Below are 144,179 nucleotides of genomic sequence, written 5' to 3' on the forward strand. Positions count from 1 at the left end.
TTTTCAGCTCTTTCCACAGATTCTCGATTGGATTCAGGTCTGGACTTTGACTTGACCATTCTAACACCTGGATACGTTTATTTGTGAACCATTCCTAAGTAGATTTTGCTGTATGTTTGGGATCATTGTCTTGTTGCAAGATAAATCTCCGTCCCAGTTTTAGGTCTTTTGCAGACTCCAACAGGTTTTCATCCAGAATGGTGCTGTATTTGGCTGTATCCATCGTCCCCCTCAATTTTAACCATCTTCCCTGTCCCTGCTGAAGAAAAGCAGGCCCAAACCATGATGCTGCCACCACCATGTTTGACAGTGGGGATGGTGTGTTGAGGGTGATGAGCTGTGTTGCTTTTACGGCAAACATATCATTTTTGCATTGTGGGCAAAAAGTTCGATTTGGTTTCATGTGACCAGAGCACCTTCTTCCACATGTTTGGTGTGTCTCTCAGGTGGCTTGTGGCAAACTTTAGACGAGACTTTTTATGGATATCTTTGAGAAATTGCTTTCTTCTTGCCACTCTTCCATAAAGGCCAGATTTGTGCAGTGTATGACTGATTGTTGTCCTATGGACAGACTCTCCCACCTCAGCTGTAGTTCTCTGCAGTTCATCCAGAGTGATTATGGGCCTCTTGGCTGCATCTCTGATCAGTCTTCTCCTTGTCTGAGCTGAAAGTTGAGGGACAGCCAGGTCTTGGTAGATTTGCAGTGGTCTGATACTCCCATTTCAAAATGATCGCTTGCACAGTGCTCCTTGGGATGTTTAAAGCTTGGGAAATCTTTTTGTATCCAAATCCGGCTTTAAACTTCTCCACAACAGTATTACGGACCTGCCTGGTGTGTTCCTTGGTCTTCATGATGCTCTCTGCGCTTTCAACAGAACCCTGAGACTATCACAGAGCAGGTGCATTTATACAGAGACTTGATTACACACAGGTGGATTCTATTTATCACCATCAGTCATTTAGGACAACATTGGATCATTCAGAGATCCTTGCTAAACTTCTGGAGTGAGTTTGCTGCACTGAAAGTAAAGGGGCCGAATAATTTTGCACGCACCACTTTTCAGTTTTTTATTTGCTAAAGTTTAAAATATCCAATGGATTTTGTTCCACTTCACAATTGTGTCCCACTTGTTGTTGATTCTTCACAAAAAATTTAAATTTTATATCTTTGTTTGAAGCCTGAAATGTGGCAAAAGGTTGAAAAGTTCAAGGGGGCCGAATACTTTCGCAAGGCACTGTATCTGCAGCCCATGCCTCATAGAATATACGTTGGGGTGTTTGATTTCCAAAATCGGGTCATTTTGTGGGTAATTCCACTGTCCTGGTGCTCAAGAATCTTCAAAAGTGCGATGGTAGAAATGAAATGTGATGTTTAATTTATGCTCCTAGAATGCCTGAAGGTACTACTTCAATGTTGGGCTTCTGTATGTGGCCAGGCTGTGTAAAAGTCTCACATGTGGTATCGCCATACTCAGGAAGAGTAGCAGACTGTGTTTTGGGGTGTAATTTTTGCTATATACATGCTATGTGCTATAAATAGTTTATAAATTTACAACTTTGTGTTAAAAAAAAAAAAAGTTGTTTTTTTATTTATTTTTTTTACACATTTTCCAAAAACTTCTGGAAAAAAAAATGAACTGTTCAAAAGACACATTATGCCTCCTAGATTATACGTTGGGGTTTGCTTTCCAAAATTGGGTCATTTTGTTGGCATTTCCATTGCCTAGTGCTCCAGGGCCTTAAAAAAATGTAGTAGGTGGTTGAGAAATGAGATGTGTTATTTATGCTCATAGAACACCTGAAGGTGCTACTTAAATGTTGGGCCTTTGTATATGGCCAGGCTGTGTAAGACATGTGGAATCGCCATACTTGGGAAGAGTAGCAGAATGTAGTTTGAGGTGCAATTTGTTGTATGCATATGCTGTGTGAGAAATAACCTGATGATCTGACAATTTTGTAAAAAAACTGGAACCGTTCTAATCTGAGCAACAGCAATAAGTCGCTCCGACTTAGAAAAGGGTTCTTGTATGACTTTGGGGGCGACTTGAGGCAACTTGCATTGACTTCTATACAGAAGTCGTTTTGCAAGTCGCTGCAGCGGTCGTGTCTGGGTCGCCTGAGGCAGTCGTGCTGCCTCAGTGTGAACCGGACCTTTGGTGTCTCAAGAAATTAGATACACCTGATGTACTGAAGGCCTGATCAGATGTGATCAATTTTCAGTGATTGCCACCATAGTTTGTAGACTCTAACTTTCACAAAGACCAAATAATATACACTAATTGGGTTTTTTTTTTTTTTTTTTTTACCAAAGCTATGTAGCAGTATAAATTTTGGCCAAAATTCATCAAGAAAAATTAATTTCCTAAATTTTATGACAAAGAGAGGCATTTTTTTTCCCCACAAAATTTATGTTTTTTTTTTTATTTATAACGCAAAAAATTAAAAACCCACTAGTCATTAACCACTTTCAGACCGGACCATTTTGCTGGTAAATGACCAGAGGTCTTTTTACACTTTGGCACTGCGCTGCTTTAACTGGTAATTGCGCGGTCATGCAATGTTGTACCCAAACAAAATTTGCGTCCTTTTCTTCCCACAAATAGAGCTTTCTTTTGATGGTATTTGATTGCCTCTGCGATTTTTATTTTTTGCGATATAAACGTAAAAAGACCGCAAATTTTGAAAAAAAATGATATTTTCTACTTTTTGTTATTAGAAAAATCCAATAAACTCAATTTTAGTCATACATTTAGGCCAAAATGTATTCAGCCACATGTCTTTGGTAAAAAAAAAAGTCAATAATTGTATATTTATTGGTTTGCGCAAAAGTTGTCACATCTACAAACTAAGGTACGTTTTCTGGAATTTACGCAGCTTTTAGTTTACGACTGCCTATCTCATTTCTTGAGGTGCTAAAATGGCAGGGCAGTACAAAACCCCCCCAAATGACCCCATTTTGGAAAGTAGACCCCCTAAGGAAATTGATAAGAGGCATGTTGAGCCCATTGAATATTTTATTTTTTTGCCTCAAGCGATTGAATAATGACAAAAAAAAAATTTTTTTTTTTTTTTTTACACAAAGTTGTCACTAAATGATATATTGCTCACACATGCTATGGGCGTATGTGAAATGACACCCCAAAATAAATTCTGCTGCTTCTCCTGAGTACGGGGATACCACATATGTGGGACTTTTTGGGAGCCTAGCCGCGTACGGGGCCCCGAAAACCAAGCACCGCCTTCAGGCTTTCTAAGGGCGTAAATTTTTGAGTTCACTTCTCACTACCTATTACAGTTTTGAAGGCCATAAAATGCCAAGATGGCACAAAACCCCCACAAATGACCCCATTTTAGAAAGTAGACACCCCAAGCTATTTGCTGAGAGGCATGTTGAGTTCATGGAATATTTTATATTTTGCCACAAGTTGCGGGAAAATTACAAACTTTTTTTTTTTTTTTTTTTTTTTCACAAAGTTGTCACTAAATGATATATTGCTCACACATGCCATGGGCATATGTGAAATGACACCCCAAAATAAATTCTGCTGCTTCTCCTGAGTACGGGGATACCACATATGTGGGACTTTTTGGGAGCCTAGCCGCGTACGGGGCCCCGAAAACCAAGCACCGCCTTCAGGCTTTCTAAGGGCGTAAATATTTGACTTCACTCCTCACTACCTATTACAGTTTTGAAGGCCATAAAATGCCAAGATGGCACAAAACCCCCACAAATGACCCCATTTTAGAAAGTAGACACCCCAAGCTATTTGCTGAGAGGCATGTTGAGTCCATGGAATATTTTATATTTTGCCACAAGTTGCGGGAAAATTACAAACTTTTTTTTTTTTTTTTCACAAAGTTGTCACTAAATGATATATTGCTCACGCATGCCATGGGCATATGTGAAATGACACCCCAAAATAAATTCTGCTGCTTCTCCTGAGTACGGGGATACCACATATGTGGGACTTTTTGGGAGCCTAGCCGCGTACGGGGCCCCGAAAACCAAGCACCGCCTTCAGGCTTTCTAAGGGCGTTACAGTTTTGAAGGCCATAAAATGCCAAGATGGCACAAACCCCCCCCAAATGACCCCATTTTGGAAAGTAGACACCCCTAAATTTAGGGGTACACTAGTGAGACTAGGTAATAAATGGCGGGTGCCCTGAAACTATAAAAAAAATAACTAACCAACCAGCGTCACCTGTAACAGTTATATGGTGATCACTGGTGAAAGGGTTAACTAGGGGGCAATCAGGGGGCTTTATGCGGTAGTATATGGGGGTCCCTGGCGCTATAAAAAGCTGCGGCGAACCTAAATACCTACCTGCCTAACTAGCGTCACCTGTGACACTAATACAGCGATCAGAAAAACGATCGCTTATTAGGCTGGGTTCACACTGGAGCGATGCGGGAACGCCACGAATGCGCGGCGGGTTCCCGCATCGCATGCCTCCCGGCGGCAGTTCACACTGCCCTATGCGAACTGCTGGGAGTGTCAGTGAAATGTTACTGACACCCCCAGATCAGTTCGCATATCGCAGTGCGATCTGCAAACTCGGATCGCATGGTGTGAACACCCATGCGATCCGATTCTGCTGCGGGCCAAAAAAAGGGTCCCGTGCGAATTTGCGGCGGGTGCGGCGGGTGCGGCGAATGGCTGAACTCGAATCGCACAGAGATCGGATGTGATTTGCACTGCAGTGCGGTGCGAATCACATCCGTTCTCAAACCGCTGCAATCTGAACCCAGCCTTAGTGACACTGGCGACGGGGGGTGATCACGGGGTTAAACCTTTATGGGGGGGTTAGGGGGGTACCTTAGAACTAAAGGGGGCTAACCCTAACTGCCCTAACAGTTATTAGTCACAAATGACACCCGCCGGGTGATCAGGGGGTTAAACCTTTATTAGGTAATAAATGGCGGGTGCCCTGAAACTATAAAAAAATAACTAACCAACCAGCGTCACCTGTAACAGTTATATGGTGATCACTGGTGAAAGGGTTAACTAGGGGGCAATCAGGGGGCTTTATGCGGTAGTATATGGGGGTCCCTGGCGCTATAAAAAGCTGCGGCGAACCTAAATACCTACCTGCCTAACTAGCGTCACCTGTGACACTAATACGGCGATCAGAAAAATGATCGCTTATTAGGCTGGGTTCACACTGGAGCGATGCGGAAACGCCGCGAATCCGCGGCGGGTTCCCGCATCGCATGCCTCCCGGCGGCAGTTCACACTGCCCTATGCGAACTGCTGGGAGTGTCAGTGAAATGTTACTGACACCCCCAGATCAGTTCGCATATCGCAGTGCGATCTGCAAACTCGGATCGCATGGTGTGAACACCCATGCGATCCGATTCTGCTGCGGGCCAAAAAAAGGGTCCCGTGCGAATTTGCGGCGGGTGTGGCGGGTGCGGCGAATGGCTGAACTCGAATCGCACAGAGATCGGATGTGATTTGCACTGCAGTGCGGTGCGAATCACATCCGTTCTCATAAACCGCTGCAATGTGAACCCAGCCTTAGTGACACTGGCGACGGGGGGTGATCACGGGGTTAAACCTTTATTGGGGGGGTTAGGGGGGGTACATTAGAACTAAAGGGGGCTAACTCTAACTGCCCTAACAGTTATTACAGTCACAAATGACACCAATGCAAAAAAAAAAAAAAAAAAAAAAAAAATGACATTGGTGTCACTGTGACTGGGGGGCAGGGGTAATTGGGGGGGTGATCGGGGGGTAAAGGGGGGGTGTGAGTGTGCCTGGCATGTTCTACTGTGTGTGTAGAGTGTTGGTGCAACTCACCGATCCGCTCTCCTCCGTGTCGGAACGGAAAATACCGACACGGAGGAGAGAATACATCACTTCCTCTCCTGTGTTTACATTACAGGAGAGGAAGTGATGTCACGGGGGATTTCCATTCGTCGAGAGCGATCGCGAGGGGGTGGCCATGAATGAATGGCCGCCCCCTCATCCCGGATCGCTCTCGAAGAAATGCCGACCGCCGCAGGCACCGGGGGGGGGCCCGATCGGGCCCCCCACCCGCGGGCAGGCAGGGACTTATATATACGCCCATATGCCTGCCCGTGCCATTCTGCCGACGTATATCGTCGTGCGGCGGTCGGCAAGTGGTTAAATACCACCAAAAGAAGGCTCTATTTGTGTGAAAAACACAAATTTCATATGGGTACAGTGTTGCATGACTGAGTAATTGTCATTCAAAATGTGAGAGTGCTGAAAATTTGGCCGGGGGGGGGGGGTTTGGTGTAAGTGCACTGTATTGAGGTGGTTAAAGTGGCAATCAACACTCCCATTAGGATCTGTAGTCAACATTTACAAACTAAAGCTAAATGATACTTTAGCCACTCGTGGACCACCCACCTGCAATGTACTACCCATCCCAGCCCCCCCCCCCCCCCCCCCCCCCAAGCTGGGACCTGCTGATCTGAGCCCTTTAACAATCAACACAGGGCTCTGTAGAGAGGGAGTGATCTCTCCGTTTTACATCCCTTCAAAGCAGGGATGAGGCACACATTTAGCTCACTGATTACTGTATTAATGTCAATGGCGATGCCATTAGGCTCTGTGTTCAACATTTGCTAAGTGGAGATGAATGGTTCTTTAAAAGCTTTAACAAAGCCTGCTGAAAGCTCTGCAAATGTTTAGTCAAAGCTAGCTTTTCACACTGCTTATACAAGCTGAAGCCCGTGTGAAACAAGCCTTACAGTTTTGCATACCGTTTTTTTATTTATAAGCACACACTTGACATTTTAAGCATTTAATAACTCAAAACATTTGTTCGACGATCGTGGAAACTTTAAAATCGGTACCACTATCTTTTTTATTCTACCGGTCCTTTGCTTTCGGTGAATTTATGGTTTGAGGGATCTTTTACAAACTCTGTGAGCTTAAAAAAAACAAAACCGGTGGGGGGCGTTTGAGGAATCGGCAAAAATGGTCTGACCACCTACGGTTAAAGCAGTAGTAAACCCGCTTAGTCATTTTTTACCTACAGGTAAGCCTATAATGAGGCTTACCTATAGGGAAAACGAATATCTCCTGAATGTGTGCAATTTAGTAGATATTCACCCTGGATGCAGCCAGTTACGTTTCTGGCACATGCGCACTGAAGGTCTGGCATACCTTACCGACCCTTCAAAGCTTTAATGCCCTTTTCCGAGGGCATCCGTGCCCAATCACACAGCTGGAGAGCACGAACCCGGAAGAAAGATCGGAGGAAGATGTTGGCTATCTCAGTGGTGACAGTACAGCTGGTTTACAACCGCTTTAAACTTGGAGTGCAGAGCCTGGCAGCAAAAGGTTTGAGAGCTAAAATAAAAAAAACTGCTTTAAGCTTTCAGAAAGCTTTGTAAGTGTTTACTGTACACACTGCTTTTATACAAACGAAAGCCCTCCGGAGCTAGGTAAAAGTGTGTATGTATATAATATATATATATATATATATATATATATATATATATGTGTGTGTGTGTTTTTGTTTTTCCCCATATGATTTTTATTTTAAATAGTTAAAACTGTATTTCTAGAATTTCCTAGAGCTTCATAGAGCCACCCTATAGAAATGAATGAGTAAAGTCAGCTCTTGCAGCTATACGCCATTATTTGCATAAAGTAGCGTTCATGCACAGACTTTGATGTTTGCAGTGCATTACTTCCTACTTCATGCAACATAAACTGTAAGTGACGTTGTTTCCATGTTTTTACATAGGAGACTGGAAAGAAGCCATTTTTTGCCTTTGTGCTAGTCTCATCCTATCCGGCGGATGCCCACTCCTTTGGGATAACAGCCAAGCGGCTTTCAGCCATATTGGTTGTGATCCCTAACAAGCCGACTCAAAAAAAAAAGGGGGGTACCAGGATGATGCCCGCAGCTGCAGGCATCACCCCAGTATAAGCCCTTAAAGCCAAGGCAGCATATGTGCGTACGGTTGGCGCAAAGGGTTAAATAGAGTTCATAGTATTTTTTTTTTTTTTTATATAATGTTTTTATTTGAACAATATTTTAATGATTACAATAAAAATTAGATTTTTTTTTTTTTTAGATTATATCTTGTGTGTGGCACTCTTAAAATCCCATCTTCTACCTCCTCATTAATTGAGGGATGTGGTGCCTAGGGTAATTTCAGACACCAGATTTCTTTCTCTAACCCAGCATGCTTTACAGAGATGGCAAAAGAGCCAGCTGCACAGATGGGTCCAAGAATGAAAACTGGAAGAACTTTGCAGGTATGCTATGATTGCTGAATTTAAAGTAATCCTCTTATAGTTCACTTAAGGCTGAAAATGCTAAATACTTAGCTGTCCGTGGTTTCAGTACTTTATAAGTTGGTGAGTTAAGACTGATATTTAGCCAGTAATTTTGCCAGTGGCTGTGTGCCAGAGTCAGGGCTGGCAGTGAGAGATAATGTAATCTCTGCTGCCCACACCTGCACAGTGATGGCGGTGTTCTGTCAGAAGCTGAGCCATGGTGATGCAGGGTGAGAGAAGATGTCAGAAAGCCACTACTCATCAGAATATGCAACCAAAGTGATGTTGCATTGCGGCCATCTTGGTACACCCCCACTAGTCAGCAGTGAGCCTAGAGTTAGAAGTCAGCAAGTGGACATCTTTATACACCCACTGGAGTCTTGCTTTTCACAGTTGTTTTAGTAAACATCTTATTTAGTGAAATATAAGTTGAGTTTACTGTTAAAAATAACTGAAAAGCTTAACTCTGGTGGGTGTATAAAGATGTCCGCTTGCCAACTTATAACACTAGGCTTACTGTGGACGAGTGCGAGAGTACCAAGATGGCCGCGACGTGACGTCCCTTCAGTCACATATTCAGAAGGGGAGCGGCTTCCCGATAACACTTGCCTGCTCGCCTCGCTCAGTCACATGTCAGCCCACCGGCATGATTGCTCAGTCACCAGCCTGCCTGTCTGCTCTCGCTCACCCGCCAGCTGCTCATTCACCCGCCGGCTCACCCGCTTATTATTTTCCCAGGGGGAGCAATTGCCTCGTTGCCCCCCTGATGTGAATACATTTCATGTATTGGGAAATTACTGCCAGGGATCTAGCAATTTCAGAAAAAATTTAGCACTGGTTTATATATTTCCTTCAGCACAGGTTGCTTTTTTTTATTATTTTGATTTTATTAAAAAGAAATTATATAATATATCGTTGAAAGGCATACATTGCCAAACAATGGAGATTTGTTTTTCCAATTGGCTGGAGTATAACCATAATATGGTTTTATTTACATTATTAAGGCTTTGATTTTTGTGCTTTGGGGTAGTTCATCCCAATTATAATTCTCAGAAGTGGAATGAATATCCATAGAACATCTTTAGGCTGCTAATCATTAATATGGCATCTCCTTGCCAGTAGCATGTCAAATTTTATAATGGGAATTGTGTCTAGTCACTGTGTTATCTGACTAGTACAGGGGCTCCAAACTTTTTAAGCAAAGGGCCAGTTAACTATCCATTAGACTTTAGGTGGGCCAGACTATGGACGGTGCAAGTAGAAAATGCCCCAGCATCAATGAGGGGTAAACGATTCTCCAAACTTCATGGTCAGTAGGGGTAAAAAAATAAAAATAAATAGGAGAGATAATGCCCCACCATTGGTATTAGAGGGAGCAATAGCGCCCTATCCTTGGTGTCAATGGAATAATAATAATGCCTCATATCAGTTGAAGGATTAGTGACCAAAGGACTGTATAAAGGCAAGCAAAGGGCCACATCCAGCCTGCAGTTTGGAGCCCACTGGATCAGAGGATTATAGTTTGGCTAGTGATGCAGCGGTTTTCCAGTAAATTGCCTTTTAACCCTTGGTTTTGAGAGTTCAATTCCCCACTTTTGATTATTTAATATTGTGAAATTGGACTTTGGCTGACTCTATAAATACAATTTGTAAAGTTTTAAATACACATTGTAGTGGGTTACAAGCCAAGGACTCTGGACACAGACCATTCAGGAGAATAAACATTGCTGACTATAGGAATTTTAAAGAGAACCTGTGTATTTTCAATGCAGGTCAAAGCAAATAGGTTTACTTCTGTACTCGTAAGGCCTCATGCACACTGCTGCTGCTAAACATATATTTATAAACAGTTGGGCATTTTTTTTGCAACTGTTCCTGAACTCTCCTCAGTGTTATCTTATCAATACATGTACATGGGGTGTTTATAGTCATTTCTAGGCAGTTAAGTTTAGAAGCCTTTTTTGGAAAGCAAAAAAAGGAGTTCAGACATTTTTTCCAAACACAAACACGGCAAAACGCCACTAAACGTGGCATGTAAACGCAGCAAAACTGACGTTTTAAACGTTGGTTACTATCTGTAAAGTTAAATTGTTCGGGAGAGATTGTAAAAACTTCCCGTGTACATTAAGTTGTTAATTTTATCATTTTTTGTGGAGGGGGATTAAATGGTTAATTTAGCATGGAACTATTTTTTTATTGTTCGGGACGCTGCTTTCTGTGTATTTCCTAGTTGCCTGCATTAAAGATATGTACGTAGGTTTATGTAGTTCTGCAGTATATGGAGATGCACACATTATGCAAGTTGGAGATGATTATCGTCAAATGCTTTCTGTTGTAATTCTCTTGCAATAAGGGTCATTTAGACCCACCTCTGACCCGAGGAGCAAATAAGTATAGTGCATGAACTTGGTGATCTGGCTCCAGCTCCAGAAGCAGACAGCGTGGACTTTACACCAGGTCAGAGCCGAGACACACATTTCTTGCATCATCAAGAGTGACTGCTGATCAGGTGGCCTCTGTGAATACAGGACGTCCTCGTTAACCAGCTCAATGGCAAGATCGTAAATGCTGTAGGTAAGAAGTGATATACACTGACTGACACGGTTTTAAAGATTGTTTCTGATAAAAAAAATGTTTTATTGTAGTAAAATAAATAGCATTTATATAATACTTGTAACAGCTTAATAAGTGACAAGTCATAAAAAAACAGTACTTTTAAACCATTCATTACAGTCTCTTAGTGTTTTCCACGCAAAGGGTTTTTTTTTTTGCTTCATGGTTAAGTTCTCTCTTAAAACAGGTGCATTCTTGACAACCCTTTCTTTGACAAAAGTAAGAGAACACGTGGCTTCTGCCTTGTTTAAAGAGTATCTGGATGCGGTATAGACTTAGTTCTGCTACTGCAGGAAGTAAGGAGTAAATGGGCCTGATCCAGGCCAAACAATGTAGACCACACAGCTCAATATGACCATTTTCCTGAGTAGTTTGATTCGTGCTGTGGGGCCTATTTCTTTTAATATTAGTGATAGTTAACATATGCAGCAGGTTTGTAAACGCCTCTGAACATTAATCCACTTGGGATCAAGTCTCATAAGCAGTTTGGAGCTTGCTCGCAGGTGTTTAGGGAGCAAAATGCCACCTTCTGAAAGCCCATCTTTTCTTTGATCCTCTGGCGATATTGCATTGAAATTCTGTTGTAACCATGTGTTGTCATGGTCCCATTGAGTTGAATGGGTTGCAGTTGAGAAGTGGTACTCTCTACCAACCACAACATGCTGTATAAAATGCACTGCACTGCAGCAAAGTATACAAACCTACCCACTGACCCTATTAACGGTAGGCAGCCAGGGGTGGACCAGTAGCCTATTTTTCCTATCAAGCTGCTGCATGTGTGAACGTGGCCTTAATGAGGTACTTCACTGTGTAAATTTCATCTTTTTTTTTTTCTGTGGACAAGTGAACTATTCTCAAACAAGGCACAGTTTTTCACTAAAGAAATTAAATGAAATGTTGATCTTTCATCAAAGTATAATGCAGAATATAAGATAGGGGGTCCTACTTCTCCCGAAGTCTTTCATAATGTAGCAATAAGTGATGTCTATTGCCAAGTTTCTGTGTGTCCGATTTCCAGGGCAATGAAGCTTGTGGCTTGTAACGTAGCCTCAGAGACCCTACTGTCCACATATCAAGGCTTCATAGAATGGATTCTTTGGGCCACATGTTTGCATCCATGGGCAGAGAAAACCCTCTCATTCTTTGGCACAAACACAAGCTCCTGGAGGATTTTCTCTAAAGAACTCTCTGTATACGGTAAGCCTTGAGCAGCAAAGACATCTCGAGCACACATCTTGATATGGGAGCGTTCCAAAGGCAAAAACGGCACAAAGTCATCAATGAGACCCTCTTTCAGCAGTTGCCATGGAAGGGGCTGATCTGTAAGGAGAAAAAGCCATTCTGGTTAAGGTATCCCAGGCTTAAGATGTGTAAATATGTATGAGGATCTAAGATAATGATTTTAAACTGTCTATTAGAATGAAATCCGTCTGGCTTTTACTGATCTACATGATTCTTCTGGATCAGAATGAGTGTCAAATAATTTACATTGTCGGATGGTCATCAATGTCAGCTTTCATTATGCTCTGGGAAAATGTTTTCTTAAAGACCTTGTATGGACAGGCTTTGGTTGTGTCAATGACTTCAGGGTCCTCGCAAGCTGCTCAAGCAGTCCATGGATTCGAAACCATGCGAGGGAGCTCGCATAAACGTGAGAAGCACCTGCGGGAGGAAGCCGAGACAGCCGCCGAGGGACCCCAGAAGAGCAGGTTCGGGGCCACTCTGTGCAAAACGAGCTGCACAGTGGAGGTAAGTATTACATGTTTGTTATTTAAAAAAAAAAAAAATTCACTTTACAATCCCTTTAAGGACCAGGCCTCTTTTTTTAGATGGGTTGTTTACAAGTTAAAAGCATTTTTTTTTTTGCTAGAAAATTATTTAGAACCCCAAACATTATACATTTTTTTTCTAACACCCTAGAGAATAAAATGGCGGTGGTTGCAATACTTTCAGTCACTCCGTATTTGTGCTACGGTCTTATAAGCGCCCTTTTTTTTTTTTTTTTTTAAATACACTTTAAAAAAAAAAAAAAATAGGACAACAGTAAAGTTAGCCCAATTATTTTTTATATTGTGAAAGATAATGTTATGCCAAGTAAATTGATACCCAACATGTCACGATTCAAAATTGCGCCCGCTCATGGAATGGCGACAAACTTTTACCCTTAAAAACCTGCATAGGTGACAGTTAAATAATTCTACAGGTGCCATGTTTTAAGTTACAGAGGAGGTCTAGGGCTAGAATTATTGCTCCCGCTCTTCTGATCGCGGCGATACCTCACATATGTGGTTTGAACACAGTTTTCAAAAAATTTCTTTTTTTTTACCTTTTTATTTTTACACTGTTTTAAAAAGAAATTAAAATTGTGTAACTTTTATTCCTATTACAAGGAATGTAAACATCCCTTGTATTAGAAAATAAAAGCAGGACGGGACCTCTTAAATATGAGACCTGGGGTCAAAAAAGACCTCAGATCTCATATTTACACTAAAATGGAAAAAAAATCTAAGAGAAATCTGTCATTTAAAAAAATGATTTAAAAAAAAAACCGTCCCTTTAAGAGCTATGGGCGGAAGTGACGTTTTGACGTTGCTTCCTCCCTGCAATGTCATGGAGACGGGTTGGGGCCATCTTCCCCTCGCTCGTCTCCATGTCTAGCCAGGAGAAGGACTGGATCGTCTCCGCAGACGAATCCGGGAAGCGGCGGAGGGGATAAGCAATAAAAATGATCTTGCTGTGAATCCGCCACAGAGACCACTTTTATCTTATAGTGGACCGCCGACCGAACATGAGGATACCAGGGTTATGGCAGCTAGCCGCTGCCATCACAACGCTATCCATCCTCAATGCAAGGATGTATATCGGCGGTCCAGAGGTGGTTAAAAGTCAGTGTGGCGTGGCTTCTGTGATTGGCTCTCACAATAGTCATATGATTAGGAGCCTGGCCCCCGATAAGAAGCCTTGCTTGAGAGCCGACAATGACAGCTCAGTCAGTGTGCTGTAAGTGTTTTCGGTTCATAACCTACTGCCAAGTATGAACACATATCTGTGGGAGTAGGGCATTAAAGCCTACCTTTCTCGCCGCCGCATATATGCGTCAAGCAGTCAATAAGAGGTTAAAATGCTATCGAGAGGATAGAGGGAAGCCATTCCCGCTGGGAGAAGACAGTTTATTGCTAGCGCCTATGCCACTAATTAGTGATAATTGGATGTAAAATCAGGCAGGCTGGTTGTACCCAAGCATTGATCTATCGACTTTGTACATTCAGCCTGCCTATACATGGTTCTGGGCCGGTTCCTGCTGAACTGGCCAAGATTTGAACTGTATATGGCCGGCCTTAGGTGGACTTAGTAGGGAAGACAGGGATGTCTCCAAAGCAAATTAAAGTGAATGTTCTTTAATATACAAATAGCCAGCAGGGGGCACATTTCAGATAGCTGGTTATTAACCGTTAGGTTTTTCTTCCCCATTTAAGTCATTGGGATCTCCGTTCCCGAGTGTCTCCAGCACCCCTGGCCACATGCAGTACTTCTTACAATAGCAGCCACTGTGGAATGAATTATCTGAGCTTCCATTGTCTTCTATGGGGAAACTCGCTTTGGATTACAAGCATTCTTCTGTAATGAATTATGCTTGTAATCCAAGGTACCACTAAATTACACACACACACACACACACACACACACACACACACACACACACACACACACACACTCGGGGATGGCCAAACAAATCAAAATTTGGTTGGTCCCTGCTGAAACTGCAAAATGTCGATACTTCTATGGCCATCATCAGCTAAATTACTTCTTCATGAAAAAAAGTAGAATCTGAATTTTCATTTTGCAGGATGAGCCAATACAGTCTGTAGGAGTTGATAAATTGCAGAGCTAGTATTGGGCTTGAAAATTCCTGTATGCTCTACAAGCACAGGGGTATAAAATTGCCCTGTATTTTTAAAGTATTTTATTAAAATTATGTAAAATATCAGTTTGTCAACATAAAAAAAAAAAAAAGAGCCTACATATTTGTGTACATACCTTTGTGCTGCTCCACAGCAGCCTTCAATGGTTCTTCCAAATCATTTAGAGTAATCACCTCGCGATGTCGCCCAGCATGCCAAAAATTTAGTGTAATCTCATTGATTGTTTTGCTGCCAATACCACTAGATTAGGAAGAAAAGAAAAGAAAAAAAGGGGCTTAGAATTTAAAAAGGTGCAGACCATTTAGAACTCCTAATAATTACAACAATCTGTAGCAATAGTACAGAAGTTATATTATGGTGTAGCTGAATATTCTCACTATTTTGCTGTCAGGGACACAGTAAGTGAGGGGAAATCTCCTAAGGCCCCATTAACACTTGGGATTAGGGATACAGTGCAAATTCCATTGGTAGGAATCACAGGGCTCCTGCAGCCAGATTTACCAGTGTTTGCAAATAGCTGCAGCAATTATAATTAAAACGTACAATTAAAAGAAGTAAAACTTAAATTACAATGTTATTTAGGTCTCATGCTTTCTGGCTATTTAGCCTGCGCTGCTTGAGACTGGTGAATGGAAGGCACAGGTGCACAATCCAGCCCCACTGGTGGCAGCCTGTCATGCTCTAGGGGAGGCTGAAAGCTGCTGCATCTGGACGGTGCACAGAGTGCCATTTATATTTAGAGTAATGCTCGAGTTCTGGATGTTCGCCCCCGGCAGATACTGCAATAAATGTTAGCAGCACTGTGTGCGTCATAAAGCTGCAGCAGCTTTCAGCCTCCCATAGGGTTTTACAGGCTGGAGGTAGAGGAGATTGACAAGGCACCTATTAGAAATCATGGGGCCCCATACTGGCTTCCAGACAGGGCCCCCCCCCCAAACTACCGACACCCCCCCCCCTTAAGGTGCAGTAAACCGTGGCACTGACTTTATCCACCTACACCCCAAAAATAAAATAGAGTCTCTCCTTTGCTCCCACCTCCTGGGTCCCCCCCCTGTTGACCCGATGGGGCCCAGGGAAATGTAATTTAAGCACTGGTCAGAAAGTAGGAGTGGGGGTGTGGTCTAGTTAAATTAATTTATTTGTTTAGGGAGAAATCAACAATAAAGCTGCCCTGGGTCCCCTGTTTAGCTGATGAGGCCTGGGCCCAGTACAGGCCCTGCCTGTGATTTTCTCCCACACCTAAACACCAAAGTCTCAAGCACTGGTACTAAATGTCAAGTGTGCAAGGGGTCTTAAGCTGGCCATAGATGGTGCAGAGAATCCCTCCCACTGAGCCATTGTGTTCTCTTGGCAGGGGATCCATCCTGGCTGGGAGAACACACAGTGATAATTGCTAGCAGCTATAGCCAGTGGCAATAATTGCGTGAAAGATCTGACAGGCTGGTTGTACCCAAATTGATCAAACAATTAACTTGGGTACATTCAGCCCGCTCATACATGGTTCAAATCTCGTCCAGTCCCTGCTCAACCAGCCGAGATTCAAACCCTCTATTGCCAGCTTTAGTGTACTCAAAAGCTAATGAACCTGCCAACATTTACTTATGGAGAGTGATAAGATACCAGAGCAACCAAAGGCATCCCACCGTGTAGGTAAACACAAACCTCAGGGTGTGACTTTAGACTGACTACAATGTTAACCACTGTGCTATATATTTCGTAGGAGTTAATATTTTTTTTTGAAAAAACAACTAGTACAGCGTGTCAGGCTTGTCTATCCCACATCTTAGATTCATATTGTATTTTTAGAGGAAGTAACAGTCAGTGAGGTGTTACCTGAGAAATATGAGGATGCTGCGGGGCTGGTGGTCATCTTTAAAAATGGGTAACAGAGGCTCCAGGAGGGCTGCTGGTAGTTTGTCCGCTTCATCAAATACAAACATGGGCTGTGCACAGCGAGAGGAAATCTGTGCGATCTGCTTCCCCAGCTGAACCTGAGAGTGAATCAAACAAAATGTCATCATGCAGTCAGAATTTCTGCAGTTATAGAATCCTTCACTACCCCTTACATCTCATTAGTCTATAACAGAGTTTATATATTCACATTTCATTCTCATAAATATCTCTGTTCACATCCTTCATCGAAGACTGAATTTAGGACAGCTCAGTGGAGACATTTTACAATTAGCCTAACCTATTAGTGTCTAAAATAAGATTTTTTTCATCCATGGCAACTAGGTTCTTTCATTCTTCATCTGCCATCCAGTATATGCTTGAATATGACTGGGGTTTATGAAGGAAACCCATCGTTTCCTAAAGGGGTTTTAAATTCTTCCAACAGTCCAGACAAATATTCCATTATCTTCATCATATAAATGTGCCTAACAATGCTGCTGCTAATTGCGATGCAGTAGCCCAGCATGGTCAGCCTGCAACAGGAAGGGCTGTTACTGGCAGGATCTCCAGGTAAGCAACTTTGCAACAGATTTACAAAGCACAATATTCTTTAGAACACGGTATACACAACATACAGAAAAATAGACAGATTGTATATAATATAAACCTGTATTTGTCAAGCAGGGTCCCATGGAACCCAAAAGTTACTTGGGGTTCCTTTAGCAGTTTTTGACTCTCATATTAACCACTGACAATTTCTTTTAGCCATCTGCTAGAGATGCATTCTTCTCACCAACCACAAATGTAAGGAGCATTCTTCTCAACACATTATATGGTAAATGTTTCCCAATGACTGCCAATCTAAGGAACATTTTCCCACTGACCACCAAAATAATCAGGTAGATTTACTAAGGCCTGGTTCACACCTATGCATTTTTTAGTGCGTTTTCAGTTTTGCAGAAACACAGTACTGTCAATTTAACATGGTTTCCTATGGGTCACGTTCACATCCAGGCCTAAAACAGAGTGCAAAATCTCTGCATAGAAACCAGTCAGCTTCCATTTTTTTTTTTTTTGTCAAAGCTTAATTGAACAAGTTGAATTTAGAAGTCGATTGGCTACCACGCACAGCTGCACCAGATTTTGCACTCTCCAGTTTTAGTAAATCAACCCCACAGTATCCCCTCTCCCACTGACCACCAGTGTAAGGAGGCTCTTCCCCCAATGACCACCAATGTAAAGGGATCCTTCTCCCAGTGACCAAAGTAAAAATGCACTTCACTGCCTACCAATAGGGATATCACTCAATTGACCACTAATGCGAGGGAACACTACGGCTTTCATTGCCTTTTCTGGCCATAATTATTAGTTTGAATGAGATTACTGAAAATAATGTTGCATAGAGCAGCCCAGGGTGTTACAGACGCCAAGTACACCACATTCCTAATTCTTATGTCTCAACTTACTGTTCATGCAAACATGCCATGAGTTGTTGATACAGTAATTATTAGTAGGGGGATCCCTTAGACCTGTTATTTCAAGGGTTTCTTCATGGTAAAAAGATTGACAAAAGCTGCTTTTTGCTATTCAGGACTCCAGCAGCCAGATCATTGCAACTGAGCTTCCACTGCTGCCTACCCACCATTGTGATTATTAAATGACTTCAAACTTCAATTTGAACCTTTTCTATTAAAGAAGTTAGATGAGGATTTAGATTCAGGAACTCCAGCATGGAAAACTCACAACTGTAGCTCCAAAAAGTCAGTAAATTTAAATGATTAGCTTTTACAGACCATGGTAAAGTTTGGGTAAACTTGGCACCTTTAGAGAATTACCTTGTACGCCTCCAGGTGTGACTGGTGAGGGAAGTGCAGCTGTGGAATGAACACTTTGGTGCACCGGTTCCGGAGCCCATTCTGGTAAAGATTCTCTGCAATGACACGGACAGCAAGGTTCTTGCCAGTGCCTGTCCATCCATGGAATGAGAGCACCTGGGACTTTTTAGACTCATCTTCCTGCAGGAACCTCTTAACAGAAGATAAGATCTGCTTCACTGCCAGATGCTGGCCATGTACCCTCTGCTCCAGATCCCACTGCAGGCCTGTGATTGGAAGAAAAATTGAAACGTCAGCTTTTTTAATTATGCCCTCTACAGCTGATTGGCTGCATCTCTGAAATATTCTGTTTATTGTAGAAACCACTGATTAGAAATGCTTTGACGGGAGGGTAGCTGGTGGTCATCCCACCCCCTCACCGAACCTTTCTTCACATGCTCCCTTTTCCCCCCTCTGCCTCCCCCTGTTCCCCTGCCTCTCCTTTCCCCCCCCCCCTCTTTCCCCTTCCCAAAGGATTCCCAACACATGGAGGCTATGGAGCGAGGGGCCGACTTCACTGCGGCCCCCGGTCCGCCTCCCTCTGAAGATCAGACATGCAGTTATCAGGATGGAAGTCACCCTAGTGGCCTAAACTTAGCAAGATATAAATAAGACAATAAGCAGAAATATTAACACAATTGAACCTTATAAACTAAAATGTTTAATTGTGATCGACTTGTCTGGCCAAATAGAGAAACCAGACGTGCATTTAGACATTGAGTTTTGAGACAAATAAGTGATCATCGATTTTTGTTTAACGTTGCAAATGGTGCCTTAATTGTATGGTTGTCTCTGTTATGTCTTGCATTATCTTTAATAAAAAGAAAATCTTTTACAGAAAAAAAAAAGAAAAAAAAGAAATGCTTTGACATCTTACAAGGTTTTCATTATATCTGCAATCATTTTACAAAATAATTAATTATTTTACTATCTACATAAAACCTCTTCCTGGTTTATGAATTGACAGGTAGTTTCTAATCTATAAAGATTAAAACTTGTGTGGATGGCCATGTTCTCCTGACCTGTGAGGTTGTTGATTACAGTCCCTTGTGTAGGATCAGTGAGACTAGTCACTGTAGTGTACAGGTCAGCCAGGGCATTCCATCCAAAGCTCTTCCAACTCCAGTCTGTAAAATAATACAATAGACAATATTAGCACATGGGTGATCAAAAGAGTGTAATGAACAAATCATATAGGGACCTATAAAGATCTGACACCTAGAAAATTGGTTAAAATGATTACAGTTTCCTAAGGCTAAAGCTACACAAGATCGGTGCTGCCAGTGACTACAGTGCATCTTAAAGCGGAACCTAAGGCATTTTACAACAGGCAACAAGCAAGCAGGCTACTATAGCAGGAGATACATGAAATATCTCTTCTGTGATAATACACCTACCTGGCTACTCGAAATTGTCTGCAGGATGTAAACTGAGCATGCGCAGCTCAGCTTACAGTTTAAGGCTGGTCCTTGTGTGCTGGAGTTGCCCAAACACTGGCACCTGGGGAGATGCCTGCGACAAAGAGGGGCCTGGACTATTAGAGAGGAGGCAAGTAAAGTGTCCTTAGTTCCATTCATTTTTCTGCAACAAATAGCACCCCAGTGGTGTTTTTACTGCTGTCTGTATCCCTACTAAGGAGGTTTAACCTCTCTATGTGCCCTAGTGATTGTAATTGGAACTGGAAATCATCCACATTTTTGAGTTGTCAAAAAAAAAAAGTAAATCTTTAGTATCAAAACAAAACACAGGGCGTCCTATGATGAAAGCTACACATATTACAGCATGCGGTAACCAACATTTTTGTTGTGCTTTCATAGAATTACTTATAATTCATAAAATATTCAAAACATAAAAAAGTGCATACAGTACCATATCATAAATCCATAAAGTGCACAGTGCAAATAAAAAATTAAAAAGCAATAGAGACCAACTTAGCAACTTTAAACAAATGAAATCATTTGTTTAATGTTGCCAAGTTGGACTTTATTAATTGTTTTTTTTTGTTTATTTATTTGCACTGTACACTTTATGGATTTATATGGGATGCACTTTTTTATGCTTATAAATTATATATTATGCACACATTTCTGAGATTCAAATAATTTATTATATGACAGCGCAACATAACTTTATTTATATCAGGTGTGATGATATAGTGAGTGCGGCAGTCATTAATTGTTTACAGTGATTTAATCTCTCACAGTGTGTGGCACAATTTCATTTGAATGTGTTGAAATCAATAGTAACACTTCAACACAAAAATGTTAGTTTTTTTCTATTTATATAGTTAATAAAATGCAGTTGGCGCAATATAGATCCTGTATAATAATATTATTAATATCCAACTCTTGCATATAAATGGAACACTGCATGATTATTCAGGATTAATCACATACTACTTGTGTAATGTATATAATAATGTCCCATTAATGAGCCATCACTGATTTAAACAGTTAAAGCGGTGTTCCAGCCAATTAATTGTTTTTTAATTAAAGTCAGCAGCTGAAAACACTGTAGCTGCTGACTTTTAATAAGGACACTTACCTGTCCAGGGAGGCCGCAATGTCACCCCTGCCACCCCCGAGCCCGATCTGTACATTGGATCGGGTGCAGGCACTGCCATTACAACTAAGGGAAACCGGCAGAAGAGCCTTGCGGCATTCCAGCTGGATTCCGACTGAGCATGCGCGAGTTGCACAACGCTTTGTGAATGGCCGGTGATGTATCACATAGTGTCTGCCCTGTACTGCGCTTGAGCAGTACAGAGAACAAGGAGGACCCGAACATCTCCGAAGATAAACAGCGCCTGCGCAGTGAGTCCAGGTTCAAGCCCCACCATCCAAGTGGACATAGAGTTCGAATAAAAAGTAGCAGAGCAAAGCGAGGCCGTGCCCGAAGCGTGGAGAGCAAAGCGAGCCCGCGAGGGGCCCTGTTACCATGTGCAACCGTATGTCCACTTGGATGGTGGGGCTTCAACCTGGACTCACCTGGCAGGCGCCAATCTTTTTCAGAGACTTTCGGAGTCTCCTACTCCTCCGTACTGCGCAAGCACTGCACCTGCACAGTACGGTGCAGACACTATCTGATGGCTGGACACTTTATGACAGAACACCGGCTTGCCTTCTGGAACACACACGTCCCAGAAGACAACGGGGAGCTCGCCGCAGAAGAGGAAGTGACGTCCTCGGCCCGGCTGGATCGAAAGTACTCAGTACTTCCAAAAAAGGTAAGTTAGAAAGTAAAAAAAATAAAAAAGTCAAAAAACAAGGGGTGGAGAGGTGGTCTTTCATTTAAGACCACAGATAAAATTAGGTGGAACTCCGCTTTCAGCTTCAGCAATTTTTGTGAAAATGACCCGTGTGTAGCTCCAGCCTTAGAACAAGAATTAAAAAGAATTCACAACGTGACAGCACTCACCCGCACGATCCATTTTCATCTCGTCGCACTTTTCCGGCCACAGCCAACACTGAAGCTCATGTACATACTCCCATGAAAGATGGGCCAAGTCTTGCATTTCAGGAGCACCAGAAAACCATTTACTGTCCTCTCCTGCATCCTTACTTTCTTCTGATACACCCTGCTCAGTACAACATACTAATGATGAGCTGATCAATAGCAGCAATAGGGTAGTAGTATTGCGCACGACAGCCATGTTCTGAATCTTAGATTGAATCCAATTTCTATAACCCTCCCTTCTATGCTTGTTTCGTTTCTCAGTGCTGTGCATATAAGCCCTTAGCTATTTCCTTTCCCTGCTCTTGGATTCCATGCTGCAGTCACCACTCATTGCATCCTGTTAGACAACGTAGCCTGGCCATGTCATACTTTCACTAATTATATTGACTTTTTCCTGTCCCCTCCCTTTGTCACATCATTCTATTCTCCTCCCTCTTACTTCAGGTATTTTACAGTTTCCTCCCCAGTCACTAGGTGTATGTTGAACGGTGACATTCCCCTCCTATAGTGACCGTCTCTTTTCCACTGCTCAGACTAGCAGCCGATAGGCTGTTCCTGTGTATGAGCTCAGACAAGCCCAGTGGAATATTTCTGGATAGATCTGACTCATCGTTTATTAACCCCGACCATACTAAAGCTTGCTGGAGCTAGGAGGGAGGATTTTAATGCATTCACACTTTCCATACTTTTTTTTTTTTTTACGAAACACACACTGAATGATGAGAACAGATACAACCTATAAATGTCGGAAATAACAAATAATTCAGACACAATATTTAAAGTGGAAAATAAAGTCCTGACAGATCACTTCATGCTGACCCTTATTACAGGTCTTCTAGCTACACTATAGCACCAAAAGTATTGGGACACCTGCCTTTACACATACATGAACCTTTAATGACACACGGTCGGACATACTGCCGAATTTTAGCCCAAACTTGTCTTGCATACACACGGTCGCACAAAGTCGTCGGAAAATCCGATCGCGGTGACATAGAACACATACGACGGGACTATAAACAGGCCAGTAGCCAATAACTTTCATCTCAAAATGTATTCTGAGCATGCATGGCACTTTGTCCGTCGGAATTGTCTGCACACGAACATGATCGGAATTTAAATGATTGGATTTTGTTGTCGGAAAATTTTAGATCCAGCTCTCAAACTTTGTGTGTCGGAAATTCCGACGGAAAAAGTCCAATGGAGCCCACACATGATCGGACACCTCCCCTCCCAGCCATGTCCTTACCTTAGGAGGTGGTGCTGGATCCGGGGTAGTCCTCCTGGAAGCTGCCCCTCCACCTGCTGCAGCTTGCAGAGGCCGTTGCTTCTCCTCCCGGCCGAACAGGAAACGGCTCCTGAGACGGATTGGTTAGAAGTCCTAAGACTCCCTGGCAAATTGGGTCTCAGGACCCTCTTCCTGATTGGCCAGGAGGAGAAGCAGGAAGACGTTTGCTAACATTAATTAGCTAATGTCACACAACTGGGTGGGCTCAGGGTGCAGTGCTCTGCACCCCAAGCCCACCATTTTTGAAGCCAATTAGAGCCTCATGTGCTTAAAAAAAAATAAAAAAAAAGAGAAAATAGCCCCATTAAAATCCATGAGTCCAGCTACATGCATGTAGATTAGGGGTCGAGTGCATGGATTAGGGGGCGGTACCCCTGATGGCATGGCCGCCACTGGTCAGGACACTGTGCAGGCCAGTCAAGTTTCTTCACCTCAAACTCGCTCATCCATGTCTTTATGCTTTGTGCACTGGTCCAAATAAGTTGATGGAGGGGGAATTATGGTGTGGGGTTACTTTTTAGGGGACGGGCTTGGCCCCTTAGTTCCAGTGAAGGGAACTCTTAAGGTGTCAGCATACCAAGATATTTTGAACAATTTCATGCTCCCAACTTTGTGGGAACAGTTCAGGGATGGCCCCTTCCTGTTCCAACATGACTGCGCACCAGTGAACAAAGCAAGGTCCATAAAGACATGGATGGAACTTTGGAAATTTTTGGTTCCTAATTCTTGGTTAACCAACACTAATTATTGTGTTCTACCAGTAGGGAAGGCTTCCCGCTGTCAGAGTACAATATTGTTGCTGGAGGCATTAACACTGACAGACATTAAAGTATTCAAATCATAGGGGAGGAGCAAACTTACATGCATTTTTTTTTTTTGTAATGATAAATTTCCTCCTTTGAGTTTCCTTTTGAAATTGTTGATCGCCATGCTGCTACATTGCCTATGTGTGCCCCCCTGTGCCAATGAAGCCTTGGAAGAGTTTCCTCAACATGTGCACTCCGCTGTAAATGGCAAATGTACATTGCGTCCATCTCACGATCTGTGTGTGTGTGTGTGTGTGTGTGTGTGTGTGTGTGTGTGTGTTGCTCTGCGGATGCACATAGAACTATGGTACAGATCAGGAGTGTGCATACTGAGGAGGCTCCCACAGGACTACTTAAGGTTCTGGCAGCACAGGGGTCAATTTTAAATAAAAAGCTCTAATTAGGAAATTTATAAAAGGTTCTTAGGCAGCTATTAATCTTGGAACAGAAGCAAGTCATCAGAAGTGCTCCCCCACTAACACTGGCGGTGAATGTATATTTCACATAATTTGTACTAGTAGGCCAACCTTCAGAGCATCTAATAAAAAAGGTACAAGATACACTTACCGGACGCTTAATTAAGTACACCTTGCTAGTATAAGGTTGGACCCCTTTTTGCTTTCAGAACTGCCTTAATTCTTTGTGGCATAGATTCACCAAGGTGTTGGAAACATCCCTCAGAGATTTTGGTCCACATTGACATGATAGCATTACGCAGTTGCTGCAGGTTTGTTGGCTGCACATCCATGATGCAAATCTCCCATTCCACCACATCCCAAAGGCGCTCTATTGGATTGAGATCTGGTGACTGTGGAGGCCATTGGAGTGCAGTGACTTCTTAACATGTTCAATAAACCAGTGGTGAGAGGATGTGAGTTTTGTGACATGGTGCATTATCCTGCTGGAAGTAGCCATCAGAAGATCGGTACACTGTAGTCAAAGGGATGGACCTGGTCAGCCAGGACATTCAGTTAGGCCATGGCATTTAAAGGATGCTCAATTGGTACTAAGTGGCCCAAAGTGTGCCAAGAAAAAAATCCCCTCACCACCAGCCTGAACTGTTGATACAAGGCAGGGCGGAGCCAGGCTTTATCATCCTTACACCAAATTCTGACCCTACAATCTGCATGTCCAAAAAGGTGAGAGGTAGGGGGGTCACTTGCATCGATAAGCAATCAAGTCCTTATCAAATGCAAAAAAAAAAAAAACATTTTAATTAAAAAGGAAAAAGATAACAACTGCAAGATGGGATAGGAGGGTACAGCGGTAAAGGGGGTATACCTGGGTAGAGGAGCTCTGTTGAGCCCTCTGAAGACGTAGTGGCATCAATGAAACATCAAAGAATTTCCAGTTTAACTTTGTCCTCTATAGGCCCCTTGCACAAATGCAATGCGTCCCTCCTGGTGTTTTAGTGCTCCTGGAACGGTTGTAGCATCCAGCCCCTTTGTAAGTAGCCTGTGGCTGAATAGGGCTGTACAAAATGGTACCAGCCGGCATTCCAGACCATCATCGCCGAACGCACAGGTCCTTAAATGCAAGTACCACTCTACGTCATTCAGCCACAGCCTGCCATAGACTGACAGGCTACTGCAGTGGGGAAAAACACTGCACGTTCCTCCTGGGTGCACTAAAATGCCAGGAGGGACACACTGGAGCTGTGCAAAGGGGTAGACAACCTCTGGACAGGTATACGCCTCATTTACAGCTCTCCAGTGCGGTGTGTTGTGGGAATGTGTGCAGTGACATTCAAGGCAACACAGAACTGATGCACATGCCTTCCGGCAAATCACAATGCACAGAAACACTCTACAGTGTGTTGTAGTATGCTGTATTGCACAAAAAGGTGCATTTTTTTCTCTTTTCTTAAGATGTTTTGGTGTATTGTCATTTGAACAGGCTGCTTTATCACAACGTAGGTTGCCATGCATGCAATTATGCAATGCACCAGCACACTAAAGTGTTAATTGGGCTTTTAAAGTAGCAATCAATTGAACTGTCTTTACAAGATAAGGATATGCAAGTAAATGATCAGAACTTTCTTAGTATATTTTTGGCTGTAGAAGAACACTGGAGGAAACCCCGCCATACACAGATGCAGATAGTAATGGGAAACTATTTGGGATGAGGTTAGCCACCATGTTGCTCCTACAATAAATGCAGCTTTCAGCATAATGGAAAATAGATGTTGGGTTATAAAAACTGTACATAACTAAAATAGTTCTTAGCAATGTGTCAGTGCTTAACAAGGGATGTCACATGTGTTTCTACTGCCAACTTAAAAGCAGTATTAAACCCAAAAGCAAATTTAAAAACATTTTATTAAACTGAAGCTTACCAATTCTTGAGATGATGCATTTTTTTTTGTCATCTTTCACCTGGTGATCCACTAGTAAAGCTACTTTCACAACGATCCATAGGAAAAAAAAAAAAAAAAAAAAAAACACTGAAAAAATGCATATGCATTTTTTCTGAGTATTTAACAGCACAGAAGGCTCAAAAACTGCATAAAAACGCAGCTGCTAGTGCATTTGTCACATTTTCTGTGCATTTCAATTGGAAGGCGAGTTTCTGGTGCAGTTTTTTTTTTTTTTAACCAACGAAAATTGCAGAAAGCAGGATTTTACTAAACGTAGCGGACCCCCAATGGATCAATGTGAAACGTTCCATAGGATTACATGAAATGACTAGCTTTACTGCTTCCTCCTCTTATACACCAGCCCTGCTGTAATGGGACTGCAAGAGGTGGATGTTTGTTGCATGCAATCGGTCTATGTCTAACACTAAATAGGTTTAGAAAAGGAGGAGAAGAAAATCTGTTGAAAAAAAGCCTTGGAAAGAAGGTTCTCTTATCTACCTGAAATATATCAGCTGAAGATTTTCTTCATGCCAAGTAAAGCAGTATTAAACCCAGGGGGTTGGGGGGCGGGTACCTGGTTCCAACAGGAACCAGCTCCCACTTCTGGGCAAGATCGCCGATCTCTGACATTTCCGGCCCCCCTTCCTCCCCCACTGCTTTCTGGGACTGACACGTCCCAGACGATGGTGGGACCATTCAGAAAGCGCATGCGCAGTAGGAAACCAGCTGTGAACCCTGGAGGCTTCACTACCAGGGTTTCTCCTACTTACAATGCCAGTGCCTGCACCCAAAGCCAAACTGATGAATTGGCTCGGAGTGCAGACATTGCTGGATCCCTGGACAGGTAGGTGTCCTTATATTAAAAGTGAGCAGCTATAGCATTTGTAGTTGCCGACTTTTATTTTTATTTTTTAACACAGACTGGAGTTCTGCTTTAAAGCTGGAGTAGAAAGCGGATAAGACATTGGTCAAGCATGTAGCCAATTTATAAAATAACTGAGCGGACACCTATTGACTGCCAATAGTTTTACTCTTACGTTTTCAACCATTAGACATAATTAAAATGTAAAACATGTGCAGATCATCTTATCAACTGAGGGCCACAAAATAAAAAAAAGAACGTTTTTGTTTAAATTAGTGATGAAAATATTAACATTTACAGTGCCAGACTTGTACAATCGACATCCAATCATATACATTTTCCAAGCTCGCAATACAAAGCTTGTATGGATAATATTGCTCTGTGCCTGCTTCTTCCTATTACAATGGTACAGTTTTAAAGTGTACCTGTTGTTATTTGGACCATCAATCACAAGAAACCAGGGACATTATGGTGGAATGAGGTACAGTGATGTGTGTGGTTCCTAGCGAATTGTCACTGAATTACTGGCCCTAATCAGAAAATTAATGCAGTCCAAGTGTATGCCAGACAGGTCCACTTTAACATTTACTCCTGGTTTGTGAACAGCCCCCCAACAAACACCACTTCCACCAGTATCACTGAACTCTGCAACAAGTTATCTTGTCTGAGGCCATGTTCAACTGCCACAGATTTAGATACTAGAGGCGCATCTAGGCACCATTTATGGGCAGTTTAAAGTGGAACTAAAACCATCAATTTACCCACTTTCCAAAACCGTTATAATCAAGGCATGCTGTAAATGATAACTTTCATAGTTGATTGTGCTCTCAATGGCACTGTCAAGCCATCAAATGGCTGGTGTCATAACTAATCACATGTGGAGCACCATGGCAACTGCAGATCAAACAGACTAAAGGTGTCAGCTTCTTTGGCTGTAAAGAATTGAGGGGTTTAGTTCCACTTTAAAGGAGGTCATCTATGGCTCACTGACAGTCTACCCAAAATAAAGGCTTCAGATAGATGATTCAAGGCTAAGAAAGACCTGGTTCACACCGGTGCGGCTTTGAAATTGCACTACTTTAGCCCGATTTCAAAGCCGCGGATCAGTAGGATTTGCATCTCTGATTTCGGCTTGCATCTTCGTTTAACAGAGGTCTATGCAAGTCGCAATGAAAAAAAAAAAAAAAATCCTCAAAAAAGCAGCAATTTGAACAGTTCCATTGCCAAAATTGGGTGCGACTTGTCATGCGATTTGGAACTGCTGAATTGCATGACAAATCGCACCGGGGTAAACGGGGCCTTAACTCACTGATGTCATTACTCGCAGAGCTAATGCATGCTAATTGCACGCATTCCCCGACCCGCAGACAAAAAACGTGCTGCTCTTTAGCAGATGTGCCATTAATTCTCAATGTCCCACATTGAAAATGCATTGTTTTCAGGTGCACAAAACTGCATGGTGCCACCACAAAAAAAAAAAAAAATAAAGAAAAGGAGGAGTCAGGGACTTTTTCTCCACATTTTTCAGCAGGTACAGCAGTCCGATGAAATAGGCTGCTGCACCCACTCAAATGCAGCACATAGGATCTGCACAATCATGAACCTAGCTTTATTTTAACCGCTGTGGTTTGGGCATTGGGGCAAGCTGGGGTCTCAGAGTTGTAGTTCATCTGCAGCCTGCTTAAATTAAAAGTAAAGTCAAAGCTTTTTTTTGGCATATTTCTCTTGTGGGTCACAGGAGTGCACTTACTTTTGCACACCTGTGACCCAGAACCAGCTGACAGCAGGCTAAAACCCATTGTCAGCTGATGTCGCAGAGCTCTGGAAGGATTTTGACCAGATTGTTGGGATTCATCCAGCTAGTGCTGGCTCCTGCTCTCAGCTGTGCATACTCCCTCTCCAGCTTGGTGCTCCAGTGAACGCTGGAGATGCAGAGCGGAGAACAGTGACCGTCAGTCACCGCTCTTTGATCAGAGCTGACCAAGAACTGAGCAATCAGCAGTCATGTGATCACTTAGTTCTCTTGCTTAGAGCCAACGGGGGACAACTGCAGCATCACATCGATGCTGCAGCATAGAGGCGAGTACAGATTTATTTATTGTTTTCTCAAACTTCTCCTTTAACATGCTGGTTGCCACGCACAACTGAAAAAATCAGTTTTAGGCAGAGTTTGCATCATTGCTGCAAATGGAAAAAAAAATAAAAAATTATTACCTTGTGGACTATGGACAAAGACTTACAAAAGTAGCAAGCAAAAAGTAAGTGAATCAATAAGCTATAGGCCTCCCAAATAAAGGGAGAACCATTTGTAATAATCTGCAGCTGCCAATAAACAAAAAAAAATAATTATATACCGGCAGTAACAAGGTCTGCCAATGTTTTAATGCCATTTTTTAAAGACTAGCCCATAAATTAAAAGTTTCCTTATGATGTGGACTTAGGCAAAGCTGCAGAGGTAAAAGGGTTTACCCTGCAAAGGACAGCAAACAATTTGTACCACAAAGTTCCTGTAAAGTGTGGCAGTGCCACCATGTGGTCACTGTGCAAACTGTACTGTTGTAAACCGTAAACCAACACCCTCAAGATTTAAAGGTTAGACAACCTTTGAGAGAAATAAAAAGAAAAATATTACAACAAGAGAATAAATTATGAGATAAAGACAAAAATTTGTCATTCTTCTCCTCCATACTTTAAAGTCCTGAGCATCACAGGCTTGCGATGTCCCTTGAGTCCTATAAAAATCATATTTAATGTCCACATCATCCAATCTATGATGTGGTATTGAGTGCTTAATTCTGCCCCTTGGCCTATTATCCCTCCAGTGTGAAAGGCCGTAGTCTCTGGGGGGTGCTGTGCTCTGCTGTGTAATGAAACATATTCACACCAGCTCAGTGTTCTTCCAAAGAATCTCGTCTCTTATAGCCAGGGCTAGGGTTACACATGAGAGAGGGTCATTCGGTCTTCCACCATCACCACATCAGGGCCAAACTGGTCTAAACACTGCTGGACGGTTGATAGAATACCCTGAAGGCGGCGCTCTAGAGCTTCCAAATGATGTTCAGCGAGGGCAGGAAAAAGTGGGTCATGATTGGTGGCCGAAAGCATAGCAGAACGTAGGGTGCCATGCTTCAGGTGAGAAAGCCGATTCCAAGTAGAGACGCGAATACTGTCACAAGATTAGAAGAAAAAAAAAAAAAAAAAGAGAATGAAAAAGACGGGTGAGTTGAAAATAGAGGAACAAAAAATAAAAATAAAAAATAAAACTCACAAAAGAAAGAAAAAATAAAAAAAATAAAAAATAAACTTACATGCAACACTGGTACAAGGGTGCAAGAATACTGCGCTCATCTGCTGAGGGGTTCCCAAAGCTGAAAGACAGAATAATGTCATTGGTACAATGTACGACACTAAAACACACTTAAAGAAAGGTTGTCGTTCATAACAACTATTCAAGCTTAACAATGAATTAAACACTGGGAGAAATAAATCAATGACTGATTACCATCAGAAATAAAGAATTACATAAACCCATGGCCATTACTGAATGACACCACGTAACCCTTTCTCATACGTTCACAGAAACTTCTACAACCTCACCTCATGGACTTGGGTCTCAAGAGATAAGAACTTCAGATGCTCGTATGACTAGACTAGATCAATGAGTATCACACCTACAGCACGATTACATTAATATGTAACCCCAGGTTGGTGGAAGTGTGTGTCTAGCTGTTTTTCGAATGTGATCACCACTAATATGGTTTGTAGATAAGGTATTATAAAACAACTAGGAAGGAAATGTCAGACTTTTTTTTTTTACAGTTTTATTTTTTTATTGGATAGATAACATGTAACAGGCACAGATAGAACATTTTGCATCAATTTATAACAAACTAATAATAAATACATTAGAAATGTGCCAATTAGAGGTAGTGGTTAACGTTGAAAAGAACAAATGCAGCATTCTCCATCCTGGTAAGTAGAATTTATTAAAATAAATCAATGGGTACAGTCCTTAGTCCACCTAGTTCCAATAGTCAAGCCTAGAATTCATAAATTCCCTGTTCCAAAACCGAAGAAACACTTCTGACAGTGCGGGAACTTTGTCAGGCCCTCCCGTCTGACTTTTGCAGTGCTTAAGGTGCCATCAAATGTGCTTTTTATAGCTGCGCAGGGGTGGGCCCTGCTCCTGCCGTTTTCTAACCACAGGGTTACTGTACTTTTTTGTTTTTCTTTTTAACCATCTTGCCTAATATGTAGATTAACTTTGTCTATTTTATTTTGTGATGTCAATGGCATTGCCAGCCTATACCCCATGGGGCCCTTTCTGGTGGAGAAAGATCAGGCTGGGTTCATGGTGTAATCAGTCAGTCATCTTTGTTACTTTTTTTATTCGCTTTTATTTTTTTCTCATCATGGCTTTTTTTTTTTTGCTTTTTCTATCCCCCTTTCTTTTCTTTACACTTTGCTCTCTCTTGGTATCCATCACTCCCACCTCCTGCTCATCCTGCCCTGCACTGATGCAACTCCGACTGCTAGAAAGCACACAGGGAGATGGGTTAACCACAGCAGGGTTGGTGGGGAAGAGAAACAAGGTTATTACTGAGAGTTGTGTCCTGGTCTCATTTATGACAACATGACCATATTCACTTCTTGCCTTGTCTGGTGCTGAAAAAGGGGTGGGGGGGGGGGGGACTTAAAAAAACAAAAAAAAAACAAAAAAAAGCCAAAAAACGATAAAAACGACTGTGTGTAACAGACGTTATTATAAGTGTGTTGAGCGACTTCCATCGTTTTAGCTTTGTATCTCACGATTTTGAAATCTTACTTTCTGATTCTCTACTTCCGTGTATAAGGCGTTCACTTCCATCTTTGATACAGTAATATAGTTCCTTATTGATAATTGTGGCCCACTTCTCATATAAAAAAAAAAAAATGATGAGCCGTCTCAACCTTATAGAGACACCACTGAGAGACACTCTACCTACCAGTACAAACTTCATTGGGTAGATTGTATGATAACAGACAGAGAACAATATCAGATGAAACACCCGCGTAATCAATAAAAATTAAATGGAGTGGATTTTAGATTCCCTGTTTGCTGTAGATTGGTGCACTGGAAGCACCATGAAAGTGCGAGTACCCTGACATTTATAGCTTTAATAAATTTTAGTCTAAACGATAATACACTATCCAGCCTCCTTTTTAATTTGAATCGAGGAAACAAAACAATCATTGGATGTTCCTGAGGGACCCCAGAGAGACTGTTACATTCAGAGCCCAGAGGTGATTCAGCTGCTTTTCCAGATTTAGTTGTGCGGTCACATACTCTGAGGTGAGCACGTGTGTGAAGTCACTGCACCATTACTTGGATCACCATTTCACAGTTACAATATTGGACATTTTAACTCCATTATCAACTACCTTCACTGAGGACTTTCTTAATTTAGAACTTTTTACAATTACCTTTCAACTATGAATTTGTTTGGGGCACTGTGCAATACACATACCAGTTGATTGTTGATGTATATCGTTTTTTTACGATTATTTTTGGCACTTTATATTTTCCAGTATGGTCATGATATGATGTTGAGGATGTATTTTCACAGAGCTGTATTACTTTGCTTTATATATTTTTTTTTAGCACAAACTATGGGAGTGTGATCAGTGCTGGTGGCTGTATATTAGTTTTTTTCATCTTTAAATGTATTAACTTTATCACCACAATGCATGGCTATAGGCTTGGTCATCTTTTTGGTAGCTTGCATGATTTTTCATTCATACGAAAAAAAATAAAAAAATACTTTCTGTGCCGGGCCAATGCCCCTGACACATACACAATGGAAAATTTAGTATTTTAGCTTCAGTGACTACTTCTTTATCCACAGTTTAGTAGTTTTGAATCAGGGCAAAATAAAAGCTGAACTCCAGGAGCAATATATTTTTAAAACTTACATTAGGCTAGCTTGGTTATCAATAAATTACATCTGGAGGATCATGGGGGGGGGGGAACTAAAAATATACTGTTATATAAAGTCAGTGCTGGACCGAATTCTCCTTTGGTACACCAAACTCAAAGTTGCTCGCTCAGCACCTTCGCCATTGACTAAGAGGTACTTCTATCAATGAATAAAACGTGTTCCCTGAAGAATGCCCTCCTATTCATTAAAAAAAAAAAAAAAAAAAAAACCCCCATACAGGATGCAAGCTGAACAGAAGAGGTGCCAAGCAAATTACTTCTGTGGTCAGTATACCAGAAGGGAAGTCTCTGCAGCAGCATCCAGAACAGGACATCGCCGACACTGTTGTAGCATAAGCTACTACAGTGAATTTCAGCCTCCCTCCAGATTTTACTTGTCAACAAATACATGTAACTAAGCTGGCCCAAGGTGAGTTTAAAAACAATACAACCCTGGGAGGTGACAAGATCACCATCCCATATTCTGTATTCAAATACTCGAGTTTTCTCATAAGGCCCCGTTCGCAACTGAACGTTTTGTAGCTTGTCACTCAAAGACGCTCAACAAGCAAAGACCTATTTTCATCGGAGTAGCCTTTTTGCTTGTAGCAAAATGGTTGTCCAAAAAATAAATAAATAAATAAATAAAAAAAAGGTAGTACATGAACTACCTTTCAGGCAGAATTATGCATTTTTGTCCCCATGAACTTCCATGGAAACGCCTGAAAAGCGCAACATGCAGTATTTTTTGAGCGTTTATTTTTCCAAGCATTTTGTCACACGTCTTCTGCTCAAATAGCAGCTCATCACTCCATTTTTAGCAGCACATCTTTTAGTTGAAAAATGGCAAAAAAAAAAAAAAAAATTAATAAAAAGCCTGACAAAACCTGCAAAAATGTGCAATTCTGCTCCAAAAAAAAGCTTGAAAATATTATGCTTAGGTGTGAATGTAACCTTATTTTTCTTTATTGTACTTTGCTTAGAAAGCTAATATAATCAGATTATAATAAAAATAAACAAACATATAAATACATAAGAACTGTTCTACTTGCCCAAAGAATTGCATTTCTGTCCATTCTGTATATTTTTTTTAATTCCCGGATGCATTAATAGCGAAGACTGTTATCTGTAAAAGGCAAGAAAAATGTACTATTTGCCAGCAGGTGAATGCATACTAACCTCTTAGCATTGTCCAGCAGTATGAGCATGCTAGCGCCCTCATCATCCTGGAAGCTCTCATAGTGATGACGATCTGCATTTCCAATTAGGTAATCAAAGATGGCTGTATCAATAATGTCGAGGAGCCGGGGACCAGCATCGTAAGGTGGAGTCTTCTTCACCGCATCACAATAACTTTCATCATACTCCCATCTGATAGGAACACGTACATCAGCAACTGACGGCATCAGGAAAAGATAAACCATGGTCACTTACTAAACTCAAAGCCTTACCTTGCCAGCTTGCCCTCACGATATGTCCTGCCCCAGGGATGCCTGTGCTTCTGAAGAGGCCACACATCAGGAAGCCAAAGCGTGACAGAGCCCTCCATTACCTCCTTGTCTGCACAAGCAGGCTCAGTCTCACGGCAGTAGTAGCACTTTCCATAGAAACACGTGTTATTTCCTGTAGGGAGCAGATAACCTAGTTAACCCTTTCATGACTAAGCCTATTTTTGACATTTGGTGTTTACAAGTTAAAATCCCTAATTTTTTGCTAGAAAATTACTTAGAACCCCCAAACATTATATTTTTTTTTGGCAGAGAATCTAGAGAATAAAATGGTGATTGTTGCAATATTTTATGCCACACGGTATTTGTGCAGGGGTGTTTTAAACACAATTTTTTTGGAAAAGGGACACTTTCATGAATTAAACCCCCCCAGAAAAAAAAAAAAAAAAAAAAAAACAGTAAAGTTGACCCAATTTGTTTGCATAATGTGAAAGATGATGTTACCCCGAGTAAATAGATACCAAACATGTCACACTTTATAATTGCACACACTCATGGAATGGCGACAAACTACGGTACCTAAAAATATCCATAGGCGATGCTTTCAATTTTGTTTACGGTTACCAGGTTAGAGTTACAGAGGAGGTCTAGTGCTAGAATTATTGCTCTCGCTCTGACGATCGCAACGATACCTCACATGTGTGATTTGAACACAGTGTACATATACGGTAAACATTCCTTGTGACAATAGGTGGTGACAGGTACTCTTTATGGAGGGATCGGGGGGTCTAAAAGACCTCCAATCCCTCCTTTGCACTTCAAAGTATTCAGATTGCCATTTTCGGTGATTCTGAATACTGTATATTTTTTTTTAAATCCGGTGCCATTGGCAGCCAAGTAAACGGGAAGTGACATGATGAGATCGCTTCAGTGTTTACAATCAGGAGACTGGAATGAAGCCACTTACGGCTTCATTCCAGTCTGTCCCTAGCTGCTGGAAGCATCGGATTGTTGATCAGGGCTCCCGGTGGAACGGGAGGCCCGGTAAGAGAGGCGGGAAGGTCCCCTCCTCCGGTATAACAGCAGAGCGGCTTAAAGCCGATCGCTGGCTCTAGAAAAACAGTACCGGGATGATGCCTGCAGCTGAGGGCATAATCCCAGTATAACCCCCAAAAGCCGAGTACGCACATCTGCGTACGCTCAGTAGCAAGGGGTTAAACCAAACCCGCTTTTGGCAAGCCTGCAGAGAGCTTTTAAGACAACCCGGATCCACATGACTCGTTATGATTTACAACTCCAACATATAAACTCTAAAACAAAGAAGCAATACCTTCCCCTATCCTGCCTGGTAAATGGACAATGGAAGTGTAACACCACACCCATGAAGGCATCAGTTTTCTCAGCTCCTGTACGCAAGCTGCTATTGATAGCATTATTTAAAAGAGTCCTTACCGGCCCACGCAGCTAGCATAAAGCCAGGTACACACTAACAGTATTCGTGCAACCAAGCGGATCGCACGAAAAAAATAAATAAAATAACCCGACAGCTCCGGTTGGAGCCACTGTACTAACCATGCAAGATTAGTTCAGCAATCTCTGCTGCTGAGCTATTGTTTTCTGACAGAGCTCGCAAGAGTATACGGCAGGCTAGTTGTATCCAAGTTGAGCAATCAACTTAGTATATTCATCCTGTCCATTAACGGTTCAGATCTTGGCTGGTTCCTGCTGAACAGTGTATGGCTGGTCTTACTCTAGAATCAAATTATGTGCAGCCTGTTCACTGCCTTGTGCACTTCAGAGAAAAAAAACGAACATACGCCCGGATGTGCACAAATACATTAGTCCTGTATACTTATTATTCACTCCAGGTATACTGACACTTTTCAAAAATATTTTGCCCCTATGATGAACAGTTTAAAAAAAAAAAGAAAAAAAGGAAGGTATAACATTTAACAACCAATTTTGTCCAAAAAAGTGGCAATATGCAGCAAGAATAGATTCTTATGCATTCATTAGAAGCACGATGATTCAATATTCCTCTAAATTGGCACTCACCTTGCTTCAGAAACGTGCTAAGCAGCTGCTCAGTAGCTACTGGTTTAATCTCTGTGATAAGGTTTACATATCGACCAATCACCAAAGGCGCTCTTCTGAAGCCGAGGATCCTGGAAGAGAGCACTAGTCAATCTCATGCCACAGAAGAAAGCTGCAAGATAGTATGACAATACACAATATACAATTCTGGATTCAGAGTACACACCTATCTAAATGAAAAGCAGCCACCTCGGCATTGTGACGGTCATATCCAGCATAGGGCTCCCCTTCCACTACATGATCCCGGCTGTATCTGTAACAACAAATTACATCAGTACGCAAAAAAACCCCCCCAAAAAACGTACTAAGAAACAAACTCTGCTCCCAAAGGACAGGAGAAAGATGAAAAGAAGGCTTGCGCCAGGAGGTCAGCTCCACCTACAAGTCGCTCTAATTATTCCAAAATGATTCCTATACTACACAGTGTAATCTTTTTTACCTGGCATTAAACAAGGCTTGGTTTACTCATACTGTGCATCTAGGAGCTTTGATTATTCGGAAGCAGCCAAAGCCTGTATAAAGTCAACACAAACTTCAGTGACTTGGAGGCTGCTGCGCAATTAGCTTAGCTACTATTATGATCTGTGAGAAGATTCAAGTTCGTAAATGAAATGAGAGGCGTTACAGGATGAAGCCATCAATACAAATTCTTCCTAATACCCCTTGTTAAAGAAAACTCCATTAAAAATATTACAAAAGAAAAACCAAGAGGTCCTCCAAATTCATAAATAAATACAGAAAAACGCAAGCACAAAGCATTTTCAAGCACATGCCTATACAACAATTGAAATACCAAATATATTGTTTGATTCAGGTATTATAATTGGTGGCTGCAATAGGAGTGGAGCCCCCGTAACCCAATCTTGAGCAGTTTGCATGGCCAAAAATAGGGCAGTCAAAAGACCAGAGCCAATGGCAGCCAGAACAAAAATAAATTCTGATTGGCTGCTATTGCTTACTTCATTATGGTTGTTCCTAAAATAATAATCTGGTTATCCCTTCACAATGGTCTGTATCTGACCCAAGGTGTCTTCAGTTGGCAGTGCCAGAACACTTACATCATCTGTAAATGATGGACACTAAAAGGGTTAAGGGGGGGATGTCTTCCTCTCAGCTATGCCCTTGCCCAAGGAAGTGAGCAATGCTAGGTAAAGGAGAGAAGCAATGGCAAAAGAAAAATAAAACCGGTAGAGGACCATAGGCACCTGGCAACAGCCCACAAAAGTCACAAGTCTGTACATTAGGTCTCCAGGACATCATTGCCAAGGGAACTGCTGCAGTGCAAGGCTCTTTGTGTAGGTGGCATAAGGATTGATTATATGCTCCAAGCTAATGCTGACAATGCAAAGTCTTGTCTTCTGAGCCAGGTTCCACTGCATTCAAATGTCATGGCATTTTCACAGAGATCCTGTTCAGTAGTTCTCAGATCAGAAAATAGACAGGTACGGATGTAGTCAGAGGGATCTTTGAAACTTAAGAGACCTATGAAAGGCTGCTTTCAGGATTGCTAAATCCTTACCATGCAGGATACAGATAGAGAACTGTTGATACAGCAAGGGCGAGAGAAACCCATACTGGAAAAATTAAGAGTCAAGTGAGGCAAAGCATTGACAAAACTACCAGAACTGTAAATGTATATGTGCCATTGCTGGTCTGCCAGGGCCTGTAATGTCCTCGTGAAAATGGTGGCAGAAAAAAAATAAAATAATAAAAAAAAAAAAGTATTGGGGTGGCCAGGTGGTGAAGGCAGATCTTCTATTGGGTAGGTTGGCTACAGCAAGAGGACCCAAAGAGGCACAGTTCCAGCAAACATATAGCTCAGAGTTATTACCTAAAGTGAATATCTGGATCTGTGGGTCCAGTGTGACCATGTCGATTAGTCAACTAACTGCTGGAGTATTTCTGTCAGTGAATCACTTGATCTGGGGTCCCCTGGTGACACTGCAAGGGAGCCATGGAGACAGACATACTCGTGTAGCTAATCCAGATTTGAATACAATTAAGGGGCAACCCTTTAAGAACACAGAATTTTCTTTATCTGCCATGCCTAATGAAGAAAAAAAAATAAAAAATTAGGTTTGCCAATACTGTGATGTCAATAGAAAAAAGTAGAACTCGACCCCATAAGTTTGCCAGTTTTTTATATTGCTGGCTGTGCTCCTAAAGGGAAGATCCTTCACCCTCCCACATTATCTTGGGGTCACCAACCCCTAGTAAATTCTCCATAGAAAAATGTAGACCACTTCTTCAAAATAGCAAGTGCACATCATGACTGTTAAAGAATTACGTCAAAAATATGTAGACCACCGCATAGCTGATATTCATAGGGAGCAGAGCATTAATTATAATGTTAATTCTAGTAGAATTCTATGCTGCAGTAGCAACCCTTGCCTAGTCTCTCACCTTTTTGGTTTGAAGACCACCTTCTGTCCACCCTCCAGGACTAACAAGGCTTTGAGCTGTGTACCTTTGTAGCCCACGTCAGCCCTTATGATCTTCTTTGTAGCCATAGCATGTAGAACTGCTCCCATTTCTGGGGTATCTTCAGGATACACCTCTCTAGGCACCACCCATTGAGATGCTATTTCCCATGGGGACTGTAGCGTATGCTCCAGCCGGGAGTCCATAGTCAGCCGTAAGCTGGACATCATGCGCTGGAAGGAAAGCTGATCCTGCCTCTGTGCAGCTGAGGTCTCCAATCTGTCCAGCAATAGAAGTTTAGTGAGGACCAGAATCACCAGTAGCAAAGCCAGCACCACAACCCGCTGTTTCAGCTTCATGATGACCCAGGGCGTGGGTTACCACTGATGATGGGTAACGTTATACTAACATGGCAAAACTGTACTTGATTCCTCTGGAACCTTTAGAGAAAAAAATAAAATAAAAAAAAACACAAGTAAAAGGTTTACAGGCATTTAATTCAAAGTAATATACAAAAGGAGCATTTGAAATGTTAGTCTAGATTTCTTCATTAAGAGTCAACATTTTTCAGTGCTATCACCAGACCAGTCTCTTGATCAAAGGGACCTTACGGTATAATGTAACTTAATATAGGTGAAAGGCAATTCAACTCTCAATAGAAACCAACAGATTACATTTCTTTATCTACCCTGTGGGGCGAGAAATACATAGGCTGTCACTGCTAAAATAATGCTTCTGGAAATATTAAATGCCTTGCAGTTATCCTGATCTAAAAAAAAAAAAAAAAATAGATATGTTTTGATTCACCGTCCAAGAGCAAGGATGAAAGCTTAGAACTTCACTGGCTGCATACTTGCTTGAAAAAAACCAAAAAGCACAAATCATGGAACAAGATGACAACTAGTATTTACAGAAGGAGGTCAGCAACAGCAACCTATACATGTATCCTAGCCAAGGTCTTTTTTAAATAAAGATATAAATATTCTTGACTGCTGAAAGGGTTTAGATTCCCGACTATATTACAGACCTTGATGGTGCCCCTTGATAGTGGGGATACTTGGCATATACTGTATTTATATTATAAACCCTACTGTAAAATGTAAAAGGGTAATTTTGAAAGATAAGGATTTGTTGATATATTGGATTTTTTTTTAAATCTTTTTTTATTGAGTTTTCATGGGAATACAAATTGCCCACGCAGGGGCCAAACATTGCCCACGCAGGGGCCATCCTCCAAATGCAGCAACCGGCCACATAAGGACACATTCTCATAACATACAATCTGTTCACGATGCAGCAACAGGCCGCAGCAGGGGAACTTAAAACAACCACAACCTTAACTAGCTATACCCCAATGTGGGGAGAGGGTATTACAGGAGGTATTCACGCTACATGGTATATAGACAGGACAGAATATCATAGTAACATTTGGGTCAACCTATCGTCCCACTATGACCTTAATGAGGAATTATGGAGTAAACACTACATCAGTTGCCGTAGTGTCATCATCCAACCAGCAGGTCCACACCTCAAATTTTTGCTGGCAACCCCTGTTCGAGTAGGTGGCCTTATAGAGGGGTAAACTAGCATTCACCAGGTTTTTCCAGAATTTGATAGAAGGGGGAGACGATTGCTTCCAGGTCATGGTGATGGCCTTTCGTGCATAATACAACAACAAGGATATAAGTGTTTTCCTAGCTCTGAGGATCGACATCTGCACCACCAGCCCCAGCAGGCAATATTTAGGGTCATAAGGGATACTAATCTTAGTGGTCTTGCCTATCACCAGGAGAACCTCCTTCCAGTAACCTTCAATCGCTGGACAAGTCCAGAAAATGTGAATGAAGTCTGATATATTGGATTTTTACTTGTTTATTGTTTGCAATACAGATTTAGAACTTTTTCCCATTTTAGACATTTATACAGGCCATATAAACTACATCCATCAGCGACTATCTGTACATATTAGTCCTGAAGCACAAAGAAAATCTGTAAAAACGCATTGACCTGTGGATGTGATATTATGCGTTGGCGCTTGAAATGTTCGATATTGTACATATTTGAATATCTTTGTTAAACTTTTTAAACTTAAGTGGTTCTAAAGGCTAAAGAAAGTGTTATACCTTACTGCATTCTTTGCATTAAGATAAAAAAAAAAATCTTCAGTATGTAGATGCCCCACTTATTATCTGAGCTGATCTCGATCCAGCAATGTGCACAAAAGCAGAGGCTCTTAACGCTCTTTTGCTCCATTGGTTCAGCCATTGGCTCCTGCTGCCGTCAACCACAGCCAGTAAGGAGGGAGCAGTGGGCAGGGCCAAGCCACTCTCTCTTATTGACACGAGGGAGCATGCACAAGTGCCCCCATAGCACTCCCCCCCCCGCTTGCTAAGGCGGCACTTGACGGAGGGGTGGAGCCAGGAACACCAACAGGGGAAATTGCAAACCAAACCAAGGATGCTTTGAGCAAAACCATTACACAGACCAGGGAAGTAGAACATGTTTATAAATCACTTTAATACTAATAAAAATCTATTTTTTCTCCTTTGTGGTATACAGTTTTAATTCATCAGGGTCACGAACTAGTGCCCCATGGGAAAGTTTCCCCTCTTTTCCCTGGTAAGGGACAACCCAAAATTTGGGATTTTCTTTCACACTCACTTTTGGTGATAACGGTAAACAGGACAAAAAGAGTGAATCTCCCCATCAGGGACACCAATAAAAACTGACAGGTGTTCTAATCCCTCTCCACTATATCCAAAAAACACACAAGGAAAATAACACAGGCCTGCCTTTACCTTTCTTTAGTTATACTTTAATGTCCTTGTAGACATTTTTGGGGATTAGGGGATTATAGCACCCAGGAAATAAACTGAGAGTGTCTGTGCCCACCCCCCTTACATATGAATATACAAGCCAGCTGAAAGGTCAGTACACCAGAGATCTTTCATACTGTATAGAATGAGGAGCTTTTTACAGTTTAGAGCCAGTAAAAATGTATTTGTTCCCATCAACGGGCTATTAGCTGACAATCAATTGAATGTCCTTGGTATGCTTTTGAAGAGCGAGGGCCACTTCAGCAACTTGGTAACCCGTCGCGGGCCACAATGAGCAAAGCAGGCGCATGACAGGTCTTTGCAGAGCGGACACGGACACAGCTCACTCTACGGGTCCTTTGATCCGATCTGCACAGACAGGTTTTTTTTTTTTGCGAATCAGATTGGAGATAGGTGGGTGTAAATGGACCCAAATCTGTTTACATCTGCCATTTTATAGAGGTGAATGGAGGGTCCGATTGGGCCAGACCGATTGTGTGAAAGGGGCCTTTCACACTAATGCAGTGCACCTGTGTCTTTCCTTCGGGTTAGCTACACTTTGCCATAGACTTCTATTATATCCTGCAGGTGTAATACACTTTCTGAAAGCTCACCAAACCCACAGGTAGTAGCAGAAGTCTATGGCTCAATGCAGGTAACCTTAAGTTTCATTGCACCTGTGGATCAGTTTGAAAGCAGCCCAGTAACCACTGCGCAGTTATGCCCATACATACACTGCAATTTTAGTAAAAACTAGGGGTGCAACGGATCAAAAAAACTCACGGATCGGATCGTTCCTCAGATCAGAGTCACAGATCAGATCATTTTTCGGATCAGCAAATAATTGAATTTGAAAAAACCTGAGATAAAGCAGAGTATTGCTGAGTAGGCTGTCAAAGAGCAGTGCTGTGGGCACTACAGATGCAGCCCACAGCACTGCATCCATCCGATCTCTCCCCTCCACTGTACAGATCAGTACAGAGAGGGGAGAGGAACCGGCGTCATGACATGACACCGGTTTGTTTACAAGTGATCGCTCCATCATTTGACGGAGCGATCACATTGTAAATGGCCTGGGTGTAGAAAGATGGCTGCTGCTTTGGAGCTAGGCCGTGACCGCGGAGCGCTCTGCGGATCGTAGAGTGTGCCGGTCCGAGCGGGGTGACCCGTTCGGATCATGGATCGGTGATGATCTGTTGCACCCCTAGTAAAAACTGACCTTTAATAACAGTCTTCCATGCAGGTATCGCCTGCTGTTGCTGTTCCAGGCAGAGTCCATTTGGTATCACTTTGCCTGTGGTAGGAAACGGCGCTATACAGGAAGCATTGGCTTATATAGCTCTGCTCCACAGCTGCTTGCTTTGCCGGCTTCATTAAAAACACAGTTGGTCTGCGATGGTGGGTCTGCAAACCATGATCTGGGTTTGTCAATCCACCATCCCACAGAAGGAGGTCGTAGGCCACATCAGAGGGCTCCGTGGGCCACTGGTTGGGCACCCCTGCATTAAAGCCAGTGCTGGACAAGTCCTAGCAGGCATGTACGTAATAACCCTATAAGCCTGCTCAATTAGGGGGACCCAGAGGATCAACACTCCCAGATGTTTTGCTTTCCCTTTGGACTACAGCCAGAGATTTGTCACTAATTGGGAAAGTAACCACATGCTCCTTTTATAGTTATGCCTATGTTCCATTGTGACAGATAATGCCAGGGTCACATTTAAGGTGCAAACTCTTAGGATCACCCAATTCCCTGTTTTCCTACCAAGTCATTTTATGACCTGGTCAATGTATGCCGGTTGGGACTTGTGACTTTACCAGCTGCATGTTTGCTCCAAGTCAAGACAGTACCCACAAAGCCCAAGTTTGCTTAAAGTGATAGTAAAGCTTTATTTTCTCAAAATGAATACCCATGTTCTACTTATCTACTCTGTGCAATGGTTTTGCACAGAGCGGCCCAGAAAAACCTTCTCTTCTGGGGTATCCCATTGGAGATCTTAGCTCCTCCTCTTCTTTTGGTGCTCCCAAAGCACACAGCTTGCTAAGGGGCACTTGTACAGGCTTGATTCTGAGCCGGGTTGTATGTGTCTATAGACATGCACAGCCCAGCTGACTTTATATGAAATGTATGTGAATACGTCTCCATCCCTGATTCAGTAGATCTTAACTTTATACTGTTTCTGAGGTGGTCCATGTCATCTAGGATGACCCTCATATTTACCCTACAATGTATTATCTTGATGCAGTGGTCATATCCTTATACAATTTATCACTTATTGTTGCCAGTTTTTTTACATACAATGTTTGTTACATGTTGTGATTATAGACACAAACCTATGAATGGATTTTTCGAATGTTATGTAATCATTATTTAGCAATAAACATTGTGTTTTTATATGGACTGCATTTCTGTTGCCGCACATACCTAATATAAAGTCCCATTTATCTATTTGTTTCTTCTGGTTAGGCCCCTTTCAGCGCTAAAAATAGCACCCGAAAAAAATAAATAAATAAATAAAAAACGGCCCCTTTCACTCCAGTGTGAAAGCCAGAGGGCTTTCACACTGGAGCGGTGTGCCAGCAGGACGGGGAAAAAAGTCCTGCTGGCAGCATCTTTGGAGCAGTGTATTCACCACTCCTACCCATTGAAATCAATGGGACAGTGTGGCAAAGCGCCGCTGCAGCAGTGCTTTGCGGGCAGTTTTAACCCTTTTTTAGCCGCTAGCAGGGGTTAAAACCGCCCCGCTATACCGCCAAATACCGCAGCTAAAATGACTGTAAAAATAGCGCTGCTTTACCGCCGACGCCACTTCCGCCCCAGTGTGAAACGGGCCTTAATGTATAGGTCACATACACAGTGAGAGGATGGAGATGAAGGGATGAATGTACAGACGTGCAGGATAAGGGAGGTGAAGAGGTTAAAGGGATTGTAAAGCAAATTTTTTATTTTAATTTTTTAAATAACAAACATGTTATACTTACCTCCACCATGCAGCTCGTTTTGCACAGAGTGGCCCCGAACCTGCTCTTCTGGGGTCCCTCGGCAGCTGTCTCGGCTTCCTCCCGCAGGTGCTTCTTACGTTTATGCGAGCTCCCTCGCATGGTGAGAAGCACCTGCAGGCGCACTCCCGTGATACAGCCGGCGGCTATAGCCACTCGCTGTATCACACGGCCCTGCCCCCCGGTGCTCCGCGTCAGTGGATGTGACTGACAGCAGCGCGAGCCAATGGCTGCGCTGCTTTCCATCCATCCACTCCAGCCAATCAGCGGCCAGGCTGAACGGTGGAAAGGACGGCGGGGGCGAGCGGGTGTGAGGTAAGTAAAACGTGTGTGGGGGGGGGGGGGGGGCGCTGGGGGCGCAGGCACTGTCAGATGTTTTTTCACCTTAATGCATAGAATGCATTAAGGTGAAAAAACATTTACCTTTACAATATACAAGTCAAACACAGAGGCCATATAGGGCTGAAATATTTGGGGGGGGGGAGGGGGTTTAGAATTAATTCACAACCTTGGAATACACTGGTAAATAATGATTAATTCATTAGTTCCTCTTTCCCTTGTTGCAAGAGGAAGGGACGGCTCTGCAATGTAAACACTGCACTGTTTACATTTGACATTTCTGTGATTTATCATCACATGGTACAGAGCCTCTCTGACTGGCTCAGTACACTTTTTCTGTGATCAGAGCCTTCTGATGACAACTCAGATTACAGCCATTAAGGGGAGCATTGGCTACCTGAGGGTGGGATGATTTTATGAACAGTGAAGTGGTGGAAACTTATTTCTTATTGTCCAATTTTAAGCTCTGATCTCTCACACCTTCTGGAGCAGCTTGTGGGAGAGGGCACTTTCTCCCACCTGACAACCTTTAGAACAGCGGACTCCAGGGGGTGATGTCATAGCTCTCTAGGGAGTATATCCCTGGTGTCGGCCTTCTGCATTAAACAGCGGACATGGGGTTTTGCAGGTGGCTGCATACTAAACAAAAAAAATGCTAAGGGGTATTCATGTGTGATTTGTTATAAAAATACATCCAGGGCCATGAAGGGGTGGGGACATTTAAATGCCGATTACTTATCCTGTCCCACTTTATTGATTAATGAAATGCCACTAAAGCATTATTTACATCTAAACTGAGCAGACATCACCAAACTGTAACTGCAGGACAACAATATATTTCTGTGTGAGAGGACCTACTCTCGCACCGCATACTAGCTCATTATGAAATACTTACCTTAGAACGAGGCCCCGACATCTGGCCCGATCCATGCCGAGGGAGCTGACATGCTCCCTCGGCGTTTCTTCCGGGTATCGCGGCTCCGGCGCTGTAAGTGGCCGGAGCCGCGATATCATCACTCCCGCGCATGCGAGATTTCAGTCCGGCCGGTCGCTGCCGGATTTTTACGGCAAGAACCCCCTTGTGCGCATGCGCCGCTGCAGTCAGCGGCGCATACCGAGGGGAATATCTCCTAAACCGTACAGGTTTAGGAGATATTTTTTTTACCTACAGGTAAGCCTTATTATAGGCTTTCCTGTAGGTAAAAGTTAAAAAAGTGAGCATACAACCACTTTAAGGGGGCAAATCTTATGGTACTTAAGTGGTTAAAGTGTGACTAAATAGAGTTATACTGACTTTTACTCCAAAGGTCCCCGCCCCTCGCTGGCGTCTTCCTCTGTGTGTCGGTTATTATTATATAGGATTTATATAGTGCGAACAGTTTATTCAACGCTTCACAATAAAAAGACAGAACAGTTAAAATACAAGGAGATTTAAAGTGGTTGAACACCCTGTTACAATCACTTTTACCTACAGGTAAGCCTATATTAAGACTTACATGTAGGTCCTGGAAATATCTCCAAAACCGCCACAGTTTAGGAGATATTTACAAAAAAGCTATGTGCCAAGGTCTATGGTGCATGCGCACTTTAGAAAGGGCAGATAGTGCCATTTCTAAAGGGGTGATGCCATGACTAATGTCATGCGACTCCGGCCAGTCACAGAGCCAGAGTTTGCGGCCCCGGGAAGGAAGAGGAGTGAAGATGGACGCTCACTGCTAGTGGGGACAATGGAGACATTGCGGGCTTCGGTTTCAGGTGACACATAATGGGCTACTATGTGATGCCCATATGCTTTACCTTCGCAGGGAAACAAAACCCACCAGAGTTTACTTTCTCCAAGACTAGGGTTGCCACCTCAGCCCTTTAAAACCAAAACACACAAATGACTTCTGAGGCCAATAGAATGCAGATGAGGCACCGAGTTTAATTACCGCCTTAATCAGCCACAGATCCTGTGTAATTGATGTGTTTAGTTTTAAAGGGAAGAGATGGCAACTCTAGTTAAGAGGGCCCTGGTCATAAGAGCTTACAATCTATGTTTTTGGTAATCTTCACTGAGTAACGAACAAGAAGGAGCCAGTCATCTGAGCACAGAGGAAGGGCCGGTGCTGTAATCTGAGCCACGCGTGCACAGCTCAGTGTACAGGCTGGGAACACTGACAGCAGACAGGTAGGTGCACCCTTCTGCAGAAGAGACATTGCCTGCTTGCAGCAAATATCAGCAGAAGGAATGGAACAGACAATAAACTTTGCTGGAGCCTTCGTGTCAGCTGACATGTGATTGGCGCTCTGCCCTCTCCCAACCAATCAGAATTCTATCAATATTTGGGAATAGCCCGCCCTCAGGAGTAATGTGACCTCAGACATTCACCTCTCACCATTCAGGGTCAGGCTCCTCTCAATCAGGTTCTACATCTGCTATCCCTCCAATAGGATGAGGAGCTCAGCATTGTGAGGGTCCTCTCCTCGGCTCAGAGGTGTAATGCCCCTCCATGGTCTGAGGTGATGCTGCAGACCGTGTCTCTCTACATCTCACCTATTCCATATCACATACCTCACACGTCTCCGTCTGCGTCATGTCACCTCAGTAAATAAAATCACCTCTCTGCTTCTGTCCCTCTCCCTCCGCGGTGTCTCAGTGGGGCTGACGCTTCCCCCTTCCTCTTCTTCTCCCCTCCATGTCCGGGTGGTTTAGCCTGTTGCCGGGTCACTTCCGGCTCTAGGGACGCATGCACACGTAGCACGACAGGTATGCGCGTGCGCAGTAAGCGTTTAGCCGCCGGCGGCCATGTTTGCCCGGGGCAGTCGCTACGCCGGATCCGGAAGTTGGAACGCTGCTGACATCTCACGCACGCGCGTTGCCGCGGAAGGATGTTGGCGGCCATGTTATTTTTGGCCGACCTATCAGTAGCTTATATGGGTGGGACTAATGAAGATGCGGCTTATTTAAAGGCGAGCGTGCAGCTAGTATTGATTGAGTTAGTGGGTTTCCTGCAGGGTTTTGATGGTGTACACACGTCTGAGTCTCAAAGAGGTTTTGGGTGTGTTTCAAAACAAAAAAACTCCTGAGTCTCAAATGCTTGGCAAGCTGCAGTGCAGGTGCAGGGCAATATACTGTTTGTAACCACTAATGTCGTCTGTGTTCAACTGTGTGTGGTGTATATCCCCAAACATGCACGCATGGGTAGCATACTTGCAAATCGTCACAATTTTCCAACGACAATCTAAATTTTTGGACCCTCGTCCCAAATAAAATCCCGGGATTTTGCTTTTATCCTGGGAAATCGGGACTGTTTTTGGCACAAACGGCGGCAGGTTACAAAAAGATGGCTGCCGCCGCGAGGGCTGTTTCCCCGTGTGTTCAGTGAAGAGGGGAGGGGCAGCCAATTGGCTTCTGTCTTCAGTGTACAAGTAGACAATTCTCTTGTACACTGAAGCCGAATCATAGACCCCTCTCCACTGAACACAAGGAAGAGATCTAAATGAAGCTGCCACCAACCTTCTACCCCATGTGTCCAACGAGCGGGGGCACTGATGTAAGGACTGGGCTCTGCTGGGGACACTGATGTAAAAAACAGCACATACTCACTGATCACCGGCCGGCTGCAGCAATCCGCTCTACTCCTCCTCGCTGACTACTTCTGTATGAGGAGAAGAGACTGAGAGACGATCGCCTAGCAACCAGCTCTCTATTTACGTGTAGCGCAGGAGTTTTTGCCACCTAAGGTCCTATGTAAATATGTGACGTTCTTTAAACAATAGTTTGGCTCCCTCTAGTGTCCATTCTAATTAATGTTACTAAGACTTTTGTTTGGTTTCATTAATCCATAATACAATGCATTGTGGGAAATATAGTGAATGAAGAAGTGACTCATATGTTTAAAGCATTCAAGGGACTACCTACCCATAATGCCCCACTTGCCTACCCACAAGGCCAAGCCACCGAACAGCCTGCTGCGTAAGGATATATAAAGAACAGGCGTTGCACGTTTCTGTCTCTTGCTGGGATGCCATTAAAGACCTGCCTGCAAGGAGCTGTGGGTTGCGATTTAAAGACTGCGGCCTGTGTGGCGTGGAGTGGAATCATGTGGCCTCAAAGGAATTCCGAAACACCGTGTGCTGGATCAGCATGTGAACTGATCGGAGGGCTCAAGACAACCCAAAAGTTTCCTGCATCGCAGGCACCAACCATCAGGAGAGTGCAGTGTGATGGCGCCAGCTTGGAGGTGGGACTGAAATATCAGAAGTGGACTCGTACAAGCATCTGGGCCTTGTGTGGTGAGCGGGCACTTGCCCAGATTGATTTAATACTTTGTTACTGTGCAAATAGGTCTGTGACGGATCTCGGATACTCCTGCTGAGCATCTCCGCCAGACCTGTGTCTCCTGTCCTCCAAATTCACCCGCAGCCTGCAGATTCGCCATAACCAGCCCTTAACCCCTCAATCACGAGACAAGCCACACAGGTGTTGAGGGTTAAACATCCAGAGCATAAACTGTTTATTAGGTGCCAAACATACACTTTTAACATAGCTAGGGACACTCCCCTTAGCCTGGTCATAGGAGGGGACAAGAAAGAACCAATGGAAACTCAACACTTGTATATTCAAACAACTACATTTGAAGCACATGAAGGGATTATGACAAGCAGGCAGCCCCTCTTTACACATCCCCTGCTGGGATGCGTCTCCAGACCAGACCTTTTGTCTACATGTCATGACCCAACACAATTAACACAACAACAAGAGGGGGGAGGGGAGAAGGGATGCAGCATCACATTACATTATCTCAGTGCCATCTTGTATATGTCTTTATCAGCTAAAAGTACATTGTTTGTGGAATAAAAGTATATCTTTAACCCAGCTGGGCCAATCGGTTTAGGTAGCCAGGAACGACTCCACAAGCCCAGCCACAGATACCGCATTCACCCGGTTCCGATGAACTGGGCGAATCTGGACACAAATGTCTGGAGGTGGCATCTTCTCCAGGTGGTGGGAAATGGCAAATAGCCCTCTAAACCCCAATGTTCTCTGCTGGGCCATAGTCTGTGGGTAGGAGGCGAGCCCACAGCCCCCTCCAAAACACAAAGTGACAGTGGGTTCTGTCACAAGGTCCCAGACCTTTAGTCACACAGAAGTGGTTTCACTTATTCAATGCAGTGAAACCTCATAGTTTCTTTTCTCTGTACTACAGAGCTAATTTTGAGTTGCATTTGCCAACAAGGAAGATGTTCTACAGGTGCTTTATATAACTGAGCACACAGTTATCTACACATCACCTTTGCTATGATTTGCTACTCACTTATTTCCCAGATTACAAATACTGCAGTTTAATAAGCTAGCTGAAGAGGAAGGAGACAAGAGACTTTACTATTCACTATAACGCATTCTTACCTTGCTATACATATCCTGAGAACTGCATTACAACCTAGGGGGAGCCCTTGAGCATATGACATAGATATATGTATGGTATTACACTGCTGCATTGTATCTGATAGTGTACTGCCTTTTCAATATGTGTATACTCTGAGGAGGGAGTGGGCCTGTGTTCAGTGTAAGGAAGTTATCATAATGGCTACAATTCCCACCCTCTGCATATGCTTCTCAAGTGACTATTGAGTTTTGGGTTTCCCCTACACTTTGATTGATTGTTATTATTTTTATTCTTTATATTGGGATTATCGCTGTGTCTAATGTATTGAACAAATTTCTCTCAGTAAACCGTTTATGTGTATAATTTACAATTGGTGTGAGACTCTATCTGTTGCTACAGCTGTTGGAGTGACGGATACCTGGGTGATGGTAAATATTCAAAATATTGTAGTATTATTGTGTTGCTCTTTACCAATGGATCTTGCACTAATATTACTACACAGTTGTGCCAAGGGGATCAAGTTCATTTTCTGGGGTTGAGAGGCAGAGTGCAGGCCCAATCAATTATCAGCAGCTCCTTAGGGAGTTAGTGCTACATACATCACATAATGGCTGTGAATGGACACAGCCATCATGTGATCAGGAGAGACAGTCACAGAGCCCTCCTGCCAATCTGAGCTACACCATGTCCAGGTGACTCAAGCACAGTTTGAAGGACGTTCCTGAACATCCACGCAGAAGGAGGAAGTGCCCACCCAGCCCTATATGTGCAGTGGCCAGGTGGGAAGTTGTTAAGATAGCGATAAGTACTCATCTGAATAGTAAAACAAGTCCCAGTGAAGCCATCGCGTGTTGTGCGCCTCTTTTTTTTTTTTTACTAGTAATGGCAGCGATCAGCGACTTATAGCAGGACTGCAACATTGCAGTGGGCAAATCAGACACTAAGTGACAATTTAGACTTTTTTTTTTTTTTTTTTTTTTTTTAGAGACCAGTGAAACCAATACAGCGATCAGTGCTAAAAATATGCACTGTAAGCCCTTGTACACACGGTCGGAGATTCCGACGGAATGTGTCCTATCAGACAGTTTTGTCGGATATTCCGATTGTGTGTGGTCTGCATCGGACTGTTTCCGTTGGAATATTTGACGGACCAAGTTTTCCAACTTGCCGGTAAAATTTTCCGACAAAATGCTCCTATCAGACATAGTCCGATCATGTGTAGCCTACTCCGACGGACAAAGTGCCACGCATGCTCAGATCATTCCTAGACCAAAGCTATTGGCTACTAGCCTGAACGTAGTCCCGTCGTAACGAAATAACGTCATCACGTTATGTACAATTGGATTTTCCGACAGTTTAGTCCGACCGTGTGTATGCAACATCACTTCCGGACCTCTTCCAGAATGAATCCGTCGGAATTACTCAGACGGATTTGGTTGTCGGAATCTCCGACCGTGTGTACAAGGGCTTACTGTACTAATGACACTGGCTGGGTAAGAGTTAACATCAGGGGAGATCAAAGGGCTAAATGTGTCCCTAGGGGGTGCTTTCTGTTTGGGAGGTGCTTGTACTGTGGGAAGGTAGAGATCCATGTTGCTGCTCAGCAGATTTGCCTTGTTTACACAGGCCGACCACCGTCTTCTTCTCTCGGAAATGATCGGCGGGTCCTGGCCAGACCCCTTCATTGGCTCCCGCGTCCCCAGCGGCGCATGCGTGCGTGCCCCAGACCAGGAAGTGCAAAATCACATACAGTTATGTGTTTTTGCACAGGAGAGCCGCCTTGCCGCCGTATATGTACTATGTATAGTTGGCAAGTGTTTAATGTTTACTGTTTTCCCACAAGAAATACCTGAAATACGAAAGACTGCGCAGAATCAGAAACAGCCTTTGTCGTACAAGAATTTTCGTACATTTTATTCTATCCTCAGTTCTGACTTGCTGTGAAACACGGAAAAAAAAAAGCCAGATTTTTTCATAGTGTGTACAAGGCTCCTCACCTCCGTAAAACATGGAGAGATGGTGTTCTGTAGTCCAGAGACCTGGTGACAATCTAGCTCAAAATAGCGCACCTTTGGGGTAGTTCTCGCTGGGGGCAGCCTGAATGGGCTTCCCCGTGATGCCAGAGTTGGGCGGGATCACCCGTTTATGTCACCGGGTGGCCTCGCCCTCAGCTTTATAACAGCTGTCACCAATGGGAAGTGTCACTCGGCGGAGGTGTTGCGTTTTTTTTTTTTTTTTCAGTTCGTCCACGGCCTAAAATAAGAAGATGAATGGACATCACTGGACATTTTTATATTTTTAGCTTTTAATAAAGGACTTGTCCCAAGCTGTCTCTTGTCTTTTTTACCATTTTTGACACTTTTTTTTGTGAAATGGTAGGGGACCCCGTTACCAATTCACATGGGGGGCTGCTCTGGGGGCTTGTTAAAGGGGGCTTCCAGATGCCAATAAGCCCCCCCCACCCACATACCCCCACAACCACCAGGCAAGTGTTGTGAGGATGAGGCACTTGTCCCCCATCGAACCCCAAAGCACCCTCCCCATGTTGAGGGCATGTGGCCTGGTACTTTTCAGGAGGGGGGGGCACTCTCTCGTACCCCCCCTTTTCCTGCGACCTGCCAGGTTGAGTGCTCAGATAAAGATCTGGTATGGGGGTCTGGGGAGGGGGGGGGGGGAGTGGTCTGAGCATGGCTGAGTGAGGGCATGCAGAGTCTGTGCTCCTAGCTGAACCGCCAGTCATAGGTGATTCGCACCTGAGGATCCCGGAATGAGTGCACCTAGACAGAGAGAAACGAAAAACTCGCGCAGAGCTGCAGGGTGTGGTGCCCCACAACCCGCTATACAGCAGTATTTCACCCCGAGGCGGAGGTCAGCTGCCGGGCACATCGCGGAGACTACGGACGTAGCTAAACCCCACGAGGTGGCGAGCGCTCGGACAAACAGGGGGGAGATGAAAAGCGCAATCGAGGCTGGGAACGGCAGAGAGGAAAACGAAGGAGCTACCCCTCGCACTAAACGACCGGAAGTGGAGGTGAGCGTGCGAGCGAATAGGGGGGAGATGAAAAGCTCAACCGAGGCTGGGAACGGCAGAGAGGAAAACGAAGGAGCTACCCCTCGTATTAAACGATCGGAAGCGGAGGCGAGTGTGTGGACGAACAGGGGAGAGATGGAAAGCTCAACCGAGGCCGGGAACGGCAAAGAGGAAAACGGAGGAGTCACCCCTCGTAGTATACGATCGGAAGCGGAGGATCTGAAGAGCTTAATCCAGGCCCTACCAACGAAAGCCGATATAGAGGCTCTCATTAAGAGAGTGGAGGAGACACACCGCGCTGAGATTCAGCAAGTACACACTGAGATCCAGGTCATTTCCGACCGCTTGATAGCGGGGGAGGTAAGAGTGTCCTCATTTGAAGGAAAAATGGAGAGAGTGGAAAGGGAGAGCAAAGAGCAGGGTGAGATGTTGGTGGAGATGCAGCTTCAGATCGAGTAACTTGAAGATCGCAGTCGCCGCTGCAACTTGAGGCTTCGAGGTGTTCCAGAAGTCGCTGAGCAGGAGGACTTACAGGAGAAGGTAATGAGCATTTTTCACATGATTTTAGAGGGTGATGTCCCGCCCAACATGAACTTGGACAGAGTACACAGGGCGCTAGGGCCTAAACCAGCAGACCCGCAAAGGCCCAGGGATATAATTTGCCGCCTCCATAGGTATGCGCATAAGGAGACTCTGCTGAGGAAGGCATGGGTGGCCGGCAATATTGAGATAGAGGGTGTGGGAAAGATGAGAAAGACATATTACAGTACAATGAGACTTGTGTTAGAAACTACGCTAAATTAACTCATATCCCTGAACCTATCTCTTTTTTATTTTCTCTTTTTTTTTTTTTGGTGCGCCTGTTGGGCTTTTCCCCTTTTTTGTTTCCCTTTTTTTTTTTTTTTCTCTCTCTTTTCTCTTTTCTCGTAGCCTCAACCCATTGGTTCTCAACTTGTCTAATCACTCTTGAGAAGTATGGGAGGAGAGAGATATGCTCTTAATTTCTTTTTTTGGATTGGGATGAATGGAGATAATGGGAGGCGAGGTGGGGGTAGCGGGTGGGTGGGGGGGGGGGGGGGGGATACAGGTGGAGAGTCTAAGATAAATACACAAATAATAAGATTAGATAAATATAATAAAGGGGGGGGGGGGGTTCGGGTCCCTGGGGGGGATTTACATGACCTAGGTTCCTAGAAGAGGTGGTCACTTAGGAGAGTATTATAATCCACTAGGGATAAAGAGAGATAAAGAGGGGGGAAATGGGATGATAGGGGTTGCAGTGGTTTTTCCTTTTTTTTTTAGATGTGTTGGGAGGAGGGGGGGATTTAATATAATACATACATTTTTTTTTTCTCTCTTGTTTTTTTTTGGGGGGGGAGGGAGTAATGGATGTGGAGGGTCAGTAAATGTATAGGTGTATGATGGTGCACAGGGGACGGTTTAGACTTGTGAGGGATGAGAGAACGGGATAAGGAGGGATAATGAGCAGGGGGGGAGAGAACATAGAACTAGAACACAAGAAACTGTGGGTTCTTCTTTTTTTTTTTTTTTTTTTTTTTGATAATTAATTAATACGGTTAATCACTAATCACTAATCACTAATATCAGTAACCTTTAATATCACCACTAATAAGATAAAGCACATAGCTAGGGACCTGGGGGAAACAGAGGGCTTACGGATTGGGACCAGACCCCCCTACCTGAATCTAAGGAGGAATAAAATAACTTTATAAGATGTGGTCTTTGGCTCTGTCCCCCCCCTCTTTTCCTTTTCTCCCTCTCCCTACCCTGCCTCCCCTCCCCCCCCCCTTTTTTTTTTTTTTTTTTTGGGGATGAGGAATGTAAGATATTATATTGTATTGTTGTTTTATTGTATTAATGTACGGTTCTTCTGGAACAATGTCAATACACAATATGGCTCTTGGAGGAAGGAGGAGAGAAACGGAGAGGAGACATGGAAAATGGGAAAGGGGGGGGATTGATATAAATTATATTATATATATACAGGGGAGGCTTAAGTTTTGGATAAATAAATATAGAGGTGGGAACATGTATGAATTTGCAAATACAGGCGCAGCTGTGGATGGGTGTGCCCATATAAGTATATGCAAAGGTATAGGTGTATATATGTAAAAGTATATACGTAGATGGGAATGGACAGACATAATTAACTTTGCCTATATTATGGCCTCTGTCTCCTTTCCCCCCCCCCCCCCCTTTCAAAAGAGCCATGTTGGAGTAGACACAATTTGGGTAGAGAAGTAACAGGTGATAGTAGAAAACATGATATTATAAAAGACTGGCGGAGGGCACGGGGGAAGCTCGCCCAGGAGCAGCCAAGCACAACCACAAAACCCCATTAGGTAAACACTCATAACCCGGAGGGTCCGGAAATTGAGTGGTTAAAAGCAGTAGAGCTTTGAGATTCGTGGGGAGACCGTTGGTAAACGGCCAACCCAGGGATTGGTAGTTAGGGAGGGAGGGAGGGAGGGAGGGAGTGGTAGATTAGACGGGAGGGAGTGGGGCTAGAGGGGGCTCTCCCCCCCCCTTTTTTTTTCCCCCTTTTTTTTTTTTTCTTTCTTCTTTCCCCCCTTTTTTTTTTTTTTTTTTGCACCTTTATTTGTCTCTGCCTCTTTCCCCGAGGAGATATGGAAACTTTAAAAATAATGTCCCTGAATGTAAAGGGACTGAATGTCCCGGAAAAAAGACGAATGTTATTCCATGATTTAAAGAGACTGAAGATAGATGTAGCGTTTATTCAAGAAACACATTTCAGAGAAAATAATCTCTCTCTGCTGAGGTCTACGGGGTATCCAACGGTTTACCATGCACTTAACCCGATTTCCAAAACTAAGGGAGTTACCATCATGATATCAAAAACAGTAGCATGGAATCATAGGGATTCCATGATAGATGCAAAGGGAAGGTATCTCTTTGTAAGGGGGACTATAGGAGGGGTAGGAGTTACATTAGCAACATATTATGCCCCCAATATACAACAAGACCTCTTTGTTAAAGAGATACTTGACAAACTTATGGAATTTGAAGAAGGACAGTTGATTATGGGGGGAGACCTTAATATCCCATTAATCCCCAGTGAAGACACCTCATCAGGGACATCATCAGTGACACCTAAAACAAGAAAGAGGATAGCCGAGGCATTAACAGAAACAAAACTGGTAGACATATGGCGATTATTACACCCCAAGGAAAGAGATTACTCTTTTTTCTCCAATCCGCATAGAGTGTACTCACGGATAGATATGTTTTTTATCCCACATAAACAATTATCCTCAGTTAAGGAAGCCACTATTGGTCTAATTACCTGGTCAGATCATGCCCCAATTTTTTTTAAATATAACTTAACGGGGAAAAAACATTTAACCTCTAGGATGTGGAAACTTAATGAGAGCCTCCTTCAGGATCCTTTAGTCCTGGAGGATGTTAGAAAGGAGATAAAATTCTTCTTTCAGGAGAATGAAGGCCCAGAAAGTTCCTCGGGAACAATCTGGGAAACGCACAAGGCAGTAATCAGAGGAGTATTGATTAAGCATGGAGCAAGGATTAAGAAGGAAAGAGAAACTAAGTTAACAGAATTATTAGTAAAAATGCAACACCTAGAAGCCCAACATAAACATGCCCAGAACTCAGAAGTTGAACAAGAATTAATAAGTATACATAGGCAAGTTACAGATCTGCTACAGTACAGAGCTAAAATGGCAATTCAGATAGGACGTAAGTGTAGCTATGAATCCGGCAATAAATGCGGAAAACAATTAGCGAGAGCATTACGGGAAATACAAACCAAGACATACATACCTATAATTAGAAAAAAAGGTGGGGAGGAAGAACGGGTGCCAGAACAGATTGCTGGTGTGTTTGGCGATTTCTACTCCTCATTGTATAATCTGAACTTGAGGGCATCAGATCAAACTAAGATAAATGAATACATAAGTTCAAGTGAAATGCCGACTCTGACAAGTACTGCACGGGAGGAGATGGAATCCCCAATCACACTAGAAGTACAAAACACAATAAAACAGATAAAAAGTGGGAAAGCACCTGGTCCAGATGGACTAACAGCCCATATTATAAGACGTTTATGCCGGAATTATGTCCATATATGGTTAAATTGTTTAATGAAATAGGAGACATATCGACTTTCCACTCAGATACACTTAAGGCTACAATTACAGTGATACAGAAAGAAGGTAAAGACCCGAAACAATGTGGAAGCTATAGGCCAATATCTTTACTGAACGCAGATTTGAAAATATTTAGCAAACTACTAGCCTTGAGGATACAACAGTATTTGCCCTCTTTGATTCATCAAGATCAAGTGGGATTTGTCCCAACAAGAGAATCAAGGGACAATACTATTAAGGCCTTAAACTTAATACATACAGTTAACTCTACCGAGACCCCCTGTATATTTCTGGGAACAGATGCAGAAAAGGCTTTTGATCGGGTGGGGTGGGGGTTTATGTTTTCGGTACTCCGACATATAAAGCTAGGAGGGAAAATGATGGGCTGGATAACAAGCCTGTATGAAAAACCTACAGCTCAAGTAAGAGTAAATGGAGTGGTATCTACATCTTTCCCAATAACAAATGGGACCAGACAGGGATGTCCATTGTCCCCTTTGTTATTTGCGTTGACCCTTGAACCACTTCTATGCAGAGTAAGGCTCAACAGGGATATCCAAGGAATAACCATAGGCGATACCCATAATAAAGTTGCAGCATATGCAGATGATATGCTTTTTACAGTGACGAACCCGATAATCTCGCTCCCAAATCTATGTAAGGAAATCGAGACATACAGTACACTATCCTACTTTAAAATAAACTGCTCCAAGTCAGAAGCCTTAATGATAGCAGTCCCAGAGAAAATGATGAGACTAATAAAATTAAATTATAAATTTAACTGGACGGACTATGGCTTGAAATACCTGGGAATAACGATTACAACAGACCTCAATAAGATATATGAATTAAATTTCGCACCAGTATTGAAGATGGTACGAGGATGCCTGGAGAGATGGCACAGGGGAATACATTCCTGGTTTGGAAGAAATAATATAATCAAGATGAATATTTTGCCAAAACTCCTGTACCTCCTCCAGGCAATCCCAATGTTAATACCAAGAAAATTTTTCAAAACTATACAAACATTACTTATGAAATTTATCTGGGCAGACAAACAACCAAGGATACGGAGGACATTATTAACATTACCAAAGCAATACGGGGGATTAGCAACACCAGACATATATAAATATTACCAGGCAATACATCTAGGTAGATTACTAGACTGGTGTCGACATGGAGATCAGAAAATATGGGTAAAATTAGAGCAAGCACAATGTAAGGAGCTATTACATAGAGCACCTTGGTGCTACAGAAATTTGACCTCAGACACGAAGCTACACCCTACAATAGGACCCACATTACAGATATGCTACCATCTCTTAACTAAGAATAAGATATCGACACAGAACTCCCCTCTAGTCCCTATATTGGGCAACCCCCGATTTATACCAGGCATACAGAAAGGACCTTTTGATAAGTTGATTAAAAAGGGAATATACCAAGCCTCGCATTTCGTGAAAAAAGGTAAATGGCCAACAATGCAGGAGATGATAGATAGAAAAGGCCCCTTTCAATTAGATTTCTGGCAGGCGGCACAATTAGGACATTTTCTAAGAACAGAGATAGAGCCAGAGTTATTAGATCGAGACTATATGCCATTTGTGAAACTCTGTACGGAAAAGGAACCAATTACGCATGTAATCTCGAAAATGTATGTGTTACTGATTAAACCCGTAGAAAATTTTCAGTTACCCTTCTTTCGGAAGTGGGAAATAGACTTAGGAAGGATTTTCTCTGAGGAGCAGAAGAAAAAGATGATACAATCAATTTTTAAAACAGCAACATGCACAAAATTACAGGAAACTAATTATAAAATTATTGCACAGTGGTACAGAACACCAGAAAAACTTAAAAAATATTTCCCTCATATATCAAATAAGTGTTGGAGGTGCCAGAAAGAAGTGGGAAATTTTTTACATATATTTTGGTCATGTCCAAAAATTAAGAAATACTGGAAAGATGTACGAGAGATCGTTCAAAAATTTAGCGAAGTAGAAATACGGGAGGACCCAGCAGTATTCCTTCTGAACTTGTCAGAGACCTCAGGAAATATAGGTGGGAATTCCATCCTGTGTCACTTGGTAAATACAGCCAAGTCATGTATAACACTTAGGTGGAAACAAATACAACCCCCCAGTGTGAGCATGTGGTTGAAGAAAGTTGAGGAGGTGAACAGGATGGAAGACCTAATATGGACAGCTAGGAAAAGAAGGGAAACTTACTTGGAAATATGGACACCATGGAACCTCTATATCTCCTCGGGGGAGGGAAGGAGACGGATCGATGTGGTTTAGGGGGGTGGGGGGGATAGCTTGTATGGCTCTGTATGGCTTGGTTCCCCCCTTTTTTTTTTTTTTTTTTTTTCGGGGGGGGGGGGGGGGGGGGAGAGGAATAGGGGGGAAAATATCAGGGGGGGATAACAATACAACTCTGATCTGATTGGGAACAGTACCAACCTAGGATCAGACATGGGGTATGTGGGACTGAGAGAGAAGTTTCTATGATACTGTCCCAATATATTATATATATTACCACTAACCTTGCCTGATCTCTCGGTGGATTTATACATTACACTATAAGGGGAGTAAGAAGCGAAGGGAATAGAATGAATTGTTATGCTATTTTTGTTTATTATGTATGAATATGGAAACTTGATGTATGACTCTTAGATTGTTTATGTAAAATTCTATTCTTGTTTACTTGAGAAAAAAATGGAAAGGGAAAAAATAAATAAATAAAGAAATTGGAAAAAAAAAAGATCTGGTATGGATTTTGGGGGGTGACCCCTACACCATTTTTTTTTATTTGGTGCAGAGTTCCCCTTAATTTCCATACCAGACCTGAAGGGCCTGGTTTGGATTTTGGGGTGACCCCCATGCAATTTTTTTTTAAATTTTTGGTTCAGGCCTTAATATTCATACCAGACCCAAAGGGCCTGGTAATGGACTGGGGGGGACCCCCATGCCATCTTTTCAATGAGTTTTATCTATATTGCTGAGACCTGACAATTCATTACAGCCATAGAACAATATTTCTTTTAGAAATGTCATTTTGCTGTGGTATTGTTAGAAACACAGGGGAACTGCATCCGTTTACAGGCATACTATAGATACCCCCCAGGCACGATATTTAAAGGAATATTTCATTTTTATTGTTTCACTTTAACCACTTGCTTACTGGGCACTTAAACCCCCCTCAGTCCCAAACCAATTTTCAGCTTTCAGCGCTGATGCACTTTGAATGACAATTGCGCGGGCATACAACACTGTACCCAAATGAAATTTTTATCATTTTTTTCCCACAAATAGAGCTTTCTTTTGGTGGTATTTAATCACAGCTGGGAGTTTTATTTTTTGCTAAACAAACAAAAAAAGATGCAAAAAAAAATCATGTTTAACCAGTTGCCGACCGCCGCACGCCGATGTACGTCGGTACAATGGCACGGGCAGGCATAAGGACATACATGTACGTCCCTTGCCTCCCGCGGGTCGGGGGCCCGATCGGGCCCCCGCCCGGTGCCTGCGGCGGTCGGTATTCGTTCGGGAGCGATCCCGGACGAGGGGACGGCCATTCATTCATGGCCACCCCCTCGCGATTGCTCCCGACGAATAGAAATCCCCGGTGACATCACTTCCTCTCCTGTAATGTAAACACAGGAGAGGAAGTGATGTATTCTCTCCTCCGTGTCGGTATTTTTCGTTCCGACACGGAGGAGAGCGGATCAGTAAGTTGCACCAACACTCTACACACACAGTAGAACATGCCAGGCACACTCACACCCCCCCTTTACCCCCCGATCACCCCCCCAATTACCCCTGCCCCCCAGTCACAGTGACACCAATGTCATTTTTTTTTTTTTTTTTTGCATTGGTGTCATTTGTGACTGTAATAACTGTTAGGGCAGTTAGAGTTAGCCCCCTTTAGTTCTAATGTACCCCCCTAACCCCCCCAATAAAGGTTTAACCCCGTGATCACCCCCCGTCGCCAGTGTCACTAAGGCTGGGTTCACATTGCAGCGGTTTATGAGAACGAATGTGATTCGCACCGCACTGCAGTGCAAATCACATCCGATCTCTGTGCGATTCGAGTTCAGCCATTCGCCGCACCCGCCGCACCCGCCACACCCGCCGCACCCGCCGCAAATTCGCACGGGACCCTTTTTTTGGCCCGCAGCAGAATCGGATCGCATGGGTGTTCACACCATGCGATCCGAGTTTGCAGATCGCACTGCGATATGCGAACTGATCTGGGGGTGTCAGTAACATTTCACTGACACTCCCAGCAGTTCGCATAGGGCAGTGTGAACTGCCGCCGGGAGGCATGCGATGCGGGAACCCGCCGCGGATTCGCGGCGTTTCCGCATCGCTCCAGTGTGAACCCAGCCTAATAAGCGATCATTTTTCTGATCGCCGTATTAGTGTCACAGGTGACGCTAGTTAGGCAGGTAGGTATTTAGGTTCGCCGCAGCTTTTTATAGCGCCAGGGACCCCCATATACTACCGCATAAAGCCCCCTGATTGCCCCCTAGTTAACCCTTTCACCAGTGATCACCATATAACTGTTACAGGTGACGCTGGTTGGTTAGTTATTTTTTTATAGTTTCAGGGCACCCGCCATTTATTACCTAATAAAGGTTTAACCCCCTGATCACCCGGCGGGTGTCATTTGTGACTAATAACTGTTAGGGCAGTTAGGGTTAGCCCCCTTTAGTTCTAAGGTACCCCCCTAACCCCCCCAATAAAGGTTTAACCCCGTGATCACCCCCCGTCGCCAGTGTCACTAAGGCTGGGTTCACATTGCAGCGGTTTATGAGAACGGATGTGATTCGCACCGCACTGCAGTGCAAATCACATCCGATCTCTGTGCGATTCGAGTTCAGCCATTCGCCGCACCCGCCGCAAATTCGCACGGGACCCTTTTTTTGGCCCGCAGCAGAATCGGATCGCATGGGTGTTCACACCATGCGATCCGAGTTTGCAGATCGCACTGCGATATGCGAACTGATCTGGGGGTGTCAGTAACATTTCACTGACACTCCCAGCAGTTCGCATAGGGCAGTGTGAACTGCCGCCGGGAGGCATGCGATGCGGGAACCCGCCGCGCATTCGTGGCGTTCCCGCATCGCTCCAGTGTGAACCCAGCCTAATAAGCGATCGTTTTTCTGATCGCTGTATTAGTGTCACAGGTGACGCTAGTTAGGCAGGTAGGTATTTAGGTTCGCTGCAGCTTTTTATAGCGCCAGGGACCCCCATATACTACCGCATAAAGCCCCCTAATTGCCCCCTAGTTAACCCTTTCACCAGTGATCACCATATAACTGTTACAGGTGACGCTGGTTGGTTAGTTATTTTTTTATAGTTTCAGGGCACCCGCCATTTATTACCTAGTCTCACTAGTGTACCCCTAAATTTAGGGGTGTCTACTTTCCAAAATGGGGTCATTTGGGGGGGGTTTGTGCCATCTTGGCATTTTATGGCCTTCAAAACTGTAACGCCCTTAGAAAGCCTGAAGGCGGTGCTTGGTTTTCGGGGCCCCGTACGCGGCTAGGCTCCCAAAAAGTCCCACATATGTGGTATCCCCATACTCAGGAGAAGCAGCAGAATTTATTTTGGGGTGTCATTTCACATATGCCCATGGCATGCGTGAGCAATATATCATTTAGTGACAACTTTGTGAAAAAAAAAAAAAAAAAGTTTGTAATTTTCCCGCAACTTGTGGCAAAATATAAAATATTCCATGGACTCAACATGCCTCTCAGCAAATAGCTTGGGGTGTCTACTTTCTAAAATGGGGTCATTTGTGGGGGTTTTGTGCCATCTTGGCATTTTATGGCCTTCAAAACTGTAATAGGTAGTGAGAAGTGAACTCAAAAATTTACGCCCTTAGAAAGCCTGAAGGCGGTGCTTGGTTTTCGGGGCCCCGTACGCGGCTAGGCTCCCAAAAAGTCCCACATATGTGGTATCCCCGTACTCAGGAGAAGCAGCAGAATTTATTTTGGGGTGTCATTTCACATATGCCCATGGCATGCATGAGCAATATATCATTTAGTGACAACTTTGTTAAAAAAATAAATAAAAAAAAAAAGTTTGTAATTTTCCCGCAACTTGTGGCAAAATATAAAATATTCCATGAACTCAACATGCCTCTCAGCAAATAGCTTGGGGTGTCTACTTTCTAAAATGGGGTCATTTGTGGGGGTTTTGTGCCATCTTGGCATTTTATGGCCTTCAAAACTGTAATAGGTAGTGAGAAGTGAACTCAAAAATTTACGCCCTTAGAAAGCCTGAAGGCGGTGCTTGGTTTTCGGGGCCCCGTACGCGGCTAGGCTCCCAAAAAGTCCCACATATGTGGTATCCCCATACTCAGGAGAAGCAGCAGAATTTATTTTGGGGTGTCATTTCACATACGCCCATAGCATGTGTGAGCAATATATCATTTAGTGACAACTTTGTGTAAAAAAAAAAAAAAATTTTTTTTTTGTCATTATTCAATCGCTTGAGGCAAAAAAATAAAATATTCAATGGGCTCAACATGCCTCTTATCAATTTCCTTAGGGGGTCTACTTTCCAAAATGGGGTCATTTGGGGGGGTTTTGTACTGCCCTGCCATTTTAGCACCTCAAGAAATGAGATAGGCAGTCGTAAACTAAAAGCTGCGTAAATTCCAGAAAACGTACCTTAGTTTGTAGATGTGACAACTTTTGCGCAAACCAATAAATATACAATTATTGACTTTTTTTTTACCAAAGACATGTGGCTGAATACATTTTGGCCTAAATGTATGACTAAAATTGAGTTTATTGGATTTTTCTAATAACAAAAAGTAGAAAATATCATTTTTTTTCAAAATTTGCGGTCTTTTTACGTTTATATCGCAAAAAATAAAAATCGCAGAGGCAATCAAATACCATCAAAAGAAAGCTCTATTTGTGGGAAGAAAAGGACGCAAATTTTGTTTGGGTACAACATTGCATGACCGCGCAATTACCAGTTAAAGCAGCGCAGTGCCAAAGTGTAAAAAGACCTCTGGTCATTTACCAGCAAAATGGTCCGGTCTGAAAGTGGTTAATAGTTTGTTATAAAATTTTGCAAACAGGTCATTTTTTTCCTTCATTGAAGTGCGCTGATGAGGCGGCACTGATAGGCTGCACTGGTGGGCACTGATAGGCTGCATTGGTGGGCACTGATAGGCTGCATTGGTGGGCACTGATAGGCATAGTTAAGGTGGCACTAATAGGCACAGATAAGGCGGCACCGATGGGCACAGATAAGGCGGCACTGATGGGCAAAGACGGGCACAGATAAGATGGCACGGATGGGTGGCACTAAGGGGCACTGATAGGTACCACTGATAGATGGGACTGATGGGCACTGATAGGTGGCACTGCTGGGCACTAATGGGCGGCACTGCTGGGCACGGATATGTGGCACTGGGGTGCAGCACCTTTGTTGAGGCAGATTGTGGGCACTGCTGGGTGGCACTGTGGGCACTGCTGGGTGGCACTGTGGGCACTGCTGGGTGGCACTGACAGAGGGGACACATTTTTTATTCATGTGGCAAAGCAGGGGGCAGGTGGGAACTGGCAAGGGGCAGGTGGGCACTGGCAGGGCTGGCCGTGATCGGGACTGATGTCCCGATCACAGCCGCCGGTGATCGGCTTTTTTTTTCTCCTCGCGCTGCCAGCGCGAGGAGGAATAATAGACGATTACCGGCTCCATTATATCACATGATCAGCTGTCATTGGCTGACAGCTGATCACGTGATAAGGGGTCGGGATCGACCCCTTGCACGGATCGGTGATCAGGCGAGTCTCGCAGACTCGCCGATCACAGAGCGCGCCGCATGCGCCCCTCAGGGGGCGCGCAGGCCGCTCGTGCACGGAACTACGTCAATAGACGTAGTCCCGGCAAAGGAGATCCGCGCTGTAGCCGTCATTCGGCTATAGCGCGGGTCTCAAGTGGTTAAGCATTAAAAAAAAATAAAAAAAATGATCGAGCGCGCGCATCCCTGTTTCTTCGGTGGCGGCGTGTCACGGAGACACCGCTCGCCACCGAAGGGGGTGAACAGCCATTCGTTATGGCTGTTTACCACGTGATCGGACGTGATGAAGTCACGGCCGATCACAGATGGTCACACCCCGAACGTGCACGGCTCATGCGCGCGATCGCGAGCGCGCTGCGCGTGCACGTCGGTGGCGGCGTGTTCCCCGGGAACACTGCTCGTCACCGACGCTGGTAAACAGCCATTGGCCGGCTGTTTACCCACGTGATCGGCTGTGATCCTTTCACAGCCGATCACAAAAATGTAAACAAACTGCGGTAACGGGATGTTACCGGGTTCTCCTCCTCACACACCGATCGTGTGTAAGGAGGAGATTGCGGTAACATCTCGTTACCGCATACAGTGTACACCAATCATACTGATTGCCCCCCCAATAAAGAGGACCTGTCACCACCCCTCATAGTACCTGTCAATCACAGTCCATCAGAGTACCTGTCACAGTCCATCAGAGTATTTGAGTACCTGTCACAGCACATCAGAGTACCCGAGTACCTGTCACAGCCCATCAGAGTACCTGTCAGCCCATCAGAGTACCCGAGTACCTGTCACAGCCCATCAGAGTACCCGAGTACCTGTCACAGCCCATCAGAGTACCCGAGTACCTGTCACGGCCCATCAGAGTACCAGAGTACCTGTCACGGCCCATCAGGGTACCAGAGTACCTGTCACGGCCCATCAGGGTACCAGAGTACCTGTCACGGCCCATCAGGGTACCCGAGTACCTGTCACAGTCCATTAGAGTACCGAGTACCTGTCACAGTCCATCAGGGTACCCGAGTACCTGTCACAGTCCATCAGGGTACCCGAGTACCTGTCACAGTCCATTAGAGTACCGAGTACCTGTCAAAGTCCATTAGAGTACCCGAGTACCTGTCACAGTCCATTAGAGTACCGAGTACCTGTCACAGCCCATCTGAGTACCCGAGTACCTGTTCCAGTCCATCTGTGTACCAGAGTACCTGTCACAGTCCATCTGAGTACCCCAGTACCTGTCACAGTCTATATGAGTACCTGTCACCGCCCTTCAGAGTACCCAAATACCAGTCACCAAACCATCAGAGTACCTGTCACCAGGCCATCAGAGTACCCGAGTACCTGTCACCAGGCCATCAGAGTACCCGAGTACCTGTCACCAGGCCATCAGAGTACCCGAGTACCTGTCACCAGGCCATCAGAGTACCCGAGTACCTGTCACCAGGCCATCAGAGTACCCGAGTACCTGTCACCAGGCCATCAGAGTACCTGAGTACCTGTCACCAGGCCATCAGAGTACCCGAGTACCTGCCACCAGGCCATCAGAGTACCCGAGTACCTGCCACCAGACCATCAGAGTACCCGAGTAGGGGGGCGTGGCCAGCGACGGACATGTAAGCAGCACGCTTTGTGAGCTCCTCCGGCACCGAATCATCCTTCACAGCATCCGTTCGCATTAGCACGACCCCGACCCCGCAGACGCCGCTGGAACTCCCGCTGCCTACACGGGGAACCACTGGAATGGGTCGGAACGGCCCAGCGAGCCAGAAATCCGCCGCAGACCGGGCGGCCACGCTGGCGGGGAACAAGGCCAAAGATGGCGCCGGCGCGTCCTACTCCATGGGGAAGTCCTCCAAAGGCAAGTCGCAGGCGAAAACTGAGTCCGGACCCTCGGCCAGTACACAGGTCTCCTCCGGTAACTCTAGTAAGCCTAAGCCTCCAACGACCATTAGAGAACACTTTGCGGATTCTCCGCTCGGGCAGCATACCCCCCCGCCGGTGTCCCCGCATGCGGAGCAGGCCGTAGACCCCTGGGAGGGGGACGAGGCATGGGAGAGGGACAGTGACCCTGGAGATCCCACTCCACGGGTAGACCGGGGGAGGGAAGAGGAGAGGGTGACGGAGGGTGAAGAAGAACTCACTCTGAAGCATGTTATGGAAGCTATCCATCAATGCCAGACCACACTGACCACACAGATTGAAACAGTTAGGCTGGATCTCTCCATTGTCAAACATGACATGCAGAAGATTCGCTCTAGGATCTCCACTGCAGAGCAAAGAATCAGTGAGGTGGAGGACAATATGCAACCTATGTCTGCTACTATCCGCACACATCAACAAGAGATTACTGAACATGCTGCTAAGTTGGGGGACCTTGAAGACCGGATGCGCAGGAACAATCTCCGTTTTGTGGGATTCCCTGAGGGCGCAGAGGGCAAGGAAGCGGAGCAGTTCCTGGAGCAGTGGCTGAGTACCTTGTTAGGACGGGAAGCCCTATCACCCTTGTTTGCGATTGAACGGGCTCATAGGGTGCCCATGCGCCGTATGCCTCCTGGAGCCCCTCCGCGCCCCATTTTGGCCAAGCTACTTCACTTTCGAGATAAAGAATGCATTATGCGCACCGCACGGAACTTGCAAGATATACAATATAACGGAAAGAAGATCTCCATTTTCCCTGATTTTTCTGCTACTACCCAAAGGCAAAGAGCAGCCTTCCTCCATGTTAAGAAACGCCTCCGGGAGAAACATCTTCCCTATAGTATGATGTATCCGGCCAAGCTACGAGTTGTTAATGACGGCAGAGTACAATTTTTCCTTTCACCCACCGAGGCTTCGGAATGGTTGGATGGACTGTAACAATTCCATTCCTCTATGGTTTCATGTGACTGTCACGGTGCTTACTTTTCCTAACTCTTATAGCTGGAATCCCTACATAGGGGGGAGGACGAGCACTCTATAAGGTATTTTCCTGTTGTACTTTTTGTTTTTGTTTCTTTTTGGAGTTGTCCCGCCCGAGCACCGTGATTTTTGCTGTACTGCCATTATGTCCTGCTGGCGGACCTGGACTTGGCGCCTACGCTCATTCTGAGATGCGCATCTTTTTCTTTGGTTACTACATCAAGTGCCTAATATGTGACATGTTTTGCCGGGGGATGCATAAGATTCCCCTTTACTGATTTGAAAAAGTTTTTTTTTTACCTATCTGAATCTGGGAGCTACGTTTGGTCACTCCCTGGACTGAACTGTTTTCCTTTTTTGGTTCTTTTCGGGATGAAGCTCGTTATGGTTGGGGGTAATGAGCAGGGAGGGGGGAGGGGGGAACGGGGATGGTTGGGGGGGGATGTTTGTTTTTGTTCTTTTTTTCTAGTATAAGTGATGCACGCACGCACTTGCACCGAAAGTATTGGTGGGAGGCTCGATTTTTATATTCTATGTATACTGTAAGTAATATGTCGGTGGGGGGGGGGGAGACGGGAAATGGGTCCCTTTTATTGGCCTGTCCTCTCTCCTCTTTCCCGTGGTATGGCTCCTGTATTATATTAATGAGTTTTAACTGTATTACTTGGAATGTCAGGGGGCTGAACTCAAAGATTAAGAGGTCACTGGTCTTTGATTATTTGAAACGTACTAAGGCGCAAATACTTATGCTCCAAGAAACTCACCTAGTGGGATCGAGGGTCATGGCCCTAAAAAAGAGATATATTGCTCATGCTTTCCATGCTACTTATTCGACCTACTCTAGAGGGGTATCTATACTTATACTACGATCCTTGCCTGTCCAGATATTGGAGGTCAGAACTGATCCACAGGGTTGCTATGTTGTGGTTATATTGCAATACCTGGGTGTGTTATATACTTTGGTAAATATTTATATGCCGCCACTGTTTGATTTACAAAGATTGGGGGCCTGTATGGCGGTGGTACTCCCTATGTTACGCGGTCATCTTCTTATAGGAGGAGACTTCAACCAGGTCATGAATGCTGATCAGGATAGGCTACGTTGCACTAGACCATCGACTGCAGTGTTAAGTGACTGGGCCGCGTCCTATGACCTCAAGGAGGTATGGCGTTGGAAGCACCCGGCAGCGAGAGAATTCTCTTGTGCATCGGCATCCTATAGATCGCTTTCTAGACTGGACATGTTTTTTCTCTCTGGGGCTGCGCTGCCCGGAGTGGAGGACATCTCCTATTTACCCAGGGCAATATCGGATCATTCACCTCTGCAATTGACTATGAGAGCGGGTAGTGTCCTGGGTGACCGTGTATGGAGGATGAGCTCGTATTGGTTGCAGGAGACCATGGTAACATCTACTTGTAGGGATGCAGTGACACGATTTTGGCAGGAAAACAGGGAGGAGGTCCCCGAACTGATAACTTGGGATGCTTTTAAAGCAGTCTCTAGAGGGGCATATATGCGGGGGGTACTTGATCTTAAGAGAGCGAATGGGGACTGTTTACAAAAGTTGGCCTCTCAGTTACAGGAGGCAGAGGATTTTTATGTCAGGGATCCCTCTCCTCTTCATTATCAGAATTTGCAGAGTATTAGTAGGGAATATGAACTTGCACTGCTCTCAAAGACCCAAAAAAAGACTCTATACCAACGTCAGCGGATTTTTGAGATGGGGGACAGGAGCGGGAAATTGCTGGCGTTTTTAGCTGCCCTGCTCCCTGACCCTATTTTCATCCCCTGTGTCTATGATACCTCAAACACACTTAAGGATACTCAGGATGAGATTATGGAGACTTTTTACAGTTTTTTACACAAACTTGTATCGCTCCCAAGCCCATTATACCATTCCCGAACTATATGACTATGTGGATAGGATTGACTTCCCGGGGTTGTCCTTAGAACAAAAGATGTCTCTGGAGTCACCCCTTTTCACAGAGGAGATAACGCTCACCATTAAAAGTTTTGCTAAACACAAAACCCCAGGCCCAGATGGATTCCCTATAGAATGGTATTTAGAATATCAGGATATCCTAGTCCCTAGATTAAGAAAACTTTTCTCCACCATTTTTGCACAAGGCTGCTTACCTCCATCCATGAAAGAAGCCCTAATTGTATTAATCCCCAAACCCAATAAAGACCCACAATACTGTGAATCATACAGGCCCATCTCCTTAATTAATACGGACTTAAAAATGTTATCTAAAATTCTAGCAACCCGAATAAATGCCATCATTGGCACCCTCATTAGCCCAGACCAAACCGGCTTTATTCCTGGTAGGTCCACCTATAGTAATATTCGCAGATTATACACTAATCTACAGACCCCCAACTCATTGACTGTTCCCAGGGCTATTGTGTCTTTGGATGCCCACAAGGCATTTGATTCCGTGGAATAGCCGTACCTCATATACATTATGGAGAAATTCGGTTTCGGACATAATGTTATCACCTGGATTAAGATATTGTATGACCAACCCATTGCCCGCCTTAGGCTTAATGGTATTATTTCTAAACCCTTTCGAATCCATAGAGGAACCAGACAAGGTTGCCCTTTGTCACCCCTGCTATATGCTCTGGCAGTGGAACCTCTGGCGAGGATGTTGAGGAGTTCCTCGGAACTACAGGGCATGTGGCTTGGGTCATTGGAGGAGCATATATCTCTATATGCTGATGATATTCTGCTTTTATTTGTCAAACCCCAAATATACGATTCCCAAAATGCTGCAGCTGATCACTGCTTTTGGCGCATATTCAGGGCTGAAGATTAATTGGACTAAGTCCACTGTATTCCCCTTGGACTCTGATTCCCCTGCTCACTTACCACAGCACTGTCCTTTACAATCTGCCTCATCGTTTAAATACTTGGGGGTGGTGGTTCGCCTACCAATTTCGGCATACATCCAGGATAATCTCCTTCCTTGTATAGCTTCTCTTAAGGTGAAACTTAATAACTGGGCTGGCTTGCCCCTTACATTGATGGGGAGGGCTAATTTATTTAAAATGGTGTTTTTCCCCAAATTGTTATACGTCCTGGCGAACTGCCCGGTATATGTGCCCAAGCAGATCTTTCATGAGATTGACTCTCTGGTATCTACATTTTTATGGTCTCCTAAAAACCCACGGATTGCATTGACTACTTTACAATTACCTGTACATAAAGGGGGATTGGCAATACCAAATCTGAGACTGTACTATTACGCCTCACAGTTGGTATATGTACATTGGTGGCTGTTTCCGCAACTGAATAATGCTACAGATATGATTAAAGTCTCTCTCAAAATCTTTAAGATATGTAAGACGCTGGTACCTGAAGCACACCCCACGATTTCACCTAATCAACCCATATGGAATAATCCGTTCTTCCCACACTTTAGAGATCTCCCTTCCGCTGGCAGTTGGGCTGAAAAGGGTCTGAAATATGTCCACCAATTATACGAGGAGGGTAGATTCAAAACATTTCCAACGTTACGACAGGAGCTGGGTATACCTGAGTCCTGGAGGTTTAGGTATTTACAGTTAAAGCATGCATCCGAGTCCCAATTAGGGCTCCGGGATGTTGTCTTTCAGAACTCTACTTTGGAAGGGGCGCTTGCCCAACCGGAACATGTTAAACTGGTTTCCAATTATTACAAGTTGTTGAATGAACCCAAAATTACTAGATTGCAAATTCTGAAACAACAATGGACGAGGGATATACCTGGGCTGTCAGACGATAATTGGGAGGAGCTTCTGGATACTTACTTTAGTACTGCTATTTCCGCCAGAGATAAAATGATTCAGTTACGCATATTTCATAGGATATACTATACCCCCCTGCGCCTTTTCCGTATGCGGAAAATACCTACTCCACTGTGTCATAAGTGTGGCAGAGAAGAGGGTAACCTGTTACATATGTTGTGGGAATGTGAGCGGATAAGACCGTTTTGGTCTCAGGTGACCCACTTTGTGGCGATTACCTTTGACCTCCCCAATATATGTAGCCCTAAATGGTGTCTCCTCTCGGTTTTTGAGGAGGTAGACATTAGTAACTTTCGGAAACAATTTTTGCGTTTTCTACTATATTATGCTAGGAAGACTGTCCTATTACATTGGACGCACACCTCATTGGTCTCCTTGAACAGATGGAAAGCCTTGATTAACCAGGACATATCAATATATAAAATAACGTATGAAACAAGGGGTAGGCCAGGAAAATTTCTTAAAATATGGGGAGACTGGGTAGATAAAATAGAAACGTGTGGCTCTGCTGATCTATAACCAATTGTAAGATGAAAGCGTTGCCATCGGTGTACTGTGACCTTGAAGGAAAGATTTGATGTTTTAGACCTTATGACCACCTAGCTGTCATCCTTATGCGTGCATTGGTTACTTGCGGGGTTGCTTATTGTTGTTGGGGGGTGGGGGGAAGGGGGAAATAAAAATAAAAATAGAATCAGTATACGATTTTTGTATAAATGAGGTACAGGGAAATTACTGTTGTAAAACATGCTACTGTTTATGCTTGTTTACATTACACAAAGCTGTATACAATCTATCGTATTGTACATGTCTGTGCCAATTGTTGTTAATAAAAAACGGAGTTTAAAAAAAAAGAGTACCCGAGTACCTGTCACCAGACCATCAGAGTACCCGAGTACCTGTCACCAGGCCATCAGAGTACCCGAGTACCTGTCACCAGGCCATCAGAGTACCCGAGTACCTATTTGCAGCCCATGTCTCATAGAATATACGTTGGGGTGTTTGCTTTCCAAAATGGGGTCATTTTGTGGGTAATTTCACTGTCCTGGTGGTCCAGGACCTTCAAAAGTGTGATGGGTAGGAATGAAATGAGATGTGTCATTTATGCTCCTAGAACGCCTGAACGTACTACTTCAATGTTCGGCCTCTCTATGTGGCCAGGCTGTGTAAAAGTCCTACACATGTGGTATCGCCATACTCGGGAGGAGTAGTAGAATGTGTTTCGGGGTGTAATTTTTGCTATATACATGCTATGTGTTAGAAATATCTTATAAATTGACAATTTTGTGTAAAAAAAAAATGCGTTTTAATTTTTTTCCACATATTCCAAAAACTTCTGGAAAAAAATGAACCGTTCAAAAGACTCATTATGCCTCACAGATTATACGTTGGAGTGTTTGCTTTCCAAAATGGGGTAATTTTATGGGAAATTCCATTGTCCTGGTACTCCAGGGCCTTCAAAAGTGTAATAGGTGGTTGAGAAATGAGATGCGTAATTTTTGCTCGTAGAACGTCTGAAGGTACTACATCAATGTTAGTGCTCTGTATGTGGCCAAGCTGTGTAAAAGTCCTACACATGTGGTATCGCCGTACTCGGGAAGAGTAGCAGAATGTATTTTGGGGTGTAATTTGTTGTATGCATATGCTGTGTGTGAGAAATAACCTGATAATATGACAATTTAGTAAAAAAAAATAAAAAAAAAATAAAAAATCTTCATTTTGCAAAGAATTGTGGGAAAAAATGACAACTTAAAAAAACTCACCATGCTACTTACTTAATACCTTGGGATGTCTACTTTGTAAAAAGGGGTCATTTGGGGGGTATTTGTACTTTCCTGACTTGTTAGTGCCTCAAGAAATGAGGTACACCTGATGTACTGAAGGCCTGATCAGAAGTGATCAATTTTCAGTGATTGGCACCATAGTTTGTAGACTCTATAACTTTCACAAAGACCAAATAATATATACTAATGTGGGTTATTTTTACCAAAGATATGTAGCAGTATAAATTTTGGCCAAAATTTATGAAGAAAAATGACTAATTAGCAAAAATTTATGACAGAAACTAAGAAAAAGGCATTTTTTTCACAAAATTTACGTTTTATTTTATTTATAGCACAAAAAATAAAAAACCCACTAGTGATTAAATACCACTAAAAGAAATCTCTATTTGTGTGGAAAAAAGGACGTAAGTTTCATATGGATACAGTGTAGGATGACTGAGTAATTGTCATTCAAACTGTGAGAGCGCTGAAAGCTGAAAATTGGTCTGGTCAGGAAGGGGGTGTATCTGCACTGTATTGAGGTGGTTAATTGCAAAGGTCCTGTGACTGATTAAGGTGGTAATTATACTCACTTGATGCTTATGTGCATTAAATTATCCTTTAAAGCCCATGTAATTCATGTGTTATGGTTTAAAGGGATGAGGTGGCAACCCTACACGGAACACCTGTGCATCCCATGAAGGCAAACATGGCCCTTAACCCAGATGTATGCTTAGTACGTAAACAAGGCCTAAAGCTGATCTTAACCTCACACTCCGGCCTCTTGTTAAATTTTCCCATGCAGTGGGATCCCCACCCCAAGTCTTAAAAGACCTCTTGGATAAGAGGATAATGTGTAAGTATAAATACCTTATTCCTCATAGGTTTCTACCTCTCCATGCCACTTGAAGCCACTGCACTTTGCTGCTATATGCAGCTCCCTGGCATCATCACATACAATACAGGACTAGCCTGTGATGGAGGCGAGGGACAATCTAAAACTCGGGTGCATTGGACAGTGGAGGGGCGCCAAACATACATGTAACCCACGCAATGCATTGGAATTGTAGCGCCGGCTCCTGAAGAGCATGCGCTATATGTTTTAAAAGTTAACGTTACACCTGAACTGAAGTTTGGTTTGGGTACAATTGTTTCAAATTTGGACCTCAGCATCAGTCTGACTGGACTTTAGGATGTTCAGCCTGGCCACAGGGGGCAATGTCTCTTCTAGCAGGCATGGAACCACAGTCTGGTTGGGTGCTTTAAGGTTACATTCTCTCGGGGCCCACCCAGTGGGAGCGTCACTCTTGTTGTGCTTCCTGGGAGAGGGTACTTAAGATGCGGATGTCACGTGGTTCGGGGTTTCCGGTCCAGAAGTATGCTCTGACTCCATGGTCCTGGTCCTCCTGACCAGCCCCCAGGAAGGCTATGGCCTGGGGTGCGGATCCACCCAACTTATTGTCTCGGGGCTGGCTAGCCCGAGGCAAGGAAACTAAAGAAGGATTCCGAGGTGGTCCGGTGCCGTCTCCGGTAGTTGGAGAGGCCCAGTAACTTCGTAGCTATCCAGGGGAGACTCTTCAGAAGAAGGCCATGTACGGGTTGGCTTTTTAGCAAGAGCCTGGTGGGGCTGAAGTACCTAAGTGAATCCAGTCTCGTAGGTATCGCCAAACTGGCTGAAAGATCCAGGTATCACACGAGTGTTCCACAAGTTTTAGTTTCCTGCATGTTCTACAACAACGTCTGTGGCAGAGACTTGTTCCTGAGTAAAGCACCTTGTTGGCTGCTGGTCTTGTGAGAGAGGGACTATCCAACTTCAGTGAACATCCAGTTGTGAATGGCTATTCTCTGGCTTTAGTCAAAGTAAGCAAGTCCTTCATTATTGACTTTGACATTAAGAATACCTGAACTTTCTTCCTAACCCTCTGGTCCTATTTTAAGAGACTGTTCGTTGTCTACATTTTTGCAAATAAAAATCCCTTTATGCGGATCTGTTCTCAGTCTCTCAAGTTACTGGGCCATCTACCACGGGAAACCCCTAGACATAAATCGAGGAGAAGAAGGTAACGGTAAGCCCAATCAAACCAGCAGCTCCTTCCGGGGTTAGTGCTACAGAATATTAAATGGCAGACTTGTGGCTGGTCTTTAAAGAGGAATTGCAGTCTTCTCACATAATTTGTAATAAAAACATCTTTGCCATTTCGAAGTTTCCCTCCAACCACCTTCATATTCTTTTATATATACCGTATATACTCGAGTATAAGCCGAGATTTTCAGCCTCTTTTTTGAGGCTGAAAGTGCCCCCCTCGGCTTATACTCGAGTCACCGCTGTCTGACTGCCCGAACAGCGTGTCGAGCAGACAGACAGCGGCCATTCTACCTTTCAAAAGCCGCGCCTCTGCCTCCGCCTCCGCCTGTGATAGGCGGAACACTCAATTTCCCAGCAGTCAGTGTTCCGCCTATCACGGACATCGGCTCATCCTCGGATGAGCCGATGTCCGTGATAGGCGGAACACTGACTGCTGGGAAATTGAGTGTTCCGCCTATCACAGGCGGAGGCGGAGGCGCGGCTTTTGAACAGGGGAATGGCCGCCAGGGCGCCGACGAAGAGCGGCGATCCTGGCATGGGACGACACGGAGGCTCGGGACGGGACGACACGGAGGCTCGGGACGGGACGACACGGAGGCTCGGGACGGGACGACACGGAGGCTCGGGACGGGACGACACGGAGGCTCGGGACGGGACCGGACGGAGGCTCGGGGCACAGGTAGGCTGGACACACAAGGCTGCACGGACACACACACACACACACACACACACACACGGATGGATGGACACACACACACACACAGGGATGGATGGATGGATGGACACACACACACACACAGGGATGGATGGATGGATGGACACACACACACAGGGATGGATGGATGGATGGACACACACACACACACACACACACACACAGGGATGGATGGATGGATGGATGCACACACACACAGGGATGGATGGATGGACACACACACAGGGATGGATGGATGGACACACACACAGGGATGGATGGATGGACACACACACAGGGATGGACGGACACAGAGGGATGGACGGACACACACAGGGATGGACAGGCATATCTCACCCTCGGCTTATACACGAGTCAATAGGTTTCCCAGTTTTTTGGGGGTAAATTGGGGGCCTCGGCTTATACTCGGGTCGGCCTATACTCGAGTATATACGGTACTGGGATTCTGTACTTGCCAAATATGCTGCAGAAATCTCCCTCCACCAAGTCTGGCTGCAGCCATTTTAACTGGGCAGCTTAAGCTGTGATGGGCTTCTGATGCTGGATGCCAGGGCTGGAGGAGATCAAGAGCAGTGAGATGCAAAAAAAAAATTTAAAAGTATTTATGTGACATGTATTGTGTATCAGATTCTTAAGTGAACACACAATTGGACAGTGCTCTAGAATTTTATAAATTGTCATCTTTGCTTATTGAGCCAGCAGTGTTCCCTCCCTACATGCAAAATTGCACAGCTGAGATCAGTGCCACTAACAGACCTCATTTAAACTGACTCAGCCATGATAATTAGGATTGATGCTGCAATTAGCACTTTATGCTGGATTTTACACCAGTCCTGTTGTCTTCTTGCACATACAAAAATGTGAAAAGAGCTACAAAAATATTCTGCAAGCTCCTTCCCTGTGGAGTTGCCATTTATAAGTTTTATAATTCAGCAGTTTATGGAAATGCTTTGCCATAGTAAAATGGCTAAATTACAGTATTAAATCAAACATTTAGTTTACTTCAGTAACACAATAAACACGGATACATGGTAGAGGACATTTATAAAACCTGTGCAGGCTAAAATCTTGGCAATTTCAGTACTTTTCTTATATTGTTTGTCTCGGGTATCGATAACACAAGTCAGTTAGACTTGTGCAGAAATGGAAAATTTTGTTTCGTTTCAGTTCGCTGTCATTCGTAAAATACATAATTTCGTTTTGTTATATTCATTATGTTACGTTAATAAGTTTTCGGATAATTAGTTATTTCTGTAGAGTGTCGATATTTGTTATACTGAATCTCTAATCATGTTGAATTAATTTGTTATATGCGCTATAATTTCATTCGTATTCATTGAAATTTGATATTTATGTATGTATATACATTTGTGATAATGATTTGTAGTTTGGAAAGTTGTTTGTTTATTGAATCTTTTAACACACAATGACAATATCTCTTTCCTCTGCTCAAATACAATACAACACCCTTCTCACTCAGTTCTCAGGGATGCACTTTGCCAGTAATCCAACCTCCAGCACAAAATTAATCAGCTGATTGGACTGTAAGATTTACTTTGAGTTGACCTTTTGTTTCATTAGATCTTTAACGAATTACCAGATCATGTTGAATTCATTCATTATATCCGCTATAATTTCTTTTGTATTAGGCCCCTTTCACATGGGATGGATCCGTAATTGCTCAGCGAGGATCAATTCGTTTATCCCCGCTGAGCCGGCGGATGACTGTGCAGGGACCGCCCTGTCAGATCTCATCTGCTGACACCCGCTATCCCATAGAGATGCATGTATGTCCTTATTTAATCCGAAAACAGATGGATGAAATACGGACAAACAGTCTGCACGTGTGAAAGGGGCCTTAGTTGAAATTTGTTATTTCTCTAGTCGAACATTCGTTACGAAACAAATTGCACAAGCCTACAAGTCATTACATTTTAAAGCTTGGCAACATAAATCTTTTGCAAAGTGTGCAACCTGAGCTACCCCCTCCAAACATTGGAATTTTGGCGGTGAACTCCATCCACCCTAACACTTTCCAGCAGGTTGTACAAAACAAATACATAAAACATGTTTATTGGATATAGATAAGGGTTTACAATCAATTTAAGGGCGCTGTAATCCAATTAGCAGGGCCCCAAAGGCTTCCACGGGAGTTGTTAGACAGGGTCATATTGTTTTTATTGTACAGGCTCGCTGGTAAGTATGGTGAGAAATTTTGTTTGCGATGTGCCTAGTCCTTCCATGTGCACCTTACTGCAAAAGCTAGTTATACATTGGAGTGGTTGCCAACTTTTTGTATTCCTTGTTTGAGAACCATATTACCAGTTTAGAGATTCATTTGTTCAACAAAAAAAAATTCTATTCATTACTTTTAATTTTTCTTGTCACTATGGTTGAAAATGATCGATTTGTCCCTACTTAATATTAGAAATGGAAATTTTCAAACTGTGTATGGCAAGCTTTAGACACTTCCAGAAGTGGAGAGAGCTATTGCTAGCAATTTTTCTGACATGATTAAAGTGGTTGTAAACCCTTACAGACCACTTTGACCTACAGGTAAGCCTAGATTAAGGCTTACGCGTAGGTCCAAGAAATATCTCCTAAACCTACACGGTTTAGCAGATATTTACAAAAAGACAGGCATGCGCCCTAGACAGCGGCACGCAGGCGCACTGGGCATGCCGCTGCTAACAGCAATATGCCGTTAGTGGCAGCTCCCGTGCGCATGTGCAGGAGTGACGTCATCGCTGCTCCTGTGCTGTGAGTGGCCGGAGCAGCGATAGTTGGAAGAAGATGAACGCTCCGTGCTACAGGGGACAGCGGTGACATCGCTGGCTCCTGTGTCAGGTAAGTGACACATAATGGGCTACTATGTGATGCATAGTAGCCCATTATGCTTTACCTTTGCAGGGAGACAAAGAGGAAGTAAACCCATCTGGGTTTACTTCCTCTTTAAAGTCTCATTGCAAGTACATAAAAAAAAATAAAAATCATAGGAAGGACTCTGCAAGTCAAAATAAGCTCTGCAGGTCAATATTCTGAATTAATCAAGTTGATGACAGGATCTGTTTAACAATAGCTGATTAATGGGCTGTAAAATACCAGTCAGTCTCCATGCTTGCAGAATTGGGTTATTTGTTATCCCTCTTCACTTAACTACTCTGGAAAACATCTGCGTTTTTCCTTCTCATTTTTTACATACTGTCAGGAGATACAAGTAGCTGGAGCATGTCTCATGTGTGGAGGATTAGAGGCACTCTTAGGTAACCTGTCCCTCAATATATTTTCATGGCTAGAACTAAAAACATGGAAGTGCAGCTGCTGTTTTAGACCACTGAAAGATTTATAGGTTGGACAAGAATTACTGACGGCTTAGCAGGGACCGGAAAGGGGAAAATTAGGGCCTGCTTTGTAACAGATCAGTAGCTCAGCAACTTGTAAAAACAGATTGTCCAAACAGTTGTTCCAGTTGGGCTGTAAAGTATTCCGTTGGGTGTGCTGGAAGAAGCAGGACATGATCAGTCTGCAGAGGAGAGTTTTGGAGATCACAAATGGAAATACTCAAGGCTGCTGATTTTCAGCATGCAGGATTAGCCTTTGTACACACGGTCGGAGAATCTGTCGGAATGTGTCCTATCGGACTGTTTTTTCGGATGTGTGGTATGCATCGGACTGTTTCCGTCAGACCAAATTTTCCAACTTGCTGGAAATATTTTCTGACAACTGGTCTGATCGGACATACTCCGATCATGTGTCGAGAATTCCGATCAGACAAAGTGCTACGCATGCTCAGATGAAATTCCTACATCAAAGCTATTGGCTACTAGCCTGAACGTAGTCCCATCGTAATGAAATTACGTCATCACATTCTGAAAGATCGGATTTTCCGACAACTTTGTCCGACTGTGTGTATGCAACAGTTTCGGACAAAATCCGACGGATTTGGACGTCGGAATGTCCGACCATGTGTACAAGGGCTAAGATGTACTGGATAAAGGGAGAACAGTTTTTGTGATGGTCACATGTTTCCCACTATAAATAATATTGGGGGACAATGTTTGTGAAAGCCAACAATGGGACAGTATATATGAGTGGATGGGTCTCATGTGACTCAAAGCCCTCAGTCATTATTGATCTTCAGATAAGCACTTACTGTTTTGTCAGGCATTTCACAAAAAAAAATAAAAAATTATATATATATATATATATATATATATATAAACACACACACACACACACACACATACATACATATACGCAATACATATAATACACAAAAGTGAGTACACCCCTTAAAATTTTCTAAATATTTTATTATATCTTTTCACGTGACAACACTGAAGAAATGACACTTTGCTACAATGTAAAGTAATGAGTGTACAGCTTGTATAACAGTGTAAAATTGCCATCCCCTCAAAACAACAACACACAGCCATTAATGTTTAAACCGCTAGCAACAAAAGTGAGCATATCCCTAAGTGAAAATGTCCAAATTGGGCCCAAAGTATCAATATTTTGTGTGGCCACCATTATTTTCCAGCACTGCCTTAACCCCCTTGGGCATGGAGTTCACCAGAGCTTCACAGGTTTCTAAGAGGAGGAGTCCTCCTCCACTACTCCATGATGACATCACAGAGCTGGTGGCTTTTAGAGACCTTGTGCTCTTCCACTTTCCGTTTAAGGATGCACCACATATGCTCAATAGGGTTTAGGTCTGGGGACATGCATGGTTAGTGGTCGTCTTGGAGGCGTGTTTGGGGTCGTTATGTTGGAATACTGCCCTGGGGCCCAGTCTCTGAAGTGAGAGGATCATGCTCTGCTTCAGTATGTCACAGTACATGTTGGCATTCATGGCTCCTGTAGCTCCCCAGCGTCTGCAGCACTCATGCAGCCCCAGACCATGACACTCCTACCACCCTGCTTGACTGTAGGCAAGACACACTTGTCTTTGTACTCCTCACCTGGCTGCTGCCACACACGCTTGACACCATCTGAACCAAATAAGTTTATCTTGGTCTCATCAGACCACAGGACATGGTTCTAGTAATCCACGTCTTTAGTCTGCTTGTCTTTAGCAAACTGTGGGCTTTCTCGTGTACCCTCTTTAAAAAAAAAGTCTTCCTTCTGGTACGACAGCCATGCAGACCAATTTGATGCAGTGTGTTGTGTATGGTCCGAGCACTGACAGGCTGAGCCCCACCCCTTCAACTTCTGCAGAAATGCTGGCAGCACTTATATATCTATTTCCCAAGACAACCTCTGGATAGGACTCTGAGCACGTGCACTCAAATTCTTTGATCGACCATGGCAAGGCCTGTTCTGAGTGGAACCTGCCCTGTTAAACCGCTGTATGGTCTTGGCCACCGTGCTGTAGCTTGGGTCTTGGCAATCTTCTTATTACCGGAATTACTGGACCTCCAGCTGTTGCAGAACTACAAGTCCCATGAGGCATAGCAAGACTGACAGCCACAAGCATGACACCCAGAGGCATGATAGGTCTTGTAGTTTTGCACCAGCTGGAGGTCTGCTCCTTGCATATCCCTGATGTAGAGCAACAATTCTTTTTCTTGAGATCCTGAGAGTTCTTTGCCATGAGGTGCCATGTGAACTTCCGATGACCAGTATGAGAGTGAGCGATAACACCAAATTGAACACACCTGAGACCTTGTAACACCAACAAGTCACAAAACACCGGCAGGGAAAATGGCTAATTGGGGCCAATTTGGTGTACTCACTTTTTGTTGCCAGCAGTTTAGACATTAATGGCTGTGTGTTGAGTTATTTTGAGGGGACAGCAAATTTGCACTGTTATATAAACTGTACACTCACTACTTTACATTGTAGCAAAGTGTCATTTCTTCAGTGTTGTCACATGAAAAGATATAATAAAATATTTACAAAACTGTGGAGTGTACTCACTTTTGTGAGAGACTAGATATATAAAAGTTCACATGCAATCCAAAATTCATATGCAAATTCTTCTGTGATAAACTTTAATTAGTTCACTCAAGGATATGGGCTACACAATATTGCGAGTGTGTGATTTGAAGAAAAGCTATCACCTCCACCTCTAAGTACAATGTCTGCTCACCTCATCTATAGACCCCCTTGGGTCAAATCACACTTTAATGAAGTGAATAAAAGATCAACCACATTGGAATGGACCATCTGCTATTAGTGAGTAGATCCTGTATGGTCCTCTGTACACCTTGGAACCCACTTCTTAGGGTCAAATGCTTAAAGCAAATGAAAAAGCAATGCCTGTTTAAACTAGCAGAGTTTCATCAGCCCTCAACTGTGGTCATGTGGAGTGGGAATCACAGGCATAGGCATCGCCAGGGGGGTTGCCATCAGGGCTGGAGCCCCGAATCTGGAGCCCATAGCCCAGAGTCTCTTGCGTCCCTGCATAACCAGCGGGTCATGGCTGCAGCGGGTGGCATTAGAGTTGGAGGAGAGACACGAGCGGGCAGATGAGCAGAGATGACTTATCTCTCCACCCGCTCCAGGTCACCAATCTTCCGCTCCCTCACAGTCGGGCCACTTCAATGTGGGAGCGATGTGCAGCAGGGATCAAAGAGATGACATCATCTCTCACTGCCAGCATCATATCAGCACTCTTCCACCCTCACAGCGTGGGCCTCTTAAATGTCAGAGGTGCGGCAGGGAGCATAGGGATTATATAATCTCTCACTGCCCGCCCTGCATCTCCGCTCTTATGCCTTCACTAAATGGACCCATGCTGCCAGCCTGCCATCAATGCAGCGACAATGCACATTTGGTGGCGCTGGCATGGCAAGTGACAGTCCACATCTAGTGCCAGGTGATGTGGCAAGTGACAATCTGCTAATGGTGGCAGGTGATGTGGCAGGCAATATGGCAAGTGACAATCCACATCTAGTGGCAGGTGATGGTGGCAAGTTAAAAAGCTGCATCTGGTGCCAGTGGCAAGTGACATGATGCATCTGGTGCCAGTGACGCGCGCAGGGCTCCCACTGATTAAACATTATGGTGAGTTGAACCACTTCATTATATATTAGAATGTAACAATAGAAACAAGGCGCTTCAACCGCCCTGACACCATATCAACCATGGTGCCATGATGATTGAAACGTCAACACCAGCCTTTGCCCATGAAAAATTGCTTACCATTGGCATGCCCCCCCGACCTGCAAAAAGGTTGGTGACCGCTGCTATGGACTCTAGCCGCAGATCTAGCAATGCCTCTGATCACAGGTATTATAGTAGGGGCTAAATCCAAAGTAGCTAGACAATAACCAAACTGGAAGATATGGGCGACAGTAAAACAAAACCAAGGGTGTCAGCGCTCAATGGGTTAAGAGAAAAAGGGGTCTCTGGGAAGCAACATAAACCAGCATGAAAATTTTAATAATACATGCACATAGGGAAGCCAAACTCCAGAGTCAATACCATAATGTGGATGATGGAAAATTAATGTATTAAAAGCAGCTTACGGTTTAGCTTGGGTTCCCATTCAGCTCCCTTCAGTGCTGGACATCAACCGCACGAGCCTACCCAGTCTGACCTCGGCTCCCCCCCGCGGCTTCCCCCATCTGGACCAGAACAGCCCTGTCTGTCCTTCTACAGGAGTAGCCACACACTTACCGGTACACCACGAGAGAGAGAGAGCGCTCTGCAAACTGACAGGTGGGTTACGGCGCTCCCTCCTACGTGGCCCGCGGCCTTCCCCCGCACCAAGCCTACGAGTCCAGGCCGCCCAACAGGTCCTTTGTCCAGCCGAGTGCAGCAGGGAGATCAGCCACTCCCCCCCCCCCCCCATTGGCAGGCTCACGCCATCTGTGGATACCGTCAGCTCCCTGCTGCTATAGGAACCCCAGCAATACCATAAGCTGCTTTTAATACATTCAATTTTCCATCATCCACATCATTATTGCATTGACTCTGGATTTTGGTTTTGCTATGTGCATGTCATACTAAAATTTTCATGCTGGTTTATGCTGCTTCCCAGAGACCCCTTTTTCTCTAAGCCCATTGAGCGCTGACAACTTTGGCTTTGTTATAGTAATGTAATAGTCCACTCACATTTTGCATACCTTGTACAATGCGTGTTATAGTATAACGCTCATAGACAGCTCTCCTCCTCACCGTGCTTCCGATGATATGAGCCATGGAAGTGACATCACTGGCTTCACCCAACACGTTGCGTTAGATGCTTTAAGAAAGCCCTGGATTCTTTTCTAAATGCATACTATATAACTGGGTACTAACATTAATAGGTAAAGTTGATCCAAGGAAAATCCGATTGCCTCTTGGGAGTCAAGAAGGAATGTTTTCCCCTGCTGTAACAAATTGGATCATGCTTTGCTGGGGTTTTTCATCTTCCTCTGGATCAACTGTGGGTATATGGGACTGTTTGCTATTATTTATTTTTATGGTTGAACTAGATGGTCTTTTTTGTTTTTTCAACCTATGTAACATGACTTTCTTAAAGGAATAGAGCCTAGTGACAAGCATTGCGTAATATGAACCACGATTTGTGTATTTGTTGCCATAGTGAGAGGTGAGTCATTGGATCATCTTGCCATCGTTACTACAGAACAATATTGATAAAAAGCATAAATTATCATAATAGTAGTTAATAAAAATGATAATAGTTAATAAAAATTCTTGTGTAATAGCTAAAAACGTACCAGATCCCCCCATCCAAATCAGAACAATTTACCTTTTTTCAGAGAAAAGGGTTGTTTCCCTGTAAAAGATGCTAGGCTTGTAGGAATAGGAACCTTAATGGCCAAAAATTGGGAAAATGTATTTCCAACACCGCTACGAATATTCAATTAACCACTTCAGCCCTGAGCCTCTCTGAGATTTTTTTTGGCTAGAAAAAAATCTATATATAATGTTTGGGGGTTCTAACACCCTAGGGAATAAAATGGCAGTCGTTGGAATACTTTACCACACCGTATTTGCGCAGAGGTCTTAAAAGTGCAGTAAGTAAAAAAATACTATTTTCTCATTCGTTCATTGAGACACACAGCCTTCTTTATTCATAACGATAGGGACGTCCCAAAGCAGTGCCAACATGAGGGGTGGGAAAACAAAAATCCCAAGGCTAATACAAGAGCGAACCTGGTAACAGGGACTTTACCCAGGACAAGCTGGAACGCAACCTGAACCATACCCCTTCAAGAGGGAATAGACCCTCTAAACAGCAGCCTGCAAAAAAAAAAAAAAAACTTGCGGCCAAAAGTGGCATCTGCAGATACTAAACTGTCCACTTCGTAGACCTTGTGAAAATGTACCCCGACAACCAGTGGCCGCCTTGCCTACTTGCCTACTTGCGCAACGGCTGCCTGATAACAGTGGCCTAAGAAGCACTAAGTGCCTGAGAAGAATGCACCAAAACTGGGAAAGGAGGAAAACAATCCCTGAGAGGATAGCCCAGAGACATCTGTCAGATCCATCCAGACCCAGGGGCAAATACATGCGAATTCCCCAAAAACACATCCAGGCAGGATAAAGCCAATTCCTTAGGATGTGCTGATCAGGGACACAAGAAGACAACCCAATGGAAATCCAAGGACAGAACTATGTAAAAAAAAAAAAAAAGGAACGAAGCACCACCAAGATAACCCCACCCATTCACAACACCCTGCGAGTAGAGGTGATAGCCACCAAGAGGCCACCTTCCGAGACAGCGTAAGCAGTGGAACCTCCTGAATATTTTGCGAAAAATAAAAATAAAAAAAATAGAGAGGCCTTTGGAGAACCAAAAACACCAAGCTCAGATCCCACGGCAGTGGAAGAAACCACCCTGGTAGAAACAGAAGTCTAATCCTTTGAACAAAAAGGCACGCACCAGGGAGTGCAAGACCAGGAGACGCTGAAGACAACCTCCCAGGCAGACACCTGGCCCTCTATGGTACTCAAGGCCTATTCCTGCTCATCCCTCCGTAAATGGAGGTTGAAAACGGAGCCACCTAAAAGGAATGATGACAAATCTGATGAAACGTGGCCCAGAGAAAGGCCCACCCCATGGCCCAACCCTAACCAACTGAGGTATCCTCCTGACAGCATTCCACTCTCGGAATGCATTCGTCAGAAAATGACGGAACTAGAAGTTCTGCCAACCGGAGGAGTATACAGGGTTGCCAACAGCCTTTTTGGCCCACCCTGGTGAGGGACATAAGCCACCGCGCTGTTGCCTTGTCCGACTGGATCATACTGGGAGCCCCCCGAAGTCAAGCCATTCGTGATCCAGACCTAGTCTGATCAATTGAAGCTTCGGGATAATACCCGGTAGTCCAGATTCCACCAATGTCCAATGACCCCCGAGGCGAGCTCAGTCCCAGGACATCCCCACCCAGACAGACCAGTATTGGTGGTGGTCCCCCTGTTCAATACAAGGGGAGAAAGAATCTTCCCCACTGAAGAACCCGGAGAACAAAGCCACCAGACTAGGGAACCTCTGGTTTCCTGACTGAGCTGAATACCGATTATTCAGAGACCTTGGGTATTTGTCCCATTATGCCAGGATCTCCCCAAAGGGAGCCTACATGGAACTGTGCAAATGAACTTGCCTCAAAAAAGGGTAGCCATCATCAGACCCAACACCCACATGTAGAGCTGCAGAGGAGCCCACCTGCCCGATAGTAAATGAAAAACCGCTGCATGTCCCTTCTGGAGTCTGACTAGATGAAGAAACACGCTGGCCAGATAAACCAACATTCTGGCTGGACCAAAGCAGACTTCCGATAGTATAGACGCCAACTGAAATCAGAGAAAGTCTGTATAGTATTGCTCCTCAGGGTAATCGAGAATTCTGTGCAGAAGATCGCCCAAGCAGCCCAGGACTGTCAACCCCCACTGACGTAACCATGCCAGATCCGGGGCCAACACCTCGTGAACACCCAAGGAGTGGCAGCCAGATCAAAGGACACCACACGCCAATAATGCTCCGCACCCACAGCAGACAGAGGAAGTGCTGGAGTCGGGCACATAACAGAATGCCTAAGCATTTGAGATGTCATAGAAGTCAGAAAGACCCCAAGAGGGAGTGCCATCGCTGTGTGGACAGACTCCATCCTGAACTCCTGTACACACACAAGGCAGGTCAGGGCCTTGAGGTTCAGAATTAGATGCACCATGCCCTCCATCTTTTAGACTGTGCACAGGTTCGAATAAAACCCCTGACACTTTTCCCAGCACAGGAACTGGGACAATCACACTCTGCAGCAACGGGGCTTGCACAGCCCCCCACGGAGAACAGCAAGCAGTCTGACAACAGACAGCCATTGGAAGCAACAAACTGTTTGGAGGAACACAGCTGGAAAACTCAAGACGCGACAAAGTCATTCAAAGTAAGGTGGCACATTGGTGTAGTGGTTAGCACTCTCGCCTAGCAGTAAAAAGGGTCGCTAGTTCGAATCCCAACCACGACACTACCTGCCTGGAGTTTGCATGTTCTCCCTGTGCCTGCGTGGGTTTCCTCCGGCTTCCTCCCACACTCCAAAGACATGCAGGTAGGCTAATTGGCTTCTATCAAAAATTGGCCCTAGTATATGCATGAGGACATTGGATTGTGAGCTCCTTGAGGGTAGGGACCAATGTGAGTTTGCAATGTACAGGGATAGGGACAATTGTAGACACTCACTCATGGACTGGTGTCTTTATTCAACCTTACTATGTAACTATGTAAAGTAGCCCCCCCAAAATACATGTCTAAGCACCACTGATGCAACAGACACAGCAAACAGGGGAACTGCATAGCAGACAAACCTCAGCACCTACCCAATAGGTCCCCAAGCATCAAGGGCAGGGGAATTCTGCTCCCCCTCCAGGTATGCCAGCTGGGCCCTTAGAAGCCAGAGATTCCTCTATCGGAGCCATGGTTGCCTCTAGCAGCCTAAAGACAGAGGGGTTCACTACTGGTTTAAACATGCCCCAAAGAGGAACCAGAAAAAACAGCCAGCGTTTTTGGGAATGCAAAAGGCACTTTGGACACTCGCAGTTTGCATGGACAAATTTGTCAAAGAGAGAGGGGAATGCGTTCGGCGCGCAAGACTGTTACCGCCACGCCGCCGCCACATCCCCCATAGCGAAAAGTTCCCGCATAGATGTAACAAGTGCGATAACCAGTGCCCCTTTGAGCCCTTCTGCCATCATCCTTACTCCCTGACAGGATAGGGAGCGTGGCCACATCCTTGCAGCAGAGACAGATAGGATTGTTCAACAGGGGAGGGCAGGAGTGCCCTATACTATGTGACCTCTCTGCTGCCTTTGATACGTTTGACCACCCCCTCCTTCTCAAAAAACTCCACACCTTTGGTCTCCGTGACCTTACTCTACGATGGTTCTCTTCCTACTTATCAAACTGCACTTTTAGCGTTTCTTACAACTCTACTTCCTCCTCTCCTCTTCTTTTCTCTGTTGGGGTCCCCCAAGGTTCTGTTCTTGGACCACTCCTATTTTCAATCTATACCTCCTCCCTGGGTCAACTGATAGCCTCCCACAGCTTCCAATACCACCTCTATGCTGACGACACCCAAATCTATTTCTCTACCCCTCAGCTCACTCCCTCTGTCTCCTCACGTATCACTAATTTACTATCAGATATATCAGTCTGGATGTCACATCACTTCCTCAAAATCAATCCAAAACCAAACTTATCATTTTTCCTCCCCCATATGCCCCTTCCCCTGATCTCACTGTCAAAATTGATGGCACAACCATAAGCCCATCCCCTCACGCCAAGGTTCTAGATGTAGTCCTGGACTCTGAACTCTCCTTCAAGCAACACATCCAATCACTGTCCAAATCCTGCCGCCTCAACCTCCGCAACATCTCCACAATACGCCCCTTTCTAACCAATGAGACAACAAAGCTCTTAATTCACTCGCTGGTCATCTCTCGCCTCGACTACTGCAACTCCCTTCTCATTGGCTTACCTCTACATAGTCTATCACCTCTTCAATCCATTATGAATGCCGCTGCCAGAGTCATCCACCTTACCAATCGCTCGGTGTCTGCTACTCCTCTCTGTCAATCCCTCCACTGGCTTCCGCTCAGCCAAAGAATTAAATTCAAAATACTAACTACATACAAAGCCATCCACAACTCTGCCCCCAGCTACATCACTAGCTTAGTCTCTAAATACCAACCTACTCATCCTCTTCGTTCCTCTCAAGACCTCCTGCTCTCTAGCTCCCTCATCACCTCCTCCCATACTCGCCTCCAGGACTTTTCCAAAGTCTCTCCAATCCTATGGAATGCCCTACCCCAATCTGTCCGCTTATCTCCTACTTTATTAGCTTTTAGACGATCAGTGAAAACATTTCTCTTCAGAGAAGCCTACCCCACCCACACCTAACTGTATTTTCATTTTCTCCATCAGCTCATCCCCCCACAGTTATTACCTTTTGTTTCAACTTGACCCTCCCTTCTAGATTGTAAGCTCTAACGAGCAGGGCCCTCTGATCCCTCCTGTATTGATTTATATTGTAAGTGTACTGTCTGCCCTCATATTGTAAAGCGCTGCGCAAACTGTTGGCGCTATATAAATCCTGAATAATAATAATAATAATACTACTATGCAATCTGCCTAAGCGCTACACCAAAAAGTCAGGGGATGGGAGTCCCACCCACTGGGACCCCCCTCCGAGGTCCACATAAGGGCACAGACTGGAGCCCCTACCAGGGGGGCACAGATCCCTGCAGTGCCACCACTCCGAAAAGGGGGCCGCCGCGAGGCCCAGCAGGAGGCTAAATTTCTGGTTGCCAGCCATGAGCACGCAGCCTTTGGGGGGACTGGGCCGAGCCTGAGCCCTGAACGGACACTTGGACGGTAGGCCTCAAAGCCGCAACCTCACCCAGGAAAGAGGGGGGTGGAGGAGAACCCCAGAGGTACCGACCACCACAGGGAATACCCGTGTCCCACACCATTCCAGAGAAAGAGGAGAGGGCTACTTACCTCTCCAGCGAAATACGCAGGTAACGCTCCCAGACAGATCATCCTTGCCAAAGTGGGGGGGGGGGCTTTCGGCCATGAGGAATGCTGTGACACAGGCCGAGACCCAGTCATATGCGAACTGGCAGGGCCAGCCCCTGTCCAGTGGGGCTATGTCGCGCCTGACCTAGCACGTAGCTGCGGTCTGCATGAACTCATTGACCAGACTGGGGTAACCCCTGGACCAAGTGTCCAGTCCGTCGCCAAGCCCGGCAGTTGATTGGAGATCTCACTGGAAAAATCCAGGAAAAGTAAAAAAAAAAAAAAAAAAATTCCCAGGACTAGCGATCCCAGCAGGGAACCAAGTCCTTACTCCTGACTAGGCAGAAAAAACTGAATACCTACAGCAGAGAGGGGGTTATATAATGACTGAGGACTATCCATGGGAGTGGCCAAGTGTGTTTTTTTTTTTTTGTTCTGCCTAGTCCTACTGTCCTGCGGAGGCGATATAACCCTATCGTTATGAAGAAGGCTGTGTCTGTCAATTAACAAATGAGAACTTTTTTTTTTTTCTTATTTTAGCTTTTATACTGTTCTTTAAAGAAAAAATTGTGTCACTTTTATTCCCATTACAAGGAATGTAACCATTCCTTATAATAGACAAAAATCATGACAGGACCTCTTAAATATGAGATCTGGGGTCAAAAAGACCTCAGATCTCATATTTACACTAAAATGCAATAAAAAAAAATTAAACGCGATTTAAAAAAAAAAAGTCCCTTTAAGAGCTATGGGCGGAAATGACGTTTTGACATCACTTCTGCCCTGCAATGATATGGCGATGGGTGGGCCATCTTCCCCTCACTCGTCTCCATGCCTAACAGCTCCAGTAAGCGCCGGAGGGCACTGGAGCACAGTGGGAGGGGGGCTCTCTCCCACCACCGATAAAAATGATCTTGCAGCAAATCCGCCGTAGAGACCACTTTTATCTGAAAGTGGACCGCCCGCTGAAGAAGAAAATCCTGGGGTTATGGCAGCTAGCTGCTGCCACAACGATATTCCTCTTCGAAGTAGTGACGTAAAACGATGGCGGGCGGTCCGTAAGTGGTTAAGGAATTCATATCCTGTAGAACAGAGGGTGTAGTATACATCTTACAATGTCTACGTTCATTACAATATGTGGGAAGAACCAAATGACCTATGTGGAAGAGAATACATCATATACAAAATATTCGTAAAGGTTTTCCTAAACATATTGTGTCTCTAGACACTTCACATGTCATGGTAAAGACCCTTCAGGTCTAAAACTCTGGGCTATAGAAAAGTACAAACCCCATTGCAGGTGATGTAATGTAAGAGTTAAGCAAGAGTGAATCCAGATACATTTTTCAATTCAACTTTTTGGAAGGATTATTGATTTTGACTTAAATTGCTTCATTTCAGATTAATACATTTTATCTACAAATAAAATCCATTTATTCCCTTTACCATAATTTAGCATCTCACTAGATGGCAGTATTTTATGTAGGTGCAATTATAATCTACATCCACCAGAGGGTTTCTCTAGAAAAGTGGTGGCGAACCTTGGCACCCCAGATGTTTTGGAACTACATTTCCCATGATGCTCAGCTACACTGCAGAGTGCATGAGCATTATGGGAAATGTAGTTCCAAAACATCTGGGGGGCCAAGGTTCGCCATCACTGCTCTAGAAAGTTTCTATAGGAATAGGCCTTAAATATTTATAATTTTAACATGTCCCGTAATTCATATACACATAATATAATTAGGTATGTCCTATCTATTAATAGTAGGCCACTGAGTTTATATTGCCCAGAGCGGTTTGGGATAGCTTATTAGAGATTGTCTTAAACGCAATCATTTTTATTAACTATTGTTATGTTAATCTAATAATAATTTATGGTTATTTTTTTAGATATTGTTCTGTATTAACCACTTAACAACCAGCCCATAGCTGAATGACGGCTACAGGGCGGTTGTTTAACTCATATGTCGTCCTCCCAGAATTCTGCTCTCGCACGCCTCCTGGGGCGCGCACTCGAGAGCATCCGTGACCGCTGGGTCCTGTAAACGGGCCGTTTACCACGTGATCGCTCCGCCAAATGACGGAGTGATCACTTGTAAACAAACCGGCTTCATGTTATGACGCCGGTTCCTCCCTCCCCCTTCTCTGTACCGATCGGTACAGCGGAGGGGGAAGAGATCGGTGTCGGCAGCGCTGTGGGCTGCATCTGCAGTGCCCACATCGCTGCTCACCGAAATTTAACCCCTCAATTCCCTGCCAATACCCTGCAATACTCTGCAGTACCAGCAAATACTCTGCAACACCCCCCCCAATACTCTGCAACACCCCCCCCAATACTCTGCAACACCCCCCCCAATACTCTGCAACACCCCCCCAATACTCTGCAACACCCCCCCAATACTCTGCAACACCCCCCCAATACTCTGCAGTAAAATTCCAGCCAATACTCTGCAATACCCTGCCATAAATTGCCATACTCGGAGATACCCAGCCATAGTCGGCGATACCCTGCAATACCCAGCCATAGACATCCCCCTCCTCCCGCCCTCTGGTGCTTCTACCGACTCGCCAATACGATTGAAGCCAGAATCTTTATTTTTTTTTATTTCAGGCTTTCCAGCCTAGAGGTGAGATGTGGGGTCTTATTGACCCCATATCTCACTGTAAAGAGGACCCGTCATGCCATATTCCTATTACAAGGGATGTTTACATTCCTTGTAATAGGAATAAAAGTGATCAAAAAAATGTATTTTTGGGGAAAAAATTTCAAACTAAAATAAAGTAAAGTAAAATGAACAATAAAAAAAAAGAATTTTTTTAAAGCGCCCCTGTCCCCATGTGCTCGCAAGCAGAAGTGAACGCATACGTAAGTCACGCCCACATATGAAAACGGTGTTCAAACCACACGTGAGGTATCGCTGCGAACGTTAGAGTGAGAGCAATAATTCTAGCCCTAGACCTCCTCTGTAACTCAAAACATATAACCAGTAAAAATTTTTTTAAAGCGTCGCCTATGGGGATTTTTAAGTAGCGACGTTTGGCGCCATTCCACGAGCATGTGCAATTTTGAAGAGTGACATGTTAGGAATCTATTTACTCAGCGTAACTTCATCTTTCACATTATGCAAAAATTGGGCTAACTTTACTGTGGTTTTTTTTTTTTTTTAAGCACAACTTTTTCTTCCCAAAAAAAGCATTCGAAAAATTGTTGCGCAAATACCGTGCGAGATAAAAAGTTGCAACGACCACCATTGTATTCTCCAGGGCGTTTGCTAAAAAAAAACATTGATAATGTTTTGGGGTTCTATGTAATTTTCTAGCAAATAAATGATGATTTTTACATGTAGGAGAGAAATGTCAGAATTGTCCTGGGTGCTCCAGAACGCCTGATGGAGCTCCCTGCATGTTGGGCCTCTGTATGTGGCCACACTGTGTAAAAGTCTCACATGTGGTATCGCCGTACTCGGGAGTAATAGAAGAATGTGTTTTGGGGTGTAATTTGTGGTATGCATATGCTGTGTGAGAGAAAAACTGATAATGACAATTTTGTGAAAAAAAAAAGTAAAAAAAAATCTTGATTTTGCAAAGAATTGTGGCAAAAAATGACAACTTCAAAAAACTCATCATGCCTCTTACTAAATACATTGGAATGTCTTCTTTCCAAAAAGGGGTCATTTGGGGGGTATTTGTACTTTTCTGGCATGTTAGGGTCTCAAGAAATCAAATAGGCCGTCAGTACTTCAGGTGTGATCAATTTTCAGATATTGGCACCATAGCTTGTGGACTCTATAACTTTCACAAAGACCAAATAATATCCACCAATTTGTACTTATTTTTACCAAAGATATGTAGTAGTATAAATTTTGGGCAAAATTTATGAAGAAAAAATTACTAATCTGCTAAATTTTATAACAGAAACATATATATATATATATATATATATATATATATATATATATTTTTAGCAGAGACCCTAGGAAATAAAATAGCGGTTGTTGCAATATTTTATGTGACACGGTATTTGCGCATAGGTCTTTCAAACGAATTTTTTTTGTAAAAAATACACTGATTAACCACTACAGATCCGCGCTATTGCCAAATGACGGCATCAGCGCGGACCTACATTTCCGGGACTACGTCTATTGACGTCGTCCCGGATACGAGCGGCCTGCGCGCCCCCTGAGGGGCGCGCGCGGCGCGCTCTGTGATCGGCGAGTCCGTGAGACTCGCCTGATCACCGATCCGTGCAAGGGGTCGATCCCGACCCCTTATCACGTGATCAGCTGTCAGCCAATGACAGCTGATCATGTGATAGAACGGAGCCGGTAATCGGCTATTATTCCTCCTCGCGCTGACAGCGCGAGGAGAGAAAAAAAAAGCCGATCACCGGCGGCCGTGATCGGGACATCAGTCCCGATCACGGCCAGCAATACAGCTGACCACCTGCCCCCTGCCAGTGCCCACCTGCCCACCGCCGTGCCATCCTGAATAAAAGTAAGTGCCCCCATCAGTGCCCATAGTGCCCACAGTGCCACCTACAGTGCCACCCACAATGCCACCCACAGTGCCATCCAGCAGTGCCACCAACAGTGCCACCCACAGTGCCCACAATCTGCCTCAAAGGTGCTGCGACCCAGTGCCGCCCATCAGTGCCCAGCAGTGCCGCCCATCAGTGCCCAGCAGTGCCACCTATCAGAGCCACCTATCAGTGCCACCTATCAGTGCCCATCAGTCCCATCTATCAGTGGTACCTATCAGTGCCCATCCGTGCCACCCATCCGTGCCACTTATCCGTGCCACCCATCCATGCCATCTTATCTGTGCCCATCTTTGCCCATCAGTGCCGCCTTATCTGTGCCCATCGGTGCCGCCTTATCTGTGCCTATTAGTGCCGCCTTAACTATGCCTATCAGTGCCCACCAGTGCAGCCCATCAGTGCCCACCAATGCAGCCCATCAGTGCCCACCAATGCAGCCATCAGTGCCCACCAATGCAGCCATCAGTGCCCACCAATGCAGCCATCAGTGCCGCCTAATCAGCGCACTTCAATGAAGGAGAAAAATGACCCGTTTGCAAAATTTTATAACAAACTATTAAAACATGATTTTTTTTTTTTTTGCATCTTTTTTTGTTTGTTTAGCAAAAAATAAAACTCCGAGCTGTAACTAAATACCACCAAAAGAAAGCTCTATTTGTGGGAAAAAAATTATAAAAATTTCATTTGGGTACAGTGTTGTATGCCCGCGCAATTGTCATTCAAAGTGCATCAGCGCTGAAAGCTGAAAATTGGTCTGGGACTGAGGGGGGTTTAAGTGCCCAGTAAGCAAGTGGTTTAAAAAAAAAAAAAAAAAAAAAAAAAAAACAGTGAAGTTAGCCCATTTTTTTTTGTCCAAAAGTTTTGATTACCTGTTTTTGTGTACTTAACCACTTCCCACCCGGCCAATGTACATACATGGCCGGGTGGGAGCCGCCTCCTTCTGACTGGATGTTCAGGAACGTCCATCAGAAGGAGGGGGATCGCGCGCGCAGCGGCGCGATCCCGATGCGCTCGTGTCATCCGGACATGGCGCATCTTGGATTGGCAGGAGGGCTCTGTGATTGGCCCTCCTGATCACATGACGGCCATGTCTAATCACAGCCGTCATGTGATGTAAACAAACAGCCGGTTGCTAGGCAATCGGCTCTCCTCTCCTCACACGGAAGTCGTCGCTGAGGAGAGGAGAGCAGATTGCTGCAGCCGGCTGGTGATCAGCGAGTATGAGCCGTTTTTACCAGTGTAATACACGCATCACCACACAGTGTAAACACACGTCACCACAATACACGTCACCACACGTCCCCAAAACATGTCCCCAAACAAAAAGACATGTTCCACTAAAATCACATGTCCCAATGATTATCTGCACACATACGTACGTGATCACCTGCACACATATGTACATTATCATTTGCGTACATATGTCCGTGATCACACAAACCAATTATTATACACTTAACGGAATTTTTTTTTACCAAAAACATGTTGCAGAATACATTTTGGCTTAAATTTAAGACAAAATTTAATTTCATTGGATTTCTTTTAAAATGGAAAGAAGAAAATAGTTATTTTTTCCAAATATCCGCTTTTTTTGCGCTTATATCGCAAAAAATAAAAGGAGTCGTGAATAAATACCAACAAAATAAAGCTCTATTTGTGTGAACAAAATTATAAAAAATTTCATTTGGGTACAGTGTAGCATGACCGCACAACTGTCATTGAAAGTGCGAGAGCGATGAAAGCTGAAAATTGGGCTGGGAAGGAAGGGGGTGAAAGTGCCCTGTATTGTAGTGGTTAATATATAGTTTTTTTTAAATCTAAATTATACATACAAATGAACTGATTGAAGGTTTGTTTTGTTTAATACATTTTTAAATGTAAGAAATTTTCTGTAGTTTTAGCGTCACTATTCGGCTGCTAGCGGGGCACTTATAACCCTGCTAGCGGACGAGGAAGGGGTTAAATGCGTCCGTGAAGAGCTGCTGCCAAATCACATTGCAGGCGCTTTGGCAGCGGTGCCCATTTATTTCAATGGGCAGGAGGGGTGGAGGACCGGTATACACTGCTCCAAAGATGCTGCTTGCAGGACTTTTTTTAACGTCCCGGCAAAGCATCGCGTCAGTGTGAAAGCACTCGGGCTTTCACACAGACTGCAGGGAGTCCGTTTTGCAGGCACTTTACAGGTGCTATTTAGCCCAAAAGCACCTGAAAAACGCCCCAGTGTGAAAGGTGTCTGTTAGATTTTATGAGATGATGGGGGGGGGGGAATAAAAAAAAAAATCGGCCTAATATCAGCCGCCACAATTTCTGAATATCAGCATTGGCCAGAGAAAACCCATATCGGTCGACCTCTAGTCTATAGATGAGGTGAGTAGACATTGCAGTCAGAGGTGGCGGTGATAGATTTTCTTCAAATCACACACTCATATTAATGTGTGGCTCGGATCCTGGAGTGAATTAATGTTTATTACAGAAGAATTTGCATATTAATTTTGGATTGCATTTGGACTACATATTTTTTTTTTGCCCATTTCTTTTTCAAACTTTTTTTTTGTATATTGGTCTTTTTTATATATGGTACCAATTATTCAGACAATGTCATGATGTGTTTTTTTGGATATTGTGAATGTAGTCAAGAGTTGTTCCAGGACCATTTTTGGTAAATATTTAGAATTTCCAATTTGCCATGGTTCACTTTAAAGTTGCTTGCTACTCTGAACTTCTGAAACTCCTGCAGTATTGAGGGCAAGGATACTTGTGGTTGGGTAACAAACAGTAGCAGGTCGTCTGCAAAGAAGGCCAGTTTAGTATGGATAGGGCCCACCGCAATACCTCTAATTTTAGGGTTATTTTGCAGGGCAACAGCCAGATGTTCCATAACAAGAACGTAGCGGAGGGGAGACAGAGGACAGCCTTGTCGTGTCCCATTGTGTATAGAGAGCGTGGGAGATGAGCTATTTATTCGGATTCTGGCAGATGGAGACGAGTAAATGGACAAATCCTAGAGATCATGTGGGGGCCAGGGCTCAGCCCCATCTGCTGCAAGGACATATGAAGGAATTTCCAATAAACTTGATCGAATGCCTTCTCAGCATCGACTGTTAAAAGACATAGGGGAATATTGTGAGCGTGAGCATGTTCGGTTAAGAGGAGGGTTTTCAGAGTGTTGTTCAGTGCTTCATGTCCGCTTATAAAATCAACCTGATCCAGGTGTATAAAACGGGGCATCAAAAGCTGCAATCTATTCGCTAAAACCTTAGCAAATACTTTCAAGTCTACTCCTATAAAAGATATGGTATATACAACAAACCAAGTTTAGCGCTGTCCCCACTGTTCACCTTCCATCAGTATCAATGTATACAAACAACTATGGGTGTTACAGCTCTCCCACATATCCACTGGGTGGCGGACAGGAATCGAAGTATATAGAGCAAGAGAAAGTGCACGCCTACCCTAGTGTATTATTGTTTATTTAAAGATAAAATTGTAACATATGACATTTGCACTCACTGACATCCAGTGTTTCATAGCATGTACAGCTCCACAACAACCTCCTCTCCTGCTCCGTACCGAATGGTTGGCTCACTAGGACTTGCAGCATAAGATGACATTCAGCAAGCCTCCTATCCGCCCACACCACTCTCCGTTCTACACACTCGCACGGACCTGCCAGCGCTTGTGCGACGTCACACAGGGTATAAGGAAGGGAGAGAGCCGGGATGTGGCTGACACTTCTCGCAAGTTCAAATTCACAATGCCATAGAAAACATGTTTAGGAGGCGTGGCCTCCTTCAGGTAAAGCCCCCATCTCATATCACGTCCTTATATAGCTATAACACCCCCTGCCCTCACTCGCCATAAGCCAATTGCAAAGGACTGAGCAGGAGCTAGGGGTAAACAGCAACAAGTATATTTACAGTGGTGGTATGGCGTAATAACGGCATTCTAAAAGAATACCAACGTCAGTATAAATTAAGAAAAATGAGGGAGATGTGAGCTTCAAGCGTTTGTGGAGGGAACACTGACCCCTCCGATAAAGAATTTAACACTTTAGTTAAAAAGGGAGTAAGGGGGGAGGAAAGCTTTTGTAAAATTTGGGAGTAAAGCCATCATGGCCTGGACTCTTGCCAGATGGGGTGGCAGAAATGGCTCTTGCGATTTCTTTTTTCAGATATTCTTTGATAATATCATTTAAAGTAGGGAGTGCAGTCTCTGATGTAAGATTCCTTCTTCTCCAGTGTGGAGAGGGGATTTGAAGGTTTCTCATCAGGCAAATTTTATAGGGACTGATAGAAATCCTTGTCAGGGCCTTCGCAGAGGGTGCATTGATTGAATCCCTGGACAATCCCTGTACAAGATATAAAAGTAGAGGATTGTTTTGGGTGTAAGGAGCAGGCCAATGGTCTACCACATTTGTCCTGGATTTTAAATTGATGTAAGGCTATCTTGTCCGCATAAGTGCGTGTTGAGGACTCGTACAATTCCCTTAACTGTGACCAGGCCATGGAGACCTCTAAGAGTTTCCATAGTTAGAGAACCTTTGTGTTTGGTTTTCAAGTTTCTAAGCTTTTGAATTTCAGCTACTCAAGTAGTGGAGCGCTCTTTCTTCAAGTGGGCCTCTATTTGAATCAAACTTCCTTGCAAGACAGCTTTTAATGCCACTCACTGAATAGGCAAGGGGGTATTAGTCTGGTCCGTAAAGAAGTCTCCAAAACCTGTGTAATGCATTCCGAGTTCAGGAGTAGTGAATCATTTAAGCACCATGTCCATTCCTTCAACGGAGTGGAGGGAATCGAGATTGTTAAGTACACAGGAGAGTGGTCAGACCAGACCATGCAGTCCATTTCACATTACTTCCTAATAGCTATGATCCATTAGGAAGTAATCGATACAGCTATAAGATTGGTGAACAAGAGTGAGTGTAGTTCTGAGATTTAGGATACAATACCCTCCAGACATCAAGGAGATGGAAATCATAGATTGCGCAGTTCAAGGCCCTTAGTTTAGGGAAAGATATGAAGGACCGGAAGGCATTGTTAGCTACTGTAAATTTAGTCCCCCACAATGAGAACTTCACGAAGATGTACCTTCCCTGTGGGTCTGCTAAATGATCCAGTAGTTCAATAGGGAGCGTTTTACGGAAGGCAATAGAGACTCTCTTGGCTATCTGAGACGGGATTGTCATTTATGAATAAATTAAACAGCATTGGTCCCAAGACAGAGCCTTGGGGTGAAGGGGGACGTACTATCCTGTGTATCCATGTCAACATTCATGTGAACAGGTACTTACCTGTACAGGCGCTGTTCGACTTACTTTTTAATTAAAGTGGTCAAACATATCTGGTAAGCAGATTGTATTTGCATCTCACGAGTGGGTGGTGTTGTTCCTCGGTGGAGGTATATGCAAGCTCTCTGGATCTGCTCTTTTATCACAGTTTACAAGATTTCCTGCACTTGGGGGTTTTGAGATCATTCGTCAAAGAAGCTGGAGTGACACACTTATGGGACTTTGTGTGATTGAACTTAAATTAAGTTGTGAAGAGTTTTCTCTGGTCACTTGATAACGAGTAGAATACTTATCACTGATGTGACATTTATTGCTTATTCATTTTTATTATTGAGTTTCTTTAGGTAATTTTCACTATTAGAGTAATTAAGAGCGCCCCTAAACCATTATTTTCAGAGCATTGGGGTACCCCACTCCAGACCAGTCTTAGTACACGTTATTTATCACTATCCTTTGGCTACACCCCCGTAACCAGTTTTCTATCCAAGAACAAACCTTATGGTTGGGTTATTAGTTAACAGAAGTCCTGGAATACTTACTCCATTGCAGATCAATGCTAATCAGAGATCATGTGGCTGCCCTATAGCAGGATCCCAGAGCAGGAATTACAGAAGAGACAAGTATTGATCATTTTTAGAAAGCAGGAAGTAAAGAAGGTCTGCTTTAAAATGAGCTTGGAAAAGTTTTAATACAAACATGATCTACATGAAAAAAAGAAAGCACAAGAAGCCTTTTTTTTATTTAAATTTTCATTTTCAGTAGGAAATAATTGCAAGACAGCATATTTTAACATACATTCTTAAAAGTGCTCACACACAAATATATTGAAAGAAAATGTGAACCTAGGGATTTGCACATCACTACAAGAGGTCATAATGCAACATCCCCACATCAAACAGCTGCCAAGAGACACTAACACTTCTGCTCATAAAAGGACTGAATGATGTATAACAATGGATGATTTATCCAGACATCAGTGAGCTGCTTGTACATATTTCCCACTTTTCTTTTAATTGAAAAAATATGACTAATATTAACAGCAATACTTACACATTTCATCACTGCACCATTGTAATGAATTTTTTTTTTTTTCTTTAAAAAGTCAGTCCACCCCCAAACTGCCATTTTAGTTTTCTGGAATTGCAGGTGGATTAAAACACTCCATTATTTTTCTCTCCAACGCCAGCAGTGGAATTTCTGCAAAGATTTCCCAGTTCGGTGCAAGCATGAATGGTGAAACTGTATTCCCCATTTGCAATGGTTTTAACGGTTGAGTGGAACCAGGAACTTGGATGCTGAGATTGCACTGCTCGAGGCTGAAGAAAAGCCACAGAGGTAATAAACCTGTCGTTTTATATATTGGTTTTGGGTGGACATGCCTAATAGGAATCAAAATATTAATGGTCAGTGCATAATGAAGCAAATTCGCCAAATGACTGATGTCACCCTGTACAGTAAACTGGTTAAGGCACTGGTATCAACCAGGTTCCCTCTCACCAAGCAGATGGAGCAAGCTCAATGCCCTATGGCATGGTCACTGCCTGCTCCCAATGTGTTTCTCTTCAAGCAGCAGGTCCCCATCATTACCGTTCCAAAGTCAGTACACACAATCCTATACACTCTTCTGTCTTTCTATAGTTACATGACATTCTCTATGAAATTCTGCCTTGAATGTACACAATATGACCTTTAAGATGAATGGAAGTCATTAGAAAGGGCACAATGTGTTCCTAGAATCCATTCTCCCCCAATGAAAGCACTATGACTGGAAAAATTAATATCCTACACTACATATTTGACCACATCCTTTTCAGCGGTACCAGCTGCCGGTATCCCAGCTGGAGACAAGGAGTGATGGAAAATGTCTCCAATGGGACAAAGGCAAAAACATATTCTTTGCAGATTGGTGAAGTGTTACAATTGTTAGAAAGGTTTTTAAAACTGTTTGAGCTCTTTTTCTGTGGTGACAACCCTCCCAATGCCCTGGTGTCAGGCAGGAATTGAGGGAAACACTCCCAGAGAGAAATGTAAACTCCTCTCCACTAGTCAAAACAAAAAGAAAAATGGCTGTAGTTAGGCTTTAATTGTTTGGAACTAGTCAACTGAAAATGTTAAAACTGTAAGTGTCATATCACAACAGTAGGAAAATATTAAAAAGCTTAGGAATAGGGTCAATTCACTAATGCATGATTTATGCTTACACATTACTCAAATTTAATAACAGACATCACATAGTTCTGGATTTGTTATACAACTGCCTAAAATTTTTTTAACCATTAGGACTCATGCACACTGAGCATCAAAAAAGTCGCTTTTAAGGGCCTTTTACTTTTTTCTACCTCTAAGTGCCCCTCCATATTAGCCTATGTGTCACACATAGGCTAGGCATATAGAGGTATTAAGAAAAAAAAATCACTTGCATGTTCAGGAGAGGAACTATCAGCAGAAAAAAAAAAGAAAACACCCAATGCACCTAAACATTCCTAAACGCTAGAGTTTGTTAATTTCATTGGCTAGAATTAAAGTAGACATTCACCCTAAATCTAAAATCTGTACATCAATTTACATCCATGATCCAAGACTAACCTCTAAAGAATAAAATCGCTATACATACCTTTTCTGAAGCCGCTCCGGCCCCATGCTGAGCTGTTAGCAGTGGCTTCTCTGTGCAGGCATTTGCAGAGGAGGCAGCTGACAACAGAAGACCCATAGAAACTATGACTGACATCACTTCCCAGCAAATTCACAACCGTTGTCGGCTGTTACCTGCAGAGAGCTTCCACCACTGGAGTGGCTTCAGAAAAGGTATGTATAGCAATTTCTTCATTACAGGGCTAGATAGATTAGCTCTAGATTGTGGATGCCTGTAGATTTACAAATTTTAGTTTTAGGGTGAACTTCTACTTTAATATTCTGGCCAATGGAACAAAAGCCCAAAACACTTGACACGCATAAACACATTTGCAAAACTTTTTACTGAGCTTTTCTCCCGCCTGAAGAAAAGGCATTCAGAAAAGCTGGACATATGCCCAGTGTGCATTAGTCCTTAAGCTTTTCTTGCTCACAAATTGGTATTTTATTTCTCGGACAATGATCTCTACCTTGAATGGCTCCTCCTCCTCCTTCCCACAATAAACGGCACATATAAAGTCACAACTTTCATTAGTAAGAAGCCAACAGTAATTTTAAGGAATAAAAACTCTTACAATGATTGTGAAGTGACCTTTACATAAAAAATATCACAAAAATGGATGTCCGAATAAAAAAATATAGTAAATTCAGCTGATCTGGATGATAAAACCTCTAGTGAATTGAAAATTGAATTTCAGTTATGCTACAGTAAACTAACCCTACCGTTCAGTCTTATGCGTAGAAGAAAATAAGCCTATACAATTACAAGCTTTTATGTGGGTATAGTGTGATCTTTAATGGAGCCGATTGATGAAAACTGTAATAAAAGTTGAGCATTGGCCAGCCTCAAGTCAGGTTTCATCCCTGAACCGAATAGGGCAGTGATGGCGAACCTCGGCACGCCAGATGTTTTGGAACTACATTTCCCATGATGCTCAACTACACTGTAGAGTGCATGAGCATCATGGGAAATGTAGTTCCAAAACATCTGGGATGCCAAGGTTTGCCATCATTGGAATAGGGGAAACTGCCATGCTTAGCTACTTCAATTCTTTTTTCCAGTTTCTGTAAATCAGCCCCATGTGCTGGTGCTTAGATGAACCTGAACAAAACTTCTGCCTAAAGGATGGTTACTGGCACGATAGGTACTAGAACATTGTACAAGGACATTTTTAGCTTATAAAAAGACGAAAAATTAGGGACAAAAATAAAGAATACAATAATGCAATAGCTGTGTTTGCTTCAGTCACAAGCTTGCTTGGTAAAAAACAAATCTACAATTATTTACACATATACAATCAAAAGCAATATGCTCACTTTGTAAACTGATAAATGCAGTATCAACGAAGAGTCAGAACGTAAAGCCAGAAAATTGTGCCTTATCGCTCATGTATGTACCTCCTGTACTAAAACAAGCAATTTACATTCACTAAATTAATGGACAGGTGGCCTCCTTTCATTTATATAGTGCAAAGAGCATTTGCAACCCTAAAGCAAGATTAAATCAATTTCTCAACATTTAAAAAATACAATCTGTCACAAAACAGTGAAACGTAAATCACTGGTGGCGTTTATCGTGTTTTGTATTAACCCAAGTCTTCTCGGTATAAGACATTAAATATAAAATGTAGGTGTGGGCCTCAGCACCCAATTGGATCCTTGTTTTTATTTTCCAGGAGTCAGCAGAAAAATGAGAGATGGAAATCAATAACTTATTACACCACCTTCCCTACTGTGTTTCTGGGTTTGGAAGTCCTATTAAATATCTGCAACATAAGGCAAGGTTAACTCTGGTCTGGCAGTGTATTCTGGAGAACTGCTGTACCTCATTTATGTTCATCATCTCCTATTTTTAGAAATCTTGTGCTGATGCAGAATTTGGCTAGACCTGAAAAGATTGTGCATTTTAGAATCAGGAAAATGGTGTCAGCTACACTCACCTACTGATGCCTCCCTGCTTGCATCTTAAGTGCAGAAGTCAAGGTCATTGCAGACATACAGTTCAGCCAAAGGACGTTTTGTCTGGCAGGATCGCGTGTGCGAATTCACTAACATGAAAACGTCTCATGTTACTATCACTGGAATGATCCTGAGAGGACTGGGCTTCTGAGGGCTACCCTATGGGCAAAAAACTGGTTGTTCTGAATCAAAAGGCTGGCATAGGCAATCTTCTTGGGGCTGAGACCCATCCCTGTCTTCTACAAATAATTTCTCCCCGACAGTAAACAGGATTCCTTAACCTTCTCTAGATCCTACAGAGGGAAAATAGAGAGACTGAAGCAAACACAGTTTCTAACGGCAGAGCTAATGAAATCTCTATTTATTCTATTAACAGTTTGTCCGGTTTTTGAAGCCACAAGGATGCTAATAAAAAAAAAAAAAAAAATCTGCTGATCTTTATACCAGACAGCCAGAGTATGATGTTGATGTTGAAGATCATTGCCAGTGGTAGACCAAGCACAGACACAGCTCACATCTCACCGATTTCCAGCTAATATATGCTGGGGAGAAGAAACTCACAATTTTTGTGCAATGACCTATCAGAACAATAGGGTTTGCAAAAAGCTTTTTTCCTGCAATTGCATTGGGATATTGTTACGTGGTACATTTAGATGCAAATAGAGTTTAGCGTGGTTCTTCTTTAACAGTAAAAGAAAAATAAGATTAAAACCAAAGAGAAATAAAACAATTTAAAAATAGATAATACTGCTGCTTTTGTGCGACTCAGCTAGGCATCAGGCTTGGGCTAGAGCACATTTTCCATGTAAACAAAATTCTTCTAATGTAGTCACCACATAAATACAGGTGACCATGTTTTGGAGTGGACACAAAGAGGCAGCCTACCATTTCCTCGCTCCACCAGGAGGCTGCTGGATATTGACAGACAACATAAATGGCTAAATTATGTACAGGTACACTTTAATGGCAAGTTATTTGTATGGCCCGACCAGGTGCTGCTGAGAAAAACAAACCTACCATGTGTATTTTGGGTGCTTTAGTAAGATCAGACAAAACTGCATGTTTATAGCAACCAGAATACTGCTCTTATTTTGTAATTTGCAAGAGATTTGCCATAGATATATGACATATCGAATCTGATTGGCAGCTAAGGGCAACCCAAGTTACTTAATTTGTCTGAGTAACTGCTTGTATTGCCTTCAACTGGGTTCTCCCATATTTATGCAAGGGATGGTTGGCTGGCAACACAGGCAGTTCTTTCTTCAGCCATTTTCATATGCGAGGAGTAGTCTGTTTTTTTTTGTGCGTCTCCAGCTGTGGTCTGACACATCAGCCTATCACATTGATCTAATATTTGAAAGTGATGTCCTCTTCACCAATACCATCCATTCATATGTCAACCCTACACTACGACATCTCATCCCCAAGTTAACACTGTTCTTTCTACTCTTTTTTCATGGTTTTGGTTTTCCTAAAGAAAACTCTATTTTTGTGTTTGTATATACATATATATAAAAAAAAAAAAAAAATAACACAAAAAAAAAACACAAAAAAGGGCAACACTTCTTTCCCCGTAACAGTGAGTTTGACAATAAACGCTTAACAAAACAGAGTCACAAATGACTGTGTAATACACTCAAGTGAATCCACCCAGACTTGCACACACACACACATTTACACACACACTATTTGGTGTTACATCTCAACACTCACATTTTTGTTTTTAGTTTGTCTTTAAGGCAGTGGTTCAGTGAACAATTAAGAATAGGAAAAAAAAAAAAGAAAGAAAGAAAATAGTCTAAGCCTATGTACATAGGCAATCTCAAAATGAGGTCCATGGCTGTTCCTGTCCATGTCTACAAGATCATGTTTTGTCCTGCACAGGATTATTTTAGATGTATTGCAAAGAGGTGGATCACGTTCCTTGTCCTCTTTGCTGTCAGTGCTAAAACCTGGATCTGGTTTGTTCATTGCTTTAAGGTGCTGCTGTCCGCAGGTGGTGAGGGAGCTTTACATATCTATGGACTCATTGCTCACAAGCCCCTGAGGGTCTGACGTACAGTTGAGACAAATCCGTGATAAAAATGCTGGATAGGTCACTCGAAGGTCATCAAGTTGGCAGGAACCTGTTAAAATACAGAAAAGTCACAGATCCAGGTCAGTGGACATGATCAAAAAAGCAATATGCAGGTAGGCATTTGTTAATGATTTGACCAATTTTTCCCAGTTTGATATAAATGTAATAAAAATCAAACATTAGATACAAATCTGATTACTAATCATTATATGCTCACAAGCCTGCCGTCTGTCTTATTCTTAAACACAGTTTTCTATGTCATGATAATGTTTACGTCTGCTTCTAGTTCTGAGACTGAGTGGTCGCTAACAGTCGCATGTCTCAGATGAACTTTGGGAACCAATCAGCATGGTTTCTAATCATATGACCACCATGATGGCCATAGTGATCACTGGTCATAAAGGGATTAACAAGAGACCTCATGTGATCAAAACTAGTTTCCAACTTGCTAGGGAGTCATTCTTGGTCAATGACGTTTTGTTTGGAAATGGTGTTGTAAGAGTTTTTTCAGGAAACAAAGGTAATCAAAAAAAAATAAAAAATCAGCTTTGTCAACTGATCACACCCTTTGTTTGATGTGTGGCTACAGCCCATCTGTCAGATAAAAGTTCACATTCTACTCCCAAAACTCCTAGAAAAAATTTGTCTAAAACACCTCTCGTGATTTGCCTCTCTCCTCTATCTAGGAAGGTCATAAAGCAGTTTTCAGTGGTCAATGTATCGCTATTTTAACTGCATTCAAAAGAAGTTCTAGAGCCGCTCGCCTGCTGTATATTAACAAACTCAGGCATTTGGAAGCTCAATTACTAACCTCTCCCTTGCTTCCTATTCTCAGAGACATAATCAGCACTAGGGGGAGGCCTGAAGGACATTGACATAGGAAAGGTTGGCAAAGCGCTCCTTCATCCTAAGAAAATATATATTACGATAAGGGTAATAAACCGCATTCTTCATTCTCACCCTGCCTGCATAGCCCAACCCTTTCATGACTATTATTTTAGACTATGACGCAGCTATCCCTCATAATCCTACCACCTGAACTTCTTCAGAAAATACAGTCATATCTGTCAGAGAGCAAACTCCCTTCTATCTCACCTTCACACATAGCCAATCTCAATGTTCATATCACTGATGACGAAGTTATCACCACCTGATGGCCTGCCCTATTGATATTACAAAACTTTCCATCCTCCTCCGGCATATCACCTCCCCGTTTACTGTAATTCCTTTCTAGCTGACTCCCCTGTTGCGAGAGATATGCAATCTATATTTATCACAATGATCCCTAAACCTAGAAAAGAGAATACATTGTGCTCCAATCACAAACCGATCGTGTTACTAAATTTGGATCTTAAACGTTTTACAAATATTCTCGCAAATAGATTGAACAAACTTTTTCCATTTGTAATCCACAAAGACCATGGAAGGATTGATTCCTTTCTGCGAGGCAGGTGGTAATACTAGGCAAGTAATAAATCTTATTGAAGTGGCAAACAGGAAACAGACAGAGGCGTTGCTCCGCAGCTTTGATGCAGAAAAGGCCTTTGATCGGCTTAGCTGGCCTTTACTGTTCGCCACTCTTTGTCACCTAGGAATAAAAGGTCCATTCCTAAGGGCTACCACTCATCTATGCTCCCTCCCATCGGCGTCTGTCAGAACTCCATTCTTCATCTCTTCACTTTTCAACATTTCCAATCGATCAAGGCAGGGGTGGCCTCTCCCACATTAAATCTCTGGTGGCCCACATTAGACATTTGCAGGTGACATCCTTCAGTCACCTATCTACATGCTCCCCCTCTAACTTGCATAGAGAGCTGGATTGATATAGTCTGCTTTCCAGTTATGAAATCAATACTACTAAAATGGAGGTCCTTTCCTTTAACATGTGGCATCGAACACTACAACATATATCCCACTTGTTTCCCTACAGGTGGAAGTCTTCCACACTGAATTATTTCGTCGTTTAGCTTACACCTTTTTATGATACGCTTTACAAAGCAAAATTTCCCTCCTTTACACAAAGGTGTTCTCTCTGACACTCTTTTCTAAATTGAAAACTCAAACTCTGATTTGGCCATATGGCCACCATTAAAATGCCAATCCTATCCAAGTTTCTTTACTTGTTAGAGACCCTGCCTATCCTTATCCCGTCCTCTCGACCTTAAAAAAAACAAAACAACAATTTGCTTAACTTTTTCTGGAATAAAAGACACAGGATGGCTAAATCTGTCCTTATGCCTCCCGGGATCAGGGCGGTCATGTCTTCCCGAAAGTTGCCAAATATTATCTGGCTGTTAAGTTACGTTCCCTTGCTTCTTGGTATATCCTCCATGCTTATAAGCCCCAGACAGAGGCAGAGTAGCTATGGTTGGCCCCTATTCATCCAAACTCTTAATTGTGGAGCAGCAAGGCCAATACTGATATGTCCCACTTGTTGGGACCTATGCCTCTCCTGCAAACCTTATGGAAACATGCTAAGCAGTGGTATTCCATTACTTCAGAAGCCTCCTTAGCAACTTTTTGATTTGCACCCAATATCCCTGATAGTTTCACATCGCAGATGTTCCATTTCTGTAAAGAAAAGGCCTTTTATAATTTTGGTCAACTAGTGGATGCTAGAACTAGAATATGGTCTTCCTTTCAGGAAGCCTATAATCTTTCAAGACGACTCTTTTTTTGCCATTTACAATTACACCACTATGCACAATCCCTAATGAACTACCTCCAATTTGCTAAGCTGACAGAATGCGAAAGAATATGCTTAGACAGCCCATCTTCCAAGGAACTGATCTCCTGAATTTCTAAAGTTCTTATTTCAGTTCCTACCCAACTCATAGCACAGCGCGCCAATATGACAAAATGACAGCAGATTTTGGGCAAATAACTACCTTTAAGGGCATGCCAACTAATTTGGTCCCAGGCCGCTAAAAGTTCAATTTTGGACAAAATTCTCTTCCACTGGTATCAAACCCCAGACATGCTACACTCCATATATCCCTCTGCTAACAACTACCACATACACTGGTAATGTCCTCCGATGGCCCCATACTAGCAGATAGTTCATACTCTTGTCCATTCCATCTTTGGATCCACTTCTGCTCTCTAGCCCAGGGGTCTCAAACTGGTGGCCCTTCAGCTGTTGCTAAACTACAAGTCCCATGGAGCCTTGCAAGGCTGGCAATTACAAGCATGACAGGACTTTAAGCTCCACAGCAGCTGGAGGGCCACCAGTTTGAGACCCCTGCTCTAGCCTATCTTTTGGAACTCTCCCACCCCCCCCCCCCCAAACGTTTACTAAAACCTCTAAAATACACTTAGCACGCATGTTGACCGCAGCAAGGTGCTTGGTTGCACTCAAATAGAAGAAACTGTAATCTCCCTAACTGGTTGAATTGCATACCAGGATCTAAGATGTAAAGATGATGGAATCACTAACCACTTACCTTGAGGCTTGTAAGCATGGAAAAGTGGGACTTATTCAAAACTCCCCTACTTTATGCAATCCCTGTATGTGCAGGTTTATATCATATGCAGAGTCCCTTTATAGCGGTACAAAGTACATCTGGTGGTAGCTGAGCTTTTAGATACAGGGAGGAATTAAACCTGAGCATTTTCATTTTCCTTTAATGTCTATAATGTTTATGATTTCATCTGGAAAAAAACAGCTTGGCAGATATATAGCATTGTTTGTCCTAGCTCTAGGTTTAATCACTCAACTTTTTGTTTGGCGCTTTATATTCTGATCTACTCCTCACCAAACTCCAGGTCTTGGAGTTATCCCACAACACAGCCCCAGCCAGAAACCTCGGGACTGAACTAGACACCGTCCGTTCACAAATAACTGACCTTCTACAATAAAAAAGCCAAAGCAGCGCTGCAGGTCTGTCATAGTAAATCATAAGAGTCAGGCAACAAATGAGGGAGACTCCTAGCTCAGACCTTGAGAACACAGCGAATAGCATCCTACATCCCATATATCACAACCACCAATGGACAGAAAATATCACTACCCCGGCAGATTACACAGGAGATTAGAAACTACTACAGCTCCCTATACAACTTGACCATGACACCGCCCACACCCGATGCCATGACAGACTACCTTGACCAATCTTGAATGCCCACATTACTGATGGAGACACAGGAACTCCTGGAGGAACCCATCACACTAACTGAGCTTATTACAAGACCCTACTCCCAACCCTGGGCCAACACCTGGTGACCCTGTACAACGGTCTTGGAACAGGGACAACCTTCCACAACACCACACTACAAGCACAAATTTTGATTATTCCTAAAGAGGGCAAAGGCCTGGCCCAATGCGGGAGTTACTGTCCAATTTCCCTCCTAAACACCAACCTTAAAATATTCACCAAAACCCTGGCCTCCAGACTGCAACATTTGCCCCAACTCATCTACCTGGATCAAGTGGGCTTTGTCCCAACCAGAGAGGCTAGGGACAACACCAAAGTCCTCAATTTACTCCATATAGTGGTCAGTAACAAAACGTCAAGTGTATTTCTGGGAGCAGATGCAGAGAAGGCGGTCGACCGGGTTAACTGGAAAATCATGTTCAAGATGCTGAAGCACGTAGGTCAACTAAGCTATTGAACCCCTTGCGGGTAATGCAGGTTCTCCTACCTGCTGTCTGTTGCTTTGGCAGGCTGCACTGAGATGTTTGAACCACAGCATAGCATTCGAACGGTTCCCAGCCTGAAACTTGTAAGAGTTTCCTGATGTTGAGGGAAAAAAAAAAGGTTATTGTTCATCTACATAAATCATACCACTATAAAATACAGCTCAACTCTTCTCACAGTGTATAACATTTTCCACATATCCAACATATTGTTCTTTGAGTTGTGATAAGTACTTATAGGCCAACCCCATTTTTAGCAACATGTAACATGTTGCTAGACAACCCCCACCCTATGACACCATACAGGGGTTCTTCTCCCTCGCCAACGGTGATCAGTGCATTCGTAGTCCATTGACACTTCCTCCAATTCTCAAACTGAAATTTGGAGGAAGAGTTTGCAGAAGCCTAGCACTGCACACGCAATCCACTAATCTTGGGTGCAATGCTTTGCAGGCTTTCTGTGAAAAAAAAAATAAAAATAAATGCACATTTCTTTCCAGTCAAAATACATGAATTACTTACTTTAAAGGTACATTTATCCTTTAATGCTCTAATGACTAAACAAATAATTCACCACAAAGTTTAATCATGAGTTTGGATCTCTCTATGGTAACATTTTCTGAAAAATGCAAAATAAGCTTTTTTGTTAAAATTAACCAATTTCCAATTATTGTGACTCATATTGAAAAAGCACCCAAACATAACTATACAGACCGGTGACTCCCTGACACCGCCAGGTGCTAGCCTCCAAGGAGTCAGTCTTGCCTGCTGTAGATGTAAATACAAAACTGGAAGTGCACACCTGGAGAACGCACAGTCTATGAAGTGACAAATTGGCTTCAACGTGTCCCCTCCTAACCACACCCCTCTAATGCATTTCACACAATCACGAGCTTGGTTGTAAGGTTCCATGGACTATAACCCTGTGATAGAGTGAAATGTGATGGAGGGGCATGGTTAGTGAGGGGACAAGCTGATGGGGATCTGTCACTCCATAGACTAGGCGGTCTTCCCAGTGTACTCCTGCAGTTTTGTTGTATTTACAATTTCTATTAGTGTTAGAATCTTCTGCAGTTTATATGTATCCCCTTCCCCTTAAAGAGGAAGTAAACCCTGATGAGTTTACTTCCTCTTTCATTCCCTGCAAAGGCAAAGCATAATGGACTACTATGCATCGCATAGTAGTCCATTATGTGTCACTTACCTGACACAGGAGCCAGCGAAGTCACTGCTGTCCCCTGTAGTTCGGCGCATCCATCTTCTCGGTGGCATCACTCCCGCGCATTCACACGGGAGCCGACACACGCGGCAGCTCAGACGTTGGAAATGCCGCACTCAGTGCGCCTGCGCCGTAGACAGGGGTGCCTGTATTCGGGCAAATATCTCCTAAACCGTATAGGTTTAGGAGATATTTCTTGGACCTACAGGTAAGCCTTAATCTAGGCTTACCTGTAGGTCAAAGTGTGTTGTAAGGGTTTACAACCACTTTAATATCCTAATTATTTATGTTTCACAATTTGTTTTAAACAATATTCAAAAATATGCTAAAAATTATAAAAGCCGGCCCAAATAGCACACTGCTCCGCGCTCTTGGATGCCAATATGCAAACTTAGATATAGTACATGAGTGGTGCCCCACTTATATAAAAAACACTTTAAAGCTGCTGCTTTTACAACCAAAGAAACATAAACATATATAAAAATTGTAACTTAAATAAAAAGTCCACTTTTCACATATAGCAGCACATACACACTTTTCCCAAAAAGTGAGTTGATCAAAGTTCTATTCAGTGTCCGGAAAAAATGGTGCTTGATCTATCAGTTCCTATTGTGATTTAGGTACAGCTTCCACCATATATAGTACACCACTTGTGGATCACAAACGATCCCCCTTTGGGGATGCACTCACCGAACACCTGAAATCATAAGCCCTCACAATGCCATTACACAATTCTTCTTTGGCCACTAGATGTCTCCCTTATTGGAATTCTGTATACTCTATCTGCTGCACTTGTTTTGTAGCCTGCAGATGATTAAGTTAGCCCCTTATGGCAAGTAAAAAAAAGAGAGAGACCCCCCCAGTACCGCAGCAGCCCTACAACTGTTTCAATGATCTGTATCGTATGGTGTTCCTGGAGGCTCTCTTTTTTTTTTACTTGCCATAAGGGGCTAACTTAATTATCTGCAGGCTACAAAACAAGTGCAGCAGATAGAGTATAAAGAATTCCAATAAGGGAGACATCTAGTGGCCAAAGAAGAATTGTGTAATGGCATTGTGAAGGCTTATGATTTCAGGTGTTCGGTGAGTGCATCCCCAAAGGGGGATCGTTTGTGATCCACAAGTGGTGTACTATATGGTGGAAGCTGTACCTAAATCACAATAGGAACTGATAGATCAAGCACCATTTTTTCCGGACACTGAATAGAACTTTGATCAACTCACTTTTTGGGAAAAGTGTGCTTGCGCTGCTATATGTGAAAAGTGGACTTTTTTTAAAGTTACAATTTTTATATATGTTTAGGTTTAATTAGGATATTAAGGCTGTGGAGTCAAAGACTTGAAAAAAAATAAAAAATGAATGACTTCAGGCAGCATTTAACCAAAAATTAGATCACTGATTTGGGGTGGACTTGCTCTTCTAGTCTTGGAAGTCTGCAGTATCAATATTGTATCTGGGGGAATGATCACTTTTCTTGCATTTCAACATAGTTCGTATCTGAGCTTTGCACCAGTGAAGAAAGGCAAGGCCTCGTTTTCCTTCTGAGACCAATTAATTCCCAGATTTCAAAATCGTTATGACCACTTTAGCATGCCTTACCTTTTTCAGAGTCTGTGAGTAGAAAGAGATCAAGGTGATCGGGGTCATCAGCCATCATCACCATCCAGCCCACAACGGATACATTTTTTGTAGATGTGGACTTGAACTGAAATGGAAAAATTGGCATAATCATTTCCTGGCTGGTAATGATCCTGGTAACTGCAGCTATTCGTTACATTACAGGCAGGGAAGCAAGCACTATTCTGCAGTGCTATGCTTCCCTGCCTAAAAGGCACAAAATCCTTCCTCACGTTTAGAAATGTAAAACACAAAACTATCACCATCATCATAATCAGCTTTTAACCCCTTAACCACTTCAATACTGAGCACTTTCCTCCCTTCCTGCCCAGGACAATTTTCAGCTTTCAGCACTGTCAGACTTTGAATGACAATTGTGTGGTCATGCAACACTGTACCCAAACTAAATTTTCTTCTTCTGACGGGCACTGATGAGATTGCACAGAAGAGGCAGCACTGATGGGCACCAATAGGCTACACTGAAACACTAATAGGTGGCACTTATGGGCACTGATGGCATTGGATAGGCAGCACTGATGAGGAGCTGACAGGCCTTACTGATTGGCATCTGAAGGGCACTAACAGGCATTACTGATGGGGGACCGATTGGCACTGAGGTGCGTTACTGATGGGGCACAGAGTAGCAGCTGATAGGCACATGAATGTGATTGAACACTTTAAAAGCTGTTAAGCTCCTTTTACACAGACCTTCAGATCATATCCGCCTGTTAGTTTTTCAGAAGGTCCATGGAGCCCACTTGTGTCCTTTTACGCCTACTTCCGGGTCTGTCCAGGTGCGCAAAAAAAAGAAAAAAGAAAAAAGAAAATGAAAAGAAAAAGGACATTGTCCTTTTTTGCTTTTTCGGATTGGATCGGAGGCAGCCTGATGTAAAAACAGACAGTGGCGTTCATTTACACCTGGCCACTCAGAGAACTGACAGGGTCCACTGGGCAGAAACTGAACTGGCACAGATGTCAAAATACTGACATCCATCCCGCTGTGTTCAGATCCGCTCTGTGTGAAAGATGCCTTAGGCACCTTCATAACTTGTGTAGGACTTTGTAATTGAACTGGTGATCTGCATTCAGTCTCCCATTAGGACAGTGCTTTCCAAACTTTGCTGATGATCATCACAGACTCTGGGATGTTCAAGTATCCCCATAAAGATACACAGATCAGCACTGCAGCCATTGGCTGCATGTACTAATTGAATGCAGATTTCCTATGAGGACCATTGGACAGTCAGTTTAACATCCAGCTCCTGTTGAACAGATAGGTACACATGGACTGAAATTAGATCCTGCTCTACTGTGCAAATTTCAGCACGTGTATACCCAGCTTAAATCGGAGTTGGATGAGCCATAGCTCTGTAGCTTTAGGAGAAATGAAGATTTCACTAAATCACAAAAAAGAGGCTCTCAATGCTTGTCTGTAGAGGAGCCTGCACACAATTGTCTGTAACCCAGCAGAGAATGCAATGTGCCCAAACATATGATTGCAGTTTACTCCCTTAAATCATTTTTTTTTTTTTTAACAAACTGCCACTCATCCCATTCTTTGTTCAGAAACACTGATCCCTTTCATACGAGCCGATTTTATTATCGGCTATTCCAATATAGTAGCAAAAAATATAATTTAAAATTGAAAGAAGGCCAAAGATCACTTCTTGTTTACAACGGCATCTCCCCGCTCAGCCGCTCCGTGAGACGATCGCGGATATCCCGCGGCGATCGAGTCCGGGGGACTTGCGACCGGACTCACTGGGGTCCCGACCGTCACGCGTGCGCTCTGCCTGGCAGGGCGGCATATAAAAATGGACGTACCTGTACACCGATATGCCTGCCCATGCCATTCTGCCGACGTACATCGGTGTACGCCGGTCGGGAACTGTTAATGTCAATTGAGATCCCAATCCATGCATGTGCATGGCCCCGAACACAGACAGTGTGCGTGTGAACAAGGCTTTACAGTGCAGTGGAAAGTATCACTAAATAATCATCAACTTCATGAACACCCATTCATAAAAACTGGGAGTTATCTCTGCTCAGTGGAGACAAGAGAGTTCTGGGACTGGAGGAGAGTCGGTCATGTGATCTGACTTGGCCATATAACCAAAATCCCCTTCTGGCTTTATTTTTTTGTTTACAGAATTATAAATTGCATTCTGTTGTTCTGACAGCTTCAGAGTCCCAAAGCTGGTGGAGCACAGAGCAAATGTGTAAAGCAAACCACTATGCTTCAGAATTGTGTGGTATTTGTTTATTTTGTGAGCCTCTTAGGCTTGAGCTCTTGGCAAGTACTACAGAACTCCTCCATGTCTCGTCAATATAAGCATTTCATTATCACAACAGATGGACCCCAATTAACCGCTTCCCAACCGCTGCACAACGATATACGATGGCAGAATGGCACAGGGGGGCAAAAGGGAGTACAGTTACATCCCCTTTAAGACCACAGGTCCCACAGAATCGATACCAGCCGGGTGCCTGCGATCGTGTCATGGAGAGGTAGAACAAGGAGATGCCTTTGTAAACAAGGTCATTGGGAGCAGTGATCGCTGTCATATGTGTTGAAGCCCCCCCCCACAGTTAGAATCACTCCCTAGGACACACTTAACCCCTTCATCGCCCCCTAGTGGTTAACCCTTTTCCCTGCCATTGTCATTTACACAGTAATCAGTGCATTTTTATAGCACTGATTGCTGTATAAATGACAATGGTCCCAAAATAGTGTCAAAAGTGTCCGATGTATCTGCCATAATGTCGCCGTCACGATAAAAATTGCAGATCGCTGCCACTACTAATAAAAAAATAATAATAAAAATGCCATAAAACTATCCCTTATTTTGTAGGCGCTATAAATTTTGCGCAAACCAATTAATATACGCTTATTGCAATTTTTATAAAAAATATGTAGAAGAATACATATCGGCCTAAACCGAGGAAAAAAAAAAATGTTTTTATATATTTTTGGGGGATAATTATTATAGCAAAAAGTAAAAAATACTTTTCAAAATCGTTGCTTTTTTGTTTATAGCGCAAAAAATAAACACAGGTGATCAATTACCACCAAAAAAAAAGCTCCATTTATGGAAAAAAAATAAAAAAGACGTCAATTTTGTTTGGGTACGTCATCGCATGACCGTGCAACTGTCAGTTAAAGTGACGCAGTGCCGAATAGCAAAAAATGCTCATGTCAGGAAGGGGGCAAATCCTCCCAGGGCTGAAGTGGTTAATGACACTGAGGAATATGGCAAAGGCCTCCATTTTTTTTACATAGAGGTATACTTACAAATGAATTACCTTTAATTAAAAGACTAATACTTACATGTTTCCTTTCTGTGGCTTTTATTGATTTTGCTGCATAGTATATAAGCTGTGTACCACACAGGACTGCCCAATATTTGGTCCACGATGCCACCTGCATAAAAACATTATAATATGACATGCAGGTTACACTACAACATACACCTAGATTCTAAAAGGGGCAATACTGCTGAATACAATAGCCAACAGCTGATATTTCTCTATCCACGTTACTTAACTTAGATGGGGGAATAGTGTTCTCTTAGTAGTGTGGGTAGGGGGGCCCTCGTTATGCTCACTCCCGAGCTCCGCTGCTGCATCCATTGACAGACAGCTGGACTCTGGCCCTGCCCCTCATCACTGGCTTTGACAGCACTGGGACTTGCATTTCCCTTAATGCAAGTATTGCATTAAGGTAAAAAATGTTTAGGCTTTAGAACAACTTAAAGTTGCTTGATTATGAATATAATGATTCTTAACTTTGACAGTGCATCCGGAAAGTATGCACAGAGCTTCACCTTTTCCACATTTTGTTATGCAACAGCCTTATTCCAAAATGGATTAAATTCATTATTTTCTTCAAAATTCTACAAACAATACCCCATAATGATAACGTGAAAGATGTGTGTGTTTGAAATCTTTGCAAATGTATTAAAAAAAAAAAATCCTATGTACATAATTATTCACAGCCTTTGCTCAGTTGAAGCACCTTGGGCACCAATTACAACCACAAGTTTTTTTTTTTTTTTTTTTTTTAAATCAGAGAAAGGTTTTTAATTGTGCCAATTGCCATACAACACAGGTTACAATAGAAATAACATTAAGTAATATTAATTTTGGAAAAAGGCTGTAAAACAAAATGTGGAAAAGTGAAGCGCTGTGAAGACTTTCTGGATGTACTGTAAATAACACAGAAATACAGAAATACGGTACTATGTCTATGTAATGACTTGACTTAACCGCTTCCCATCCGCCCAACGTCCTATGACGTTGTGGACTTTGAGCGGCGATATCTGAATGATGCCTGCAGATGATCGTTCGGAGGCTGGGCACGATGCTATGACGTCACTCCCGGCCTCTGCATTTGAAAAAAATGCCGCCGCCTCGGCTGGGAAGCCAAGATTTTTATTTACTTATTTTTTTATTTCAGGCTTCCCAGCCTAGAGGTGAGATCTGGGGACTAATTGGCTCTAGATCTCACTGTAAAGAAGACCTGTCACTCATTATTCCTATTATAAGGGATGTTTACATTCCTTGAACTAGGAATAAAAGTGATAAATAAAAATGTAAAAAGAAAGCATCAAACTAGAAAAATAAAAAAAACAAAAATATACATTTTTTTTAAAGTGCCCCTGTCCATGCGTGCTCGCTCGCAGAAGCAAACGCATATGTAAGTTGCGCCCACATATGTAAACGGCCTTCAAACCACATATGTGAGGTATCACCGCAAACGTTGAGAGTGAATGAGAGCAATAATTCCAGCCCAAGACCTACTCTAACTAAAAAAATTTAAGTCATCAAAAGTTTGGTGTCATTCCATGAGCATGTGCAACTTTGAAGTGTGACATGTTAGGCATCTATGTACTTAGTGTAACATCAGCTTTCACATTATGAAAAAAATTTGTGCTAACTTGACAAGATTGTTTTTTAATGCATGAAATTTTTTTTCCCCCCCAAAAAAAAACACATTTGAAAAATTGCTGCACAAATACCATGCACGATAAAAAGTTGCAACAACCCCCCCATGTTATTCTCTAGGGTCTTTCCAAAAAAAAAAAAAAATGTGTGTGTGTTTGGGGGTTTTGTGTAAATTTTCTAGCAACAAAATTTGGATTTTTATATGTAGGAGAGAAATGTCAGAACTGGCCTGGTAGGCAAGTGGTTAAAGTACAAAAAAAGGCACTTTTGAACAGAGCGTATTGTTTTGATTGGCTAGCATGTTTAGCCTGCGGTCTTTATTACCTTTATCCAATTAATAACAGAAAGTTGGATGATGTCACAAACACTTTCACATATGTAAATTCAATCCAATTTTAAAGTGATTTCACTTTTATTCAGCTCCTATTCATTGTTGTCCGATATGTCACAAAGCAGACATACTTTGATAAATGTTTAAGAATTTATTTGCTTAAAACCATTTCAAAACATTGCAGATAATGTGCCATGTACCCATCTGATGCTATTCTACCCCACTAGGTGGCGATGCTGTACAAAATTTCATGGCAGAATATGTAAGAGAAAGAAAGACACATACACAGGTAGATTAGTGGGGAATGTGTGTGTGTCTATACATTTTACATACATATAAAAAAAGCAAATCTGGGTACATTATTCAGCAGCTGGCATTATTTAGTAGCAAAGAGTGCATGGGATTAATACTGACATATGTAAAGAACTCTGGGCTGAAATCCTCAATCGCTGTGCAGTGAATATTGATGTAAAACAGAGTGGGGTAGAATACAGCAGATTTATGAATTTAGGGTTATTAACAGGTTGCCAAGATCTTTAAAAAGCAGTTTGTGTTGATCAATTTGAAAAAGCAGCTGTTCTGCCAGTACCAGCGAATGTGGTGTGATCGGATGAAGAAGTGAAAATGCGTAGTAAACGTGCTTTATTACAGCAACTAACAGGACAGACAGAATTTCCTATGGTTTTGCCCAAGAACTAAATTTTTTTTTTTTGGTTTTGGATAGAGTGGAGGAGGATTAGAACCCCTGCCAGGTGATTATTAGTTCTGTGCCTTATTTTCTTTTAGAGAGTTTCTATCTGTGTCCTGATTATCATCACTGAAAGTGAAAGAAAATCCCAAATTTTAGGTTGCCCCCAGAACAGGAATAGAGGGGAAATCTTCTAATGGAGACACTGGTTCTGGTGACAACCAGGGATTTTTTCACTTTGGATGGATTTCCGCCACTTTGTTTTGGCCATCGGACAGGACATAAGAATTTGCCTAAATGGGACACAGATGGCAAATAAACTGAAAGGGGTTTTAACCCTCCTTTACTCCATCCAAAAAACAAAAAAAAGTTGGTCTATAGTTCTACTTTAAAGTGGTTGTAAATGCACAAGGTTTTTCTATGCCCGCTGCTGTCAATCACAGCCAGTGAGCCAATCAGGAGACGGAGTAGGCAGGGCCCCGAACAGCAACTCCGTGTGTGAATGGATACACAGAGCTGTGAGGCAGGAGTTGTCTGCTTGAGTGCCCCCAGAGCAAGCTGCTTGATGTGGGGGCACCCGGCAGGAGGGAAGAGCCAGGAGCACTAGCATGGGACCCAAGAAGAGGAGGTTCCAGGCTGCAAAACCAACTGCACAGAGGAGGTAAGTATGTTTGTTTTAAAACAAGGCTTTAATATCGCTCTATTATTGGTAGTTTAGGGCAGGGCTCAAAATGTCAAGTCCTGAGCTACTAGCCAGGCCTCAAGGGTTACTGGCCAACAGTTGCCCCACCCAAACCCACCCCTAAACACGCCCTCATAAAATGGCACTTAAATGTTTTATGCAGAAGTTCTAAAAATAATTAACTTTAGCCTGTGCCCAACATGCAGCCTACCTGTGCAGGGGAGGAGAGGAACAGGAGAGCCACCAGCTTTCATTTCAATTGCTGTGTTCCTGCCGCTCATCACATATAGCTCCCGCCCCCTGGCCGGGGAACATTGACTGACAGATCGCTCGTCCTGAGATTGGATGGCTGATCTATCAAAGTCCTGGGACCAGGAGGAGGGGCTATATGTGACAGCGAGCAGCTGGGAACACAGCAACTGAAATGAAAGCTGTTATCGCTGTGTTCCCTGCGTTCCGATCATCCGGGTGGCTCTCCTTTCCCTTCCCCTCCTCGTTTGCTGTACTCCCATTCAAGGAATGGGTTAAATGACTCCCATTCAACCCAGGCTGCTAGCGGTGCTCGCCCCCCACTCCCAGGCAGCCAATAGCTTGCCAGCCCTCCTAATATAGACCGGTCACTGCTGCCCTCCCTTCAACAGGGTGACTGGTCTCGTCTCCGCCCCCCTCCTGTAGTTTTCTGCCGGCAGACTGTAGTGGGTGGGGTCTGCTGGGTCTCTTCCACACCTCTGTTTTCTGCATAGTCTATCTGCAGCACAGTGATGATGTCACCACTACTTTCACAAGGTAAGATCTGTGTTTGCATGCCCAGAGTTCAGCTTTAGGTTAATGTGCTAAGCTGAACTGAGTGCTGGGTAATTCTGGAATGTTTATTGTATTACTCCTGCCCACCCATGTGCATCCCTTTCTTACTAGTTATAAACCGATATGAGAAGCCATTTCTGTTTTATCTTCCCAATGTAGTCATGGATGGCAAGAAAAACTTGCCAGAGGTTTTACAGTTACCCACTAAGACGTTTAGATGTAATGTCAACTGTCATATCACCCTTAAAGTATAACTAAAGGCAATTTTTTTTTTTTAGCTGTGGAGTGGAGAGCGATTGGAACCCCCATTCGTTTTTTTTTGTCTGTGCCCCCCCCCCCCCCCCGTTAAGAAGATTTGCCCTCTCTATTTGTACTGTTTAACATCATCATTGAAAGGAAAAGAAAACCCCAGAAAAGTAAAAGAGGGGAAATCTTCCAATTGGGACAACAGTTATGGTGACCTGGGGGTCCCCAACAAATTCCCTTAATTTACAGGGATTACCTCTCACTTCCTGTTTGGCTATGGAACAGGGAATGAATTGAAATCTCAGCAATGGGACACAGATGGCCAAAAAACAAACAACCCCCCCCCCCCACCTTGGTCTATCCAAAATGGAAAAAAGCTGAATCAATACTTCTATAACCCCTATTACCTATTCATACATGCCTAAATACCAAATATGTATTTACCCCTAAAAGTGCAGATATATCTTATTGGGCCCTGGTACTACCAGCACTGAAAACACACATTTTAGCACAGATACTTACTGTTGGCTTTTTGCCCTCTTTTAATAAAGTCTTCCGTCGTAAGACCCCTTGTATGGTGACTGGTGCAGGATATAAATGCATTGCTAGTTCCGTTGAATCTGCAGAGCTGCAAAGAAACATTAAATTCAATCAGATTAACCCTTTACAGTAACTGGCACTGGAGCACAATCCCGCCAAGCTCCTGGGAAATCGTATGAAGCTTAATAGGGCACACATCTGCATGAGACAGACATCAAAGGAATGAAGAGGAATTTGATGTGTGTCACAGGCAGTATTTAATACACAGCACACAGGAAACAAATGTCAGATCAGAAAACCAGGCCATAGGGGGTCACATGACATCAGTAAACCAGGGTCTTCACATTCTACAGGGAACAAACTATATACTAAAAGGCACAGTTCATCTAAAACTAATATTGCAGCCTTTCATCTTAACATTGCAGTGGTGGTTTATCTGAGAAAATACAGTGGTAAGATTGTCCATTATTCTTGTATATTTTTTGCATGACCCCTACTGCTGAATTCTGGCTGAGGGAATTTTTTAGCAAGTAAAGGGGCGAACCAAAAAAATCCTTATTCTGCAAATCAAATACTACCAGATAAAACAAGGAGCAGTTTTATCAGAAGTTAAAGATAATCACTTCAAACCTGAAATAAAGTGGAATTCAAGGATACATCTAACTTGGGCTAAAAATGCTTTCTCCCCCTCCTAACACCCATACTAACCAACCTGCTTAAAAAAGATGTATACACTTGCCTTTTTCCAGGACTCTCCAGTCATGTGATCCGGCTCCCCTGCATAGTCAGTGGCGGCTGCAGGGGAGAGGAGGGAGGACTGACAATGGAAGGGCCGTAGGAGCCTATGGGTGATATCACCACTCCAGGCTTTACAAGCTGTTTAGCACTCTCCTCTCCCCTGCAGCTTGCTGATGTAAGATCACGTGACTGGATCATACTGGCCTGAAGATAGGTATGTATATACTTTTTTTTTTTTTTTTTTTACACAGGTTAGTTTACATCAATGTTAGGACAGAGAAGGAACATTTTAAAGAGCAGCTAGATTTAGTCTGGAATTCTACTTTAATGTTGAAACCCGATTCTGAGGCAATTTTAAACCTCTAAAGGGTACAAGTTGTTCTGGAGTCAGTTCTGCAGATCATTTATGAATTGTGATTTAAATAAATTTTGTATAGGTGTTGCATGTGTCAACTGTATGTTAGCAGTTGGAAGATTAACCAAAACTTCCAGACATTACAGGCGATCACAAATGACGACTAGAACTGGGCCAATTTACATGGGCTGATGTCAGGTGATCCGAATGGCTTTGGTAGGTGAAGGGAAAAATATAAAAGCGCACTCAGTATTAAAGTTAAGCAGCAATACTGTTTTAATGTGTGTTACTGATGAACCATATACAATAGGCAGCAAGTCAGAATATTTTGTTAATGATCATTGTGAATGGGTGCTAAAAGAACAAACTTGCCTGGAACTGCGCAGATGTACGCAGCTCCTAGTAAGGGAGGAGATCCGGAGTCTGCGCATAGACAGTGTATGTGGTCTCCTGAAAAGGAAGGGAGCAAGGACATCTCAGTATGCCCCCCCTTCCATTCATCACAATAGCTATACCCAAAGGCTTCATCACAAGAAAAATGCACAAACAAGGAAAGGGGCAAAAAAAGTTGACTTCTCTTGGCAACATTCTTTATACTTTCTTTTACAACTTCACATTTGCAAATTGTGTGTGTGTGTGTGTGTGTGTGTGTGTGTAGTAAAGATATATATATCTCCACACTCAATTTTTACTTATGAAAAGGTTGAGTGATGAGCTTCCATGAGTACAGGGGTTTTATGCAAACCTAATACAGACTTTCAAAAACTCAGTCTGATTAGCCAACAATGAGGAAAGACATTGATCATACAACATCCCTGATAACATACAGTGGGGAAATTTGTTCCCCTGCAGATTTCGTAAGTTTGCCCTCTTACAAAGAAATGAAGGGTCTATAATGTTATCATAGGTGTATTTGAAATGATGGAGACAGAATATCAACCAAAAATCCAGGAAAAAAAGAAAAGCAATACAAATGTTATAAATTGAGTTGCAGCCCAGTGTGTAAAATAAGTATTTGATACCCTACCAACCAACAGTAATTCTGGCTCCCACAGACTGGCTACAGTATGTGGTACACAGATTAGCCCTGTCAATTTAAGAAAGTGCTCCTAACAACTCATGTTGTGTATAAAAGACACCTGTCCATAGAATCTTTCTTTGATTTAAACCTCACCTTCATGGGCAAGACTAAAGAGCTGTCAAAGGACATCAGGGACAAGATTGTAGACCTGCACAAGGCTAGAATGGGCTACAAGATCATCAGCAAGAAGCTTGGTGAGAGACAACTGTTGGAGCGATTATTCTCAAATGGAAGAAATACAAAATCAAATCGCCCTCGGTCTGGAGCTCCATACAAAATTTTGCCTCATAGGGCAAGGATGATCATGAGAGTGAGGGATCAGCCCAGAGTTGCACGGGGGGAGCTTTTGAATGATTTCAAGGCAGTTGGGATCACAGTCGCCAAACAAACCATTGGTAACACAACACACCGCCATGGATTGAAACCCTGCATCGGCCGTAAGGTTCCCCTCCTCAAGAAGGCACATGTACAGGCCCATCTGAAGCTTGACAATTAACATTTTAACTGCAAGAGCCGTTTTTGCGCTGTTTGCACACGTTTAAAAAATAAATTAGACCTGAAGATTACAGAAAACCCACAAATATTCTATATTTTCTGAAAGTAGACACCTTAGAGAATAAAATAGTGGCAGATGCAATTTTTTGTGTTGTACGTTATTACTGTAAAGGTCTTCTTCTAGGGCAAACATCACAATAAATTACCCAAATGTTTGATAAAATTTAAAAGAATTTGGTTGCACCGAATAGATACCCAACATGCCAAACCTTACATTTTTGTGCACCGGGGAAATGAAACTTCAGTACCCTATATTTTCTATAGGCGACACCTTTAAAGGCCCCCTATAGGTACCAGTTTAGTGTTACTGAGGAGGTCTTGTGTCCTTTTTTTTTGGGGGGGGGGGGGGGGGGATTTTATGTGCTTTGGTGTAACTTTTTTTGCAAAAAAATACATAATTTTTTACTACTTTTTCTATTTTTTTTTTTTTACAGTTTGACTGTTTGTCTCCTATGTGAAGATTTTTAGGTGACATGTTCTCTTTATTGAGATATGCAGGGTCTAAAAGATTCTGCATGTCTCTCCCGTATTCCACTGAATGTTTTGAAATGCAGATCGCATTGCAAAGCATTCTTTCCTGGCACTTTGGGTCACAAGAAGAAGTGGAGGAGAGCAGACGTGTGTCCGCTCTTCTTCTTCCCCTCTACCCATGGAGATTGCGGGCTCGCCAATGGGCAAGTGGTAAGCATGGCAGGGGGGCGGTACCGTGAGTGTGTGCAAGCGATCGGGCAGCAGCGGAGCCCCACGAATGCCCTCATCTGACAGGCAGGCGCGTTAACCCCCGCAGTTCAGTCCGTATGACGTACGGACCTGGCAACGAAAGTGTTAATATCTAAATGATTCAGAGAAAGTGCTGTGGTCATATATGACCACATTTCAAATCTCTGTCATTAACTCGCAGTGTTTGGAAGAAAAATGCAGACTATGACCCTAAGAATCCCTACAGTCAAGCATAGAGGTAGAAACCTCTGCTCTAGGGCTATTGCTCTGCTGAAGGTACAGGCCAACTTTGCCGCATTGAGGGGCCATGTATTGGAAAAATCTTGGAGGAAAACCTTCCCTCAGCCAGAGCACTGAAGATGGGTCTCAGACGGGTCTTCCAGCATGAAAATTACCCAAAACATACTGCCAAGGCAACAAATGAGTGGCTTAAAAAGAAGCACATGAATGTAATGACGTCACCTAGCCTCCAAACCTTAATCCTATAGAAAATTTATGGAGGGAGCGGAAACTGAGTTTCCAACAGGCAAGAAACCTTAAAGGGGCTGCGAAGGCAAATTAAGATAAAAAACTGCAGCAGGCCCCCCAGCACTGAATGAATGAATGAATGAAATACTTATATAGCGCACAATGCGAACTGAATCGCCTCTAGGCGCTGTATGGCTACATACACTGAGCCCCTTCTCTATCCAGCAATGTCCACAATTCCCTCGGCTGTCCGGGACTCTCCACCCAATTTGCTGGGACACACCACGCCATTGGCTCATGTGGCTGTCAAAGTCAGTTAGCCAATCAGGGGAGAGGGGGCGTGGCTGAACGGCAGATGTGTGTCAGCATGGACACACAGGGCTGCAGCTCGGCTGCCCCTATAGCAAGCTGCTGTATGGGGCACTTGTCAGGAGGAAGGAACCAGGAGCAGTGAAGAGGGACCCAATCAGTGGAAGATCTGGGTTGCTCTGTTGAAATCCAACTACACAGAGGCTGCAAATATAACAGGTTGTTTTTTTTGTTTTTTTTTAAAGCAAGTCTTTACAAATCACTTTAAGGATTTAGAGAAGATCTGCAAAGAGTGAACCAAAATCTGGTAACCAACTACACAAAACGTCTTACCTCTGTGCTTGCCAATGAAGGTTTCTCCACCAAGTACTAAGTCATGGTTTGCTTCGGGATCAAATACTTTTTACTCACTGAACTTGAACTAAATTTATAACATTCGTATCAAGTGTTTTTTCTGGATTTTTGGTTGACTTTCTGTCTCTATCATTTAAAATACACCTATGATAAAAAATTATAGACTGCTCATTTCTTTTCTTTGTAACTGGGCAAACTTACCAAATCGTTTCCTGTGTGTGGTGTGTGTGTGTGTATGTATAATAAATTATATATATATATATATATATATATATATATATATATATATATATATATATATAATATATATATACACACACATATACACACACACACACACACACATACAGTGGGGACGGAAAGTATTCAGACCCCCTTAAATTTTTCTCTTATATTGCAGCCATTTGCTAAAATGATTTAAGTTCATTTTTTTCCTCATTAATGGACACACAGCACCCCATATTGACAGAAAAACACAGAATTGTTGACATTTTTACAGATTAAAAAAGAAAAACTGAAATATCACATGGTCCTAAGTATTCAGACCCTTTGCTCAGTATTTACTAGAAGCACCCTTTTGATCTAATACAGCCATGAGTCTTTTTTGGGAAAGATGCAACAAGTTTTTCACACCTGGATTTGGGGATCCTCTGCCATTCCTCCTGGCAGATCCTCTCCAGTTCTGTCAGGTTGGATGGCAAATGTTGGTGGACAGCCATTTTTAGGTCTCCCCAGAGATGCTCAATTGGGTTTAATTCAAGGCTCTGGCTGGGCCATTCAAGAACAGTCACGGAGTTGCTGTGAAGCCACTCCGTTATTTTAGCTGTGTGCTTAGGGTCATTGTCTTGTTGGAAGGTAAACCTTCGGCTGAGTCTAAGGTCCTGAGCACTTTGGAGAAGGTTTTTGTCCAGGATATCCCCTGTATTTGGCCGCATTCCTCTTTCCGTTGATTGCAACCAGTTGTCCTGTCCCTGCAGCTGAAAAACACCCCCACAGCACGATGCTGCCACCACAATGCTTCACTGTTGGGACTGTATTGGACAGGTGATGAGCAGTGCCTGGTTTTCTCCACACACACCGCTTAGAATTAAGGCCAAAAAGTTCCATCTTGGTCTCATCAGACCACAAAATCTTATTTCTCACCATCATGGAGTGCTTTGGAGTGGTTTTTTTTTTTTTTTTTTTAGTAAGCTCCATGCAGGCTTTCATGTGTCTTGCACTGAGGTGAGGCTTCCGTCAGACCACTCCGCCATACAGCTCCAACTGGTGGAGGGCTGCAGTGATGGTTGACTTTCTACAACTTTCGCCCATCTACCGACTGCATTTCTGGAGCTCAGCCACAGTGATCTTTGGGTTCTTCTTTACCCCTCTCACCAAGGCTCTTCTCCCCCGATAGCTCAGTTTGGCCGGAGGGCCAGCTCTAGGAAGGGTTCTGGTCATCCCAAACATTTTCTATTTAAGGATTATGGAGGCCACTGTGCTCTTAGGAACCTTAAGTGCAGCAGACATTTTTTTTGTAACCTTGGCCAGATCTGTGCCTTGCCACAATTCTGTCTGAGCTCTTCAGGCAGTTCCTTTGACCTCATGATTCTCATTTGCTCTGACCTGCACTGTGAGCTGTAAGGTCTTATATAGACAGGTGTGCGGCTTTCCTAATCAAGTCCAATCAGTATAAGCAAACAGCTGGACTCAAATGAAGGTGTAGAAGCATCTCAAGGATAATCAGAAGAATCAGCACCTGAGTTAAATATATGAGTGTCACAGCAAAGGGTCTGAATAATTAGTAACATGTGATATTTCAGTTTTTCTTTTTTAATAAATCTGCAAAAATTCAACAATTCTGTGTTTTCCTGTCAATATTGGGTGCTGTGTGTACATTAATGAGGAAAAAAGTGAACTTAAAGGATTTTAGCAAATGGCTGCAATATAACAGAGTGAACAATTTAAGGGGGCCTGAATACTTTGTGCCCATTGTATATCTCTCTTCTGGCATTGGTAACTTTGCATCACTGGTGTAAAAGGGGGACTGGCATATGGAAGAATATTGCTTCTGCATCCAGTTTGTCATATGCAGTCTGAGCAAACATGCACACATCCCCTTCCACCTCTTAAGCATCCCCATCAGTAAGGCCACTTCACACATTAAAGAACCCATAGGAGGCTGAGAAGAGCAGGGCTACACAACTTTTACAAAAAAATAAAAAATAATAATTTTAGCTTACAACTTTAGCTGTCTATAGTTTGAAATGTTGATTGGTTTTAATAAAAAAAAATTTTTTTTTAACTTACAGCCCGACTCCAGCACAAATATATATATTTAAGAGTTTTGTTTAGAATTGAGTAATAGGATTGAGCCGGCAACTCTGTAGTCCATATAGCGATTTTAACGGTTGTTTACAAAAATGACAACGAAAACAGCTGACGTGTTTCAGAAACGCATTTCGGCAACAGCCTTAGACGTAGCATTTGGCAACATTAACAAGTCTCAAGTTTTTATTGCTGTCTTTGTGCTGATTGGTGAGATTTCACTCTAATTTTCTTGCAACAGCAGCAGAACAGGAAATGAGGGGAGTAGCTGATAAAGGGCAAGGCTCTGTCCCAAAAATCACACCAGCTTTTGTTCACAGTCCTTCAATAGATTTTACACTGCAATAAATTTGTATCTGGACTTGATCATCACATTGTAGGCCTTCAGTTTCTAGATTCAGTAATAACCTGACTGAGGTTCTAACCCTTCTCCATGTTGCTGTTTTGTTGCTGTGTTCCCACTGGAGATATCTCTAATTACTTCCGGTCTTGATTAAAATGAAGGCAAATCTCTCCAAAGTCTTCAGAGATCCCATTAAGAGTCAGACAGGAATTCTATCCCTGTCTGACTATTGCCAAAATTGCTGTAAATAGTTGCTTTGAGTTTTCAGACCAATATTTGAATACAGGGACTGTAGTAGAGCTTCACGATTCTGGCTAAAATGAGAATCACGATTTTTTTGCTTAGAAGATAAATCACGATTCTTGCAGCGTAGCATCAGCTTTCACATTAAAACCAAAAAAATTTGGGCTAATTTTACTGTTTTTTTTTTTTTTTCATTCCGCCTTGCAAGCGCACCGCTCCTGTGTGACAGCCCTCAGGCTGTTTCAGGGCGCTTTGCAGGTGCTATTTTTAACACTTTAGCGCCTTCAAATCACCTCAGTGTGAAAGCAGCCTTACATGTTAAAAACTTGGCAGATTGCCTGGATTTTTTCTTTACACACAGAAGTTTCCCTTTGATCTAAGAAGGAAGCATTAGTTACAATGTTTCATGTTAAAACTTGGCAGACTGCCCAGATATTTTATTTTGACAGCTGAGTGAGCAGATAAGTCTCTCCACTTCTTAGATGAAAGAATCAGCAAACTCTGCAATAGAGATCATCAGGGGGCTTGAATCGAGATCACAATTTTTTAACGATTAATTGTGCAGCTCTAGACAGTAGCACACATACATGCATCCGTTTCATCCACTTCTTTCTATAAGGTGATCACAGCCAAGGCCAGGCATATATTCTGGATATGACCACAGGAGGAATTCATCCTTCTGAGGTGGAAAGAAACATAAAAATTGATTTCTAATGACATTTGGTCACAGCTGCATCTGATCATGGCTACCGCCTACAGTTATTCAGCAGTTAGACACATGCAAGAATAATCCTCCTTTCAAATGTATGGTGTCTGAGCAGTAGCTTTTATGTCAGATACCATTAATAATGTGAATGACAAAAGGCGCCTAACACTGCACATTAACAATACAAAAACTTGTGTCAGTCCACATATGTCTAGCGGTTTTATGAATGCAATATATGGAATTAAGTAAAACTGAAAATGATGACAGAAGACTGGACAGGGGTTACTAGGTGACCTCCTCGCCATTTGTAAAATCAACGCTTTTGGTTTTTTATAGCTACAATGCTAAGAAATAGCTAAAGCTTATTGTGTGTAGAAAAAAAACAAAAAATATAACAGACTCATGGTATTCAAAGGATGTAAATGCGTGCCAGATTGGCCTTAGTAAATGTTGTGCAACTAACTGCAGGGCAGGTAAAATTTTCTGTTGCTTTAACAATTGTCTCTTCAAACCATCCCTGTGGTAATCAACAAGGCTTACTTCAAAAAGGCAATGTATAGTGATTGTTTAAAATATGTAGAACGGTCCAGTTATATATATATATATATATATATATATATATATATATATATATATATATATATATATATATATATATATATATATATATATATATATATATATATATATATAAAAAGTATACACATCCTTGGAAAAATGTCAGGCTTTTGAGAAAAAAAAAAAAAAAAAAAACAGACCAAGATATCTCCCCTCAGAATTTTTTCACCTTTAAGCCTGGTACACACTATTACATTTTTTTTTTTTTTTCATACAACCCAGCGGGCTGAACGAAAAAAAAAAAAAAAAAAAAAAAAAAAAAACACTGTCAGCTCCAGAGCCACTATACTAACCATACAAAGTTAGTACAGCGATCTCCCCTCCTGAGCTATTGTGTTCTGACAGGGGGACAGCCCTCCCGCCAGAACACACCGATCAGCGCCAATGGCAGAGCGCGCTGATCGGGAGTCGGTCGCTGGTTTTCCAGCATGCATGGCCGGCTTCTGTCGTGACCGGCAAATGGCCAAAATGTATTCTGCTTCATGTCTTTGGTAAAAGAATATACCAATAAGTGTATATTGACTGGTTTGCGTGAAAGTTATAGCGCCTACAAACTACAGTATATTTACTGGAATTTTTTTCATACTACTAATGGCTATGAGTGACTTCTAATGGGACTATGATAGTGCAGTGGACAATCTGAAACTGACGCTGGGGGGGAAATTGCCACTGACATTAATACAGTGACATTATACATGGTCAATGTACTAATGACCCTGGCTGGGAAGGGGTTATTATCTAGTGTGATCAAGGGGTTAAAAGTGTGCCTGTGTAATTTGTGCTGCTTTTTACTAAAGATCTCTCAGTCTCTCATCCTTGCTTTGCAGGGATGAGAAACGGACAGATCTTTCCCTGTGTCCAGAGCGCTGTGTTGAACACACACAAGCGTGCCTTAAACCCAGAAGTAGGCAGTGACATATCAGTTTGTCACTTTGCCTACAGCAGTTGCTCACCCACAGTACATTGCGGGTGGGCGAGCGGACATCAAGTAGATAATGTGGCTACATAAGTGTACAAACCCTCTAATTAGAGATGTGGCTGTGGTCAGAATTAAACAATCACATTCAAAATGTTAAATAGTGGTCAGTACACACCTGCCATCATGAGAGTGACAATGATTAGGCCATATAAAAAGTTTAGTTGTTCTAGTAGGATTTTTCTGACATTGAGCCTTGGTTCACATTGATGTGATTTGGCAGGCGATTTGACATGCCAGATCAGTGGCAATGGTAGCGTTCGAATTTGCGGCGCTGCACCGATTTCCAAATGTAGTTTTTGTGCTGCTTTTGCCAATTTTGGGGTGCAATTTTAATTGACATCTGTGCAGAAACAGCACAGATGTCTCTGAAAACGCCCCCGAAGTCGGAACTGACATGCGGAAATGAATTTGTTTTATTCCCGCTGTCAATGTGAACCAGGGATTACTCAGTTGCCTCTTACAGCAAAAGCCTTGGTCCACAAAAATCCTACAAAGCATCAGAGATCCAATTGTTGTAAGGTGCAAAAATTTTTTAAGGCATTAGATATATCATTGATCATGGTGAAGACAGTCATCAACAAATGGCGAAAACATGGCACAACATTTCGGACGTCCCTCCAAAATGAAAAAAAAAACAAAAAACAAGAAAACTGGCCCTGGAGGCTGCTAAAAAGCCTAAAGCAATATTAAAGGAGCGGCAGGAATTTGGGGAAAGTGTTGTGTACTACATGTGACACCAAACTTCCGTATTCCTCATGTCTAGGTTGTGGGGTAAGGTGGCTGGTTGGAAGCCTTTTCTTACTAAAACATCAAAGCCCAGCTACATTTTGCAAAAGCTTACATCAGTCTGCCAAAAACACGTCGGAAAAAGTATTGTGTCTGATGAGAGCTTGGCCATAATGTCAAAAAGTATGTTTGTCGCAAAACCAACACTGCACATCACTAAAAGAATACCATACCCACAGTGAAGCATGGTGGTGGCAATATTAAACTTTGGGGCCGTTTTTCTTAATCTCAAACTGGGGCTTTAGTCAAGGTGAAGGGACTTATGAACAGTTCCAAATATCAGTAAATTTTGGTACAAAACTTCCAGGCCTCTGCTACAAACCCAAAAATACCTTCAAATCAAGAAAAGCATGGCTTTGCTAGAAGGAGATGAAAGTTTTGCAATGACCCAGCCAGAGCCCTGACCTGAATCCAATTGAAAACCTGTAGAGTGACCTGAAGAGAGCTGTGCACAGGAGTACAAGTAAAATAAGAATTTTTTTTTATTTTTTTTTTAAGAGCCCTGTCTTGACGAGCTCGTGCGCAGAAGCGAACGCAGACGTGAGTAGCACCCGCCTATGAAAACGGTGGCCAATCGTTAGAGCAAGAGCAATAATTCTAGCGCAAAACATGCAAGCTGTAGAATTTTTTTAAACGTCGCCTATGGAGATTTTTAAGGGTAAAAGTTTGAAGCTATTCTACGAGCGGGTGCAATTTTGAAGCATGACATGTTGGGTATCAATTTACTTGGCATAACATTATCTTTCACAATTTAAACAAAAAATATTGGCTAACTTTACTGTTGTCTTATTTTTTTATTAAAAAAAAAAAGTGATTTTTTTCCAAAAAAAGTGCGCTTGTAAGACCACTGTGCAAATACAGTGTATAAAAAAAATATTGCGATGACCACAATTTTATTCTCTAGGGTGTTAGAAAAACAATATATATAATGTTTGGGGGTTCCAAGTAATTTTCTAGCAAAAATGGTTTTAAACTCGTAAACACCAAAATCTCAAAACAAGGCTAGTCCTCAAGTGGTTAATTGAATTGCACACCTCTCTGAAGGTATTCTTTGGTATCTGGTGCCAAGTCATCAGTAGCAGACCCTTAAGCCCTGTAAGTTGCAAGATGGGGCCTCCATGAATCGGCCTGGTTTCTTGTTTTTACAGTACATTCCACAGATGCTCATTGGACTGAGATCTGGAGAATTTGAAGGCCAAGACAAAACCTAAAACCATTTTTGTAGTGTGGCAGGGTGCAATAGCCTTCTAAAAAAAGGCCACTGCCATAATGGAATACCATTTTCACAAAGGGGTGTCCCTGGCCACCAACAAAGTTTATGGCAGAACATCGCCAAAGCATCACACTGCCCCTACCAACTTACCTTCTTACCATACTGCATTCTGGTGCCATCTCTTCCCCAGGTAAGCAACACACGCACCCAGCCATGCAAATGATTTTAAAGGAAATTGGATTCATTAGACAAGGCCACCTTCTTCCATTGCTCTGTGGTCAAGTTCTGATGCTCATGTGCCTATTGTAGGCACTTGGCTGTGGACACGTCAGCATAGTCACCTTGACCATTCTGCAGCCCCACACACAACTGCTATGCCCATTTTTTTTTGCTTTCAACACAAATGTATATTTTGCACTCTTTTCTTGTGCAGAGATTGAACTTTTGGTTCCCTTTTTAGCTTGGTGCCTTCTCAGTTTGCTTTTTTGATTTCAAAGCCTGTTCTCAAAGCGCAATAGTAAAAGATGAATTAAGCATCAGAAGTGACTGAACCCTGCACAGAGATTCTGATTGTCAGATGAAGTTTGGCAGTGCCTCATATGGTAGGCTGCTTCTACTATGTTGTCTCCTTAGCCAACTAGTTAAAATGTTTATGTGAAAAACAATGATTGCATAGCGATGCACTGTGGAAAAAGTCATGCAAGTCCTACTTTAGAACCAAAGTGGCACATTAGCAACCTTTTCAGAGCTAACAATGTGTGTTAATGGGCCGCATTGGACCAGATATCTATGAATAGGCCCCAACTCAATACATACAGCCATTTTATAAGAGTTCTCTGCCAATGCACAAATATTTTTAAAGTTAGCCAAAAAAACAAAACAAAAAAACAAACAATAAAAGCAAATAATGCTCTGGTTTACAAGATTGCTTGTATATTCTGACCATTTCCAAGGTCTAAGCATACAGCTTAGGAGGAACAGGCAAATCCTTGTAGCCAACCATTTTTTTTTTTTTTTTTACCAAGGCATTTTAGGCTAGCCTCGACAGAGCTGCATGTCTCCAGACCCCGGACATTAGTTCAACTGTAATTAAATGTAATGATGTAATTAAACTGAAAAATACCCGTTTGAAAAATACTTTAGGATGTGAAAAGAAATATGAAAGAGCTCATGCCATGCACTAATTTTTTTTTTCAAATGCAATAATAGAATTGTGCAACAGAAAAATTATTGATAAAAGCTTATGAACAAAAGATTTAAATATTTGGAAATCTGAGCGACCCAGCACACACCAAAACAAATAATCCCCAAAAGTAGAAGAAGAGTACCCAGCAACCAAGAAAGAATAAATTAACTCTGTGCCACAACTCCACCATCACCATAGTGCTGCCATAATACCTGCTGGCCTTCAATGGGCCCCGGTAGCCATTCCATGAACCTCGAGTCACCGGCCCCAGAGAATGGTACAATCTGTTCCTGTTGGATTCCATTACAGATTGGCAGTGTTACTTACAGATTGATACCACAACAGGATATACAGAAAAGGCAGATAATACTCCATGGACACTAGCAGCAATCTGATACAGCCTATTAAAGCTGCCCTGTCCCTCTCTATGAAGCTGAGATGGCAATCTGCAAAGGTTAGTGAGACTTTTGCATAATTAACTGGCCAGAAAGAATAAAAAAAGGAATTTGTTGCTATAGACAACAAGAACAGTTCTTCCTTTACATATTGTCATGTCTGAAGCACACTGATTTCCTGGTCTTTCCTTCATTATACAGAAATGTATGGCTGGAATTTCCTGTGTGACAGACACAAAGAATGTATTCACTCCATCTTCCAGAGTGCTTAGATAACACGGCCTCTAGGTAGCTGCACCTTTTCATGGCCACAAGTGTGATAACTTTTCATTATAAATAGTTTTTCGGGGCCTGCATGTTATTCCCCACATCCAGAGACATCCTTATGATAAGTGACAATCCTATTTTATGAAAGTATCCATGATAGGAAGAGACAGGTACTTTACCTCTCAGGATCTAATGCAGTGGTTCTCAACTCCTCAGGACCCACTAACAGGCCAGCTTTTAAGTATTACCTTGGGGAGATGCAGACTAGAATACTGCAATCACTGAGCAGCAAATTATATCACCTGTGATGTATTTCAGTTATCTTCCAAACCTGGCCTGTTAGTGGGTCCTGAGGACAGGAGTTGAGATCCACTGATTTAATGGATCATACATGTGGCTGCATTTGACAACACTCACATGCTGGTAGGACTTGCCAGGGAGAGTAGTGTAACAGAACAGGCCTATAGTATTAAAAGTGGGCTGGACATTTTAGACAATCGACTTGGCAGTGTTCCTCAGAACAACTGTTTGGCACTTTGTTTCACTTATATTAGAATAAACTTAAAAGGGCCTATGAATATTGAAAAACAAGACATACAGTGCCTTGCGAAAGTATTTGGCCCCTTTGAACTTTTCAACCTTTTGCCACATTTCAGGCTTCAAACAAAGATATAAAATTTTATTTTTTTGTGAAGAATCACCAACAAGTGGGACACAATTGTGAAGTGGAACGAAAGCTATTGGATAATTTAAACTTTTTTAGCAAATAAAAAACTGAAGAGTGCAGCAAACTCACTCCAGAAGTTCAGCGAGGATCTCTGAATGATCCAATGTTGTCCTAAATGACTGATGGTGATAAATAGAATCCACCTGTGTGTAATCAAGTCTCTGTATAAATGCACCTGCTCTGTGATAGTCTCAGGGTTCTGTTGAAAGCGCAGAGAGCATCATGAAGACCAAGGAACACACCAGGCAGGTCCGTAATACTGTTGTGGAGAAGTTTAAAGCCGGATTTGGATACAAAAAGATTTTCCAAGCTTTAAACATCCCAAGGAGCACTGTGCAAGCGATCATTTTGAAATGGGAGTATCAGACCACTGCAAATCTACCAAGACCTGGCCGTCCCTCTAAACTTTCAGCTCAGACAAGGAGAAGACTGATCAGAGATGCAGCCAAGAGGCCCATGATCACTCCGGATGAACTGCAGAGAACTACAGCTGAGGTGGGAAAGTCTGTCCATAGGACAACAATCAGTTGTACACTGCACAAATCTGGCCTTTATGGAAGAGTGGCAAGAAGAAAGCCATTTCTCAAAGATATCCATAAAAAGTCTTGTCTAAAGTTTGCCACAAGCCACCTGGGAGACACACCAAACATGTGGAAGAAGGTGCTCTGGTCAGATGAAACCAAAATTTAACTTTTTGCCCACAATGCAAAACGATATGTTTGGCGTAAAAGCAACACAGCTCATCACCCTCAACACACCATCCCCACTGTCAAACATGGTGGTGGCAGCATCATGGTTTGGGCCTGCTTTTCTTCAGCAGGGACAGGGAAGATGGTTAAAATTGAGGGGAAGATGGATGCAGCCAAATACAGGACCATTCTGGGTGAAAACCTGTTGGAGTCTGCAAAAGACCTGAAACTGGGATGGAGATTTATCTTCCAACAAGACAATGATCCCAAACATACAGCAAAATCTACAAAGGAATGGTTCACAAATAAACGTATCCAGGTGTTAGAATGGCCAAGTCAAAGTCCAGACCTGAATCCAATCGAGAATCTGTGGAAAGAGCTGAAAACTGCTGTTCACAAACGCTCTCCATCCAACCTCACTGAGCTCGAGCTGTTTTGCAAGGAAGAATGGGCAAGAATTTCAGTCTCTCGATGTGGAAAACTGATAGAGACATACCCCAAGCGACTTGCAGCTGTAATCGCAGCAAAAGGTGGCTCTGCAAAGTATTAACGCAAGGGGGCCGAATAATTTTGCACGCCCCACTTCATTTTTTTATTAGTTAAAAAAGTTTCAAAAATCCAATAGATTTCATTCCACTTCACAATTGTGTCCCACTTGTTGGTGATTCTTCACAAAAAAAAAAAATGTTATATCTTTATGTTTGAAGCCTGAAATGTGGCAAAAGGTTGAAAAGTTCAAGGGGGCCGAATACTTTCGCAAGGCACTGTACATCTGTGACTAGAACAGGAATGGACCTGTATTCAGTATGAATGCCCTTATTTGGCCAAGTGTTCTTGTAGAATGTGATTACAGTAAGAGATACTTAGGAACTAGAAAGCAACCAGCACTGTAATTTAGTGTATGGCCTTTAGCCACAGGATATGCATCTTCAGTCAATTGGTAATTGGTATATGGAAGCTAAACTTAATGACATCAAACTGTACAAGGCCTTGTCCACATGGACTTCAGCCTGTGTAATAAGAGCAGTGTGTGCAACAGCTTTTTACAAAGGATTTGCAAAGCTTTCAAATAAGCTTGAAGTAGTTTTCTTGACATTTTCAGAACACCCTTTAGCTCTATAATCTTTACCATCTTCAACCCTTCGGCCGCCAATGACATGAACACAAATAATCTCATGGTTTATTGCAGCTGTAAAGCTTTTCTTTTTAAATTTATACCCAGGATCTCATCTCTATGCCCTGTGCTTGATCACTTCTACAGGCAGCAGAGATGGCAGAACCCAGAGGTCTCCATGAACGGGACCTGTCACCTTTACAATGCCATCACATGAGGAACTTATAAAAAATGTAAACATTAAAAAAAATAAAAAAATTGTAAAAATCAGAATGCACACCTAGGATGCACATGCATATGTAAACTTCAATTGCACAACATACCTTTGGTACTGCTGCACAGGTCACAGAGGAATAATTCTAGGGCCATCACTGGCTCTTAAAGTGTTTGTTACCTCAGCATTTCATATTCCTGATATGTGCCTGCTGTATCATGTTCTTGTATGAAAAAAAAAATGCAGTTCTCTTTATATTGTTTCTGGTTTGTGAAATCCCTGGCAGTCCCTCTGCTTTCCAATTAAAAACTGATCACACTAAGCAGGAGAGCACATCATGGTTAGTTCTCTTGCTATGCTGGAACTCAGTCTTCTCTCCTCCAATGATCAGACTTATCCTGACACAGCCAGTCACTGGGAAGCTCAGTGTACTGTTGCTTCTACTCCCCCAGCTCTTATGCAACTGAGAGCAGAGGGAATGTTAACACTTCTAAAAAGGGGGGAAAAAATTGTATTTATCATGGGTTTTTTATATCTATACAAAAATGTTTTGCCTTTTGTTTCAGTTTTAAACTGAATGGGCTGTTCTACAAGGGGATCATTTTAATCCTAATTTCATGAGCTCTCATCATCCTCCAAGTACAATTTTAAGTATCATAGTTTGTTGCCATTTCAACGGTGTGGCCTGATATATTTGGAAATCTATTTACTTGACACAATGACATAATGACTAAAATAATAATAATTAAAAAAAGCCTGCGGTCGCTTCATGGACAGACGTGATCGTTTGTAAGAGGCTGTAAATTAAAAGGGGGATGAATTTTCCCGAAATCATAAGCTATTTGCGAATATCTCTTGCACTCACTGCCAGGACTCCCTTTTGTTACACGCTCCCTTACAGCTAGTACACCAAAAAGAAAAGAGGGGAGGAGAGGGGGCATTGGTAATGCCATCCTGTAACTTCCTCCTTGGAACACCCATAAATTGGGTTTTAACCTAGGTGAAAAAGACAGAATTTTTTATTTATTTTTTTACATGTACGTTACCCCCCTGTAGGGTTCAGCAATGAATTTTAGTTTCTGATGGTACTTCTTTATGTGTTTCATAAAAGCTGCTTGAAGTTTGCCAAAAGCTTTGCAAATACTGTGTAGAGACTTGTCGTTTACACATTTCTTAATAACGGCAGAAAGGCCTGTGTACAAGTACTGTGTCTTAAGCACAGCAAGAGTAATGCTGGCCATGGATTGAATTTTTATTTGTTGATCAGATGGCTGATCAAAAAACGAAAACAAAACAAAAAAAATAGATTTTCCAATCCACACATTCTGAGGGAATGGGCTTGGGGGTGTTTGAAATCCCACATGCCCGATCCTGCCAGGAAGTGTACACTGCACACAGCTAATCACTGGCAGTGAGACATTTCCCGATCTGTGCAGCTTTGGATCGGGAAATGTCTCGCTGCCTGTGATTAGCGCTGTGCAGTCTCGGCTTCCTGGTGGGATCGGGCATGTGGGATTTTGAACGCACCTGAACAAACCTCTAGGAGGGAATAGAAGAATTCTCCCCCTTGCGCTACAGTATTGATAGTGGTGACTCTTCTGCTGTCAAATACACTGATCTGTAGGCACTTGGCTGCAGTGCTGATCAAACAAAAATTTTCCAACAATCCCATTTGTGAGAAGTGGATCACAATTCAGGGGGGTCCTGCTGAACCAGACAAATTTCAATCCATCTGTGGCCAGCTTTTGTCATGCGGTTTCTGTATGTATTTTCCCCACAACCAAAACCGTTGTGTCAGACCTGTCAGACTGCTGCCTGGCTGTTTCCTCAAAACAGCAAATATCTAACAATTTGGCAAATGCTTTATAGTCTAGATTACTACTTGCAAATGTTTTTATCATTTGATTTTTTGATTCCCCACCGTTTTCCTCTTTTATGAGTTGTACTGTTAAATTTAAACACCTAGCAATGCAAACGTATAGTACCATGCAAGTATATCATCTTCCACTTGGACCTACTTAATGTGAAAATGAATATCTAACAGAACATTGTCACTTAATAACCACTTAGCAGTCACTGCCGAGTTGCTTATGGCTTCTGTTTAAGTATCATAAAATTGTCATCTCATATCAGGTCACACTGTCCTGCTTCCCATTTCAGAAGATGCAATCTAGCATTGTGGGCTGTTGCAGAGGCTCTTGGTAGTATGCGATTTAGTCCCCGGACACCTGATTTGCTGAGTTATTTTGTGTAAAGGCACAAATGTTACAGTGCCACTAGAACAGTGCACATAACTATAACCCAGATCTAACATTTAATATCTGACATCACAAAAATGCTGGACGCAAAGCAATGCTCTAAACAGTAACACCTCCTGATTAGGAGGAATGATTGATACAGAAGGAAAACAATTCTGCACTTCTACTTTAACTTGACTTAAAAAAGCGACACGGGGCAGTAGCCCTTAGAAATAAAGTTCCCCATTTTTTTCTAGGAGGTAAAAGAGCAGCATACTTGTGCTTACCTTTCAAATGCTGGCCATGACATATCTTCACTGAGCTCAGAGCCATCACTGCTCCCTGCACAAAAAAGAAATAGAGGGCGCAAACAAAAAGGAATGTGAGCCAGTGACAACGAAAGGATAAAAACAAAATCACAAAGACTGGAAAAGATTGAAAGGTTACGTCAATTATGTAAATGTGTGTCCTACTTTTCAAGAACATTCCAAAGGCATTACAGGAAGACAGAAATAAAACTCAAATGAATTTAGCTGCCTTCATTTAACCACTTGGCCTCCAGAAGATTTCCCCCACTTCATGAACAGGCCATTTTTTTTGCGATACGGCACTGCATTACTTCTCTTGACAATTTGTGCGGTCGTGTGGCGCTGTACCTAAATAAAAAAAAAAATTCCCCCTACAAATAGAGCTTTATTTTTGGTGTTATTTTATCACCTCTGCAGTTGTTTTTTTCCACTATTAAAAAATAAAAATAAAGCAACGACGGTGCGTGTGTGGATGCAGGTGTCGAGGAAACTTAACGGCCCTCTTGAGGTCTCACCCCATACGCCGTTGTGGGGCAATCCACAGTTGCAACACTTCAAATCTATCCCAGATCCTGCACTGTGGGCCAAATATGCCATTACGACCGTACAACATGTTATGCCTAGGGGGGTCCTCCTCAATTTTGATACCCTCAAGGTGGATTTCGGGTTGCCGAATAAAATGTTTTTTCGATACCTGCAGCTGCGACATGCGACACGGGCCCAATTCCCTACCCCAATCTCTATCTGCTCACACCAGATTGAGAAGTTTCTCACTTCCAAATACACGGATCGTATCCTCTCCTCCCTGTACCTCAGGCTCTCCACTTCGGAACCCGTAGAGGAGTCTGCGCTCTTTCGCAAATGGAGTTCTGATCTTCCATCTCTGAATGGGGAGGACTGGCAGGAAGGGATCCAGAACTATATACCCCGGATGATCTCTGCGCGTGATAGGTTCATTCAACTAAAGTTTCTTCATAGGGCCTATTACACTCCACAGAGACTCTCAAGAATATACCCACTAAGCTCCGATAGGTGCCCGAAATGTGACGTAGCGGTTGGGACATTTATGCATGTAGTGTGGGAATGCCCAGCTATTCAGACCTTCTGGAGGGAGGTGGTGGGGGTTCTGAATTCGTTGGGGGATCTCTCGGTGGGGATGGACCCTGTGGTCCTGCTTTTGGGGGTGTGTGATGGTGTGGCGATGGGTGCACATAGGCAACTGTTTGTATTTTATGCAACATTTTATGCCAGGAAGACCATTCTCCTTAATTGGAAGAAGGCGGACCCCCCTGAGATCTCTCAATGGAAAGGGTTGATTAACTCCGCTCTTCCACTGTACAAGTTGACGTATATGAGTCGGAAGTGCCCGTCCAAATTCGACAAGATATGGGGTTGTTGGGTGGGAGTGTAGATGGTACATTCTTGGGATGGTTGGTTATGGGATCTGTGATATTCTCTTGCATTTACTTGATCAATAATGGATACTAGGGGGAAAATGCTGTTTTGCTGTGACTTGCCTTTTCTTATGAGCTGCTTCCGGAGGCCTGGCTTCTGGTTTCTTCCCCCTCCCCCCCTTTTTTTTTTCTTCCTCTCATCCTCCTTTTTTCCTTTTACTCAATTTCCTCTCCTCTGTTTTTTGACCTGCACCTATTGATATGCAACGTCTGCTAAACTGACTGTACTCTGAACACTATGTTAGGTTGTGTTGTACGATGCACTGTTGTATTGTACCACTGTCTGTTTATTTTTTCAGTGATGATAAATAAAAACTTACCTGTTAAAAAAAAAAAAATAAATAAAAAGCCTGGCCATGTTGGAAAAAAAAACATTTCTTTTTACTTTCTGCTATAAAACCTATTAAAAAAAATAATTTCTTCATGAATTTAGACATGTATTCTGCTACATATTTTTGCTAAAGAAAATCCCAATAAACTTACATTGATTATTTTTATTTATTTTGGTTTTATTTATTTTTTTACTAGTAATGGCGGCGATCAGTGACTTATAGAGGGACTGCGATATACGGCAAACAGTCAGACACCAACACTTATTTGGGGACCAGTGCTAAAAAT

At 43.1% G+C, this 144,179-nt stretch overlaps 3 protein-coding genes across 8 annotated transcripts in view; all 3 read right to left on the reverse strand.

The window, feature by feature from the left end:
- Positions 1-10,868: 10,868 nt before the first annotated feature.
- TOR3A (torsin family 3 member A) lies at positions 10,869-22,775 on the reverse strand. Its single transcript, XM_077453143.1, has 6 exons — positions 21,985-22,775; positions 19,590-19,694; positions 18,529-18,794; positions 16,634-16,791; positions 14,916-15,040; positions 10,869-12,197 (listed from the first exon to the last, which is right to left on the reverse strand). The coding sequence occupies exons 1-6, from the start codon at positions 22,292-22,294 to the stop codon at positions 11,950-11,952; spliced, it is 1,212 nt and encodes a 403-aa protein (XP_077309269.1). The 5' UTR covers positions 22,295-22,775; the 3' UTR covers positions 10,869-11,949.
- A 4,709-nt stretch (positions 22,776-27,484) lies between these two features.
- FAM20B (FAM20B glycosaminoglycan xylosylkinase) lies at positions 27,485-48,155 on the reverse strand. 2 transcript variants are annotated; one of them, XM_077453144.1, is made up of 8 exons: positions 48,008-48,155; positions 39,237-39,694; positions 37,000-37,086; positions 36,795-36,904; positions 34,743-34,914; positions 34,471-34,662; positions 30,644-30,703; positions 27,485-30,501 (listed from the first exon to the last, which is right to left on the reverse strand). In XM_077453144.1, exons 2-8 carry the CDS (start codon positions 39,611-39,613, stop codon positions 30,270-30,272), a joined length of 1,230 nt encoding a protein of 409 aa, XP_077309270.1. In that variant the 5' UTR covers positions 39,614-39,694; positions 48,008-48,155; the 3' UTR covers positions 27,485-30,269. The 2 variants fall into 2 exon arrangements, with proteins under 2 accessions (XP_077309270.1, XP_077309271.1); XM_077453145.1 differs by having other exon boundaries at positions 47,961-48,130.
- Positions 48,156-101,489: 53,334 nt separating this feature from the next.
- RALGPS2 (Ral GEF with PH domain and SH3 binding motif 2) overlaps positions 101,490-144,179 on the reverse strand; it is a 342,255-nt gene continuing 299,565 nt past the window's right edge. For 2 of the 5 annotated variants that reach the window (XM_077453150.1, XM_077453151.1), the window contains 8 exons: positions 142,087-142,141; positions 136,369-136,446; positions 124,661-124,738; positions 123,178-123,283; positions 118,289-118,381; positions 114,943-115,048; positions 112,129-112,220; positions 101,490-107,536 (listed from right to left, as the gene is read on the reverse strand). In XM_077453150.1, the coding sequence (XP_077309276.1) occupies positions 107,507-107,536; positions 112,129-112,220; positions 114,943-115,048; positions 118,289-118,381; positions 123,178-123,283; positions 124,661-124,738; positions 136,369-136,446; positions 142,087-142,141 (638 nt within the window). In that variant the 3' untranslated portion in view covers positions 101,490-107,506. The remainder of the gene's footprint in view (positions 107,537-112,128; positions 112,221-114,942; positions 115,049-118,288; positions 118,382-123,177; positions 123,284-124,660; positions 124,739-136,368; positions 136,447-142,086; positions 142,142-144,179) is intronic. The other 3 variants (XM_077453154.1, XM_077453152.1, XM_077453155.1) reach the window with 3 other exon arrangements.

This window comes from Lithobates pipiens, unplaced genomic scaffold (genome assembly GCF_037356315.1).
Source record: "Lithobates pipiens isolate NorthernLeopardFrog02 unplaced genomic scaffold, aLitPip1_a1.2 Scaffold_23, whole genome shotgun sequence".
Lineage (NCBI taxonomy): Eukaryota > Metazoa > Chordata > Amphibia > Anura > Ranidae > Lithobates > Lithobates pipiens.

What these genes read in the sequence shown, in the direction of transcription:
- FAM20B (XM_077453144.1), bottom strand. Translation starts at nt 39,613, where the DNA reads ATGAAGCTGAAACAGCGGGTTGTGGTGCTGGCTTTGCTACTGGTGATT. An exon ending in GCTGCTTTTCATTTAGATAG is followed by an intron (nt 36,905 to 36,999) that starts GTGTGTACTCTG and finishes GCTCTCTTCCAG; the next exon opens with GATCCTCGGCTTCAGAAGAG. An exon ending in CGTGAGGGCAAGCTGGCAAG is followed by an intron (nt 34,663 to 34,742) that starts GTAAGGCTTTGA and finishes TGTTCCTATCAG; the next exon opens with ATGGGAGTATGATGAAAGTT.
- TOR3A (XM_077453143.1), bottom strand. Translation starts at nt 22,294, where the DNA reads ATGCACAGCACTGAGAAACGAAACAAGCATAGAAGGGAGGGTTATAGA. An exon ending in CACACCTGGAGGCGTACAAG is followed by an intron (nt 16,792 to 18,528) that starts GTAATTCTCTAA and finishes ATTCACTCTCAG; the next exon opens with GTTCAGCTGGGGAAGCAGAT. An exon ending in AGCATCCTCATATTTCTCAG is followed by an intron (nt 15,041 to 16,633) that starts GTAACACCTCAC and finishes TTCCTAATCTAG; the next exon opens with TGGTATTGGCAGCAAAACAA.